At 50.0% G+C, this 139,072-nt stretch overlaps 7 protein-coding genes across 8 annotated transcripts; 3 read left to right on the top strand and 4 right to left on the bottom strand.

Moving 5' to 3' along the window:
* Positions 1-24,613: 24,613 nt before the first annotated feature.
* On the top strand, positions 24,614-41,431 carry LOC308359485 (paired immunoglobulin-like type 2 receptor alpha). Its single transcript, XM_080830552.1, has 7 exons — positions 24,614-24,842; positions 25,171-25,557; positions 35,886-36,095; positions 39,672-39,702; positions 40,322-40,371; positions 40,560-40,603; positions 40,987-41,431. The coding sequence occupies exons 1-7, from the start codon at positions 24,788-24,790 to the stop codon at positions 41,119-41,121; spliced, it is 912 nt and encodes a 303-aa protein (XP_080686678.1). The 5' UTR covers positions 24,614-24,787; the 3' UTR covers positions 41,122-41,431.
* A 431-nt stretch (positions 41,432-41,862) lies between these two features.
* Positions 41,863-65,063, bottom strand: ZCWPW1 (zinc finger CW-type and PWWP domain containing 1). The gene is made up of 11 exons (XM_080829913.1): positions 64,947-65,063; positions 58,188-58,304; positions 57,330-57,450; positions 56,606-56,681; positions 55,887-55,991; positions 54,847-54,930; positions 54,156-54,222; positions 53,620-53,723; positions 43,966-44,026; positions 43,094-43,228; positions 41,863-42,360 (listed from the first exon to the last, which is right to left on the bottom strand). The coding sequence occupies exons 1-11, from the start codon at positions 65,056-65,058 to the stop codon at positions 42,053-42,055; spliced, it is 1,290 nt and encodes a 429-aa protein (XP_080686039.1). The 5' UTR covers positions 65,059-65,063; the 3' UTR covers positions 41,863-42,052.
* An 11,267-nt stretch (positions 65,064-76,330) lies between these two features.
* Positions 76,331-81,597, top strand: MEPCE (methylphosphate capping enzyme). Of its 2 annotated transcripts, XM_080830752.1 has the most exons (5): positions 76,331-76,434; positions 78,415-79,095; positions 80,334-80,552; positions 80,733-80,859; positions 80,991-81,597. In XM_080830752.1, exons 2-5 carry the CDS (start codon positions 78,832-78,834, stop codon positions 81,041-81,043), a joined length of 663 nt encoding a protein of 220 aa, XP_080686878.1. In that variant the 5' UTR covers positions 76,331-76,434; positions 78,415-78,831; the 3' UTR covers positions 81,044-81,597. The 2 variants fall into 2 exon arrangements, with proteins under 2 accessions (XP_080686878.1, XP_080686877.1); XM_080830751.1 differs by lacking the exon at positions 76,331-76,434 and having other exon boundaries at positions 77,137-79,095; positions 80,991-81,596.
* Positions 81,598-82,570: 973 nt separating this feature from the next.
* On the bottom strand, positions 82,571-83,789 carry PPP1R35 (protein phosphatase 1 regulatory subunit 35). Its single transcript, XM_080830193.1, has 4 exons — positions 83,453-83,789; positions 83,120-83,372; positions 82,900-83,036; positions 82,571-82,816 (listed from the first exon to the last, which is right to left on the bottom strand). The coding sequence occupies exons 1-4, from the start codon at positions 83,681-83,683 to the stop codon at positions 82,643-82,645; spliced, it is 795 nt and encodes a 264-aa protein (XP_080686319.1). The 5' UTR covers positions 83,684-83,789; the 3' UTR covers positions 82,571-82,642.
* Positions 83,790-105,536: 21,747 nt separating this feature from the next.
* SPACDR (sperm acrosome developmental regulator) lies at positions 105,537-111,646 on the bottom strand. Its single transcript, XM_080830126.1, has 3 exons — positions 110,207-111,646; positions 109,688-110,020; positions 105,537-106,013 (listed from the first exon to the last, which is right to left on the bottom strand). Exons 1-3 carry the CDS (start codon positions 110,258-110,260, stop codon positions 105,780-105,782), a joined length of 621 nt encoding a protein of 206 aa, XP_080686252.1. The 5' UTR covers positions 110,261-111,646; the 3' UTR covers positions 105,537-105,779.
* LOC308359247 (TSC22 domain family protein 4) lies at positions 111,471-122,107 on the bottom strand. The gene is made up of 5 exons (XM_080830125.1): positions 121,692-122,107; positions 120,236-121,271; positions 117,752-117,918; positions 112,558-112,606; positions 111,471-112,164 (listed from the first exon to the last, which is right to left on the bottom strand). Exons 2-5 carry the CDS (start codon positions 120,995-120,997, stop codon positions 111,955-111,957), a joined length of 1,188 nt encoding a protein of 395 aa, XP_080686251.1. The 5' UTR covers positions 120,998-121,271; positions 121,692-122,107; the 3' UTR covers positions 111,471-111,954.
* A 4,782-nt stretch (positions 122,108-126,889) lies between these two features.
* On the top strand, positions 126,890-132,963 carry NYAP1 (neuronal tyrosine phosphorylated phosphoinositide-3-kinase adaptor 1; the record flags this gene model as incomplete). Its single annotated transcript, XM_080830672.1, has 6 exons — positions 126,890-126,957; positions 128,411-128,766; positions 129,228-130,742; positions 131,603-131,818; positions 132,019-132,128; positions 132,706-132,963. 6 exons carry the CDS (start codon positions 126,890-126,892, stop codon positions 132,961-132,963), a joined length of 2,523 nt encoding a protein of 840 aa, XP_080686798.1.
* Positions 132,964-139,072: the final 6,109 nt, after the last annotated feature.

Here is a 139,072-nt window from a genome sequence, read left to right as displayed (position 1 = left end):
ATGGCCCGGCAAGGGCCCCAAGCAGGTCAGTGCGGCGGAAACAGGGCGAGGGAGGGAGTAGGCAAAGCACCTGGAAGGAGTGTGGATTTTATCAGAAGGGCGCTAGTCAGATCAGATCAGAGACATCCTTACAAAGGGAGCCTCTGGGGAGGGGGAGAGAACACTGGGGAAGAAGTCGGGAGAACTGGTGAGCTACTGCAACGGTCCAGGTGGGAGGTGGGGTGTCCGGGGCACGGACGGCGGGATGGAGATGGAAAGCAGCAGGTGATTCAAAATGTGGTCTGGAGGCAGAGTTGTTCCTGGCTGTGGGGAGAGGGGATGAGGATGGTCTCAGGGGTTCCGGCCAGTTTTCTTGCATGAGCCACTAGGTAGGAGAAATGCCATTTACTTCAGTGGAAGACTGAAAGGAGCATTTCCAGGGAAGGGGTGACAAGGGGCCAAGGAGAGAGAGCTCGGGTTGAGATGCCGGACACACAAGTGAGATACATACAGCCGACTGATGCCTCCTCAGGGCCCAGGCAGCGTCTCAGGAAGGGGCCAGAGCTGTGCGCAAAATCTTGATGAGAGAAAGCAAAGTCCCAAGTAAACGGAGCCATAGACCATGTTTATAAATCAAAAGGCTCGTTGTTAAAAGGTCTATTCTCCCCCAGATGATCTACAGAATCAGAGCTTTCCTAATCGAAATTCCCCAGGCTTCTCTGTAGACACGGATCAGCTGACTTTAAAATTTATGCGGAAAAACTAAATTTTGGAAAAAGAACAAAGTTAGAGGATTCACGCTACTGGATTCAAACTTAAGTAAACCTAAAGAAATCAGGACAGCAAGGTGGGAGGGAAAGGATAAACATAGCAGTGGAGTAGAATTGAGTCCAGAAACAGACGCCCACCTACCTACCATACTTTCTAGTCAACCAGGTCTTAACAAAGGTGCCAAGGAAATTCACCAGGGGAAGAAGAGTCTGTACCAGCTGGTGCTGAAACAACTCGATATCCACTGGCAAAAAAATAAAAATGAACCTCGACCCATACTTCCCATTATATGTTCTAAAAACTTAAACTAGATCGTGGACCTAATGTTAAACCTAAGACTATAAAACTTCCAGAAGAAAAAACAAGGGAAAACCTTTGTGACTGTAAGTTGGGCAAAAATCTGTAAGATTCAACACCGAAGCCATGATCCATAAGAGAAAACACTGATAAACCAGCTTCAACAAAATTAACAACTTCTGCTCTTTGAAAGATACTACGAAGAAAATAAAAAATAAAACCTACAGACTGGAACAAAATGCTTTGCCAAACATACATCTGATGAAGGACATGTAACCACAACATATAAAGAACTCACCAGGGGCGCCTGGGGGGCTCAGTGGGTTAAGCCTCTGCCTTCGGCTCAGGTCATGATCCCAGCGTCCTGGGATCGAGCCCCGCATCAGGCTCTCTGCTTGGCAGGAAGCCTGCTTCCCTCCTCTCTCTCTCTGCCTGCCTCTCTGCCTACTTCTGATCTCTCTCTCTGTCAAATAAATAAATAAAATCTTAAAAAAAAAAAAAAAAGAACTCACCATACTCAATAACCAAAATCTCAACTTTTAAAAAGGACAAAAAATTTGAAGAGATACTTCATCAAAGAAGAGATACACGGGTGCCTGGGTTTCTCAGTCATTAAGTGTCTGCCTTTGGCTCAGGTCGTGATCCCAGCGTCCTGGGATCCAACCCCGGCATCGGGCTGCCTGCTCAGTGGGGAGCCTGCTTCTCCCTCTCCCACTCCCCCTGCTTGTGTTCCTTCTCTCGCGGTGTCTCTCTCTGTCAAATAATAAATAGAAGGTTTTTTAAATATTTTTTTTAGATTTTATTTATTTGACAGACAGAGATCACAAGTAGGCACACAGGCAGGCAGAGAGAGAGGAAGGGAAGCAGGCTTCCCACTGAGCAGAGAGCCTGATGCGGGGCTCGATCCCAGGAGCCTGAGATCACGACCTGAGCCGAAGGCAGAGGCTTAACCAACTAAGCCACATAGGCGCCCCTAATAAATAGAATCCTTAAAAAAAAAAAAAAAAAAAAAAAGAGCGAGAGATACAGGTAGCAAATAATCACGTGAAAGGAGCTTCAAAATCATTAGTCATTAGGGAAATGCAGATTAAAACCACAGCAAGATACAACACCAAGAGCCAGTGGCCATGAAACTCCTGGACTTTGCCCGCAGGGATTCAAAATGGCGGAAACTTAAGTTAGAGCAAGAACATTCCGGAAGCTCTCAGGCCCCAGGTGCTGTAGGTTGTGGACTCTGGATTCCACCCTGAGCCAAACAACAACAACAAAAGGTACAACGGCTTTGGAAAAACATTTTGGCAGATTCTTGGAAATGTTAACACATACGCACATTTGACCCAACAGACCCACGTCTACGTATTTACCCCACAGAAGCAAAACCTTGTTCTCACACAAACCGCACTCATGTCCACAGCAGCTTTATGCCTTATCACCCAAAACTGTGGGGGGAAAAAAACAATCGTCCACCAACCAATCAACTTATGACGGGATAGACACGCTGTGATCCGTCCACACGATACACCCAGACCAGCGGTAAAAAGGAATCAGCCACCGGCACACGTAAGGATGCGAATAAATCTCACAAGTATTTTGCTCAGTGGAAGAAACCAAACCCCAAAGGCTAGGATTCCATTTACAGGACCGTGAAAATTAACCGAGAGTAATTTCACTAAAATAAAGTGGGGAGGCTGGGAAGGGGAGCGCTCCCGTGCCTTACCTTGAGCTGTGCGGTGGTGGTGGCGGTGGCGGCGGCCATGGCAGCATCTCCCATAGCAAACCCAACTGGGAAGAGTTAGGGTTAGGCGACTTTTATACCCCAGCAGCTGGAGGAACGCCTCTCATCACGTCCCCTCAGGACAACCCAGCCAATGAGAGAGAGACTACTGCTGCAGGAACCCCCAGGTGACGCCAATAGACTTGTTTATAACAGCCCTCCCAGCCGCTCCCTTTCCTTTATTTAAAAAAGAAGAAGAAGAAGAAGAAAGTGCCCCTCTCTTTTGTTTGGTGGATTTGCCACTGATTTAGCTATAGCTGATAATGTCACGCCAGGGTGTGGACCACCAGGGTGTGGAGTTGGAGAGAGGGGACTGACTCCAAAGGGGCGTGAAGGGGCTCTGGAGGTAGCGGAAAGTCTGTATCAGGATTGTGTCCCAGCTATACAACCTTCTATCTCCTCCTGTCCTTCCTTCCTTCCTTCCTTCCTTCCTTTTAGGTAGGCGGCGAGCCCAGCATAGAGCCCTATGTGGGGCTTGAACTCACGACAATGAGATCAAGACCCGAGCCAAAATCAAGAATGGGGCGCTTAACCGACTGAGACACCCAGGCACCCCCCTGCATTACCTTTTAAAAACTCACTGCACTACAGTACCCGAAAAGGATACTGTATGTAAACTAGACCTCACTCTTAGACCAGACTGAATTTTTAAAAAGACACAATTATCTAAAACAACAAACAATAAGGTAATAGGAAAAAAATAAATAAATCGGACAAAACATACATAAGATCTTTTTTTTTTTTTAAGATTTTATTTATTTATTTTGACAGACAGATCACAAGTAGGCAGAGAGGCAGGCAGAGAGAGAAGGAAGCAGGCTCCCTGCTGAGCAGAGAGCCCGATGCGGGGCTCTATCCCAAGACGCTGGGATCATGACCTGAGCCGAAGGCAGAGGCTTTAACCCACTGAGCCACCCAGGCGCCCCCATAAGATCTTTTTGGAAAAAGAATATAAAACTATTGAGGGGCGCCCGGGTGGCTCAGTCAGTTAAGCGACGGACTCTTGATTTCAGCTGAGGTCATGATCTCGGGGTCGTGAGGCCAAGCCCTACATTGGGCTCCAGGTGGACCCTGTTTGGGATTCTCTCTCTCACTCTTCTTCTGCCTCTCCCCCCACCACGCACAAGTGCTCTAAAACCCAGTCAATCAATCAATCTATCTATTGAAATTCACTTAGTTATAGATGATGGTCATGGATAAGAGACTCGGTATCATAAATATGTCAACTCTCCTCAAATTAGTACATAAATTCACACCATTCCAGTAAAAATCCCAACAGGTTTCCTCGTGGAAATGTGCAAGCAATACTAAAATGCAAAGGGAAGGGCAAAACGCCTAGAATAAGATTTTGAAGATCCAAAATGAGATGAGGGTCTCACAAACCAGACGTGGGTACTAATTACAAAGTTACTGAAATTCAGACAATGTGGCTTTGGCACAGGGATAGACAAATAGAACAACAGTAACAGAAAGGCTGGAAATCAATGTTTGCACATGTGGAAATTTTATTTTATTTTAAAGATAAGAGATAAGAGAGCACAAGTAGGCAGAGAGGCAGGCAGAGGGAGAGAGAGAAGCAGACTCTCCGCTGAGCCGGGATCCTGATGTGGGGCTCCATCCTAGGACTCTGGGATCGTGACCTGAACTGAAGGCAGCTGCTTAACCGACTGAGCCACCCAGGCGCCCCCATGTGGAACTTTTAAATATTACAGAGGTAGCCTGGGTAGGACAATTGGCTGGAAACCATAAATTCTAACTTCATGCCTTATACAAAAGCCAGTTCCAACGGGATGAAAAACCAAAAATGAAAAGCAAGTTTGTAGTGTTCAGCAGAAAATACAGGAAGCTATCTTTATGACCTTAGGAGTAGAACAGGATTTCTTTTTTTTTTTTTTTTTTTTTTTTTTTTTTTATAATTTAATCCTTGCTCCCGAAAGCAGGAGCCAATGCTCTCTCTTCTGCCTTTTTTTTTTTTTTAAAGATTTTTATTCATCTATTTGACACAGAGAGAGATCACAAGTAGGCAGTGAGGCAGGCAGAGAGAGAGGAAGGGAAGCAGGCCCCCCGCTGAGCAGAGAGCCCGACGCGGGGCTCGATCCCAGGACCCCGGGATCACGACCCGAGCCGAAGGCAGAGGCTTCAACCCACTGAGCCACCCAGGCACCCCAAGAACAGGATTTCTTAAATAAGGCATACAAAGAAAAGATTGATGAATCTGAGAAGATCCGATTTAAATTTCCATAGTTCTGGGGCACCTTGGTGGCTCAGTCAGTTAAGCATCTGACTCTTGATTTTGGCTCAGGTTATGATCTCAGGGTCCTGGGATTGAGCCGGGCGTCTGGCTCCCCGCTCAGCAGGGAGTTGGCCTGTTTCCCTCACCCTCTGTCTCTGTCTGTCTCTCTCTCTCAGATGAATAAATCGTTAAAAAAAATTTCTATAATTCAAAGGTACAAGAAAATGAAATAATAAGCCATAAACAGAAAGACAGCATTTGCAACATATATAATTGAGAAGGAATCAGATACCAAAAGACCTATTCAATGGTAAATCGATTTAAAAATAGATAAATGTTGGGGCGCCTGGTTGGCTCAGTGGGTTAAAGCCTCTGCCTTCGGCTCAGGTCATGGTCCCAGGGTCCTGGGATCGAGCCCCGCATCGGGCTCCCTGCTCAGCGGGGAGCCTGCTTCCCCCTCTCTCTGCCTGCTGCTCTGCCTACTTGTGATCTCTGTCAAATAAATAAATAAACATCTTTAAAAAAAATAGATAAATGTAGAAAAATAATAAATACAAAGAGGCAATTCACAGAAAAGAAAATCAAAATGGCCAAAAGCCTAAGAAATGTTTCCCGTGGCACCTGGCTCGCTCAGTCAGCAGAGTGTGCGACTCTTGATCTTAAGGTGGTAAGTTCAAGTCCCATGTTGGGTGTAGAGCCCACTTAAAAGAAAAAAGAGAAAAAAAAAAAAAAGAAATGCTCTTCTCCCTAGCAGTCAAGGACATGCTGATAAAAATAACCATTTTAGACCCATCACATTGGTAAAAATTAAAACAGCGGACTCACGTAACACTGGAGGTTATATGAACAGTGGTGGGAGTGTGTCTTGGTTTTCCTTGGAGAGCAATTAGGTATAATCTCAAAAAATTCAAATGTGCATACCCCATGATCCGTAAGTGCTACGTTTAGGTATATGCACTGGAGAAACTCTAGTGTAGCCACACGTACCCAAAGAAACATGTAAAAAATATTTATTGTAGCATTATTTACAATAGTCAAAAATTTAGAATAACTTAAATGTCCATCAATAGAGAATAGGTAAATTGTGGCAAATATTTATAATGAAATATTGATCAGTATTTCTTTGTATTTTATTTATTTGACAGAGAATGAGAGAGCGCGCACAAGCAAGGGGAGTGGCAGGCGGAGGGGGAGGGAGAAGCAGGCTCTCTGCTGAGCAGGGAGCCCGATTCCGGTCTTGATCCCAGGACGCTGGGATCATGACCTGAGCCGAACACAGACATTTAACCCACTGAGCCATCCAGACGCCCCTTGATCGGTATTTAAAATAAATGATCTAAAATTCAACTATAAAATGGATAAGCATCTCAAAGTCATATGCGGAGTTCAAAAGAGTTCTGATCCCAATTCTAGTGTGTATGCGGATTTCTCCCAACACCACCAAGCAATGCTCTGACTTGATTCTGACGTTTCTACCTGGAGATAGTATCAGATCCCACAGGCTTAAGAGCTCAGTCCGACAAAACTGCTCACTCCCCCTAATTCAGAAGTCACCAGGCTACAGATTGGAGGTTCCCACAACCCCTCTTTGGGTTCCGTTAATTTGCTCGAGAGGCTCCCAGAACTCAGAGAAACATTTTACTTACTGGATCTCTTATAAAAGGATCTAACTCAGAAACAGCCGGATGGAAGAGATGCCTGAGGCAAGTTATGGGGACGTGAGTAGAGCTGACACGCTCTCTCTGAGCCAACTACTCTCCCTACATCTCTACATGTTTACCAATCCAGAAGCTCTCCAAACCCCATCCTTTTGGGATTTTATGGAGGCTTCACAACCTAGGCATGACTGATTAAGTCATTGGCCATTGGTGATTGATTCAACCTCTAACCCTTCTGCCCCCGCCCCCCGGAAATCAGGGGATGCCTCATGTGTGGTTCCCCTGAAGACAAGCTCCCATTCTCAGGTACTTTCCAAAAGTCACCTCATTAACATAAAGCCAGTTGTGGCGAAGGGGGGCTTGTTACAAATAACAAGATGCCACTTCAAGATACCACTTCCTTTTTCTTCTTTTTAACCTCCACTCCCACTGTGGAGCCCAACGTGGGGCTTGAACTCATGACCCTGAGATCAAGACCTGAGCAGAGATCAAGAGTTGGACACTTGGGGGCCTGGGTGGCTTAGTGGGTTGAGCCGCTGCCTTAGGCTCAGGTCATGGTCTCGGGGTCCTGGGATCGAGTCCCGCATCGGGCTCTCTGCTCAGCGGGGGCCCTGCTTCCCTCTCTCTCTCTCTGCCTGCCTCTTTGCCTACTTGTGATCTCTCTCTGTCAAATAAATAAATAAATAATCTTAAAAAAAAAAAAAAGAGTAGGACACTTAATTGACCAAGCCACCTAAGTGCCCCAAGATCCCACTGCATTTTGACCCCTGATGGGTAACACACCTGCACCTGGTCAATGTCAACACGCCCCCTCTGGAGGAAGGCACTTTCAAAGCTTCCTACCGATGAAGTCCCAAGTAAGATGAAGTAGCCAAAACAAAACAAAAAAATCATTGGACGCCACCTGGGTAGCTCAGTGGGTTAAGCCGCTGCCTTCGGCTCAGGTCATGATCTCAGGGTCCTGGGATCGAGTCCCACATGGGGGGGGTCTCTGCTCAGCAGGGAGCCTGCTTCCCCACCCCTCTGCCTACTTGTGATCTCTGTCTGTCAAATAAATAAATAAAATCTTAAAAAAAAAAACAAGCACAACAAAATAAGTGATCATGAGCAAGAGGTGTGCACAAACAATTAGCTATGGAATCAGATGTCAAAGACTGCTGATACTGGAATTATTTGACACATCATAAGATAATATATCTAAAGAAAGAAAAGAAGATATTGAAAGTATGACAAAACAAGGGAATGTAAAAGGAACCAGGCAATTTGGGGAAGTGGGTGAGGGCCTTGGGAGGGGGAAACCACAGACAGAGACTCTAGAAATACAAAATATAAAAATTAGGAAAAAAAGGAAGTAGATAAGTTAAATAGCAAATTAGATACAGTAAGAGATAAAATTACTGGATGGGCCTAAGACAGATCCAGAGATATGATCAGAATGCAGCATGGAAACACAGAGATAAAAAATTTGAAGAAAAAAATTAAACATAAAAGACACAAAGGGAGCGTCTGGGTGGCTCAGTGGGTTAAAGCCTCTGCCTTTGGCTCAGGTCATGATCTCGGGGTCCTGGGATCGAGCCCCGCATTGGGCTCTCTGCTCAGTGGGGAACCTGCTTCCCCCTCTCTCTCTCTGCCTGCCTCTCTGCCTATTTGTGATCTCTGTCTGTCAAATAAATAAATAAAATCTTAAAAAAACAAAAAGAAAGAAAGAAACCAGGAGACAGAGCAAAAAGCCCTCTGCCTGACAGAAACTGGCAAAGGGAAAATGTGGGGGATCCCCTTGGTTTTTTCTCTTCCTTTTCTCTCACTGCTTTCCCTGAGGGCAGAAGCAGTCACAGGAAGTATATGACAAGACGTTCAAGAGGAAACTAAAACCTTGGCCTTCTGTTTTTAAGAGGAGGAAGTTTGAAAAAAGCTGCTGGGTAGAAGCCCCAAGCCCATCTCCAAGACCATGGCATGGGAGCCACGGCCCACAGAAGTTGCCTTGGACTTGCCTTGTTTGCCCAAACAGAGAAATCAACATTCTCCACAGAATTTTAGTAGGACCCAACGCTGCACAGAATAATAGTACTTATAATACTTAATACTTAAAATTATAATTATAATTATAATATTTTAATATTATAATACTAATAATACTTAAAAGGTTCAGGATATAATCCAAAATTAGTTGACATACCAGAAAACAGGAAAATCTCAATAGCCCGTATATGAAAGACACTAACCCAAGATGGTGGGATTATTAGACAAAGACTTTCATGTAGTTAGCTGTTTTATCAGCATGCCCCATGAAATAAGGCAAACGGTCTTGAAATGAGTGGAAAGACAGACATTCTCAGCAGAAAATAAAAGCCATTAAAAAAGCCGAAGGGAAATCTTAAAGCTGATGAATATAATAACTGAAACAAAAAGTTAATTGGTAGTCTGCCAATAACAGAATGGAGGAGAGAGAGGAAAGAATCAGGAAACTTAAAAACAGATCAAAAGGACGCCTGGGTGGCTCAGTCGGTTAAGCCACTGCCTTCAGCTCAGGTCATGATCCCAGAGTCCTGGGATCAAGTCCCGCATCTGGCTCCTTGCTTGGCCGGGAGCCTGCTTCTCTCTCTGCCTCTGCCTGTTGTGTTCTCTCTCTCTCTCTCTCAATCTCTCTGACAAATAAATAAATAAATAAATAATCTTACCAAAAAAAAAAAAAAAAAACCAGATCAAAAGAAATAATCCAACCTGAACAGCCAGGGAAAATAACATTCAAAGAAAAAAAAATGAAGAGAGTCTTAGAATCCCGTGGGACTCTAAAAAAGATTGAATATATATGTCATTGGAATTCTGGAGGAAAAGGAGACAGAGATCAATGCAGAAAGGAACACTTGAACAAACAATGGCTGACAACTTCTCAAATACAGTGAAAAACATAAATTTAAAGATTTAAGAATGGGGCGTCTGGGTGACTCAGTGGGTTAAGCCTCTGCCTTCCGCTCAGGTCATGAGCTCTCTGCTCAGCGGGGAGCCTGCTTCCCCCTCTCTCTGCTTCCCTCTCTGCCTACTTGTGATCTCCGTCTGTCAAATAAATAAAATCTTTAAAAAAAAAAAAAGATTTAAGAAGACCGTATATGTCTGACAGGATCAACTCAAAGACAACTGTGTCCAGACACATCATAATCAAATTATTGAAAACCAAAAATAAAGAAATAAACCTTGAGAGCAGCCACAGAATAGCAAAACATTGCATTCAGGAGAACGAGCATTCAAACAATTGCAGATTCCTCATCAGAAATCACGGAGGCCAGAAGATACCAGAACTGTGTTTCAAGTGTTCAGAGAAAGAGCCATCAACCCAGATTCCTCTATCCAGCAGAAACATCCGCTAGAAGTGAAGGCAAAAGAAAGATATTCTGGGGTGCCTGGGTGGCTCAGTGGGTTAAGCCTCTGCCTTCGGCTCAGGTCATGATCTCGGGGTCCTGGGATGGAGCCCCGCATCAGGCTCTCTGCTCGGCAGGGAGCCTGCTTCCTCCTCTCTCTCTGCCTGCCTCTCTGCCTGCTTGTGATCACTCTATCAAACAAATAAGTAAAATCTTTAAAAAAAAAAAAAAAAAGAAGATATTCTTTGATGAAGGAACACTTCTGGCCAGCACACCTGCTGTGAAAGAAATCCCCAAGGAAGTTTCCTAGGAAAGAGAAATGGCACCGCAGGGAAGCTTGGAACTTCTGGAAAACCGAATGAGCGACAGAAATGGTGATTTTCCAAGAGAACGGGAGGGATTATGTTTCTCCTCTTACATGCTTTAAAATAAACATGACTATCAAAAGTAAAAATTATAACATTATCTAGTGGCAGGATTTTCCACAATTGTAAAAAGAGACCTCTGTGGTTATAAGCTTTCTTCATTTCATGCGAATGGTTAAAATATTAATTTTAACTAGACTGTGAAAAGTTAAGTATATAGTTGTAATCCCTATAGTAACTACCAAAAAGTACACAAGTTCTCTTCAAGAAATGTTGCCAGGGGCACCTGGGTGGCTCATTCATTAAGCAGCTGCCTTTGGCTCAAGTCATGACCCCAAGGTCCTGGGATTGAGCCCCGCATCAGGCTCCCTGCTCATGCTTGGAGGGAAGCCTGCTTCTCCCTCTCCCACTCCCCCTGCTTGTGCTCGCTCTCTCACTGTCTCTCTCTGTCAAATAAATAAACAAAATCTTAAAAAAGAAAGAAAGAAAGAAAGAAAGAAAGAAGGAAAGAAATGTTGCTGGAACAATTGGATATCTACATGCAACAGAAAGTTTTTATCTGGAGGAATGACTGAGTTTTACACATAGATCGTGGTGATGATTATACAACGTTGTGTGGGTAAGTAACGCCATTGCATTCCACCCTGAAAAGTGTTTAAAATGGAAAATTTTATATCATGTATATTTTGCCATAATTTTTAGAAATAATGTCATACACCGAGAACCGTTGAACTGTACACTTTGTTTTGTTTGCTTTTGTTTGTTTGTTTAAGGAGCCTCTATGCCCAGTGTGGAGCCCAATGTAGGGCTTGAACTCACAACCCTGAGACCAAGACCTGAGCTGAGATCAAAAGTTGGATGCTTGGGGCACCTGGGTGGCTCAGTGGGTTAAAGCCTGTGCCTTCAGCTCGGGTCGTGATCTCGGGGTCCTGGAATCGAGCCCCGCATCGGGCTCTCTGCTCGGCGGGGAGCCTGCTTCCCCTCCTCTCTCTCTCTGCCTGCCTCTCTGCCTACTTGTGATCTCTGTCAAATAAATAAAATCTTTAAAAAAAATTAAAAAAAAAAAAGTTGGATGCTTGACCGACTGAGGACAGAGCCGCCTGCCACCAGGCACCCCAAATTGTATGTTTTAAATGAGTGAATTGTATGGTGTGTGAATCATGGCTTCTAGAACTTTCCTTTTTTTTTTTTAATTTTATTTATTTGTTTGACAGACAGATTACAAGTAGGCAGAGAGGCAGGCAGAGAGGGAGAGAGGAGGCAGGCTCCCCACTGAGCAGGGATTCCGATGCGGGGCTCGATCCCAGGACCCTGGGACCATGACCTGAGCCTCGAAGGCAGAGGCTTTAACCCACTGAGCCACCCAGGTGCCCCAACTTTCCTTTTTTTAATGGAACAAAAAGTCTTAGTTACATGTCCTTGGAAAGGAAGGCACACACTGTTAAGTAACTCTTGGATCCAAAAAAAAAATTAAAAGGGAAGTAACAGGGGCGCCTGGGTGGCTCAGTGGGTTAAAGCCTCTGCCTTTGGCTCAGGTCATGATCCCAGGGTCCTGGGATCAAGCCCCACATGGGGCTCTCTGCTCAGCAGGGAGCCTGCTTCCCTTCCTCTCTCTCTGCCTGCCTCTCTCTTTGCCTGCCTCTCTCCTTACTTGTGACCTCTATCTGTCAAATAAATAAATTAAAAAAAAAAAAAGGGAAGTAACAAATGACTAGGCAACAAGAAGGAAAACACTGTCACCAGTGTTGACACCAACACCTTTGGACACAAGGAAAGTTGTATGCAGAGAAGTGTCCATTCTTAAAGGCATTTGGTATTAAAAAGGAAAAGTGAAAAAAATGGAACAAAGACTGAAAAACAAAATTTGAGGATTGAGATTGTTGTATGTTCCTTAAAACTTAGATCCTTTTCCTATGGGACACACAAAAAGTGGGCCTCTATGTATGTTTCATGTGTTTTTAATGGTTAATTCCTTTTTTAAAAAAATACTTTATTTATTTATTTGAAAGAGAGAGAGATCATGAGCAGGGGGAGGGGCAGAGGGAGAAGCAGACTCCCCACTGAGCGGGGAGCCTGACTCAGGGCTTGATCCCAGGACCCTGAGATCATGATCTGAACCAAAGGCAGACACTTAACCCACTGAGCTACTCAGGTGCCCCTTAAGGTTAATTCTTTTTTTTTTTTTTTTTAAGATTTCATTTATTTATTTGGCAGACAGAGATCACAAGTAGGCACAGAGGCAGGCGGGGGGCGGGGAGGAAGCAGGCTCCCCACCGAGCAGAGAGCCCAATGCAGGGCTCAATCCCAGGACCCCAAGATCATGACCCAAGCCGAAGGCAGTGGCTAAAACCACTGAGCCACCCAGGCGCCCCTTAATGGTTAATTCTTAACAGAACATTAAAGAGTTGAAAAAAAAATTGAAACATTAAAAAGTAGGTCATTAAAACTCTGAAAACTATTTTAAGTTTAAATATTTCATTCATACCCCAAATAGAATTAGCTATAATTTTACCTTCCTCAGTTTATTGGAAGCAAACTCACCAATAATACTTCCAAACTCTACCGAGTTTCTTGGGAGTCCTGCTCAGGCTCTGATCTGAGGCGAAAGCCTCACCTGTCTTACCCCGATCCCGGGCCCACACCTAAACACATTTCCTAGCCTCGCTCCCAGACATGTGGGGATCAGACAACCACACCTGTGCAGCATGGGAAAAAGGATGTATATTACCCCCAGAGGAAGTGATGCAAAACTCAGTCGTGCAATTTTCCACGCTGTTTCCCCATTTGCCAGGTGAGTGGAGAGGACCCCACGGCACTAGAGCAAGTGAAACTGCAAGAGGGAAGGAGCCTGGGTCCCTGAATCACCAAGTACAGGAGAGACGGAGGAGCTGCCCGCTGAGGGCCCTGGGCCAGCAACGTCCCACTGGGATGTTGCACAATCCAGGACTGACGTTCCTTGTCTGAACCCACGAGCGTCTGGGGATTGCTTATGTCTTGGCAGTAGTGGGATATACTTTGTCTGGTGGATCTCAGGTCCAGGAATGAAAAAAAGTTCTTCCAGTCTACATTTTCCAACCTACATTGTTCTCCTCTCCAATAGCAGTCTTCAGCAGTGGCCGCTGAGCACCTCATGCCTTGTGTCTGCCGCATATTTCCCGGTGAATTCACACTCCGTGTGCCTCTGTCCCCTCATGAAGCCAGCAGCCCTGGCAGGAAACAGATGACTCTGTCAGGTGAAGGCAGTTGGAAGAGAGCTTAGGAAAGGAATCCTGACAGAGGACAGAGCAGGCAGAGTGTAGGAACACACTATTGAGACGGAGTGCGGGCCCAAGGCCACGCCGGGAAGTCAGCAGCTGTATCTCCAGGCCCGAGAGAGCAGCTAAGTCACCAGAATTCAGAAAAAGGTGGGGAGATCTGTGCGGAAAGGGGCTGCCTGCTGGGCTGTGACCAACACCATGACCAGAGTTAGGGCTCCCAACCTGGCCTCAGGCTCTAGAACCTCTTGAACCTAAACATACAAGTGAATTTATAAAAGACACACAAACATCTGGGACTCTATCACCCAGGGCTGGCCCAGTGCAACCTGGAGCCTGTAAAGAGGGATCTCTAGATTATCACCCTTCTGGCCCCCGGATTGCCCTGCCCCTCACACACTGGGGACTGAGCCCAGGCCAGAGGGGAGGGGGTGTTGTGGCCTTGTTGACGCAGAAGACTCTCTTTCCATGAGCCTGTATGAAGGAAAGGAGCAGACAAGTAAGTAACAAAAAGGGGAAGGAACTTGTTACAATTTTCATCAGGTAACTTGCAGGCAATAGATTTTTGTGTAACACCAGTCTCCTAGTTGTGTCAAACACCCACTCTCTTCATGTTCCATTTCCTAGTTCTAGAGATACAGGGTAGCCTGCTCTAAGAGTTGCAAAAGTCAACTGCAGAACTTTAAACAATTCTTATTACCTTGCTTTATCTGCATATACGTATATGTGCATGTATACATGTTAAATATATGCATGTATATGTAATATATACGTGAATTTGACATATCAGGCATGAAGCAAGCTACCAAACTTTCTTTAAAATATGGTGAAAATCAGGATGGAAGTGGTCACAATTTAGATCATAAAATGAAAACATTTTGTAATATTTTCTGTAACAAAGATAACTTGTGATATGTGACCCCCACCACAGCAGGTGCCTCTGTTGGGTAAAACGCATGACATTTCCAGATCTAAGTATTGCTTTCAGAAATGTACTGATTGGGACGCCTGGGTGGCTCAGTTGGTTAAGCAGCTGCCTTCGGCTCAGGTCATGATCCCAGCATCCTGGGATCGAGTCCCACATCAGGCTCCTTGCTCCGCAGGGAGCCTGCTTCTCCCTCTGCCACTCTGTCTGCCTGTGCTCTCTCTCTCTCTGACAAATAAATAAATAAAATCTTAAAAAAAAAAATGTACTGATTGCTGCCTCAACGGACAGTCGTTTCTTCAGGTGGAATTAATAAAACAAAAAAACTATCTCAGAATTGCGATGATTCAAGAAAGGTTGTCTAACTTGGCATTATTATCCATACAAAACAAATTATGTGAGAATGATTGTAACATATTTAGTGATTTTATGGGGAGAAGTTAAAAACATGTAACACAATTACATGAGAATGATTATAACATATTTAGTGATTTTATGGGGAGAAGTTAAAAACAAAAAATATGTAATTCTTGAATTACATATTTACGTACATAAATATGTAATTCTTGAAATGCCACATGTCTTTAAATGTCCTGCAAATATCGCCAACCCAAAACAGAGCATCCAGGTTCGTGTAATAATAATCAGTACTGTTGTCTTTGTTTTGCTAACTTTTATTTGTGTAAAAACACATTTCTCAATTTTGTATTAGGAAGGTAGACTCCTCAGGGCAGAGAGATCTTATTTGGCCGATTATGATAACTTAAATATTCGCCATAAGGCATGGGGCTGTGGTTGTGCTCTGATCCGGGTCTCACACAACTGATAGGCGCAAACCCACCATCCAGAAGGAAGGTGACCCGGCGCACAGGGACCCTGACCTCAGCCGTTCATGCATCCGGCAGCGTCCCATCCCGCCAGTGGAGATGCTCCCCATCTCCGCCTTCAGAAATGACGTTCTCCGGTTTGTACCGAGAAACACTGCCTTTTGCTCTGACCGAATAATTCCTTTTCTCCAGAGACCGCAAGTTCATCAAGTCCTGTGACAGACCGTGTGCTGGGGACAGAGTGCGGGCGGGGTGCTTTCAGCTACCGCCGGACTCTGCAGAAGCCCCTTCCCCCTGGGGTCCTGGCCTCGGTCGCCGCCCCCATGCACCCCTCTCAGATGCGAGCTCCCCCTCTCTCGGTCCTCCTGGTCTCAACCTCAGCACACGCTTGTGTTGTGTAAACGTTCGTTAACCACTTCCTCACAGGAGCTCACCGTCTGGTGACCGTCCCGGGCCCTGACACACTCTGCCTCTGACCTGGGAGTGAAGCCGGTCTTCCGGCTGAAAGGCAGACGCGGGAGGCAGGGACTGCGCTGGGCCAAACGCCAAGGACCCCGGACACGCCTGGGAGCTCCAGAAGCCGGCAGAGGCGGGAAGGACCCTCCCCAGAGCCTTCAGGGGGTCACGACCCCGCTGACACCTTGAGTTTGGACCTCTGGCCTCCAGAATGGTGAGGGAATCCCCGTCTGCTGTTGGAAACCCAAACCACATAAACACGGCGGCCGGGACCGCAGCGAAAGGAAGTTCTGGGGCTGACGGGGACTGCAGCCCCCACCTCAGCTCAGATGCATTGGCCAGTTCCCTTGCCGGCCCATGCTCAGCTCAGATTCCTAAAACTCTTTTACAAATAAAGGAAAGGGGGCGCCTGGGTGGCTCAGTGGGTTGAACTCAGGGTCCTGGGATTGAGCCCCGCATTGGGCTCTCTGCTCCGCGGAGAGCCTGCTTCCCTTCCTCCTTCTCTCTGCCTGCCTCTCTGCCTATTTGTGATCTCTGTCTGTCAAATAAATAAATAAAATCTTAAAAAAAAATTTACAAATAAAGGAAGGGAAAAAAGACGAAGGGGACTCACGTGTCCACCATAACTCATCTTCAGTTAGAATTCTGTGAAATGCACAGAAGCAAAATCATGTCATGGCTTTTTCTTCTAAATTCCCTGATGACCACCCAGAAGCCCACAGAGAGAAGTGTCCTGGAGCTGACTGCTACATTCTGGGGAAGGTTGCGAGGCCCTTATCGAACACAGGCATTACTAAAAATTAAGTGTGTGCCCAACACTGTAAGTGAGCTTAATGCCACTGAGCTGTCTACTTAAAAATGGTACAAATGGTAAATTTTTTTGCTAGGTATGTATTATCACCGCAAAAATTATAATCAAGAAAATGTTAAATATAAACTCACAAATAAATTATATTTAAAAAGAAGGAAGCTCATCCCTCCCTGCTAACTTATTTCCTCCCTACTTATTTTACCACATACTACTACGGTCTACACTCTTGACATCATTCAGGCTCTTGTGTCTGTACAGCAGGAGGGAGGGAGAAACACCTGTTGTTGTGCGTTTCTTCTGGCCTCAAATTCAGCGACTTCACCCTGGGAGAGGGAGTCGTCCGCTCGGGCTGCCATAATGAGATGCCACAGACCTGGTGGCTTAAGTAACAGCAATTTCTCTCGGTTCTGGAGTCCAGGAAGCCCAAGATCAAGATGCTGGCAAGGTAGGCTGCATTCTGAGGTCACGGCCTGTGACGTGTAGGCGGTGCCGTCTTGCTATGTGTTCACGAGGCCCTCCCGCAGACTGTGCACTTGGAGAGAGAGAGAGAAAGAGAGAGAGGAGCACTCTGCTGTCACCTTCTGTGAGGACCCTGAGCCCGTGGGATCGGCTCCCCATCCCCATGATTCCTTTAACCTTCATTATGTCCTCAGGGGCGCCCTCTCTGAATGCAGCCACGCAGTTGAAGCTAGGGCTTCAACACATACATTTGGGGGATACAAACCTTCGGTCCATACAGTAGTAGTTAACTCAGTACTGTGGGAGTTTTGACACCATGAAATTAGCAAATGCTATGAATCTGGGCTTCTTCTCTGGACGGCTGTTTGTTCAACATTTACAGCCCTCCACTGCTGTGAGGGGAAGGGCAGACAACGGTCTCCTCTGCGAGCGTCCTCTCTCTGCTCCCAGCCTGGGAGCGCAGCCCCTGCCCCCCAGGTCTTTGCTGTCTGCTCTCACTCTTCTCCTAGAAACTCAGCTGGCGTGTGTCGGGTTGATCAGGAGCTGGAATGCAGCGAGGGGCCGTGAGGAGGAGGCTGACAGGTAAGGAAGTCTCGGTCGCATAACACACAAAACCTGGGACTGCGACAGAGGCAGACTCCAGAGAAGGCAACACAGAAAACAACGTATACCGACAGGAAAGCCACATGGATCCTTATTGCCAGATCCCCGCCCTATAAAGATAAAGTCCTCTCTGCCTTCTCTCCATCCACACCAGTCAGCCCTGACTGCCCCGCGCACGAAGTCGGGTAACAGGGACCCAAATCTCCACAAGCCGATCTGTCCTTAAGCTCCTCCCTGCACAGCAGGCAGACCCAGTAAAGGGAACCCTGGCTGTAATATGGGTCAGAGGACTGTCGACTGCTGTCACTGCCTGGGGAAGTGGCCCTGTGCACAGGCCCAGACCCCACAGCCCAGCAGATATTTACTGGCAGTGGGACCGTAAGTGACGTTCATAACCTCCCACGGGACCTCAGTTTCCTCTTGTAAAATGAGGACCTAACAGACCCTGCCTACCTCTTGGGGTCTGGGGAGACTTTACTACTGTTTCAGAACAGACTTGGATTTGGATTTGTTTGGATCAGGTGTGGTAAGACGCAAACACACGGAAATGAGAATGTATCCTCCGGGTTCCCTAGACACAGGAGGCACAGAACTCTGGGGGGGGGGGCATGTTGGAGGCACCAAGGCTGGTCAGGAGGCCGAGGAAGTGAAGGAAAAACAGGGACAGGAGCCTTGATCACACCGTCCGTGGGAAAGACGAGACAAAGCAGGATAAGCAGGCTGAGGACTGACCGGTAGGAATAATTTCAGCAGGTTCTGGGGATGAAAGGTTGCCTGGGGGGAATGGGGTAGAGGAATAGTGGCCTCCTGGAGCGTCACACAGAAGAGGTGGTTTGCGGGTTCTAGACTGGTTGGTGTGCTCCTGGGGCACCTGGGTGGCTCAGTGGGTTGGACATCTGCCTTCAGCTCAGGTCATGGTCCCCGGGTCCTGGGATCAAGCGCCCCATCGGGATCCCTGCTGAGAGGGGGGCCTGCTTCTCCCTCTCCCCGTCTCCCCACTCATGCTCTTTCTCACTCTCTCTCTCTCTCTTTTTTTTTTTTTGTCTTTCTCTTAAGTAAAATCTTAAAAAATTAAAATAAAAAGAAAGGCGTGCCCCTGGGCAAGTCTTTGGCTAGCACTGCGAGGGGGCAGCCTCTCCCTGGTCAGTGAGGCCCCAGATGTCAAAAGCATGAAGAATATAGGAAATGAGCAAAACACCCAGCACCCAGGAAGTGGGAGGTGTTGTGCCCACCTGTTCCAACATTAACTTTGGGGCCTCCCTCTACTTGCTTTACATGGGTGAGTCTTCCCTTCCCAGCTGGGCTCTCATTTCTGGAGGGTTCACTGCATGCCTGCCCCCAAGCAGGGCAGGACAAACCCTCTCTGAGCCTGGCCTCCTCCCTCCGATGGAAAACAAGAGGAAGTAAACAGAGCGCTGATGTCAGCCGTGGCACAGAAGCACACTGCGCGGAAGGGTAGAGATCAAGATCTGGCTCCCAGTTTCTCTTCCTTCCCTGTTCTCAGAGACCCCACTGTCATCTTCCACCCCTCCATGGCCTGCCTCTCCTCACACTCACATCCCTGCTGCCTTTGTTTCCCCAGAAATTGACCAATGGCTGGATGAAAGCTGCACTGATGAATGGCCTTCATTGGAAGGGCTGTGGGAGGAGAGACGCAGTGGGGGAAGTTAAGCTATTGCGGGAGCTGGGAAGAAGGACCGTCATTTGGGAAAGCACCAAGCTCACAAGGCACACAGACCTGTGGGCAGTGGGCCGGGGTGGGGAGGGTAAAAAAAAAAAAAAAAAAAAAAGACACACAGACCTGAGCATCGTCCAGACTCTAGACCTTCCCAGTGGAGGAAACTGGAGAGAGTGAGGTGACCTGTCTGGGCCTTCGTTTCTTCCTTTGTTGGGTGGGAATTAAATTCCTTTACCTCACAGGATTGCCCTGAAAAGGAAAGGTAACAGACAAGAGAGGTCCTTAAATTCCATGTCCTGGGACTTAAACTTCAGGACAGTGGTTCTCAAACTGGAACAGGTGTGTGTGTGTGTGTACGTGTGTACATGAGGTAGGTATATGTCCAACTTTTTAAGGAATGGCTAAATATTTGCACCTCTGTGCATTCCCACCTGCAGTGTATGGCATCCCCAGTTTCTCCATTTCCTTGCCAACACTTAGTATTGGCTGGTCTTTCAGTTTGAGCCATTTAACAGATATGTGATGTTATCTCACTGTGGTTTTCATTCACATTTCCCTAATAACTAATGCTATTACACATCTTTTCATGTGGTCGTGAGCTGTATGTCTTCTTTGACAAAGTATCTCTTCAAATCTTTAGCTCTTGTTTTCAATTGGGATTCTTTTTTTCACAAATTTTGAGGGTTCTTTGTATATTTAGGATACAGATCCTTTGTGAGTTATGTGATTTGCCAATATTGTCTCCCAGTCTGTAGTGTCTCCTTACATTTTCTTAATGGCATCTTTTGAAGAACAGATTTCATTTTCAGGGGTTCCAATTTGTCAGTATTTTAATACTTTTGGTGTTGAATCTAAGAAATCTGTGCCTAACCTAAAGTCACAAAGATTTTCTCCTGTTTTTTTTTTTTCTTGACTTAAATAATTTTAGGACTTACATTTAGGCTGATGATTCATTTTGAGTTAATTTTTGTAGATAGTGCAAAATATGAATTGATGTTCATTTTTTTTAAAGATGTTGTTTATTTATTTGACAGAGAGAGATCACAAGTAGGCAGAGAGGCAGGCAGAGAGAGAGGGAAGCAGGCTCCCTGCGGAGCAGAGAGCCCGATGCGGGGCTCAATTCCAGGACCCTAAGATCATGACCTGAGCTGAAGGCAGAGGCTTAACCCCCTGAACCACCCAGATGCCCCTGAAGTTCACTTTTAAATATAAATTTCCAGTTGTTCAAAAGACTGTAATTTCTCCACTGGATTGCATTTGCATCGTTGTTAGAAATAAACTGACCACAGAATTGTGGATCTCTTTCTTTACTCTGTTCTGTTCCATTGATCTATTTCTCTGTCTTGACACCAATACATTTTGATTACAGTAGCTTTATAGTAAGTCTTAAAGTCAGGTAGTGTCAACTTTGATCTTCATTTTCAGTTTTTAGCCATTCTAAGTACTTTGAATTTCTATAGGAATTTTAGAATTGGCTTGCCAATTTCCATAAAAGAGCCTGCTGAGATTTGGCTGGGATTCTGTTCTATCTACATATTAACGGGGGGAGAATTGACATCTGAACAGCATTGAATACTGTTCATACTTAGGTATGAAATCTCCATTCATTAATCTCTAATTTCTCTCAGTAATGTTTTATAGTTTTTGTGTTCAGATCTTACACATCTTCTGTTGTACTTATTTCTAAGTATTTCATATTTTGAAGCTATTATAAGTGGTATTATTTTCATTTGACTTCCATTTTTTGTCATTAGTATATAGAAAAACGATTGAGGGATGCCTGGGTGGCTCAGTTATTTAAGTGTCTGCCTTCAGCGCAGGATATGATCTCAGGGCCTTGGCATCAAGCCCTACATCGGGCTCCTTGCTCTGTAGGAAGTCTGCTTCTCCTCTTCCTCCCTCTGCCCCAACCCCGCTTGTGTGCTCTGTCTCTGTCTCTGTCTCTCTGTCTCTCTCTCTCTCAAATAAATAAATAAAATGTTTTTAAAAAAGAAAAACAATTGATTTTTGTGTATTGCTTTTGTATCCTGTGACCTAGTTTAAATCACTTACAGCTCTAGTGGCTTTTTTGGTCAATTCCATTGGATCTTCTACATAAACCATGAAGTCACCTGTTAATAAAGAGTTTTTCCTTCTTTCCTTCCAATCTGGATGTCTTCTGGCTCAATTCTTATACTCACAGGATTTTAATTTGCACAGGTGACTGAGTGATGACACAGAGAGGGTAGTGACACTGAAAGGAGGTTTTTAGAACTCACATTTCCTGCAGAGAATGAAAATGCCATGCCAGAGAGGGCCACCTGGGGAAGCACTAGAGGCGGCAGAGGCAAGACCAAGGGGAAGGCAATGACCACAGCCTTTTGTGTGTTTTCCCTGGCAAGATAAGCAAGGAAGGGGAAACAGCTTAGGATTGGCTAGTTGAATTCCAGTGGGCTTTGGGTTACAGGTTACAACTATCTCTAGTTCTCTGGCACCTGACACAGGAGTGACTCAGGGCAGAGGAAGTACTGGCTTGGTGGGTGAGAGTTAGATAAAGGAGGTGGTAGAGAGGACGGGTCCTGGATTGAGTAGTTTGCACACAAAAGGCATGTTCCTAGGAATGCCCTTTGCTCTATCTACGAATAGGCTAGTTTTGGGAGGGACCATCTTTCCCCAGTCAGCAAAGCCACAAGTACCAGAGCATCAAGGATGCAGAAAATTAAAAAAAAAAAAAAAGTTAATACAATTGCCCTGTGATGAATGAATATCAAAATACATAAACACAGAATCTAGGAAAACACAGAGCATTTTTTTATTTCTTTGTCTTGCCTTATTGCATGGGCTAGAACCTCCATCACAATTAGTGGAGGTAGTGAGAGCTTACATCTTGCTTTACTCCTGGCCTTGGAGGGGAAGCAGGAGCAGGGTGAGGTACTTTGGAGGGGGAAGGGGCAGTGATGGATGTGGCCAATGAGAAAGGGAGAACAAAAACTTAGAGCCTTCACTCCCTCTCTCTCTCTCTCTCCTCATCACATGGCTTCTGACTCCTCCCCTGTGGCCATCATCTGAGCTAAAGAGTTGCATTTAGGCTCTGCCCATCTATGAATCACAAAATTCCAGGCCCTCCTCCCACCAGAAACCCCCTCTGTGAGAGCCACAGCTCAAGACTGATTACTGGACACTCTCATTGCTGTTGGGAGAAGGGAGAATGAACCAACCCAGAAACCACACACTGTCTGTGAGCAGAAGTCGTGCCTCCCAATTCCAGGCATCATGGGGATCCAGCTGGGCCCAGGGGCCTGAACAGGACATGAAATGTGCAGCTTGCGTATAGGGATACCGTATATGGGAACAATGGGACCCGAGGCACCTGGACAGCAGATACTCTGCCAAAGGTTAGCTAGTAAACATGCATATTTAGTAAACATGCCATGTTGCCCAACAGAATGGGCTGGGGCACCCTCTAGTGGGGTCCAGCCCCCTTCTTGGGTGGCCAGGCAAAAAGGAGACTGTCTAGCCAGGTCCCACAGCTAGTGAGACAAGGTGGAAATGGAACTTAGGTGTCACCCCTCAGACAGAGCAGGCCACCCTCTAGAAGAGCTGCCAAAAAGGCAGTCAGTCCCTTGTCCTCTCTTCTGTCCACTTTTCACCTGTTACCGTTCGCCCAAACACCTTCCACAGCCCAGAGGATTCCATAACATTAAGGCTGAGTTTCTTGATGGTGCCTCAATTTCCTATTGGCAAAAATGCATTCACTACACAATATTTTAAAGCTGAAAATGAGGCAATGAATGTTTAGGGCCTGGCTCAGGTAAGGCAATCCCGTGAAAATGCAGAATTTCTCTTCACAAGCATGGCAGGAAATGTAATAATTGCAGACACGGGGAAAGGGCAGGGGCTGCCTGGCTGGCCCTGGGAGAAGAGTGAAACAAAACTATGAGGTTTGGGGAAGAAACAGAAAAGAAGAAAGGAAGTCGGTCTGCTTGCTTCTACCTCCAGTAGACAAGGCCACTTCCTGTGATGAAATCATGCTCTCCCACCATCACCATCTACTCAGTAAGCCAATGCCAACCTCATCTGGGGGAGGGAGGAAGCAGAGGGTCCTACAACCAGCCCAGTGAGTCACCAAAGGTCCCAGCCCCACTCTCTCACCCCCACCCACCACCAGTCACAAGCTGGCAGTGCGCTCCTTTGCAGATGGTCCAGAGACTGTCACCAGGGTGACTCTCTTGCTCTGGGCCTTATATCCCTCCTAGTCAAGGAAGGCTATGGATGAGTCAGGACTCTCACGACTGTGGAGGGAATCACCTGAGGAGCATTAGAAAACTATAGCGTCCGGAGAGTCACCCTCCAGAACTCTGCTCTCAGGAGCTGAGGCCCAGAGGTTGTGTGGGACAACCAGACAGAAGCATCCAGAAGGAGCAGAATGCTCTGTGGACGCAGCAAGACTGGAGTTTGGGTCCTGGGCTTCCCATCTGAGAGTCATGCAACCTAGGGCAGGTCTCCTCTGAGCCTTGGTCTCCTCACCTAGAGTGGAGAATAGAAGGACCTACAGATACGGTCTTGCATCCTGGGGGGTCAGGAATGGCCTCCGGAAGGCCCACCCTCGCCTCTTAACCACAGGGGGGGTGTGAGACTGCACAAAAGGACCTGATCAGGGCAGGGAAGGGGCCTGGTAGACTTGGGTCCTGCACAGGACAGCAGGGGAGGGGATGAAGGGGAACCCCTGCCGGGAAGGAGAGGGACCATGAGCAAGCTGGGTGTCCGTGGTGCTAGGACTGGAGGTCGAGGGCATCTGACCAGCAGTGGTTCCCTCCTCCTTCTCCCTAGGGGGCTGTAGCTGGGCAGGGACTCGTGGCTGCCTGTCCTCTCGCTGGCAGACCTGGAGCTGGTCCTGCTGGCGCCCCTTCCCCTGGGAGGACAGACAGAGGCCAAGAGGCACTCCGCCAATGAAAAGGAGAGCTAGAGAGACAGAGACTGACTCCTAAGGAGAGGCAGAGGTGCTGCCAGTGGCCAGGAGTGGAGGCGGAAGAGGAGAGGCCCCACATGGCCAAGGTCAGAACCATGGCCCTCAGCAGGAAGATAGAGGCTGGGGGCCTCTGCCGTGGCTCTCTGCGCTCTGACCACAAGGAAGCACTTTTGCAATATAGGAAAAGAAGAATCCAGATTGATAAAGGAAGTGCTGGTCACTCTGGGGGCGGGTGAGCTTGGGGAAGGCTCTCACCCTCCCTTGCTCTTCTGAAGGGGCCTGATCCACGCTCTCTGGGCGTCTCCCGACTCCCCAAGGAGGCACCGCCTAGGGCCTCCCCTCTGGCCTTGACGGAGCTGCTGTCGTCTCCTCCCTGGGGAGGAGAGTGAGGCAATGGGTCTGTTCCTGCTGCTGTCTCTGCTGCTGCTGCCTTCACGTCTGCAGGCCGGTGAGTGTCCGGGACACCCTGGCTCTGCCCCGAGGCCCAGCAAGTCTCCAGCAAGGGCTGTGGCTGGGCAGCTAGAGAGGGGGTCTGCTGGGGGAGCTGGCCAGGCCTCCCAGCCCCAGCAAGAGACGGGCTGGTCCCACAGTGCTGGTCAGCCCCAGCCCTTCACCCTCCTCCCTACCCCATGCCGGGCGCGGGGAGCACCCAGGCCAGAGAGCCAGTCCTACCATCTGTCCCACTACTGCCCGTGGGCGAGGGTGTCAGAAGGGCTGGGGTTATCTTCTCCATCTCTCCCCGTGGCTTCAAGTCTCTCCTCTCCCGTCTCCTGCAGGTAGCTCAGCAGTGTGTGATCTAACTCACTATGGAATCGAGCAACAAGACCGCCTCTCAGCCCCCATGGGTGGCTCCGTCCGCATCTCTTTCTCCTCCTTTCACCCCTGGGAGTTAGCCAAGGATCCCAGAGTGAGTGTAGCCTTGAGACGGACACACTTCCACGGGGAGGTCATCTACAACAGTACTCGGCCTTTCATCCATAAGGACTACAGGAACCGGATCTCCCTTGAATTGTCAGAGGGTCAGACGTCTGGCTCCCTGCGGATATCAAACCTGCAGGAGAAGGATGGGAATATATACTTTTGCCGGATCCAAGTGGAAACATTAAGATGCGGCAAGAAGGTGTGGCAGGCCCTCGAAGGAACCGAACTCACCATCGCCCCCGGTGAGTCCAGCTGCCCCGGCGGCCACCACGCTCACCCTGAGGCTCTTAAAGGCCATGGTGCCCGCATCCCCCAGGCCTGGCCCAGACCCCAAGCTTCCTGTGTGCCCTTCTCTCAAACTCGTCTCCCCACACCCACCCCCTCCCCAGCCCTCTGACGACTTTACTCTTTGTCCTCCATCTCCCCAGGCCTGGGCTGCCCTCCTTGCCACCCCCTCCCTGCTCCCTCCAGGCCCCACTCCCCCAGCCTCAGCACCTTCTGGGCTCCCCAGTTATCCTCCCTTGCCCTAAGCTGGGGCTCCAGCCTGCCTCCCTGCCCCCCTGCCCTTGCCCCCAGGCCGTCCTGACTTCTCCAGGATGTGGGCCGCCTTCCCTTCGTCATGTGTCCAGGTGTGCAGCCCCGGCCAGCCCCGAGTCTTGCGTCTCCCCAGCCATGGGCTCAGCCCAGCACACCCAGCAGGTACCCAAAGATGACCCACCCGAGAGCCCGGTCCCCTGGCAACGCCCCATGACCTGTTTTCCCGATCCCCCCACTTCCTTCTGCTCTGCTCCTCGGAACCCAGACCACGGTGCTCCCCGCCCAGCCCCATCCCTCCTCTCCCTTCCCATCTCCCTCTTCCCCTGGCTCCATCCTCTTTCCCCTCCTTGCTCCCCCATCCCCAGTCCCCACCTCTGCCTGCACTGTCCCGTTGTCCCCTCCGATCTCGCCCCTCTGTGCTGGCCGTTGAGAGGCACGGCTGCAGCAGAAGTACAGCCGCTCCCGCTCACTGTGCGCTGTGGGGTTGACCAGCTTGGTATGCGTCGCCGTGGTTAACCTGCCCCACGGCCCTACAGTAACAGCAGGTACTGCCGTCGTCTTCCTGCCACAGATAGGGACACTGAGGCTCGAACAGCCTAAGGACCCTCCCAAAGCCACCGACATGGTGCAGGTGGGACTTGAACCCAGCTTAACCCCGGAGCCACCACTCTTAACCAGTAACTGCTCAGCCTCACTGGCTGACCTGATGCTATCATTGTCTTGACCTATTTTTCATGGAATAATGGGATGTGCTACATTATTAGATCCTCCCATGTAACTCAGCAGCCCGTGGGGACTTGAACCTGGGTTTGTCCCCACAGCAGGGTGGAGAGGGCATCTCTCCCAGGAGCAGGCACTGGGGGTGCGCTGTCTGTAGACTTCCTTAAGAACGAAAAACCGGGGGCGCCTGGGTGGCTCAGTGGGTTAAAGCCTCTGCCTTCAGCTCGGGTCATGATCCCGGGGTCCTGGGATCAAACCCCACATCAGGCTCTCTGCTCCGTGGGGAGCCTGCTTCCTCCTGTCTCTGCCTGCCTCTCTGCCTACTTGTGCTCTCTGTCTGTCGAATAAATAAAATCTTAAAAAAAAAAAAAAACGAAAAACGAAAAACCGTAGGTTTGCTTTTTACAGCTACTCGTGCTGGCAGTTCCAAACTGCACATCACTGCTCCTGGTGGGAAGGACACCGTCTGTGTCCCCAGCCCTGGTAACCACTGCTCCAGAGGACCACCGGGCTGGTTTTAGAGCAAATAGAAAACGGCTCATGACTAAATTAGGCCAGACAGCTTTGGGTTTATATTTCGGGCACCTCCTGCATCTTCCCTTAAGTGGCCATTTCGGGGAGATTTTGGCTCTTCTCAGACCCCTCCTCCTCTTCCTTCCTTAATTCTTCTAACTTTTCTCATTTCTCAGTTTCAGTCACATTCGCTATGAGTTCTTCAACAATAAATTAATTTTTTCAATTAGTGCAATTAATTGGATATTCATGCTCATAATTTTTAAAATACAGAGAAGTAATAAAAAGAAAAGTCTTTACCTAAGTGAAGTATCACCACACAAAAACATCCCCCTAAGGGAAATTTGTAGCAAATAGAACTGAGAAGTCTGTGGTTGGCTTAATCGTGCTTTTTACATACAGATGTTTTCTTTTTATATCCAAATCTCACTGTATTCTCCTCTGTAAATTCCTCTTATTATGTCTTAGCCCAAAATCCTGTATTCCACTAGGGGCTAAAAATATTTTCTTCTGAATTTTGTATGCTTTCTTTTGACAGTAAAACTCACTAATCTAGTGAGGAGGTCTTTTGGTATATGGTGTGAGGTAAAGAACTAAATTGATCTTCATAGCAAGAAACAAATCAATCATCCCAGCTAGATTTATGGAATCTTTTTTCTCTTCTCCATTGACTCATAGGCCTGGCCTTTTTGTAGGATAGCACCCACTTCTGGTCTGTCAACTCCATTTCCCTGTCTTTTCTCCTGTGCTACCGCACTGTTCTAGGGATTGTAACTTGTCACGGTTCAGTGGCTGGTGAGTCTATGTCCATCAGAACCACGTTACTTCCTCAAAAACCTTACTATTGTTTTGGTCTGTTGTTTCACATAAATATTAGAATAAGCTCACCAGGGGCACCTGGGTGGCAAGGTGGTTTAGGCCTCTGCCTTTGGCTCGGGTCGTGGTCTCGGGGTCCTGGGATCGAGCCCCGCCTCTGGCTCTCTGCTCAGCGGGGAGCCTGCTTCCCCCTCTCCCTGCCTGCTTCTCTGCCTACTTGTGATGTCTCTCTCTGTGAAATAAATAAATAAAATCTTAAAAAAAAAAAAAAAAGAATAAGCTCACCAAGTTCTGAAGAAAACACTTATAGGTATTTTTTTTAATATTTTATTTATTTATTTGACAGACAGAGATCACTAGTAGGCAGAGAGGCAGGCAGGGAGAGAGGGGGAGAAGCAGGCTCCCCGCTGAGCAGAGAGCCCGATGCGGGGCTCGATCCCAGGACCCCGAGATCACGACCCGAGCCGAAGGCAGAGGCTTCAACCCACTGAGCCACCCAGGTGCCCCCACTTATAGGTATTTTTAAAACCAGAATTGCATTAAACCTATAAGACAATTGACAGAAATGGAAATCAGCATAAGTCCAATCTTCCCACCAGAATGGCTGCTATTTTATATCCCTCAGTAACCTCGGCAGTGTTCTTCCACAGACCATGTAAATATCTCACAAGACGCTTTCCTCTAAATCCCCTGTTTTTTAAACTAATATGCAACATTATTTTTTGAATGTTCATTTTCTATAATTTTCACTAGAAAATATGGCATAAATTTTGGCTAAATGCTGGGTTATATGCACATTTACCTCTCCTCCCTACCAAACTCTACTAAAATGACAGCAAAGGGAAATATTTAAGACAAAATCCACAAGGACAAAAAGATATGTGAGTCATGTGGTCAAAAACAGTATTTGGGAAGCTGAAAACATGTAGACTAATGTACCTGGCCTAGGAGACCAGGGGAGCTTAGCCCTAAACCAGCAGTGGGGAGACCCGGAAGAAAGGCAGTTTTTTAACTACAAAAACACCTTGATGGTTCAGCAAGGGCGACCCCAGAACCCCTGACAGTGGGAGTGCAAGGGCGTCAGAAAGCTGGAGGATTGGGCGAGAATCTATTTAAGAAGCAGGGAAACCTCTATGCCCCCTCCCCACCCAGCAGAGACTGGAGATTTGCTTTCCAGAAAGGATGGACCAGAGGGACGTTGGGGGCAGTACCCCAGGCATACTGGGGGCAAGGGATCAGTCCTTAAAACTGAAGATTTGGTGAACTGATGAGACCCTAAACGCCCAGCCCCTTTAGATGCCTCCCAGTTCTCAGGCAACCCAGTTGGTATCCCCCATCCCGCTAAGGGCAAGAAATCAGGAGATTCTTCTCTGGGAAATCTATTTGATGGAAACCCCAAAGGATCCAGAAATCTTAACAGATCCTGCAATCCAGTAGCTGACAAGCGTTTTCTCCCAGACCACGTACACCGGCTCCAGTCAGCGTGGCTTCTGCACATTGGCCTCCAAGGGGACAAGGACATGGGGTCTTGGCCTCTCCGGGAATCCTACAGCCCTGAGGGTTGACCTCTCACCTCTACTGTGCCTAGAGACACCATTTAAAACTATGACTACATTAGACACTTAAGGAATCCTTCCCCGTGAAACACACAGCAAAACAAATGGGGTGGTGGGGAGCCAAGGGGAGTGGCTGGAAGGCACCAGAACAATGGAGGGAGAATAAAACTCAGGTAATCACCATTTTCAGAGAGTTGAGAGCACAAACATGGAGCAACAGAGGGAGCTTTCCAAGCAGACTAGGAGCTCTTAGGAACTTAAGCTATGATGGCAAAAATGGAAAACCCAGTAAAAGGATTGCGGGATCAACTTGACAGATACGCCTCAGAAGACCGACAAAGAGTCACGTATCTGGAAACTGTGGCGGGTTGGATAGCAGCCCCCACAAAGACATATCCACATCCCAGCCCCCAGAACCTGGGACTGTTACCTTACATGGTAACAGATGTGACTCAGTTGTCACAGAAGAGAAGGCAGTGTGGCCACAGAGTGGAGACTCAATGATGCAGTCTGGAAGCTGGAGGAAGTAGGGAACAGAGTCTCCCCCAGAGCCTCCCGAGGCTGTGAGGCCCTAGCAACACCTTGCCCTCTGACCTCTGGCCTCTAGGAATTAACTTCTGTTAAAACAACTTCTGTTGTTTTAAGTCCCCCAGTTTGTGGTCATTTCTTACAACAGCCATAGGAAAGTCACATATAGAAAAATTGAGGATTGGTCCAGGAACTCCAGCCTCTGAATTATGGGAGTTCCAGAGACAGAGAAATGAGAAGGTAGTTGGAAGAAAATATGGGCCAAATAACTCTTGAAATTTTCCAGAACAAAGGAGCCCAGAGTAATGAGTAAAAATAAAAAGACCTACCTTGAGACAGTGCAACATGACATTTCAGAATGTCAGGGACCAAAAGATGATGCAAAAAACTTCCAAGGAGGAAAAAAACAGGCCACAGGAAATTTGGGAATCGGCAAGGCTCTGGTGGTCTCCATAGCAACAGAGAAAGCTGGAAGACGATAGTTGAATGCTTTGAAATTCTAAGAGAATATTCTTACATTCATTCACTCATTCAACAAATATTTATTGAATGCCTACTGTGTGTAAGGTGCTAAGACAGACATTAGGGAAACAGCAGGAAAGAAAGAAAAAAAAAAAAGGCTAAGCATGCCCACAACAATGCCTCTTGCACATAAGTATGGAAAGAAGGCTGAAGAGAAAATCAGCAAATTAATTCTGTGTGTTGAATGGTGGTGAAAAGAGAAAAGCAGGGAAATGGAGCAGAATCTGGGGGATAAAGGTTGCTAGGGGTGTTACCCTATCCAGCTGGAACAGGAAAGGCCCCAGGGACGTTAGAGCCAGGAGAAAGCAGCCATTGTTAACAGGGTGACTGAGAAGAGTTTTGAGGAGAGCACAGGGTAAGGAAACCAGTCAGGGATGGGACACACCTGCAACCATCTCCAGGATTGAGGAGAAGGTAGAGAGAAGGTACTGGGACCAGACAGGGGCTCTAGCCTCTGGGGAGAGAGAGTCAACATGTCTGGGATGGTTAGTTTTAGGTGTCAACTTGACTGGGCCAAGGGATGCCCAGAGAGATGGTAAGACATTCTTTCTGGATATGTCTATGATGGCATTTCCAGACGAGTTTAGCAGTGGGTGGGCATCATCCAAACCCTTGAGGGCCTGAAAAGAACAAAAAAGTAGAGGATGGGCAGGGACCACCACTTCTTCTGTCCCCAGGCAGAGCTCCTGGTTCTTGGGAATTTGGAATCACACTGGGAATTATATAAATGGTTTCCTTGATTCTCAAACCTATAGGTCTGGCCTGGAACCACACCCCTAGCTTTTCTGGGACTCCTGTTTGCAGACAGCAAACTATGGCTTCTCAACTGTCATAATCACATGAACCAATTCCTCAAAACTCTACATTTCTTTCTATGACCCCATTGGTTTTATGTCTCTGAGACCCCAGATTAATACAAGATCCAGTGAGGAGGAGGCCAACAGTTTTGCCATGACTTACCCTCCTCTCTCCATCTCTCTTTTTTTAAGATTTTATTTATTTACTTATTTGAGAGAGAGAGCAAGATTGAGAGCATGAGTGGAGGTGGGAGGTGGTGCAGGGAGGGGCAGAGGGAGAGAGGAAAGCAGGCTCCCGTGCTGAGCAGAGAGCCCGATGTGAGGCTCTGTCCCAGGACTCGAGGATCATGACGCTTAACCGACTGAGCCACCCAGGAGCCTCTCTCCCTTTATTCCCTGATGGTGACTTCCACTGGCCACTGAATAGGAACCAGTGTGTGAGAGAGCCCACCAAAACCAGCCTCCAAAGGAACAAAGCAAGTGGAGAAGAGTCAGGGAGTGGATCTAAGAGAAGCCAGCAGAGAAATTCAGCCCAGGCACAGATCTGTAGGAAGTAAGGGAATGTTCCAGTCAAGAGGGATCGGCAGGGCAGAGGCCAGGAGGTGGGACATGTACAGCTGAAACAGATGAAGAAGCTGATGGTAGCAGGAGGTGAGATCAGAACAGGCAGTGGGGACAGATCCCGTGTGGCTCTGAAAGCCAAGAAAAGAACTTTCACTCTCACAATGAATCTAGTGAGGGTTTCCTGCTGTGTTCTGATGTGCACTGATGTGTTCTGAGCGTCCCTCCAGCTGTTGTGTGGAGAATCAGACCGTAAAGACAAGCAAGGTCACGGGCAGGAACACCAATGAGAGGTGATATGCCTTGAATAGGGTGACAACGAGGGCAGGGGAGATGCTGACTATATTTGGAAAACTGAGCAGGCAGAATTTGCAGATGATGGGATGTGGGGGTAAGAAAGAGAAGAAGCAAGAGTGACTCTAAGGCTTTTGGCCTGAGCATCTTGAGGGATAGACCTGCTATTTACCAAGATGGGGGACCTGGGAGAGGAACAGGCTTGGGAGGAGATCGAGAGTTAAGGACTACTGAAATCTGAGACATTACAAGACAAACAAATGGAGGTGTGAGTAGGCGTGAGATTTAGGAGTTGGCAGTGTGGGGAGAGAGGTGGCTGGATATGTAACTTTGGGCAGGATTAGCATGTTGCTGCTAGTTAATGCCATGGGATTGGATAAATTATCTGGGAAGTGAGTGTAGCTAGAAAGGGGGTCCTGTTACTGAACTAAGGAGGTCCCATGACTGTTTCGGGTTGGGAAAAGGAGGAATCAACAAGAAGACAGAAGGAGCTACTAGGGACGCGGGAAAAGAGCAAAGAGAGAACAGTGTCCCCGAAGCCAGGTGAAGAACCCATGTCATGAAAAGAACATTGAATGCTGGAGGGTCGAGGAAGATGGTGAAAGTGAGGGTGTGAGAGATCTAAATCCTCAGTTTCAATGGTAGGAAGTAAATAAATACAACTTAAGTCAAGAAACAGCAGTATGTACATGTGATTTAGAAAAACAAGGCTAATGTCAGAAGAAATAGCTAACGGTGGGCTTATGCAGGGGCCACTGTTTTTATACACTGTATGGAATTTGTGGACTCTTTAAATTATGTGCCTTTTGGGGCGCCTGGGGAGTACAATTGGTTAAGCAACTGACTCTTGGTTTTGGCTCAGGCCCTGATCTCAGGATCCTGAGACGGAGCTCCTGTCCTGCTCTGCACTCAGAGGGGAGTCTGCTTGGGATTCTTTCTCTCCCTCTTCCTCCACCCCACCCACCCCCGTACTCTCCCTCTCAAATAAATAAATCTTTTAAAAAAATAAATTATGTGCCTATAGAAGTTTGGTAAATGTTAAATTTTGAAAATAATAAAGGTACTGGTAATACTTACACATCATTAAAAAAAAAAGGTCAAACAATACCAAACCGAGTCCAATGACAAGTACATTCCTTCCTCTGTACTTTATCTCCCCAACCACTACTTCTTTCTGAGAAATGTTCTCTCTTACAGATACAGATATAGATACATAACCCAGATAGAATCAAACTGTATGCTATTCTGCTCTATGACTTGTTTTCATGTCCCCGTACAACAAAGTATTTTTCCATTTCAGCACATACACAGCTCTGCCTTTTTTTAAATATATATTTTATTTATTTATTTCACAGACAGAGATCACAAGTAGGCAGAGAGGCAGGCAGAGAGAGAGGGGGAAGCAGGCTCCCCGCCAAGCAGAGCGCCCGATGCGGGGCTCGATCGCAGGACCCCGGGATTATGACCCAAGCCGAAGGCAGAGGCTTTAATCCACTGAGCCGCCCAGGTGCCCCACAGCTCTGCCTTTTTAAAAAAAAAAAAAAGGCTGCAGGGTGTCCCACCACAGCAATGTCTCGCAATCTACTTCCTCAGTCTTCTGTTTAAAGACATTTAAGTTGCTGCCACATCACAAAGTTGCAAAGAACATCTCTAATCACAGGCCTTCTAACACTTGCTCAGCATTTCCACAGGATCGATTTCTAGCCCTGAAATCATTGGGTCAAAGGGCATGCCCGGGTAGGTTACATTTTGCAAATGTGTTCCCAAAGGTTGTGCCAACCTAGTCTCCCATTGTGGTAGTCCTGGGTTATTTTCCTCCACTCAGATGGTAAGAAACATAGGCCTTTATTGTTTTAACCTGCATTCAAAAAAAAGAAATTATAAATGGATAGTAGTGTCAGGGTTATTGTTTTATGAAATGAATTAGAATTGCGTCATTTTCTGTATTTGTCTGTGTTCTAGAATCTATTTGGGAATTATTAGTTCCTTAAATTTTCACAAGAATTTACCCATAAAACCTCCTGAGCTTGGAATCCTTATGACGGGTAGTTCTTTAATAGAGTTCTTTTTTTTTTCAAGCTTGTTTTTTTTTTTTTTTAATAAAATCTACCCCAGCTGTGGGGCTCAAACTCATGATCTCCAAACCGAGAGTCTCATGCTCTTTTGATCGAGCCAGCCACGCACCCCTAGAGTTCTCGCTTCTTGGTTTACCTCTCACTGAAATTGTACTACTTACCTCCATTTTCCAAAGCTTCTATTTCAGAAAATCATCCAATTCAGAGTTTTTAAAATTTATCAACCTATAATTGAGCATATGCAATCACAAATGATTTCAACAGACTCCTGTTAGGTTTGCAAGAGTCTTATCTATTTTCTTCTTTGTTTCTTGTTTTTTTTGTTTGTTTTTCCCCTAAATAACCACTTCCTGCATTTATTTCTATTGTCCTGATTCCTAATAAATTTATTTCTGCATAGCTTTCATTACTTTTTTCCCTCTGAATTTTCTTAGGACTGGCTTCTTTCTGGTTTTGGTACTTCTTCTGTTCATTTTTCATATTTCTTCTTGTTTTAAATAATAAAAGCACTTAATACTATGAATTGGGCTTAGAGTATGGCTTTAGTCACATTCTAGGAGGTATTTTTTTTAAAATATGTATTCCTCGGATTTTATTTTTCTAGATAGCATGTTATATACATTTGTTGACGAGTTTAAAATTTTTATCTCAATTAAAGGATGGTTTTATTATTCCCTTCCAATGAGGGTCGACAGAAAATTTGGTCCATACTAACCTGAAGATTTTATTGGCGTTGAATTTTTTCCAGTAGCTTAACATTCTGTCAGTTTTTAAACAGTGCATTAAACATCTACAAGGTACAATCTATTTGTAGGAAGTTCAGTATATATTAATTTAATCTTAAAAACATATTTCTGGGGATCCTGGGTGGCTCAGTAGGTTAAAGTCTCTGCCTTCAGCTTGGGTCATGGTCTCAGGGTCCTGGGATGGAGCCCCGCACCGGGCTCTCTGTTCAGCAGGGAGCCTGCTTCCCTATCTGCCTGCCTCTCTGCCTACTTGTGATCTCTGTCAAATAAATAAATAAAATCTTTAAAATATATATATATATTTCTAACATATATTAGGCGCTTTACAGATGTTTTATCACTTACTAAAACAATCCAGAAAGGATAAATACTGTTTGGTCCTACTTATAACAAGTTCCTAGAGCAGTCAAATTCATAGACACAGAGAACAGAACAGTGGGTTCCTGGGGCTGGGGAAGGGAGTGCAAAGTGAGTGTTCAATGGGGACAGAGTTTCGATCTGAGAAAACGAAAAAGTTCTGGAAAAGCATAGTGGTGATGGTTGCACAACAGTGTGAATGTGCTTAATGCCACCGAACTATATACTTAAATGTGGTTTAAACAGTAAATTTTATGTTACCTATACTTTACCACAATGAAAAAACTTTTTCCTTCCTATAATTTAGGGATCCCTATTTGTTGGTATGAAATAAGGTTCTGAGGTCACACCACTGATGGGAGGTAGAGTCAGCATCTAAGCTGGGTGATGTGGATTCATTACCCCCTCCCTGCGTGAGAGCTTCAGAGAGTGGTCCCCCCCCCGCCCCCGCCCAGTATTCCCCAAAGTAGGGAACAAGATGTGATGGTTTCATCCAGAAACCTCCAGTCCTCCAGGGGAGAATCTGCTAAATTCTCATGTCTTCTCAGCTCTCAAGACGACCACCACTGTTCCCACCACTACTGCCCCCACCACCACTGGCCCCACCACCACTGGCGTTTGTGACTTGGAAGACAGTAAGAGTTCAACATCTTCGGTCCTCAGTGTGGAAGCTGCAGTAGGGGTGGCGCTGGCTGTTGCTGTGCTCATAATTGCAATTTTGGGACTGATACTCTACCTCAGGCGGAAGAGAAGCAAAGGTAAGTGGTTCCGGGCCATGCCCCCCACCAAGCTTCCCTACTGAGTATTTCTCAGAACCACCTGCATCAGAATGACCCCGGGTCATTCTGCATGAAAAAATGCAGCTCCAGGGGCACCTGGAGGGCCCAGTGGGTTAAGCCTCTGCCTTCCTCTCAGGTCATGATCCCAGAGTCCTGAGATCGAGACCCGCACGGGGCTTTCTGCTCAACAGGGGGCCTGCTTCCCCCTCCCCCTCTGCCTACTTCTCTGCCTACTTGTGATCTCTGTCAAATAAATACATAAAATATTTTTTTAAAAAAATGCAGCTCCCTGCTGGGCTTGAGGTCTGGGCTTGGGAATCTACATTTTCAAAGGTCTCATCAAGTGCTTTTGTGTGTGTGATCAAGTTTGAGAACCAGTGCTGCAGACTCTGGAGCAGGGTGATTGGAGATAACAAATGTAAATAAAGCATAGGTCCTACTTTCAAGGAACTCAGTGCTGGAGAGAGAGTGACTGCCTCAATTAGAAAGAGCTGTGGTAGATTGGGAGAAAGGTGGGGAACCAGTGAGGAGTTCCCATAGGAAGTGACCCTGCAAAAAGTCTCAAAGAATATGAGAATTAGTCACGCAAACAGTGAGGGTAGTGAAGAGGTCACTATCCATGCAGGGGCAGGAAGTCAGTGAGGGAACTGTAGGTAGCTCAGTGCTGTGGAGGAGGCCGGCAATGGGAGAAGAGAACCTTGTATATGACTCCCAAGAGCCTCTGATCCCAGAGGCAAAGTGAAACAGGAAAGTGGCCACCTCAGCTCTGCCTTGCGTGCGGATCCATCGGTCTGTGCTGGTGGGGCCAGAGGTGGGCCAGGCGGGGCCAGTCTAAGGTAATGGCAGTGGGTGGAGGGAGAGAGCCAGATCCTGGAACAGTTTAAGAAGGAAAACCAGTAAGACTTGGTGATTGGGCTGGTGTAGAGGCGAAGGAGTGGGAAGAACTAGGGTGAATGAGTCCATGGGGAAACCACCAAGCAAATTAGAGAACACAGGGGGTCAAGACCATGTTTGGGGGAGAACGATGGTTCCTTAGTCTGGGATGTGTTGGAGATGTGCCTGTGTGGCCTCTGCATAGAGATGTCCCTCAGCGGTGTGGGTGTCTGCATCTATAGCTCAAGAGGACAGGGCTAGGGGTGTTCATCATTTACACCCCACCAGCCTCCAGTATTGATCTGAAACTCCTCTGAAGAAAATTTTCAATGAGAGGAGATTAGCTGCATGAGATATTAAAGCACAGAGGTGAAGAGCACAGAGTCTGGACGGCCACAGTCAGGTCCCGGCTGCGTAAACTCCGGTGCAATGGTACTATTACTCCCTGCCCCAGCTCACCCATCGGTAAAATGAGAAGAGTAATAACACTCACCCCGGGGGTTGTCATGACAATCACATGTAACGCATCGAGACTAGATCCCGGCACAGAATAAGGACCATATGAGCATGAGCGCCTGCAATTTTAAGCTGTAATGATTAAAATGATTCGATCCAGTCCTATGAAAACACAGATAAACCAATATCCGAGAAGAGAAAAGCCCCCATATAGGCAGGATGAAACAGATCAAAATATATTCAGGAATTTAGTAGGCTAATAAGCAGCATTTCTAATCAATGGGGAAAGATGAGAGTCATTCAGTACACGGTGCTGGAACAAGTGAGCAGCCATCTGGGGAAAATAATATTATCTCATAATTCGCACCAAAATAACTTCCACAGAGATCAAAGAGTTAAATGAGGGGGAAAATACCCCAAGACTCGAGGAAAGCATGTGAGACCATCTCATGTCCATGCAGTGGAGATGGCCTCCCTAAGTAGGATGGAAAACCTAAAAGCCATGAAGAAAAATATTGACAAACTCAACATATACAAATTGTTCTTCATTCTGCAGAGGAAAAGTCGCAACAGTTGTCTCTAGAGTGAGGCTGAGGGTTGGAGAGGAAGAGCTGTGACAGTCACCGAGGGAACAGAAGAGGGTATTTCAGGATTCCACCCAGATGAGAAGCCAGAGCTCTGTAAAAGCATCACTGAGCATGATTATGTCTCCCCTGTGCAGGTGTAGAAACTTCTAGAACTTGTTGGTTAGAAGTTATGTTCCCCTGCTGGCATCAGAGACGAACAGTAACAGGGCTTACCTAAGACAGAGTTCCTTGTTTCCCCTCAGATAAAAGGATGAGGAGGCAGATGGCAGAGGCCACTGTCCTCAGGCACTCAGGCTTCTAGCTTCCTGCTCACTGTCCTAGCTACTGGCTTCTGTCCTGAAGGTTGCCTCGTGATCCAAGATGGCTTCTTGGAGTCCAGCCATCATTTCTGAATCCAGGCAGGAAACAGGAGGAAAGAAGAAAGGATGAAAAGACCATGCTGCAGCTGTTTGTCCTTTAGTCAGTCTTCCTGAGAATCCTACCCACAACTTCCCCTTGAATCATATTGACGAGGATGTAGTCATATTCCCCACATCTATCAGGAGCACACTGCCACCCCAAATAAAATCAAGGTCCTGTAACTGAGGAAAAAGAAATAAATGGAAATTGGGTAAGCAAAGATCATCTGCTGTCATAGGCCTCATCCAGAATTAGAGATGTGTCAACTAAGTGTGGCCTAAGGACAGGGGAACAGGAGAGGTCAAGGAGCTCGTGAGAGGGGGAACGCAGAGGAGAGGATCAGCAGGGAGCTTGGACAGCCTGAAAGAAAGTGGATTATTAAGGGACAAGAGTTCATGGGGTCAAAGCACAGGCATAGCAAGCAGGATGTTAATAGGAGAAAGGTGGAAGGAAAGAAAGCTGTAGCATAAAAAGGATGCTGGCATTTAATATTGCAGAGTTCTCAGTCCCAGAGATTTAAAAAAAAAAAAAAAAGTCCAGGGTATGGCAGAGGAGAGGGTCCTGGAGTTTGGGAGACATAGGAGTCCCATGTGTCCAGAGGGTTGTCTCCGTGGATAGTGGGACCTCCCAGGGTGGTGTTGGGTGGTGGAGGGCGTGTCTGTGAAGCAGGGGCCAATCCTTGGGAAATGCCCCAGAGAGACCTGGGAGGATGAGAAGGGAAGAGGGGGGTGGGGAGACTGGCAGGTTTCAGTGAAGAGGAACAGGCTGCCGCTCAGACCCAGGTCCCAGCCATGATGCTCACAAGGCAGGAGAGAAAAATCCACCACTCAGGAAAGCACAAAAAGCCAGTGTTTCAGGATAGGAGGAAGCAGAGAGTCTGAGACAAGGTGGAAGGAAAGGAATGGGTGGGCAGGGCCTCAGCGGTAGAAGGAGCAAGGTTGAGGGATGCTTGGGGAATTCAAGCAAGGAGGAAGGAAACAAACGGAACAATTGAGGTTTGGGAGAGAAAGATGACGCGGGCAAGAGCTGCTCTCCTGATTTGGTGTTGACAACCACAGGACAGGGTTGGGCAGCCTCAGGATGCCAGCAGGTGTCACGCTGAGTCCCAGGTGGGTCCAACAGAGCAGCTCCACTGCCCTGGTCTCTCTGGAGGTTGGTCTCAGAGCACACGGAGCAGGAAGGCAGGGAGGAGAGGTGCCCTCTATGGATGGCACCCTAACATGCCGCTGTTCCCCTACAGGTCTGAAGACTAACGCCAGAGCGGTACCCAAGTGAGTGCTTGTCCCTCTTGGGAAACAGGAAAGTTCCTTATGGGAAGGGCACAGGGCCTCTGTCACTCCACTCTCCCGGTCCTTTCCCAGGGGGTGTCTCTTTTCTCAGAGCCACTTCCCTCCTCAGCTTTTAACCTTGCCTCCCTCCCTCCCTCTGGAGCCCTCTTCCTCTTCACCTTCCCACCCCCCCCATCCCTCCAGCCCATCTTCTGGACTTCTGTCCTTCTCTCCAGCCCCTTCCCTCCCCTCTCCCCGCTCTGGCCTGGGCACCCACCAGAAGACCTGAAGTGGGTAGAGCTGGTGTTCATTCTCTAGTTTGTACCAACCACCACAGGGCAGACAAGACTTCACCCCTCCCAAGGCTCTTTCAACAAAGCTGCTTCTCCAGGACCCTCTGCCTTCAATGGGCCTGTGGGACCTCTACTGGTTACACTGCAAACTGCCTCTCGGATCTTCCAGGAGGCCTCCTGACAGCCTCAAACCAGATGGAGTGTCAGGAAGTCGGGGTGCCCCTCCCCGCCCATACACACACGCACACACGGAGAACTAGCCCCACACAGGTTTGAACTCGCTTCTGTCCAGCCTCTAACCCACGTTCTGCCCTCTCCTTCTTATACAGGGGATCCTTCCAAAACACTGAGGAGAAGTATGAGAACATCGGGATTAAAAGTGAGTTCTGACTGCCATCACTCCTATCCTTCCCTACACACTCCCTGCTCACACACGTGCCCCCCCCCATCCCTCCTGCCTGACCCTGGTCCTGACACAGCAGATGACCTCACTGCTTGGAGGCTCCAGCCCATTTCTCTACCCTGGCCGTATGCACCTGACCCCAGCACACCTTGATTTTTTTCTAGGACAACAAACAGAGCCCCGGCTGGAGCCCAAGCTGGAGCCCAAGGTAAGCATCTCAGACTATGGCCTGAAGGAATTAAAGAAAAGTTTGGGGGCGCCTGGGTGTCTCAGTGGTTTAAGTCTCTGCCTTTGGCTCAGGTCATGATCTCAGGGTCCTGGGATCGAGCCCCACATCGGGCTCTCTGCTCAGCGGGGAGCCTGCTTCCCCCTCTCTCTCTGTCTCTCTGCCTACTTGTGATCTTTCTGTCAAATAAATAAAAAATCTTTTTAAAAAAAGAAAGAAAGAAAGAAAAGTTTGGAGAAGGTGGGGTGAAGGGAATAGAGGGCTGCATGCAGTGTTGGTGGAACACTCAGGTGCCAGATTACTGCTCTCAGGTGGGGACAGCTCCCCTTCCACGGTCTCACCGCCTTCTCCTTCCTTCTCGCCAGGATGAAGCCCAGGACAACCCCATCCTCTATGCCTCCCTCACCCTCTCCAGCTCCTCATCACTGGCAGCACCTCCCCGCCTCCCTCCCAAGGAGGCCCCCCAGGAGGAGACCCTATATTCTCTCGTAAAGGCCTGAGAGTGGGACTGGAGGATGACTTCCTTAGACGGAGCTGCCCAGCGGGTCACAGCCTCTGATAATGACCCCGGCCAGACTGGAAGACTCAGAAGCCAGTGGGTGTGGAAGGCCTCCAAGGACCAGAGAGAGACAGAGCCATCTGCGCCAACCCCCTCTCCACCTTCCCAGCCCTTGCCCAGGAGAGTAAAAGGACTGGTAGAATTTGCCCGAAGGCATCTAAAGGGAAAACTGATGGTTCCTTCTACTTCTGTCTTCTCCTTCTCACCACGAATGAATTATAATAAAAGGTCACACCCGAGATCCCTCCCCCAGTACTGGAGTTGGGTGACTGCCTTGGGGCGGGACACAATAAGCCCCGCCCCGACGCTGGTAGCCAGCCCAGAAGCCAGGGTCTGCCCCTCCTCCACCCATTCTCCTTCCCCTTGGATCAGCACGAGCACGCGCGTGCCAAGTGCACCACCTCATTTAGGCGCCTCCAACAAGCTGAGCCGGGACTGGATGCGCTCCCCCGAGCCGTGAACAGGACCACAGTGGTTAGCGCTTTTCTCCAGGCCCCGCGCCTAGTCAGTGGCTGAGCCGGGGTCTGAGCCCAGACCTGCCCTCCCCGACGACGGCCTTCTCCCAGGACTCGGGTGTCCCCGTCTTCCCAGATCCCTCAGACTGTGCCAGCCTCCCACAGACACAGGGACGTGCCCCGGGGAGCAGAGGGGAGGGAGGGAAGCCGAAGGGAAGCCCGGGGTTAGAGACCAGCTGTGGAGAGCTGTAACCTGTTTTATTAACACGGGAACTGCACAGCTGGGACTTCGGCCAGTTGACCTGTGGCCGGTGACCAAGCCCCACACTTAGCAGCTTCTCAGGGACCCTCTGAGGGGCTCCCCCTGCAGCTGGCAGGGCGGGCGGTGAGAGAGCAGCAGGGCCCCGGCGCACACAGCTATTCCTCGAAGAAGGCCAAGGTGAAGTCCCCGGCGGAGTCTCCACACCACGGCTCCTCCAGCCGCTCCGGCTCTTGCCCAGCATCTTCCAGGAACTGCTCCAGGTCCAGGTCACTGGAGGTGTCGTCGTCAGGGGGGACACTTCCAGCCTCCTGAGGACACTTCCAGCCTTCCTTCCCCACCACGGGACAGGCCCCACGATGAGCTGGTGGGGTCAGGTCCTTTGGTACCATTCTAGCTTCTTCATCCTCAGACAAGCTGGTTACTGAGGCTTTGCTTTGAGGAACTTTAAATTTTTTCTTAGGGCCTGGATGAAAAAGTGATGAAACTGAGAGTCCTATTAGGCCATTGTGAGATTTTACAAGTCGAACTCCTAAATTCCCATTTCCATAAAAGTCTCTGGGAACGAGGCCTGTTCTCAATAGAAAGAAAATGGGCTTTGGTATTAGAAAGACCATGGATCCAGACATATGCTAGTCATGAGTCTTGAGCAAATTATAAACCCTTTGGGGCCTTAGTCCCCTTATCTCTAAAATGGCAACTGTCCAGCCATAGAGATATTGAAAGAATTAAAGGGAACCAGCAAGGAGTATCTACCTAGCCAGCTCACAGCAATACTCAACAAATGTCAGGTCCCCCCTCCTCACCATTGTCCTGTCCTTAGATCAAATCCATCAATAACCATTATGTTTCTACAGGGTGTGCTACACTCTCCAATCTGAGATGCCTGATTTTTGTTTAAGATTTTATGCCTTTGAGAGAGAGACAGACAGACAGAGAGAGCACAAGCAGGGAGAGGGAGAAGCAGACACCCTGCGGAGCTGAAGATCACCACGCCCCCCCCACCCCGCCCCGCCCAGGACCTGCAGATCATGACCTGAGCCGAAGGCAGATGCTTAACTTCTGAGTCACCCAGGCGCCCCTAATTTTTGTTCTTTTTAAAAGTAGTGAGAAACTATAAAGTTGAGAAATGATCCGGGGAGGGGAGACACAGACTTGAACCTCCTCTCCCATAGTTCTGCCCAGACCCTGAGCCTTACCCGGCTGGTCAGGCTCCGATTTCCCATGCCCTTCTTTCCTTCCTATTATGGATACAGGAGGAGCTGCAGATTCATTTCCCAGAGATCTCTTCATCCTCTTCTTTTGCAGGGTCCCATCTCGTCCATCTGCTAGGCCTGCATCACCCCACCCCAACCATGAAGGACATTTGTTTATTTCCCTCCAAATGACAGCTCAGCAACGGTCCATGGACTCCCCTCAGTTAGCCTCTGCCTGCACCCTCTGCTCATTCTCAATCAAGGGAGTTATCTTGGTTCCCTCCTTTTCCCCAAATCTATCTATCTCTCTCTCCCTCTCTCTCTCTTACTCTCACTCTCTCCAACTGACCTCCTTCTTTTTTGGTCCTGGACCCTCTTCACCATATGTTTTTCCTCATAGCCTCCTTCCTCCAGGAAGTCATCCTGCCTGGCTAAGAATTTTAAGACATTCATTCCACCTTTAACCTAAGATTTTATAATCAGAACAGAGAAGCAAGGAGGCTACAGCTTCCCTGATGACACTAGTAGGATTCTTTTTTTTTTTAAATTTTATGTATTTATTTGACACAGAGAGAGAGATCACAAGTAGGCAGAGCAGCAGGCAGAGACAGAGGGGAAGCAGGCTCCCCGCTGAGCAGAGAGCCCGATGCGGGGCTCGATCCCAGGACCCTGAGATCATGACCTGAGCCGAAGGCAGAGGCTTAACCCACTGAGCCACCCAGGCGCCCAACACTAGTAGGATTCTTGACCATTTTTGCAGATTTTAGAGCTGAGACAGTCAGTAAGATCCAGTGACCTCCACACCCCTCCCACTGTCTGCTTCTGCTCTGCCTTAATGGTACCACGTGCCTTACCTGTTCAGCTGGCTTGCTTACCTCTTGCCTTGGGTTTTTTGGTCTGAATTTTGGCTCGCTTGGGACTGGGCAAAGTTGGGTCCTAAGAATGGGAGACAAAAATAAGAAAATATAAATGAAGTCATATAATTGTGTTTTTAATAGAGTGGGATGCTATGGAAATGATGAGTGGTTAAGGGAGTCAAACTGAATTCTGTAGCTTGATCCTGTTTAAATCAACGACTACAAAGATAAAACTGTTCTCCCTTCCATTCTATTGGTCAATAAAAAGCTTTATAGAGAAAGAAATAAAGTTAGGCCATGAACATGATAAAAAAAACTATTAAAAATTGAATCAATGACTAGACTCTTAAGGGTTGATCACTTCATAGTACATATAGATTTCAAATTATAATGTTGTACCCCTGAAACCTATACAGCGTTATAGGCCAATTTTGCCTCAACAACAAAATAATTAAAAGAGAAAGTAAAAAAATCCCTCTTTCAGGACTTCCAGTTTCCAGTTCTATGTGTAAGAGGTTTGGAAGTCATCACTCTATCAACAAGTTAAAAAAACTGTACAGACTGAAAAATCAACAACTATTTTATTTTGATCAAAGAGAGAATGGGGTGCCTGGGTGGCTCAGTGGGTTAAGCCTCTGTCTTTGGCTCAGGTCATCATCTCAGAGTCCTGGGATCGAGCCCCACATCAGGCTCTTTGCTCAGCAGGGAGCCTGCTTCCCCCTCTCTCTCTCTGCCTGCCTCTCCGCCTGCTTGTGCGCTCTCTGTCAAATAAAGAAATAAAATCTTTAAAAAAAAAAAGGTAGGGGGAGGACACAGGGCCACCAAACCACTGTCCTCAAGACTGAAGAGACAGGGATGCAAATGCAGGAAGTCATACCCTACCAGGGCAGAGACTCAGAAGCAGAAGAACCAGCACTTCTCACAAGAACCAGTTCCAGGGCAGGAAAATCTCAACAGTACTAAATAAATTGTTCATCACAGACAAGTATGGGAGTTAAAAAAAAAAAACAGTGTTGCCCAGTCTTATAGCGGCTTCCAGACCTTTGTGGGTTTGACCTCCAGGAGTCTGACCATGTTCTCCCAGAAAATATCAGAGAAAAATCCCTTCATGCTTCCGGCAGAAGGAAGAGCAAAGGCAACATTTTGAAATACAGGCGAGCACTCTTCTTCTGAGAAAGGCCTTTTCTCAGGAGAAACTAGTTAACCACAGCCTAATCTACCAAGATATTATCAGAGACTGACTGTCCAGGGGGAAGAGAAATATTTAACCCCTGCCACTCTAGCCATCCTGTCCCACCTAATAGGGGGGAAAACACTGAGAAACACTGCGAAGTTCACAGTCTAGAGCATGGGTTCATTTAAAGACATGAGATCTAGGCTTGCCTGACTGGTTCAGTTAGAAGTGGATACAACTCTTGATCTCAGGGTTGTGAGTTCAAGCCCCACATTGAGTGTAGAGATTATTTAAATAAGTAAAATGTTTTATTCTTTTTTTTAAAAGATTTTATTTATTTACTTGACACAGAGAGAGAGAGATCACAAGTAGGTGGAGAGGCAGGCAGAGAGAGAGGGGGAAGCAGGCTCCCCACCAAGCAGAGAGCCCAATGCGGGGCCCGATCCCAGGACCCCGAGATCACGACCAGGGCCAAAGGCAGAGGCCCAACCCACTGAGCCACCCAGGCACCCCGTAAAATGTTTTAAAGAAGAAAAAAGACATGAGACGTAGTAGTAGGACCACAGAACACATTCCCTCCCCTGACCTTACCATCACACTACTAAAGGCATATTTAGGGATACCTGGGTAGCTCAGTTTGTTGGACATCTGACCCTTGATTTCAGCTTGGGTCATGATCTCAGGGTTGTGGGATCAAGCCCGACTCGGGCTTCACATTCAGCAGAGAGTCTGCTTAAGATTCTCTCTCCCCCTGCCCCTACCCCCACTGGCGCTCTTCTCCTCCTCCCCTGCCAAAATAAATAAATAAATCTAAAAATAAATACATAAAGGCATATTTACAACCATTTCTTTTACCTGGTATATTGTGTCTGGCAATCAATAAAAAACTAGTGCACCAAAAGGCAAAAAGAAAAAGCGGGGGCGGGGGGGGGGCTGCCTGGGTGGCTCAGTAGGTTAAGCCTCTGCCTTCGGCTCAGATTATGATCTCAGAGTCCTGAGATCGAGTCCCACATCGGGCTCTCTGCTCAGTGGAGAGCCTGCTTCTCTCTCTCTCTCTGCCTGCTGCTCTGCCTACTTGCGATCTCTCTCTCTGTCAAATAAATAAATAAAATCTTAAAAAAAAACACACACAATTTGAACAGACAGAACAAATATCAAAACAGGACATGGCATGGAATTATCAGATTGGAATGAAATCAAAGATGATTAAAATGTAAAGGGCTCTAATGGATAAAGCAGCATGCAAGAACAGATGGGCGATGTAAGCAAAAGGATAAAAATCCTAAGAAAGAATAGAAAGGAAGTGCTAGAGATCAAAAACACTGTAATAGAAATGAAGAAAATGTCTTTCGTGGGCTTATTAGTAGACTGAATTCCCGAGCTTGAGGTTATCTCAACAGAAACCTTCAAAGCTGAAAAGCGAAGAAAACAAAGACTGAAAAGAAAAAAAAGAACATCATATCCAAGAATTGTGGGACAACTGTAAAATGTGTAACGTATGCACAATGGGGATACCAGAAGGAGAAGGACAAAAGAAAGAAACCCAAGAAATACTAAAGGCAATAATGACTGAGAAGTTTCTCAAATTAATGTCAGACACCAAACCACAGATTCGGGAAGCTTGGAGAACACCAAGAGGATAAATGCCAAACAGCCCCATGCAGGTGTGTTATTTTCAAACTATAGAAGATCAAAGATAAAGAAAAAGCCCTGCGGATTAAGGAGTATACTTGTTGCGATGAGCACTGATGATGTATGAAGTGCTGAGTCACTAGACTGTACACCTGAAACTAATATTACACTGTATGTTAACTACCTGGAATTTAATAACTTTTAAAAAAAGGGGGGAAAAAAAAAAGAAAAGGCCTTGGAAGAAGCCAAAGGAAAAGAATACCTTACCTGATATGCTAAGGAAGGGAAGAAAATGGAATCGCATAAAATGCTCAGTTAAAGCCACTTTTGGGGTGAGGAGGGGCACCTGGGTGGCTCAGTCGGTTAAGCATCCAACTCTTGGTTTTGGCTCAGGTCATGATCTCAAGGTCATGAGATCAAGCTCAGGGTCCACCCTGAGCATGTACCCTGCTTAAGATTCTCTCTCTCCCTCTCCCTCTGCCCTTCCCTACCACTTGCACACACACCATCTCTCTCTCTCTCTCTCAAAACAAAACAAAACAAAAAACCATTTGGGGTGTGCCTGCCTGGCTCAGCTGGTAGAGCATAAGACTCCTGATCTTGGGGATTGTAAGTTCAAGACCCGCATTGTGTGTAGAGATCAGTTTAAAAATAAAATCTTTTTTAAAAACCCAAACACAGGGTGCCTGGGTGGCTCAGTGGGTTAAAGCCTCTGCCTTCGGCTCAGGTCATGATCCCAGGGTCCTGGGATCGAGCCCCGCATCGGGCTCTTTACTCAGCAGGGAGCCTGCTTCCCCCTCTCTCTCTGCCTGCATCTCTGCCTACTTGTGATCTCTGTCTGTCAAATAAATAAATAAATATTTTTTTAAAAAAATTAAAAAGAAAAAAACAAAAAACAAAACCCGAACACTTGGCTGGAAAAGAATGGAAAAAAAAAATGGACACAGATAGAATATCAGGAAGGATATAGTTGAACCCAACAACAGCACCAATCAACTGGATATAAGTGACATCTACAAATTACTTTGTTATATTCAACAACAGCAAAATACATGTTCTTCTCAAGCTCACATGGAGCATTCACCAAGACTGATCGCATTCTGAGCCATAAAACAAAACTTAAACAAAATTTAACATACTTAAAAGAATAGAAATCATACAGTGTCTGCTCCCAAACCACAACAGAGTTAAACTAGAAATCAGTAACAGAAAGATAACTAAAAAGTCCCCAAATAATAAAGATTAAAAAACACACTTCTTTTTTTTTTAAGATTTTATTTATTTGACACAGAGAGAGGTCACAAGTAAGCAGAGCAGCAGGCAGAGAGAGAGGGAGAAGCAGTCTCCCTGCTGTACAGAGAGCCCGATGTAGGGCTCGATCCCAGGACCCTGAGATCATGACCTGAGCTGAAGGCACAGGCTTAACCCACTGAGCCACCCAGACACCCCTAGAAAACACACTTCTAAGTAACACATGGGTCAAAGAAGAAATCACAAGAGAAATTTTAAAATACTGAACTAGGGATGCCTGGATGGCTCAGTTGGTTAAGCGGCTGCCTTCGGCTCAGGTCATGATCCCAGCATCCTGGGATCGAGTCCCACATCGGACTCCTTGTTCAGCAGGGAGTCTGCTTCTCCCTCAGCCTCTGCCTGTCACTCTGTCTGCCTGTGCTCTCTCTCTCTCTCTGACAAATAAATAAATAAAATATTTTTAAAAAATAAATAAATAAAATACTGAACTAAATGAAATTTAAAATATAAACTAAATGAAAAAGAAAACAATTTATTAAAATTTGTGGGACACAACAAAAGCAGTACTTAGAGGAAAATTTAGCACTGGACACATACATTAAAAAAGAAGAAAGACCTAAAATCAGTAGTCTAAGTTTCAGCCTTGGGAACTAGAAAAAGAAGAGTAAGTTAAATCCAAAGTGAGCTGGAGAAAAGAAATAATAATAATTGGAGCAGAAATTGATGAGGTTATGAGAATAGGAAATTTGTAGAGAAAATCAATGAAACAAAAAGCTGATTCTTTGAAAAGATCAATAAAATTGATAAGCCTCTAGTCAAACTAAGAAAAAGAGAGAAAGGAAAAAATTACTAATATTGGAAAATATACTACAGAGTCCATGAACATTAAAAGGATAATAAAGGAATACTACAAATAATTCTATGCAAACAAATTTGATAACCAAGAGGAAATGGACCAATTCCTTAAAAGATATAATCTGTCTAAATTCACACAAGAAGAAACAGACAATCTGAATAGGTCTATATCTATTAACAAAATTGAATCAGTAACTAGTAGTCAACCTTCCAAGACAAAAAGCACCAGACCTAAGTGTTCACTGGTGCATTACACCAAACATTTAGGGAAGAAATTATGCCTATTCTCTATAACCTCCTTCAGAGAAAAGTAGCAGACAATACTTCCTAATTCTATGAGGCCACCATTACCTGAATACCAAAACCAGACAAAGACATTACAAGAAACCATGGACCAATGTATCTCATGAAAAGAGATACAAAAATCCTCAACAAAACATTACCAAATTAAATCCAACAATGTACAAACAGAAGTATACACCATGAACAAATGGGATTTATTCAATTCATGCAAGACTTGTCTGACATTTGAAAATCAATGAATGTAATCCATCACATTAATGGGCTAAATAAGAAAAATCACATGATCGGGGCACCTGGGTGGCTCAGTGGGTTAAAGCCTCTGCCTTTGGCTCAGGTCATGATCCCAGGGTCCTGGGATCGAGCCCCGCATCGGGCTCTCTGCTCAGCAGGGAGCCTGCTTCCTCCCTCTCTCTCTCTGCCTGCCTCTCTGCCTACTTGTGATCTCTGTCTGTCAAATAAATAAATAAAATCTTAAAAAAAAAAAGAAAAATCACATGATCATAACAATAGATACAGAAAAAGTGCTTGACAAAATCCATGATCATAACAATAGATACAGAAAAAGTGCTTGACAAAATCCAACACCCATTCACGGTCAAAACTCTCAGTAAACAAGGAAGAGAGGGTGACTTCCTCAACTTGACAAAGAACATCTACAAAAAAACTAAAACTGGGGGCTCCTGGGTGGCTCAGTGGGTTGAGCCTCTGCCTTCAGCTCAGGTCATGGTCTCGGGGTCCTGGGATCAAGCCCCCTATAGGGCTCTCTGCTCAGTGGGGAGCCTGCTTCTCCCTTTCTCTCTGCCCACTTCTCTGCCTACGTGTGATCTCTTTCTCTCTCTGTCAAATAAATAAATAAAATCTTAAAAAAAAAACACTAAAACTAGTATCATACTTAATGCTGAGAAACTAGAAGACTTCCCCCTAAGATCAGGAACAAAGGAAGGATATTCCCTCTCATCAATCCTTTTCAACATCATATTGGAAGTTCTAAGTAATGTAGTTAGACAAAAAGAAATAAAAGATATAGATATTGGGAAGAAATACAGTTGACCCTTAAACAATGCAGGGGTTAGGGGTACTGACCCCTCACACAGAGGAAAATTTGTACATAACTTTTGACTCCCCCATAACTTAAACACTAATAGCCTACTCTTGACTGGAAGCCTTACCAATAACACAGATGATTCACATGTATTTTGCACATTATATGTATTATATGCAGTATTCTTACAATAAAGGTGGAGAAAAGAAAATATTCAAATCGTAAGGAAGAGAAAATGTATTTACAATACTGCACTATATTTATGGGGGAAAAATCCACCTATAAGCGGACCCACATAGTTCAAACCTGTTCAAGGATCAACTGTAAAACTGTCTTTGTTTGCAGATAACATAATCACCAAATAGGAAAATCCAAGAGAATCAACAAAAACTCTAGAACTAACAAACGTTAATAGTAGGCTGCAGGTTCATATATAAAAGTCAATCACTTTCTTATATACCAGCAATAAACAAGTGGAATTTGATATTGAAAACATAATACCATTTAGACTAGCACCAAAAAATTTAAATACTTAGGTATAATTTTAATATGTGCAAGATCTATATGAGTAAAATTACAAAAATTCTCATTAATAAAATCAAAGAATTAAATAGATATTCCATGTTTGTGGATAGGAAAACTTCATTATTGTCAACAGTTAATGTTTCCCAGCTTGACAGAGTTAATGCAATTCCAAACAAAATCCTAGCAAGTTATTTTGTAGGTACCAACAAACTGATTCTACAGTTATATGGAAAGGCAAAAGACCCAGAATAGCCAACATAATATTGAAGAAGGACAAAGCTGGAGGACTGACCCGAGCCAACTTTAAAACTTATTATAAAGCGACAGTAATCAAGACAATGTAGAATTGGCCAAAAAAAAAAAAAAAAAATGGGTGGGTGGGACAGAATAGAAGGCCCCAAAATAGACCCACATAAAAACAGTCAGCTGATCTTTGACAAGAGAGCAAAGGCAATGACAGTCTTTTCAACAAATATGCTTGAAAAACCGGACATCCACATGCAAAATAATGAACCTAGACATAGACCTTACACCCTTCACAAAAATTTACTCAAAATGTATTATAAATCTAATGTAAAAATGTAAAACTATAAAACTCTGGAAAATAACATAGGAGAAAATGTAGATAACCTTGGGTATGGCAATGACTTTTTATATACAACACCAAAGGCATGATCCAAGAAAGAAACAATTAATAGACTAACCTCATTAAAATTAAAAATGTCCGTTCTGCAAAAGACAATGTCAAGAGAATGAGAAAACCAGCCACAGACTGGGAGAAAATATTGGTGAAAGACACATTTGATTGAGGACTGTAATCTAAACACAAACAACTCATAAAACTCAACAATAAAGAAAATAACCCAATTAAATAAATGGACCAAACACTTTAGTGGGCACATCACCAAAGAAGATATAGATATGGCCAATGGGAATATGAGAAGATGCTCCAGATCATATGTCATCAGGGAAATGCAAATTAAAACAACAATGAGGGGCACCTGGGTGGCTCAGTGAGTTAAAGCCTCTGCCTCCAGCTCAGGTCATGATCCCAGGGTTCTGGTATCAAGCCCCACATCGGGTTCTCTGCTAGGCGGGGAGCCTGCTTCCCCCTCTCTCTCTGCCTGCCTCTGCCTACTTGTGATCTTTCTCTCTGTCAAATAAATAAATAAAATCTTTAAAAATAAATAAATTAATTAAAACAACAATGAAATACCACTGCATACTTATTAGAATGGCTAACATCTGGAACATTGATAACACCAAATACTAGCAAGGATGTGAAACAACAAAAAAATCTCATTCAGGGGCGCCTGGGTGGCTCAGTAGGTTGAGCCTCTGCCTTCAGCTCAGGTCATGATCTCGGGATCCTTGCATCAAGCCCCACATCGGGCTCTCTGCTCGCGGGGAGCCTGCTTCCCCTCTCTCTCTCTGCCTGCCTCTCTGCCTACTCGTGATCTCTGCCTGTCAAATTAAAAAAAAAAATCTCATTCAATGCTGATAGGAATGCAAAATGGTATAGCCACTTTGGAAGACAGTCTGTTCTCTTACAAAACTAAGCATCCTCTTACCATACAATACAAGCAATCAAGCTCCTTGGTATTTACCCAAAGGAGCTGAAAACTTATGTTCTCACAAAAACCTGTATGCAGCTGTTCATAGCAGCTTTATTCATAATTGTCCAAATTTGGAAGCAACGAAGATGTCTTTCAGTAAGTAAATGGATAAATAAATATGGTACATCCAGAAAATGGAAAAATTCAGAGGAAAAAAAAAAGATACAAGCTATCCAACCATGAAAAGACACAAAGGAAACTTAAATGTATATTTCTCAGAAGTCAGTCTGAATAGAATATACATGCATGATTCCAACTGTATGACATTCTTGAGACAGTAAAAAGATGAGGCATTGTCAGGGGTTGCAGGGAGAGGGGTGAATAGGTCGAGCACACAGGATTTCTAGGGCTGTGAAAATATTCTGTATGATGCTACAGTGATGTACACATATTGTTCTACATTTGTCCAAATCCATAGAATATAACAACTCCAAGATTGAACCCTATTGTAAACAGTGGACTTTGGGTGATTACAATGTGCCAGTATAGGTTCATCCACAAACAGACAGACCACTCTGCTGGGAGTGTTGATAATGAGAAAGGCTATGCATGTGTGCAGACAGGAGGCATATGGGAACTCTCTGTACTTTTCTCCCAATTTTGCTGGGAACCTAAAACCACCCTTTTAAAAAGTCTTTTTAAGTACTTTTTAAAAATCTGTATTTCAGGCTTGGGTGCTGGGGTGGCTCCGTCGGTTAAAGCATCCAACTCTTGGTTTTGGCTCAGGTCACGATCTCAGGGTCATGAGATCAAGCCCTGCATTGGGCTCCCACTCAGCACGGGGTCTGCTTGGGATTCTCTCTCCCTCTCTTTCTGCCCCTCTGTCCCACACATACACAGTCTCTCTTTCTCTCAAATAAAGAAATCTTTTTAAAAAAATTTTTAAATCTATATTTCATATGTTTAAAAAAAAAGCATAAGGAAGCAAGTGAATGAATATTAAGCCACTTAAGATTAAGGGTCCACACAAGGGAGGACAGAGAGTGAAGAGAGGCAAACTGCTATTCTCTGAAATGGCTCCAGGAAGAACCAAACCACTACATTAAGATCTGAGATGATAATCAAGAAATAAGTTCCTGGAAATGTGAGATATTAGAGAGAATAACTGAGGAAGGAGGAGAGTCTCCTTCCCTGAAGACCCCTAAGAGATAAGACCAGCTAGTAAGCTAGTAACCCTAAGGCAGGCACAGGATGGTCCCCTACCAAATAGAAACCCATGCCAACCAGATGTCCTACAGGAATCTCCTAAAAGCCATCCCCAAGATCAGTCTTACTTTTTTCTCTTCCTCCTCCTCCAACTCCTCTGCCTCCAACTCCGAATCTTCCTCTTCTTTCTCCAGGCAGGAATCTGGGCTGTTAGCCCCAGAAAGCCTTAAGTCTGGAACAGGAATAGGAAGGAAAAGCTAAAGAATTGATCCAATAAATTAGATGATGAGTTAAAAGCGCTAATCCCAGAGAAGCAGTCTTCTAACTCTGCCTTTCAAGTCCCAGTGGTCTTTTCTCCATAAAACATGGCCCTAGAGTATCACGGCTCCACCTTTTCCAACGTCCCACCACTCTTCAACATGCACCCACCCTCCCCACCCTCTTTTTTCCTCCATTCCTCTCTTCCCCCATCCCTCTATCCATCCATCCACCCTGGACACTCGGTCAATGGCATTCATGGACAGCCTCCTATTAGAGAATCCAGAACTAGGTGGATGACATTGGATACAAAATAAAGGTTCAGTTGCTGCCCTCATGAAGGACCTCCCTCTCTATGTCCTCTCCTCACCTCCCTCTCTAGTCCTCATCCTCCTACTGATCCTACCTTTTCCTTCCCCACTACTGTCAGATCCATTATATCGGCTCCGGAAACCAAACAAATTAACCCGTTCCTGAGGGAACCGAGAAACAAAAGCATCAACCACTATCTCCCGGGGATAATTTTTGCCCTCTGCCTTTAAAACTTTAGTTATGGACTTTATATTCATATTCTATACCATTTTTACTTGAAATTTTGTGTTCTATTTATCTCAATTTCTTTGGAGATCAACTATTATAATACATTATAATATGATCTTTACATTTTTTATATTATGTTATATAGTTATATGCTATATTATTATAATCTCTTTTTTCCACTTTTTTAAAAAATTCAGTCTGTCATTCTCCACCATACCCCCCAAAGGCAGAATTTGAGGATAAACATTGACCCTGCATAAAAGAGAGGTTAAGACACATTCATCTGAAATCTAAAGTTAAAGAGGGAGGTAGGATGCCTCCTACTACAAAATGTCTCTCTGTGGAATGAGAGAGGATACTATTTGTCCAAGGGTAGGGGAAAGAATAAGTGATTTAAGGAGTCAAGGGAATCTGACCTGGGAAGCAAAGACTAATTCTAAGACTAAGACTGGATAATGGGAAAAGACAAGCCACTTTTCTGTAGTACAGAGTATATGGTTTGCTTTGTGTCCCAAGTCCCAAAGTGGAGCAGGTGTGTGGTCTGAACATTCTCCCACCTGAATACTGATCTGTTCTGCCTCTTGAGCCATCGTCAGGGCTGCTCCCAGCTTCTGGGTGCAGTCCTTGTTCCTGCACTTTTTCTGAAATAGAGGAAGATTAAAGTCAATGATGAATATTAAAGAAGTGACTCCAACATACTACTACTCACCAGACAGGATCTTTAAATACGTTTATTTCAAGTTCCTGGTATTGATACGATACTCCTATTCTTAATATTTTGAGCTTAGAGACATAATCTCCCTTTATTTCCCCATAACAAACCTGTTATCAATTGCTAACGATACAGTCAACCAATATTTTGGTGTCCTCTCCACAGTAAATCCCATGTAAATTTGGAGAGGCAAGATTAAAGGAGCTCAAGTGATTCCACTGTTAAGCTTCTCACAAACTTCTTCAAATCCAGATGCTTGGTTTAATACTGCCTGATATTTGAAGGCCCCCAGAGCTGCCGGACCTCTGCTCATTTCTAAGGCTGGTTGAAACCAAAGAGCTTATAGGCAGGAAACATTATTTAGTTCATTCATTGGTTCTCAACCAGGGGAGGTTTTGCCTCCCAGAAGATATTTGGTGATGTCTAGAGACAATGTTTTTGGTTGTCACAACTGAGGCCATGGGCAGGAGCATCCCTTGGCTAGATGCCAGAAGAGCCCAGGGATGCTGTTAAACATGCTAAAATATAGAAGACAGGCTTTCACAACAAAGAATTATCAGGCCCCAAATGTCAATGGTACCAAGACTGAGAAACCCTGAGTCGATATGTGCTCTCACTTCCGCCACACCTGACTGGACTAAACTGTAGAAAACTGCCCTCTTCAGGAAGACTCCCTGCCTGCAGGCAAGGAAGGAGACTAAGAAAAATCATTATCCTGTTGCAACCCTGGTAGAAAAAAGAGTCCCTCGTGAATAACTTCACCCTTGCACACTTGATCAGACGTGGGACTTTCTCCCAACACAGCTTCTCCTGGGAGAAAATCAGGTTAAATAAAGGACAGACTCAGTTTTCAGGTTCCCTGTATTACCCCCAAGGGTTGCTTACCATTCCGGCTAGCTCCAGGGACAGCTCCTGGAAGTTCTTCAGCATGTTGACTGGAATCCAAGCACGAGAGACTGTTTCTCCAAAAAATGTCACGTGGTATTTAGACTGAAATTTAAAAAAATGGTTTTCTAATGGCCTCTAGTCCTTCTCCTTGCTTTGGGCCTCTAGCCAGAAAAGGCGGTGGAAGAACTGAGGATTCATAAAAGGAAGGAGGTGCTGGTCCTCATCTGATGCCATAAACCTGACCCAACTAGTCCACCTCAGTCTGCGGCTTCCATCCTGACCTCAGAAATCCTAGCCAAAGCACATTTATCAGAACCATAAATGTCCTAGTAATGGTTAAATATTTATTTTTTTATAAAGATTGTTATTTATTTGACAGAAAGAGACACAGTGAGAGAGGGAACACAAGCCGGGGGAGTAGGTGAGGGAGAAGCAGGCTCCCTCTTGAGCAGGGAGCCTGAGGTGGGGCTCGATCCTAGGACCCTGGGATCATGACCTGAGCCAAAGGCAGACACTTAACGACTGAGCCCCCCAGGCACCCTAACGGTTAAATATTTAACTAGATACAAGTTTATTTCTATATGTGGGTAGTTATTTCTGTCTTTGTCACTCTAGGTAAGTGTCTGTTTCTGCTGATGTCTGCTGGCTATGTCTAACTCTGTACACCGGTTAGGACGGATTTGCTCATTACTCTGGCCTGAGCCAGGAAAACTCACCGGCAGGGAATCAAGATGAGAAGCAAAAAGAAAATATTCTCCCAGGTCAGGATCAGATTCTACCATGCCTGGCCACCTGGAGAAGACACTCAGGTTTAGGGACAGAAGAGGAAGGGTTTAGAAGGACACCACACAAACTCAACAATGCATACGTACAGAAAGGGGAAATAGGTTTTGCAAAAAAAAAAAAAAAAAAGAAAGAAAGAAAGAAAGAAAAAAGGATCTCAAAGATGGACATCCCTCCCTTGTGGATCTCCCTGAATAGTCTACCAAATGACTAAAGTGACCTCTATCAGTGTACAAAGAAGCTCAAAATCTTCCTAGTAAGAATAGGCCTTCCACCAACCCTGAGAAAAAAATCTTCTGATTAGGGACATCTCTAAAGAAGAAACTCTCCTACCCTTCCTCATTCTCTCTACTTTATATACCTGTCATATCTCAATGTTTAAACAATGACTTAAAGCCGCCTTCCTTTTTCTACCCATTCAGGGTAGAATTGGTAGACTTTTTTTCCAGGGAGATACCACCTCCACTGTGAAACCTCTAGAAAATGCATTCTTTCAAACCCACCAGGGCTTCGTACTTTCTCTCTTCCTTCATCCCGTGTTCTTTCTAAGGCAGGTATCATCTGCGTTATAAGTGCTCTCTGTTTCCTTCCCTCTCTGCTTGAATCTACCACTTTCAAGTGCATGAAGGGTTCTCTGACTATGCCATTGTGCCCTACCAGGGGTAACCATATTGCTTGGCCCAGATGATGGATCCTGGGATGTAGGAGGCATAGGCCACATCACTCTCACGCCCTGTCCAGGACTCCTCCGGGATGTCACAGCGATTATACCTCGAGTCTGGCAAAAGAGAGAGGGAATGAAGGGAAGGAAAACTCCATCAGGGAAAAATCTGGATGGGCAGAAGAGAGGACAAGAATATGCAGCAGGTGGGAATCAAAAGGGCATCTGGGAGACGGGCATGGTGGGAGAACAAAGACCCCTGGAGGAAAGGCAACTACAGCTAGAGGAGAAGTGATGCCTCCTTGTACTTTACAGAGATTCCACACTTCTGCCTATATCCCATATTATCTGACCCTGCTTCCATCTACATAACATCATGACAGTCATTTCTCTGAGACTCTGTTATCTCATCTGTAAGAATAATTGGGCTGGGCTAGATCATCATAATCTCTTCCAAGTGGTTTCAAACATTCTCTCTCACCTGCTTTCCCCCCATGTGCCCCATACTCCTTCTTACCCACCAACCCAATACAATCTAATCCACCAACCTAATACAATCTAATCAAGACCAACTGGGTCAGACTAGTACTGAAGAATGGGGAATTCACTCAGAATCTATGTTTAGATCCCAGGCCCTTCCCCACAACATAACTCTACAGGGTGTGTGCTTCTAGCCCATTATGCCAGAATCATCTTGATATGACAGGATGATCCCTTCCTCTCTCCCAAACACTACAAGGACCCCTGGAATTATAATTACATCTATGACATCTTTAATCTAAGGGATACATACAGAGAAAGGGGAAGAACCATTAAAAATGAAAAAGAAAAAAAAAATCTCCAGTCCTTTCTACCTGTATTCTGGTCACAGGACCAATTATCTGGAAGCACTGAGGGGTCAACGTTCCCACAAAGCCGCCTCCATTTCTCACAGTTTGGGGAGGAACACTGGACCCAGACAAGACATTGACCTGTGAGGGAAAAAAAAAAAAACTGTAATGAAACAAAAATATGCCCTTCCTTCTTCAGTCCAACTAAAATCAATGTACCTCCTTCAAAATCACGTGGCCTTAGGAATCAACTAGTCTAATCCTAGACTTATAAGTGGGAAAACTAAGCTCAGAGAAGATAATTGACTTGCTAAAGATCAGTCTAAATTGGTGGCAGAGCAAAATTCAGGCCCCCGGTCTCAAACATCTATCTTTCTCCTGTGCCAAACTATTAATCTCTCCTTCCCCCAAGGAGAAAAGGAGCATTTTCTGTATTGATGGTTCTTGGAAAGTCTGGCCAACATCTTTCTGGCTAGTGCCTCATTCTCTGCTGGCCTGTCACTACTGGAAAGTTCTTTTGAAGGGCTAACCAGCATCTCTTTTGTGTACAACATCCAGAGTTCCTATCTGAATCCCAGCTGATTTATCCGTCACCAAATCACCAAGTTGTAGTCTTTGGGACCAACAGCCATGAGTTTAACCCCTTCCAAAACACAGAGATAATAAGCCTACCAACTCAACCAACTATTTACTTCATGCCTTGCTCAAAGGCCAAGCATTCCTTTCATCCATTAACGTCCAAACCCTTATCCCCAGCTTTCTTTATCCCAACATCTACTAAGTTGACTCAATGTCCCTCGAAGGCTCTCCTCTCTCCGTCCTACATTCCTCCACTATGTTCTCTGAAATTCTGATAAGAGCAACAAAAAGCCCACATACCTTCAACTTCTTCTCTAACATCCATCTCCTTTTCGAAAACTTGTGATGCACTAATGACAATGCCCCTACCCAACCCCACCCACACACAGCCCTCAAAGTGGAGTCTGTTCCCTCTCTCACACCCCAGGCCAGGAAGTGGGGTCAGCATCATCCTTACTCATCACCACTTCCAGACCATTACTATCCTCCTTCCTATAAAAACCCTTCCTTCCTTGAGATCCATGCCATGGGATTACACTGCCCTCTCATCCCCCTTGAAAAAATGCTGGCATCTGGTTTAGCCTTCTCCTCCTCTCCACCTCCTGCCCTCATTCCAGATGACCACTGTTCTCACAGGGGTACCTTGAAGAAGCATCCCATTCTCTGAGTTCCTTGACCTTTTCCTCCATGCTATCTCGGTAACGCACTTCACTTCTATGATGCACTCCCCTCCTGCGTGCCCCACTCGGTCATCCGTAGTGACCTCACACACCCCAGAACCACTTATCCAAGCAACCCTACCTGATAAAAATGCCCCACCCTTCTGCCTCACTTGCTCAAAGACTGCTAAGGAACTTTCTTTTTATCTAGATCACCAATCCACTGGCCCCTAATTTCTACCCAATCTAGTAGCGACCTCCTTTCTTCACCATACTTACTCAGGTTTGAGTCCTGAGGTTCTCTTGTAGGCATCTTCAACTCCTGTGGCTTCTGTCCTTCTTCCCACCCAGGTGGCCAAACACAACCCTGAGTGAACACATTCTACCTTTCCTGTGCCTACATTCATTCAACTGAGCATTGCTAGAGAAATTATAACCAGGCACCTGGGTCTGCACCATACCATCACAATTAATAATATCAACAAATAAGTTTCTCCAGTAAGTTCACTTGCCCACTGCCAAGTTTTACCTTCCATGTCTGAGCATAAAGGATGCCCTCCATCAGCCCTCAGAGAAGCGGTTGACTTACAGTTGGGTCCTTTCAAAGCAGCTCATACTATGTATCACATTCTGAATTATTTTATTTTGAAGAAAAAAGTACTGGTTGGGAATGATACATTAGTCTGAAAAGACAGCTGTAGAGTCTGGAACACACACGTGTGTGTGGCACCACAACAGCCACCATGGGCCTCTGAGATCCATGCCTCCGCTGCTGCTAGTAGGCGAGGCCTGCAGTGAGTGACAGGCAGCCAGGTCACTTGGGGCCTCCCTTCTTCCATGATGAACTCCTGGGCAGCCCATGGCTGCCACCACCCCCATCCCATGATGGTGAGAACACCCAGTCCAAACAGATCTTTACCTTCTGCCTCAGCAACCAGAGAGAGTTGAACAAGGACCGAGACAGAAAGACTATGATTCGGAGTTAGAGGCGAATACTGCTGGGCGATTCACAGAGAGCCCCTGTGGACCTGGCTCAGGCACAGACCTCCTGTGAAGGTGCCCATCAAGCCAGCCCTACCTCTGGGCTGATGGACATGGTGTCAGGACTCTGACACTGGCCCAGCTGGCCCAGGTACGCTGGAACCTTCTGTACTGGCTTCTTACCAGGGTTTTCTTCTGGCCACTATGTGCTGGCATCTTGTGTCTTTGATATGATAATATACAATCTGGAAACTTTGTATACGTAAAAACAGAACAATACCATCCAAAAAAGCCAAACCAAACCAAAACAAAACAAAATGAGCTGCCAATAATAGTTTTTTTATGTTTACAGAGGAGACCTAGCAAGACTAGGAAAAAGAAGGGAAGAGGCCAGGGACCATAAAAATAAACACAAATCAATAAAATAAATGGTTGGTGTGAAAATAATGAATACTCATGAGCAAATGAATTGAGGAAACGTCATCCTAATGATGTAGAATTAGGTATTTGTGTGGCTTGGGATAAAATTTACAATGACAGCAACACACAGTTCTTTCAAGTTTCCTTTCAAACAACTTAGGAGAGAGGATGATGTGCCCTAGAAAACTGAGGCTCACGACACAGCTCTATGATAATGCAGACTCACAGACACCCTAAGAGCATTTCAGCGGACACACGTTTCCTTGGGTTCTGTGGTCCCTCCTCCTTCCATTTCGCCCTCACCCCCTCTTTCTGGAAGCTCCCTTCTCCTTCTCCACTCGGTCTCCAAATGTTGGGGTTCCAAAGCCCAGTCATGGGCCTTCACTCCTATGCTACACTTTCTCCTAAGACAAGCTCACCCATTCCTACAGGTTTGAGACCCTTCTCCACACCTGACCATACACAGAGGTATAATACTTCCGACTTTTGTTCTGAGCTCCAGATTCCCAGAGCCACCTTGATTTTTGACATCACTATTTGGACGTCTCACAAAGATCTCAAACCTAACAGGCCCAGACCCAAATGCTTGATCTTATCCCATAAATGTGTTCTTCCTCCACTTTCCCCCACCTTCTCTCACATAACTGCTCAAGCCAGAAACCAATCATCTTTAACATACTCTCGCCTCGCTCTCACACAATATCCAATTCATTACCAAGTTCTGACAAGCTTACCTCTAAAACATATCGTAAAACCATCCACTTTGGTTTCCACTTTCATCATCCTCATCCAAGCCACCGAAGTATCTAATCCTAAGACTCACTCGTCTACTCTTGTCCCTACCTACTTCATTCTCCAATTAATCACCAAAGGGAGTCTTTTAAAACATTAATTTGATGACATCACTCCCCTGGGGAGGACTCGTCCGTGGCTTCCCACCGCACGGAGGATAAAATCCTCACTTTGTACATTCATCCAGATCCACTTTCCTGCCTCGCTTCTCCTTGCTCTCTGAACTCCAAACACGATCCTTTTAATGCCTGGATTATACCAAACTGTACTCTCCCTAAACTCTTTCTCCTACTCCTGCTCCTCCTTCAGATTTTAGCTCAACGGCCATCTACTTACAGCTGCATTCCCTGACTGGCCCAGTCTTGACTGGATCCCCCTTATTTCCTGCGATGACACTCCATTCTTTTCCCTCACTTCACACAAATGGGTTGTATTTATCACATACTGCCCCTTCTCCTTCCTACTCCAGGAGGACTCGCCTGTCCCCTGGCAACTGGAAGAAACAGGAACACCAGTCCGTTTATAGCCAGAGGCTTACACATTCATGACAATCACAATTCAACTCAACGAACACTGCCTAAAAGAAGTGGACTTTCCCTTTCCCGTGGAAAATCCAATCCTTCCCTAATACCAAGAGGTGAGGGGGATGGACCACCACCACCCACACTACCCAATTGCCCAAATGAGACTTACACCTCCAGCTCCTCATGTTACCTCATGTCATTATAACAAGAGCAGTTTATTGCCTTGGACCATCCTGTGTGATGCCTAGAGTTTTCTTTTTCTTTTTTTTTTTTTTTTTTTCGTTTTCAGAGTTTTCTTTCAAGTATGTACAAGTCCATTTTTGATGCAAGCCTGTTTTCCCCCTAGATTGTTAACTGTATTTATTTTCAAAATTTTAAACATACTAACATATCATTTGAACTCTTTTATTTCTCATTCTAAAATTTCCCAAAATTGGGACACCTGGGTGGCTCAGTCATTATCTGCCTTCGGTTCAGGTCATGATCCCAGGGTCCTGAGATGGAGCCCCGCATCGGGCTCCCTGCTCAGCAGGGAGCCTGCTTCTCCCTCTCCCACTCCCCCTGCTTGTGTTCCCTCTCTCACTGTCTTTCTCTGTCTGTCAAATAAATAAAATCTTTAGAAATAAATTAATAGGGGCGCCTGGGTGGCGCAGTCAGTTAAGCAGCTGCCTTCAGCTCAGGTCATGATCCCAGGGTCCTGGGATCGAGCCCCACATCGGGCTCCCTGCTCAGTGGAGAGCCTGCTTCTCCCTCTCCCTCTGCCTGCTGCTCTGCCTACTTGTGATCTCTATCTCTCTGTCAAATAAATAAATAAATAAATATTTTTTTAAAATAATAGGAATAAATAAAATTTCCCCAAATTACCATGGTTATAACTTATAGTTGTTTATTACCTAATACACTAAAACCATGAGTTCTATGAAAGAAAGGATTATCTATTTTGTTCACCACTGTATTTCTAATACTTAGCATGCTGCTTGCAATAGAACATAAGGCATTAATAACTATGGTTAAAAGAATAAATAAATCTATATCCATGCTTATCTTCCTTCCATCTAATCTCAAAGGCTAAAGCGTCCTTTCTAAGAATAAGCCCTGTGGCTCTCTTCTCATTCCCTTCGATCTCTCCTTTTTTTTTTTTTTTTTTTTTTAAAGTAGGCTCCATGCCCAGAGTGGAACCCAACACAGGGCTTCAACTCACAACCCTGAGATCAAGACCTGAGCTAAAATCAAGAGTTGGATGCTTATCCCACTGAGCCACCCAGTCACCCCAACCTCTCCTTCTTCATAAACAGTTTTCCTTCAGCATATACATATGCTAAGGACACACAGGTCAAGTCTCTTTCTTTTAAAAGAAAGTTTAAAAAAAAAGAAAAAGAAAAAGAAAAACCTTCCCTCAACTCTATCCACTCCCTTCTATTTACCATTTTCTTCATCCTGGTTTTCACATCTAAACTAATGAAAAAGTACTTATTCTTCAACCAACTAAACTGGCAATTCACCCTTACCAACCCATATGGGTGGTCCAGTCAAGACCCTAGTAATGTCCTAATTATAACATCACTGGGCATTTTCAAATCTTTATCCTCTTTGATGTCTCTGGAGCACCACTGGACAAGGATAAACACTCCTTCTTTCTTGAAATTCTCTCCTCCCCTGGCATCTGTGATGTCATACTCTCCTAGACTTCCTTCCACCTCCAAAAGTTTTCTCTTAGTTCTTCGTTTTCTCCCCATGCAGCTCATTCTCTGCTCAAGCCCAGACATTATGTTCCACCTAAAAATTATGGGGTTTCTACCCATAGCTTTTCTCTTTGCATGCCATGTCTTCATCTTAGAAAATTTCATCCAGATTCCCAAACCTGTATTCCGGGCCCAGACCTCTTTCTCAGATGCTAAAGCTCATCACAGACCCCCCTAACTTGTCCAAAGCTGAATTCACCATCTGAAATGTGCTCTTTCTTCTATAGCCTCCATTTCAAATGATGGCTCTTTCAGCCACTCAGGTCAGAAAACAGGATCATCCCCAAGACCTCACTCTTCCTCACCTCTCAGATCTAATCGACAACCATATCCTACTGATCTTTCCTCCTAAAAATCCCAACTTTGTCTCTTCCTCTTCACTGCTATTGTCTATCTTCCTCCCTTGGATCACTGTTTCTGTGGGTCTAGTTGTGTGGCAGGGTGAGCTTTCTAAAATACAAATCTTACCAAGTTTTCCCTGCTTAATGCCAGTGGTTCCTCTTTACCTTTAAAATAAAATTCAAATTCCTTAGCCTGATATGTAAGGCCCTTTATGATCTGGCCCTTACACGCCTCTAGCCTTTTCTCCCCCTACAACCTCCTACCCCACACACACACCCAAAAGCTACAACCATTAGCTCTCCTCCATAACTCTGCCAATAAATATCACTCTGACTACCAACCCCCCTCGGTTCACCTGACTAAATTATAATTCTGACATATGGCTCAAACAGTATCTTTTCATGGAAACTTTTCCAGATCTACTCCTGACTTGCAGCTTTCTTGTTTGCCTTCCTCACAAGCCCGTTTCCCTTCCAACAGGCGTAGAACAATTTCTTCTGAGTTCATTCAGCACCGCCTAAAATTCCTGGTATATAGTAAGCACCCAACAACTACGGATTATACGGCTGAATAACTGAATTAATGAAATCTTTCTCTTCCACAGCAGATATCCCTGACAGGTAGCTGTGAGAGATAAATTACAGTCTTTGCAGAATTTTCTCCAGCAACCTAATCCTTGCCTCTCTCCATCTCTACCTTTGATTTTCAAGCCCAGGTACGTTTTCCAAATCATGCTGAGCTCACCAAAACCACTGCCTTCTCCATTTTGTTGGTTTCTGGTCTGAGAATCGTCTTGAACTGGTTTTTTCAGTTGGTCCTTCTGTCTCTGCTTGTGTGCACTTTGGACCTTTTCCATTTTGTCATCTTCTGGGAAGACAAAACAAAACATTGTAGGGGAGGGAAATGAAGAGAATCCCTGTAGATAGTAAGGGCCGGTGAAATAATGAAAAAGAATCATAGCCTAATAGTTTCAAGTCTTGGGCTGAAGATTCTCTGCCTGCCCACCATCCCATTCCCTAATCCCATGCCATAGGTTCTTGAGCCAGATGTTGAAGTACATCTGACTATACTCACGGGCTCTCTTCTTTGCTTCGCTTAGGGAAGGTCTGTTGAATTTCTTCTCAGAGAGGGCAGGATCTGGCTGGCTTGGCTTAGATGTCTTTATCACAGAGGTTACTCCAGCTTCCTTAGTGGCTGAAATCTCTAGAATATGAGGTACCATTACCCTCTCTCTGAAAATAATATTTTTTTTCTTTAATGAAAAGGCAAAAAAGGAGGAATTTGTCATACCCTCCTTTTGAAAAGAACCCAAGGGTAAAAGTCAGGATGATAGAAGAATCCCAGGCTCTCTAAGGCCTCCTGAGGTCATGTTACCCATCTACTTGCCTATTTTTCCCAATTCAAACAGGTATCTTTTCTGAGCTGAGAGAAATCCATAGAGATATGAGAATGACTACATAAACAGATAACCACGTACCAATACTAAGTCCACCCTGTGAGTGACTTGCCTCACTGGGATAAACTTACCCATCAGCATTATCATTATCAGTAGAAGAAGCAATTCCTGGTTCCTTGTCTAACTGGGTGCATCTTATGGGCTGGGCACAGGAAGTCTCTGTAAAATCAAGGCTAGATCCCATCTCTCCCCAAACAAAATACTATAAGCAGAGAAGCAATTAAGAAAATATTGACTCTGTTATTTCCAAACAGCAGCCTTCCACTAAAATGTCTTCCACTGTTGTCTGGAAGAGTCCACCTTTGGAGTTTTGTCATATCACAGAACTTTAAGTCTTTAAATTCTCAGGAAAAAACTACAAATCTGTATCTTTCGGCAAGCCTTTCCAGGGATAGCCAGGTAATGTCAATTTTATTTTGTGTACAGACCAGAAATTTTACATATTGTGTTTTATATCATTTGTTCCTGAAACTTTGTCTAAGAACAGAAGTACATCTGGGCACCTGGGTGGCTCAGTGGCTTAAGCCTCCGCCTTCAGCTCAGGTCATGATCTCAGGGTCCTGGGATCGAGCCCCGCATCAGGCTCTCCGCTCAGCGGGGGCCTGCTTCCCCCTCTCTCTCTCTCTGCCTGCCTCTCTGCCTACTTGTGATCTCTCTCTGTGTGTCAAATAAGTAAATAAAATCTTAAAAAAAAAAAACGAAAACAAAAAGAAGTACATCTAAGAATAGCTAAAAATGTCAGACTCTTCCCCTTCCCCTTCTCCTCAGGTCATATGGTGAAGTGCTCAGGGCCTACACTCCAGAGTTCTTTATTCCAAAAGTCAAATCCCTGAGCATATGTTAAAACAGTACTGGAAACAGAAATATACAAGAGTAGATGGAAACTAAGTTCTTCCAATCTGAGAAATACAAATTATCTTTTCTAAGTAGATTGTAAACATGTAAAAAGGAATTTAAGTTACATTTTTTTTTTTTAATCTGAGACTGCATTTATATTCTGAAGTCAAGGTAACTCACTTTTCTAAAAGCCTACACCTCCTGTCTAAGGTGGTTTAGCTATAGTCCTGTTGATAGAAGATGAACTATTTTAAAATATTTTAACGCCCATCTAGTGTTTCCTTACTTAGGAAACTGGAGGGAAGGAGAAAAGCTGTCAACTTACTCTACCCCTCAGATAACAGCTTGTCTAACTGAAATTCTTCTCTTACTATAAGCCATACCCAAGCACTCCTGGAAGGACTTCTGTAGCACAATCTGGACAATCTCCTCAAATTCTGCACTGGTGAGACTTGATCTTTCCTGCAGAGACAAGGGCAGAGGAGGAAACCCACTCATCTTTCCCCAGGTTTCCTCTCTGACAAGTCAGGGAAGACTCCTTTACATGAGGCAGTTACGTTTGCAAGGCTGCAGGCATGAAGTCAATGTCCCTAAGGATTCTATAAACTCTACCCCAGATTTCCTGGGAATAAAGGAGTTAAAGAAAAGGAAAAGTTTGTAAAGTCTCTGACCACTTCTACTCTTACCTCCATCCCATCTCAACCCCATACCCAGCCATTATTTCAAGCTAAAGGCTTTCATCAAGATTTTTTATTCTACCTCTTTGAGAAGAAAATAGAAGCCCCAAGAAGGGAATACGAAACTGCAAGTTCCCCTACGTAAAAGATTGTCTAGTCTAGATATCTAGGCGAAACTGTCCCACTAGAGCCCATCAATGGGACTGATACCTTTTCTTTCTTCCCTACTTGCTTGTCTTGAGGTTTTCCTTTATTCTCCTGGCCACTGCTTGGACCATTTTCTGTGGGTGCTTTCTCTTCCTTCTTCTGTAACCTGGCCTTTGGGGAACTGATCCCCACAGTGTCCTCTTCGGGTGGCTTAGGGCTGTAGCACAGCAGGCTATGCAATTTTGGTGCAGGTGGGGCAAAGGTTTTCTTTGGCCCCTTCCCACATGCTGAAAGAAATTTGATTATCCAATGGGATTTATGAAATAAGAGAGTCTAACACAGAAAGTGTTTGCACTGCCCATTGACTGGGCATGTCCTAATTATCCAGAAAGCTGTTAACATAATCAGATTACCAGGCCTCTCCTCTCCCACCCCACCCCACCCCCTGAGACTCAGATGAAATAGCTGGGAATGAGGCATAAGAATCTGTCATTTTACAAGGCCGTCTAGATTATTCTGATGCCAAGTTTAGGAACTACTGAGTAGTACAAAGGTGACAAATATCCACATGCAAGAAGATGAGTTATTCAAATGGAAATTTTAAAAATTTGCTCATTTTAACTTAAAGCAAAATTTTATGGGAGATTAGAAAAATTGGGAGAAAAAGAAAACAAACTAGTACAAGGAAAATTACACTGATCCTCCCAGGTATAAGTAATATCTTTCTCCTCTGAGTTTCCACAACACTTTGTGCCTCTCTGGTGGCATTTACCACATTCAAATTTGTGTTCTAACGATTAAAATGTCTTTTGTCTCCCTCTGAGCTCCTACATTTCCTGAGCTGGACTGCTTCTAAGTCACACACATTTCACTCAAAGTTTCTAGAAAAGTAATAACTTTAACAAAATGCACACAAACTGTATATGGACTGAGCTTCCCCTTGGTGGGAAGGGCATCGAGACGACCAAAGACAGAGAAAGAAGGGAAAACTGAGAGAAACGTACAAAACGTGAACTTCCTTTACTCTTGACTCACCTTCTTCACTTTGCAACGATGTCATTATTCAGCTCAGAAGCTACACTTTGTTGGTGCCTCTGTTAGAAAAAAGAAAGTAACTGCTAGAATTCCAATTGAACATGATTTTCAACTTTCTTCTGTCTTCTTGGGCTCAGGCTCTGTGCCTGGGACTCCTGAACTACATTTTCTGCCCTCTTGACTATACTTCTACCTCCTCAGTGCCAATCACATGCCAGAGGATAATGAGAGGTACTGTTTTAAAGATAAACAACAATCCCTAGTGTTTTAAGTGCCTAGAGTCATGTCCAACATAAGGCAGGCACTAGTCAACAGTGGAAATGATAATGGTAGCGATGCATTAAAAAAAAAAAAATGCAGGGGTGCCTGGGTGGCTCAGTGGGTTAAGCCTCTGCCTTCGGCTCAGGTCATGATCTCAGGCTCTTGGGATCAAGCCCTGCATCAGGCTCTCCGCTCAGCAGTGAGCCTGCTTCCCCCTCCCCCTCTGCCTGCCTCTCTGCCTACTTGTGATAGATCTCTCTCTCTCTCTCTCTCTCTGTCAAATAAATAAATAAAATCCTTTAAAAAAATTTACTAAGGAAATTTTGAAGATCTTATTGGCTTTATTCAACTTCGTGAATTGGGCAGCATCTGATCTAAAAGATACAAAGTACCTCAGAGAAGCTGTACGAAATGAAAAACTTGTACTGGCAGGAGAAGCAGGAACAAGGAAGTTACACTAGACAAAAAAAAAAAAAAATTAGCTATCGCAAGTCGACTTTCCTGTAGGAGATGGCAGGGGTCTGTTAGGTAGATTACCTAACTAGTGCTCATCAGGTAATCCCTGACGAGCTGTAAACCAAGATTCTATTTCTGGGAGAGCCAAAAATTTAAGTCTTGTTTTGGTGATGTAGGGCTTAATAGAAGCAACTGCATTTGGGGCCTGTTGTCTTGTTTTTAACAGATAGAAGTATAAGTAGTAGTAGTAGCAGCAGTAGTAGTAGTAGTAATATGAACAGTCCTAGGAGTTAAAAAGTAAGAGTTTTCTTCAGAAGCATAAACTCATCCCACAAAGCTCTCCTAAATACTTAAAACACAAATAATCTGGCAATTCTCTGACCTAATTCAGAGGTCCCTATGCATAGGAAACCCCCCTTTTTAACATCACTATACTCTTTATATGCCCTTTACTTAGATCTCCTAGTCCAATAAATCTTCCAGTGTGCTGAATTCTAGCAATCTCTCTCAATTCATGGCTCAAAAATATTTGGCAACCAGCAGAGGTCCCCAGGGAAGCTAGTAATAGGAATCTAACACCTTCACTGTATATCCTACAGCTATCTACTCAGATGTTCTATACTACATCAGTATGCTTCGTTATCACTACCAAAACTGTGACTAATAATGATAGATGACACTTACTGAGCACCAGCTATATTCTTTATCCTTAACATGTGTCATCTTATTTAAATAAGATTTAATCTTGTTTAATTTATTTGTTTAATTTAATTAAATAAGATTTAATCTCATTTATTTATTTATTTATAAGATTTAATTTCATTTAAATAAGATGACATATGTAAATTTTATAAATTTAAATTTATGAGATCTGTACTTTTTTTTTTTTTAGATTTTACTTATTTATTTGACAGACCAAAATCACAAGTAGGCAGAGAGGCAGGCAGAGAGAGAGGAGGAAGCAGGCTCCCTACTGAGCAGAGAGCCCGATGCGGGGCTTGATCCCAGGACCCTGGGATCATGACCTGAGCCGAAAGCAGAGGCTTTAACCCACTGAGCCACCCAGGTGCCCAATCCGTACTTTTTTATACTTGGAGAAATTGAGGCTTAGAGGGATTTAGACATAATAGGTAATCTATAGGTGATAATTGATTTGAACCCACCTGATGTTAAAGTTTGCACTATTATCTACAGCATGCTGTATCCGAACAGTCTAATTCAGTGCTTCAAACCCATTTTAATATCACAGTACACATAGAAAGCATCTATTAAAAATACACACTGAAATACACCGAAAATTGTATTTCAGGTATTCTGGAGTAAAAGGATCAGGCTTTTCACAGCCATAGACAACTGAGGGTTGGGAGTAGGGGGACCTCCAGCCATATCAAAGGCTAAAGAGATCAGTATCTGCACACAGCCATAAGCCATTTGCTGTCTAGCAGAGTGCCAAGACTCATCTTGTGACATTGCAGTAATTTGTACATTATTTTCCAATTTGCTTTTCACTATTGAGACTATTTCTACTCATCAATTAGAAGAAAAATGCCCTTGGTTTTATCAGCTTAAACTTCTTATAACCCTTCTACCCAGTTTTTTTAGGCTTAACACATGTAAGCCATTCTTATTTTTATAACAATTATAACAAGCATTGTAGCTCTGGGAGGGACTACAGAGGTCACAAAGTGCCAGCTCCCCTTTTTTACAGATGGAAAAAATATGCAAAACGCAATTAAGTGATTTGCCCAAAGCCTCAGTGTTAATACATGGTAGAGCCAAGGTGAACCCAGGCCTTTTCCTCTAAATTCTACTAATAACACATCTATTCTGCTCAATGATCTCATTTCTCACTGTTGGTTTTAAGTAACTTGAAGGCCCTGGACCTAAAACTCAATCTTCCAACTATGTCATCTCCTACCATAAAGAGACCCAAAAGCAGCATAAAATGGATCTTTTATAAAAAATATATACACACCCCTTTATAGGATTTGACAATTTTAAGACCCTCAAATGACCAAATTATAGTGAACAATCAGTTGATCAGGGTATGGAGTTCCTCCCCCTAGATCCCAAGATAAATTCAAAAGATATTGGGTAGGGGCACCTAGGTGGCTCAGTGAGTTAAGCCTCTGCCTTCGGCTCGGGTCATGGTCCCAGGGTCCCAGGTTCGAGCCCCACATCAGGCTCTCTGCTCAGCAGGGAGACTGCTTCCCCCTCTTTCTCTGTCTGCCTCTCTGCCTACCTGTGATCTCTCTATCAAATAAATAAATAAAAACTTAAAAAAAAGATATTGGGGACCTGACTTAGTATGTGTACAACATGGCTAATTGTATTTTCAAATTATCTTTGGTTATTTTTTTGTTCCTTGTCTTACTTCTGTAAATGTGAATAATTCAGGTGTGCAGTTCTGTAGCAACTACTTTTCCTTTGTATCGAGGAGCACATTTCCTCACTATTTCCATCTTAACTCATCACAACCAGCCCCTAATTCTATTTACTCTAGGAAGAAAAGGCAAGCGGGAAATTGGGGGAGAAGTACTACAGCAAATTGGTCTTCTTTATTGATAATTCTATATAGAAGCTAGAAACTGATAGGCTGTAAAATGAATAGTAATTTGACCACAAATGACAAACACTTCTCCCAGATTCCAGAATTCCAAAAAAGATCACGAGAAGTCCCTATGAAGGTAATATAAATTACAAGGTGAGCTATACTAAATGGGGAAAGCAAAATGAAAATTAGTGTATTTGAGGTGACAACATTTGATTTTTTAAAATGTGCACTTACATAATATGCTTGTATATCCATAAACTATCTCTGGAAGAATACACAAGCAATTGACAAAAATGTCTCTATGAAATAGAACTCGGTGGCTGGGGGTAGAAGAGAGCTTTTTACTGTACCCCCTTGCATATTTCTAGCATTTTATTAGATGCCAATGTTACCACATCAAAAGTGATATTTTAAATTCCAAATTCTTTAAATAAAATAGAGTGTTTTGATCCACCTAAAAATGCAAAATTTTCTAGCACTTAGGTTCAAATCATTACCTAAACCTATACTGACCTCTCTAGGCCAAAGTGTGTTACTGGCGCCCCAACCAACTGTCTAAAATCATGGATCGCTGTTAATAAGATACAGTAAATTTATAAGCAGTATTATATAATAATTCCCCCTAATATTTTTTTTCTTTGGTGCAAAATGGTAGTTTATTAAATCACAGGGACAGGACCCATGGGCAAAAAGAGCTGCTGCCCCGGGGTTATTAATTCCCCTTAATCTAGAGTGTGCTTGATGAAAAACATTACTTTTAAAGAAAATATCTAACCTGATCAACAGAAAGGGGAAAGCCAAGAAGTCCCTTTCAGACAACTCAAGTCTCTGCTCCTCTGTTTCAGATGAATTTTCTTCTTCCACAATAAGAAATATTAAAATATAGTGCAGAGAGAGAAAAAAATTTTTTTAAACCAGATAGTTAATAAATACACAAAATACCACCAACTTTCATCTGACCAGCTACTAAATGACCAGGGGCTCTGGAGCCAGGAATAACATTTGAAGGGTTTTTTGGTTTTTGTTTCGTTTCTGTTTTTACCTCAGATTGTGGGGGGGAAGGGGGATCCAATAGAGCTTTAAGTACGAAAGTAAAAGAAAATTCCATTAATCAGATCCTACCCACTCAACATAAGAAGGGTGAAAATGGGGAAAAGAACTTGGAAATAACAAATGAAGGAAAACAAGGGATGGTGAATGAAGTGTTCCAAAAAAGAGTAAGTTTTCTTTCACTTAAAACACTAAACATCATGGGGTGCCTGGGTGGATCAGTGGGTTCAGCCTCTGCCTTCGGCTCGGGTCGTGATCTCAGGCTTCTGGGATCGAGCCCCACATCAGGCTCTGCTTGGCGGGGAGCTGGCTCCCCCCTCCTCTGCCTGCCTCTCTGCCTACTTGTGATCTCTCTCTCTGTGTGTCAAATAAATAAATAAAATCTTTTTTTAAAAAACACTAAAAATAAATAAATAAATAAAAAACACTAAACATCACGACAGTGATTTTAAGATGAAATCATCTCCTTCAGCAGTTCTCAAAGTGTGATCCAAAGACCCCTGGGGGTCCCTTCCCCTTTCCAACTACTAATCCATGTTAGGCTAGATTTTCTCATACATTTCAACCAAAACAAGATATCATAACAGATTGAATTCAGAAACAGATAAAAACCTAGCTGTCTTCTACTAAGCCAGACATGAAAGAGACTTGCAAAAATGTAAACCACCACCATTCTTCACACTGAATTTCATTTGGGAAAATATGTTCTTCATAAAAATGTCATATATGGGGCGCCTGGGTGGCTCAGTGGGTTAAAGCCTCTGCCTTCGGCTCAGGTCCTGATTCCTGGGATCGAGCCCCGCATCGGGCTCCCTACTCGGCGGGGAGCCTGCTTCCCCCTCTCTCTCTGCCTGCCTCTCTGCCTACTTGTGATCTCTGTGTCAAACAAATAAATAAAATCTTTTTATTAAATGTCATTTATGTAAACACATTATTATTAATTCTAACATACTGTTATTTTAAAGTTAAATAATTTAAATGTTCTCGGTTCAAGTTCTAATATATTAATACCAATAGATGTAAAAGACATATATGTAGCTATAAACCAATCTTTGGAATCCTTCATAACTTTTAAGAGTATAGGGGGGTTCTGAGACCATTAAGCTTGAGAACTGATCTAGCTAAATAACAATTCAGTCATGTCAGTATTTTTCAGAAACCGTTAACCCTCTTTCACCCATTTAGAAAGTGCACACAAATTTCTCTCTCCTAACTATCAATTATTACCTCTTTCTATCATTCCTGGAATCTTTGGTCTAAGAGAATACACGTAAACCCTGCAGAATTGTCCTTAGACACACAGTCTGCACAGGCTCCACTGAGCCTGGAAAACTTTAAAATCTCCTTTAAGCTAGAGTCTGATTGTCATTTGGCATCAATGTTTAATGGCATTTGGACTCCTGCTTATTTTCATGTTCCCATTAATAACCATAGTGGAGTTTTTAACTCTTTCCTCCCCCCACCCCTCTGCAAGCATAATTTCACAAGAAAGAAGATTAAAAACAAGATTCCGGCTACCTTTACTGTCCATACCTAACAAGATACCTACTGTGGTAACTACCTGAACTAAACCCTGTACAGAATCTTATCAATAAATTAATGATGAGGAGCGCCTGAGTGGCTCAGTGGGTTAAAGCCTCTGCCTTCAGCTCAGGTCATGATCCCAGGGTCCTGGGATCGAGCCCCGCATCAGGCTCTCTGCTCAGCAGGGAGCCTGCTTCCCTTCCTTTCTCTCTGCCTGCCTCTCTACCTACTTGTGATCTCTGTCTGTCAAATAAATAAATAAAATCTTTTAAAAATAAATAAATTAATTAATGATGAGGGGCGCCTGGGTGGCTCAGTGGGTTAAAGCCTCTGCCTTCGGCTCAGGTCATGATTCCAGGGTCCTGGGATCGAGCCCCGCATCAGGCTCTCTGCTCAGCAGGGAGCCTGCTTAGTTCTCTCTCTCTCTCTCTCTCTCTCTCTCTCTCTGCCTGCCTCTCTGCCTACTCCTGATCTCTGTCAAATAAATAAATAAATAAATAATCTTTTTTAAAAAATTCTCTCTCCCTAAAAATAAATAAATAAGATAAATTAATGATGAACTGAAGCTTATTCGTTCAGAGGGCAAAGATACGGCCACTTAGCACGAAAATACTGGTTTTCCTTCGTGAGCGCTGAGTTCGTTCGGACTCTTGCTACCTGCCGGCTGCAACACTTCCACAAGGTGCCCGTTACCGACCTCTAAGTCGTTTTCTGAGTTGTTTTCACTTAAAAGAGCACATTCCCACGAACCCCCAGATCCCTGCCCCATCCCCCCTCACAAGGTGCCGAGGTCTGGAACAGTAAAAGCCCTAATTCCGCCTTTGAAACCAGAGGGAAAAATTTCTGGGGATCCGCATTTTTCCCGCTCTTTTCTCTCACCAACTCGCTCTTAGGACGGCAATTACGAGCGAAGGTACCACAGAGCCAAAACTCCTTCACTCCCCTCAGTGGATAGAACAGTGGCTTGCTAGCCCCTCTTCCACCTCAAGAACCCCCGCCACGAGATCATTTCCCCTCAGCTGCCCGCCCGCACCCCCACACCCTGTGAGGAGCCACCAGCATCCTCCTTCCCGCTCAGCCCGTCGTCGCCCGCCACAATATTGGGTCACTTTTGTCTGTTTGCTGAGGGTAGGTTTGCCGTAGGGATTCTAAGGAGGGGTAAGAGCTCGTTGTCGTCCTGAAGAGAAAACTCCTCAGGCGACGGGCACGAGGACTGGCAGCGCCTAACCCTTTCATCTGCAACCGGAGAAGAGCCAGCTACCTTCTGGAACAAGGAGGACCTAAAGGCAAGGAGCAGAATGAGCCACTGCAGCAATTCTGCAAAACCCTCCAACCTCGACCCAGTTTTCCCGCCACCAAGAAAAGGCGTGAAGACACGCACTAGCGGCGTTGCCACCCCCGCGGCGGGCTTCCAGGACTGGGGCTCATGCGCAGTTAAAGCTACTTCTGCGTTTGCGCAGCTGTTACTTCCGCCATCTTGCAACCGAATGCCCCGTGAAACTACAAATCCCATAATCCTCAGTGGCCTCACTTTTTTTAGGCGGCAGAAGCAGCGCCTGATCGCTCATGAAACACATCTTTCTTTTACTAACTTTTTTCTCTACCCCAGACGGCCTTTTCCTTCCTCTTTTCGTTTCCTGATTCCTGTTCTTCCTTTTAGTTTCCTTCGCGCCCTATCTTGATATTTTAGTTGAGACGACCCGCAACCCCACTCTCGCCTCTCCCGCCTTCTTCTCTGCCACAGGACCCACTCCCCAGGCACTGTTGGCAGGGAGAACGCGCCACCTTAGCACCCTGTGCAAAGGGCGCCGAATAGCTTCTTCCCCATTGGCCGAGGCAGGGGGCCCAAAGCAGGCCGAACCCTCTTCCCCGCCCACACTCCTTTTTATATAAGGCTGCGTGAAGGCAGCGTGTGTTTGGGAGGGCCTGCGTGCGAGGTGGCGGCGGTGGTAGTGAATGTAGCGCTACTGGTGGCCGTGGTGGGCGTCGGGTCGCAGTCCGCGGGTTGGGGGCTCGCGCGCAGGCGTCGGGCGGTGGGAGGAGGTGCTGGTGCCAGGGCTGTGGGTGTGGACGCGGAGAGGAGGGCGTGGTGTCCCCAGGTGATCGCGATTGGGGTAACGCGGAGGAGCAAGAGAACGACTCGCCATTTCGGGGGAAGAGGAAGTTGGACAACATCGGCTGTTTTAGTGCCTTTTTTTTTTTTTTTCAGTTCAGCAGAGAATATTTCCCAGGGGGGTGAGTTACAATGACTTATTGTATTTTACTGAGAACAGTTCGTAGGAAAACTATCTGTGCGCTCCTCTCTTTCCCTTCCTCTACTTTTAGGTTCACCCCTCCGTTCCCTCGGAAGCCTTTCTAAAGGGGGGGGGTCGAATTAGGAATAATTCATGAGGCCCACCCCCATCCTTTGGCCACGCCCCCTCCAGATCGTGCTGACGCACGTTGCGTGTACCAAATCTGAGGAAGCGACGTAACAGTCCCCGCCCCTAGGGTGGAGGGCGGGGCATCATCTCCAGCACGTGCTGCATCTACCCGCGCAAGCCCAAAAGGGTGTGCGCAGGCGCTGCCCGCTAGGGGGAGGAAGGAGGCGGGGTAGGGAGGTTGCTGGGTTTAGAGCCGGGCGGAGACCGCTGAGACTCATTCCTCAGGAACAAGGGTCGGGTGTCAAGGAGACCTTTTCACACCAGCTCCCCGTTCCCTGCCTACGGTGGGTGGGATCGCGCGGCAGAGACAAAGGATATCAGTAGGGACGGACATAGCTGCGAAGGGAAGTAGGGTGTCAGTTTGGGGTGGTGGGCTTTTGGGGGGGCTGAGGTGGGCTATATTTAAACTCCCGGAGCCGTTAAGTTGGTTCGTACTCATGCGCGCGCAACCAGGGTGGTGGCGGAGTGCGCATGCGTGATTCAGGGGCGAGAGGAACGCGCTCTACCAGTGCGCGCTCGCGGCGAAGCGGTAGTGGTAGAGGAGAAAGGGGTCGGCGCACGCGCGGTTGATTCCTCGAGTTGTTCGGTTCTCGCGGGCATCTTGTTTTGGTCTCGCGGGCGAGTGGGGCGCGCTTCGGGGGAGGCGCTTGGGCGCGAGACTAGGCGAGAAGAGCAGGGCTGCGCGCGCACCCAGGGAAGGGGGGAAGGGAGCGGGCTCTAGGGAGGGGGGGTTAAGCCCCCAGTCCCCCCCCCGTTGCCCTCTTCTGGGACGGAATAAGGGGAGGAAATGATCGAGATGGCGGCGGAGAAGGAGCCGTTTCTGGTGCCGGCCCCGCCGCCGCCGCTCAAAGATGAGTCGGGCGGAGGGGGCGGCCCCACGGTGCAACCGCACCGAGAGGCCGCCTCCGGGGAGCTCTGCGGCGGGACGCAGCGTGGGCCGGGCCCGCGCGCACACTCGGCGGGAGCCCCGGCTTCTGGGGCCGGCAAGGAGAACCCTGGGGCTACATCCACTCGGGGAGGCCAGTCGCAGCAGCAACGAGGGGGCGGCCCCCAGGCACAGTCGCATGGGGAGGCCCGCTTGTCGGATCCCCACGGGCGAGCAGCTCTCCCTGACGTGGGGGAGGAGCGACGGGGAGGGGGCGGAACAGAGCTGGGCCCCCCTGCCCCTCCTCGACCCCGTAATGGCTATCAGCCCCACCGGCCCCCTGGGGGAGGCGGGGGCAAGAGGAGAAATAGTTGTAACGTAGGTGGGGGTGGTGGAGGCTTCAAACATCCGGCCTTCAAGAGGCGCAGGCGGGTTAATTCGGACTGTGATTCTGTGTTACCCTCCAACTTTCTCCTGGGGGGCAATATCTTTGATCCACTGAACCTGAATAGTCTCTTGGATGAGGAAGTGAGCCGCGCACTCAACGCAGAGACCCCTAAGTCATCTCCACTTCCGGCCAAGGGGCGAGATCCAGTGGAAATCCTCATCCCCAAAGATATTACTGACCCGCTCAGTCTCAATACTTGCACTGATGAGGCCCAGGTAGTTCTTGCATCGCCACTCAAGACTGGTCGGAAGCGGCATAGACACCGGGGACAGCACCACCAGCAGCAGCAGGCGACTGGAGGGAATGATAGCCACTCTGTGCTCCCCACAGCCCCCCTCACTCCCTCACTCCATGGGGAGGGCACCACACAGCAGCCGCGGCATAGGGGCCAGAACCGGGATGCCCCCCAGCCCTATGAACTCAACACCGCCATCAACTGCAGGGATGAGGTCGTGTCTCCCCTTCCATCTGCCCTACAGGGTCCCTCAGGCTCCCTTTCAGCCCCTCCAGCTGCCTCAGTTACCTCTGCACCCCCGTCTTCCTCCTCACGACATCGCAAACGTCGCAGGACTTCCAGCAAGTCAGAGGCAGGGGCTAGGGGTGGAGGCCAGGGTCCCAAGGAAAAGGGCCGAGGGAGTGGGGGAGGCCGCCACCACCACCACCATCACCACCACCACCACCTCCACCCACTACCTGCAGCAGGCTTCAAAAAGCAACAGCTCAAGTTCCAGTATGGGAATTATTGCAAGTACTATGGTTACCGCAATCCTTCCTGTGAGGATGGGCGCCTTCGAGTGTTGAAGCCTGAGTGGTTTCGAGGTCGGGACGTCCTAGATCTGGGCTGCAATGTGGGCCATCTGACCCTGAGCATTGCCTGTAAGTGGGGTCCATCCCGCATGGTGGGCCTGGATATCGATTCCCGCCTCATCCACTCGGCCCGCCAAAACATCCGACACTACCTGTCTGAGGAGCTGCGTCTGCCATCCCAGACTTCTGAGGGGGACCCCAGGGCAGAGAGTGAGGAAGGGACCGTAACCGTCCGAAAGAGAAGCTGCTTCCCAGCCTCACTGACAGCCAGCCGGGGTCCCATTGCTGCACCCCAAGTGCCCTTGGATGGAGCGGACACATCAGTTTTCCCCAACAATGTTGTCTTCGTCACGGTAAGAGGGTCCAAAGGCTCTTGGGATAGGGGCCAGGTGTGAAGATGAGATTAAATGGGAACAAGACAGGGGAACGTTAAGAGGCAGAGGGATTTATGCATGCACTCTGCTAGGAGAACCGGATCCTTAAGGGTCTGAGTCTGTGAATGATTGCCGAGTGTCTCCTTTTCTATAACCTGGAAAGGTGGGGATTCTCACCTGGGCCCTCTTGTCATGACTCCTGGCCCCAAGATGGGGTTTGACTCCTTTTGCTCTGCTCCCGGCCTGGACTGTAATCCAGACCAGTCCACCTTCCCTTGCTGGCTGCTGCTGCTCGCTACATTTGGTCCAGATGGAAAACTGCCCTCCAACGCACTGAATGAAGGTGCATGAAGGGACAGGTGTCAGACATGGCATGTCTTGGGGTGGGTGGAGGGATAGGGTAGTGGCTGACTAATTTTGATAGGGACTTAGATCCGGAGTTGGTTGAAGAGTGTTGGTGATCAGGACCTCAAGTGACTTGGCCAGAGACCATCTCATGTTGACCCTAGATAGTGGGATAGGGAAAAGTCAGAGTGCTCTGCAGGAGGGGAGGGTACTGTCTTCTCAGAGTGTCTGTTCCCTGACTACACAGAGCTCTCCATAGAACACTCCAGTTCGGCCATCTGCCGGAACGGTTGGTGCTGGCGGGTTGGGTTAAGCCTGCAAGAATGAACTTTGTGAGCATATCACCTAGAAAAGGTTTCCTAAGGGCTGGGGTTCTTTACTTCTCCCTGAGAAAGGAAATAGGCCTGGAACTCTGCCAGCCACAACTCCAGGAAAGGAACCACAGGCTGGTTCCCTTTCAAAACCTGGGTTAGGTCCCTTTGCATAACATTGAGTCACCCAGCTTAATGTTTGTGGGGTGGGACAGTGTCTTGGGAGAACCCTTGTTCCTTCTCTCAAGTTTCACCCCAGTTTTGGAGACCTCGTGGGTAGTTTGCTCAATTTAAAATTCTCCATGCTCCCTTTTTGTTTGGCTTACCACCAACAGAAAGCAGGGGTAGGAGGGTGTAAACAAGAAAATGAGACCCAAGAGGGCACCGTTTGTGAGTTAGTCTGACAAGTGTCAGAGAACGTTGTGGCCAAGGGCTAAGGTAAGGCTGTAGGACTTTCTGTCTTAGAGGCTGCAGAGCAGGTTGATGGGGGGGGGGTCGGCGGGGGTGGGCAGTGGTTCTTTCATTGCCTCTCTTGACCTTGCCCCCCATTCTTGCCTTCAGGGTAACTACGTGCTGGATTGCGATGAGCTGGTGGAGGCCCAAGCCCCCGAGTATGATGTGGTGCTCTGCCTCAGCCTCACCAAGTGGGTGCATCTGAACTGGGGAGATGAGGGGCTGAAGCGCATGTTCCGCCGCATCTACCGGCATCTACATCCTGGGGGCATCCTGGTCCTAGAGCCCCAACCTTGGTCATCCTATGGCAAGAGAAAGACGCTCACGGTGAGTTGGGATTCGCGTGGATATTGGGATACCCTTCCTTTAGCTGGGGCAAGAAAGGCCTCAAGGAAGCAGAAAGAGAAGTACTTTCTGAACAAGGTGAACAGGTCCCCTGGGTGGGTATCTTTCTACACCAGAGGAGAAGCCAGCAAGCTGAAGTGGTCCCCTGCCTTTCTCCCCCAGGAAACAATCTATAAGAACTACTACCGAATCCAGCTGAGGCCGGAGCAGTTCAGTTCGTACCTGACATCCCCAGAGGTGGGCTTCTCCAGCTATGAGCTTGTGGCTACACCCCACAACACCTCCAGAGGTAAGGCTGGCTGACTTGGGGGAGGGTGGGAGGCCAGGGTCGGTGAGGTGGTGGGTCCTGGCAGAGAAGGTGCAGATTCTGTGGAGTGCTGAAGTCCCGCCAGCCCTACTGATTGCACACTCTCCCCTCAGGCTTCCAGCGCTCTGTGTACCTGTTCCACAAGGCCCGTTCCCCCAGCCACTAAGTGGCCCCCTGAACAGAAAGTGTGAAGAAGCTGCCCACTGCTCTTAAGGACCTGGGGGAAAAGGAAAGTATCCCAGGGTCTTTCCTTTTTGGCTCCCAAAAAGAGTTTCCTTTCCTGGATCTGCAAAGAAAGCTTTTCCTGTGTTGCTGCCCCAGCCTCCTCCCTACACATCTGGCACCCTAAGCAGCAAGCCCAGCTGTGCTGGAGTTAACCAACATCCTCCTCTCTCCCCCAGCTCACCGGGCTGGATGGCATGGACTGTTTGCTGACCTCTGTTTTCCTAAGGGTATGGGAGGTGGGGGGGTATCAAGTTCTCCGGCCTCTTCCTCCTGTTCTCCAAAGGAGATTTCCGTTTCTCCTCAGCCCCTGTCCCTAGCTGCATTTCAGCGGACCACAGATAGATGGACTGAGGGTTAAGAGGGGGAAGTCTGGCAGGGAGGCATGCAGGTACTGTGAAAATCCTTCCCTCTGCTGACCCCCACTGGGAGGGGGGGTTGGGTTTGGAATGTAAGAACAGCACAATAAATTTGATGTTTAGGGCAGCGGCCCCCACACTTGTGTCTGGCGCTTTCTATCTAGTGGGGAAGGGATGGTGCCTCCTGTTAGAACCTGTGCTTCCTCTGCCCAAACTAGAGTCTCAAGAAGAGGACAGATTTTTCAGTGGTTGGGAAGACTGAGTGTTGAATGCTAGTCACATCTACACGCAACTAAAGAGAGCTCTAATCAGGAAGGAGGGGTGTAATGTGAATTTTTATGTGAAACTTGAAGCAAAGAGTCCATTTCCCTCCCAAAAAACCACTGACAATTTTTTGGACAGAAGGCTAACTTTGGAAGAATTAACAGTGGAGCTGAAGTGGACCTAGAGACAGTCACTACTGATCAGACCACCCACCCACCTTTTTTGTGTTGTGCAACTGGATGAATGGGCAATTAACATGAAACTCTTCAGCAGCTCCTCAAGTGTTCTGGAACCTTGAATATTCAACAAATACTGAGCCCTCTTGGATCTGGTGTAAACGAGATAGGCAAGGCCCCTAGAGGTCAAAGGAAGGAATTTCAATAACTGGGTGCAAATAGCTAGCTGCCTTGCAGGCTCCTTGAGCCAGGTAATTAGGGAAGGACTCCCCAAAGTATACAAGAGATGGAGACCCACCCACATGTCCCAGTGATCAGAACTAAGCAGTGTGGGGCACCTGAGTGGCTCGGTGGGTTGAGATTCAGACCCTTGATGGGAGTCCTGCTTCCAGCTGAGCACGGAGTGTGGAACCCACTTGCAATGCTCTCCTGACCCCTACCTTCCTCCCCCCACCCCCCTCACGCATGCTTTCACTCCCTTAAAAAAAAGTACTGCAAAGGAACAAACGTGGTTCTATGACGGAAGTCAGGGGAAGAGGTTGGACAGTGTTCTCAACCTGCCATCACTACCAAGTTCCAAAAAGGCCAAAAACTTGATTCCCGGACCCGGACAGCTTCCCACCCTTAGGCCTGACCCCATTTTAAGGCTCCCAAGAAGAGTCCCATTTGTTAGCAAAACCATTTTATTCTGAAAAATAGTTTTAACACAAAAATATTAACTAGCACTCCGGGGAGCCTCCACGTCTACGCTTCCCAGCGCCTCAGTGTCCGGTGCATGAGGAAAGTGTCCTCTGAAGGGCGGGGCCGGAGTTGAAGACGGAGAGGAGGCAGACCATCCAGGGTCAGGTGCGGAGACTCATAAAACAATGTTTCTGGGTCACAAAGGATGGTCATGTCTGGCCCTGACCCAGGTGGCTCCTGTTGGGAAGTGGAGCCCAAAGCAAGGTTACACTCGGGAAGGGGAAAGGGGCACGACACGGAAACAAGCCCAGGTCCCTCACCTTTGGGGGCGGGGCTCGGGCCTGCGGTGGCAGCAGCGCCAGTTTCTCCCTCAGCGCAGCGTTTAGAACCTGTTCCTCGGGCACCTGCAGGCTCACCAGGTCTCGGAAGAGCCGCTTGGAGCGCGGCACGTTCAGCCCTGAGACCGCAGGGGGAGCGGAGGTGAGCGGCGCCTCTCAGCCCCACTTCCCGCGCCCCGCCGGGCGTCTCTCTCTCTCTCACCCTCGGCCACGCTCTCCTCCAGGCCGCAGCGGGTCTGGAACGACTTTCTCAGCTGTTCCTCCACGGCCTTCGCCGCATCGAACTGGCCCTCGGCTGCAGCCCGCGCGGCCTGCAACTCGAGGCTCAACGCCAGGCTGCTCTGCTGCGCGGGCGCCCCCAGGTCCTGCGGTGCCGCGGGCTTCTCGCTAGGTGCTGCGGCGGCCGGCGTGGGGTCGGACCGCACGGGGGAGAGCGGCGCCAAGCGAAAGCGGACCTGGGAGCAGAGAGCGGGACGGTGAAGAGACGGGCGCGGGCTTGTCTGCGGGCGGGCGGCCAGACCTTCCCCCAGCTCACCTGCCGCCCCTTGCGGGCCCCGCCCCGCCGGTCCGCCCGCCCCTTCCGCCGGCCGGGGCAGCCGGTCGGCTGCTCGGGGGTCTCGGACCGCGAGCTCAGGCTCAAGTCCAGGCCAGGTTCGGGCACTGGGGCTCTGGGCTCCGGGGCGCGGGGTTCTGGGGGTAGCCCAGGAGCCGCCACGGCCTCCTCCCCTTCGACCAACTCCAGCTGTGCCTCCCCACAGCCCATCATCTTGGTGTGGCTGCCGGGATGCAAGGTCTCGGGAGGCCGGGGGTCACGGGACACGAATTCGCCACCACCAGCCCCCCTCCGCCACCCCTCCCGAACGCCGCTACCGGAAACCGCTAGCCCCTACCCAATGGGGCGGGAAGACCAGCCCCCGCGCCATCCCATTGGCGCTACTAAGCGTCATTTCCGTTGTTCGCTCCCTTTCTCCCGCGGGCTTCCGCCCGCAAAACCTCGGCCCCGCCCCTAAGCCAAAGTTTTGGAACCGCCACCGGTGGAGGCCCTACGGGTCCTCACGAGGACCATTTCGCCTTTGGAAACCTGGACGTGGCGTGTTTATCCTGCAGGGTATTTACCTGACTTCTGCTCGAGTCCACAGTGTGTCTGTCAGTCCCTTCTGTCGAGGCGCCAAACAGGACAGCTTTAGGTCAAGGGGCCCCGCGCAGGCCCTCCCTCGTCAGTGCCTCCGCAGCGTCTCCCGGCGTTCCGGGACTGGGACCGAACTGGGACCAGTAGAGCTTCCCAGGACGAGTGAGCGCGGGGCTCGCAGAGCCCAACCCCGGGCTCCTTCCAGGGACTCTGGGCGTTCTTGGTTGCCCGGGCGAGGACTGCCTCATTGCGCCTTAGGGCCTTTTGTGACTTTGTCCCCGTGGAGGGCTCCCTAAAATATTCATCTCTATAAAAATAGGTATCAGGGGCGCCTGGGTGGCTCAGTGGGTTAAAGCCGCTGCCTTCGGCTCAGGTCATGATCCCAGCGTCCTGGGATCGAGCCCCGCATAGGGCTCTCTGCTCAGCAGGGAGCCTGCTTCCTCCCTTCTCTCTCTGCTTGCCTCTCTGCCTACTTGTGATCTGTCTGTCAAATTAAAAAAAAAAAAAAAAAAGGTATCTGGGGCGCTCGGGTGGCTCAGCGGGTTAAAGCCTCTGCCTTCAGCTCAGGTCGTGATCCCAGGGTCCTGGGATCGAGCCCCGCATCGGGCTCCCTGCTCAGCGGGGAGCCTGCTTCCTCCCCTCTATCTCTGCCTGCCTCTCTGCCTACTTGTGATCTCTGTCAAATAAATAAATAAAATCTTTTTTAAAAAATAGGCATCTGTAGATTGAATACAGTTTTTAAAAGAAAGTTTCGGTGGATTTATTCTGGACTCCTAGACAGGGCAGGAGACTGAACTGCTTGTCTGCTTCCCGTGTTCCTTGGGGCAGGTCCTCTCAGTTCTGTGCGCCTGTTTCCTCTTGTGCAAAATGTGCTAAGTCGGGCGCATGACTCTTGAGGCTCTCCCCAAAAGGGGTTAATAGTCAACAGGCACTTCTGTGTACCACTTTGCAGTTTTTCACAAGTTTTATCTTACCAGAAACTGCTGTGGAAAATCAAGTGGAAAGCACAGCTGCCCTCATTTTACACACACACAATGTTTCCGAGGATCTCTGGGGTGACACACTGCAGGCTTTCCTGCTAAAGAGAGGAATAAGAAAATATGCAAATTCCCTCTACTGTTCATTTGTGAGAGTAGGGAGACACAAACGTAAATACTTTTGGGGGGGGCGGTTTAGAAGTGGAAGTATGACAACAACTTTTAATGGTTGCTGACATTGAGGAGAGAACGAGGGGGGGGGGGCCTGGGTGGCTCAGTGGGTTAAGCCTCTGCCCTCAGCTCAGGTCATGATCCCAGGCTTCTGGGATCGAACCCGCATTGGGCTCTCTGCTCAGCAGGGAGCCTGCTTCCCCCTCTCTCTCTGCCTGCCTCTCTGCCTACTTGTGATCTCCGTCTGTCAAATAAATAAAATCTTAAAAAAAAAAAAAGGAGAAAGAGAGAGCAGAATAAAAGGGAAAGAGGCTAGACTTTGAATATACTTTGTTTTGTGTATTTGACTTTGGAAACCTATGTGTTCCATGATTATATGACAAAAATTAATTAAAAAAAAAAATCAGTCCCTAAATTGAAAGTAAAATGAAACAAATGAACCTGAATGTGTATCTAGTTGGTGGCAGAACTACACAGAAGGGAACTCTTCTGAATGGCTTGAAAACACAGTAATTTAACTGTACTCAAAGATCTACCCTAAGAACAAAATTAACTCCCTTTAAAAAAAAAAGGACGCCAGGGTGGCTCAGTCAGTTGGGCATCTGCCTTCAGCTCAGGTCATGATCCCAGGGTCATGGGATCGAGTCCCACTTCAGGGTTTGTGCTCAGCGGGGAGCCTGCTTCTCCCTCTGCCTGCTGCTCTCCCTGCTTGTACACCTGCTCTCTCTCTCTCTCTCTCTCTGATAAATAAGTAAATAAAATCTTATCAACAACAACAACAACAAAACCTGCCTCGAATTCTTAAATTGTATTCAGTAGTCATATTAGGAACCGGTGAAAATTTGTAGGATAAAGCATAATTATGTTGATATATCAAAATGGAATTATGGCATAGTTGAAAAGAGATACACAGACAAAATCAATGGTGTTATGCAAATTCCCCCTTTGTCTTGAATTTAGGAAGTAGCTTAGGAACTCCTGCTGTATTTTTTAATTGAAAAGTATATTCTAGGGGCGCCTGGGTGGCTCAGTAGGTTGAGCGTCTGTCTTCGGCTTTGGGGTTGTGATCCCGGGGTCCTAGGATCAAGTCCCCCATCAGGCTCCTTGCTCAGTGGGGAGCCTGCTTCTCCCATTGTCTGATGCTCCCCCTGTCTGCGCTCTGACAAGTAAATGAATGGGATCTTTAAAAAAGGAAGGAAGGGAGGGAGAAAAGTATATCCCAATTCTTTTTTTTTTTTTAAGATTTTTATTATTTATTTGACAGACAGAGATCACAAGAAGGCAGAGAGGCAGGCAGAGAGAGAGGCAGAGAGAGAGGCGGAGGCAGGCTCCCTGCTGAGCAGAGAGCCCGATGTGGGGCTCGATCTCAGGACCATGGGATCATGACCTGAGCCGAAGGCAGAGGCTTTAACCACTGAGCCACCCAGGCGCCCCCTATCCCAATTCTTTTTTTAAAGGATTTTATTTATTTGACAGAGCACGAGCAGGGAGAGCAGCAGGCAGAGGGAAAGGGAGAAGCAGGCTCCCTGCTCAGGAGCCCCATGTGGGACTCAATCCCAGGACCCTGTGATCATGACCCCAGCCGAAGGCAGACACTTAACCAACTGAGCCACCCAGGTGTCCCGAAAAGTATATTCTAATTCTGCCCACTGGAAAGTCATTAGAAACAATGATGGACCCAGTAAGCACCTGTGGTCCCCAGAATGTGGTAGCTAATTTCATATCCCTTGGCACTTCAAACTCTTTACACATCTTTATAGCAGCTTTATTCATAAAAGCCAAGAATTGGAAACAACCCAAATGTCCTTCACCAGGTAAAGAGTTAAATTATGGTATATCCATTCCACAGAATACCACACAGCAATCAAAAGGAACAAACTATTGATTTATGACAACTTGGATGAATTGGGTAGGTTATGATGAGCAAAATAATAATAATCATTATATTATTATTATATATTATATATAATAATATCTTATTATAATATTATATTATAATAATAATTATCAATGCCAATCCCAAAATATCACATGCCACATGGTTCCATTTATCTGACCAAAATATAGAAACGGAAGACAAATTTAGTGATTGCCAAGTGTTGGGGATAAAGTGGAGGAGGTGGAGGGAGGGAGGTGGGCATGGTCATAAAAGGGTAATACCAGAGGTCCTTTGGTGTTGGAACTGTTTGTTTTCTTTACTGTGCTTTACTGTGCTGGTAGCTGCAGGAACCTACATGGGTGATAAAATTGTATAGAATTAATATATACACAGAGTACAAAAGTAGGAAATCCTAATTAGATTGGTAGATTATACAAATATCAGTATCCTTGAGATGGTACAGTATAGTTTTGCAAAATGTTACTGTCTTTGTCTGCTCGGGCTTCCCTAACACAATACTATACACTGGGTGGCTTTAAACAACAGAAATTTATTTTTCTTTTCTTTTTTTTTTTAAGATGTATTTATTTATTTATTTGACAGAGCGAGAGAGAGAATCACAAGCAGGCAGAGAGGCAGGCAGAGAGAGAGGAAGGGAAGCAGGCTCCCTGCTAAGCAGAGAGCCCGACAGGGGGCTTGATCCCAGGACACTGGGATCAGGACCTGAGCCGAAAGCAGATGCTTAACCAATTGAGCCACCCAGGCGCCCCCAGAAATTTATTTTTCATAGTCCTATAGGCTGGGAAATCCAAGATCAAGGTGCTGGCAGATTCAATGTCTAGGAAGGAACCACTTCCTGGTCTATGGATGGTTATCTGCTCACTGTGTCCTCACATGGTGGAAGGGGAAGGGAGTTCCCTGGGGTCTCTTTCATAAGAGCAATAATCGCCTGATCACCTCCCAGAGACCCCACTTCCAAAGACCAACACACTGGGGATTAGGTTTCAACAAATGGATTTGGGGTGGGGGGAGGAGACACAAATCCTCAGTCTCCAGCAGTTACCGTGGGGGAAAACTGGGGAAAGGGTACTAGGGATCTTTCTGTGTTATTTCTCACAACTGCCTGTGAATCTACAAGGATCTTAATAAAAATGTTAATTAAGGGCGATGTTGGTTTGGGGAAGAGGAGCAGTGTGTGAGGGCGGTTGTGTAGCGAAACAGGACTGGCCAAATGTGGATGATTGTTGAAGATGGGTGATGGGTACGTGGGGGGTTATTATAATATTTCCCTTACTTTTGTATATATTTGAGCATTTCGATGATAAAAAGTTTTGTTTGCTTGTTTAAAGGAGGCTGAGGTCACTTTGGCACACGGGAAGTGTCGGAGCTGAAACTTGAAGGTAATCCACACACCTGGGCCGAGCTGAGGGATGTGGAGGCCCTACAGGAGCCCTAGCCATGAACTTGGTATGTCCAGTTGCTCCATTTCAGCCTTAAAATGTAGCCACTACCTCTTCCTAGGCCCAGACACAGAAATAAGAACAAGCCATTCGATTTGCCGGCTTATGGGAGGCCTCCAGGAAGTAGAAAGTTCCTCGGCAACTGATATTAAAGAAACAATACGAATGTGAGGATGGGTGGGTAGAGGGGAACGAACGAGGGGTCCCAGTCCTGCCCCCACTTTTCCTAAGACTTTGTTGGCTGGACCAGCTGAGAGGCTTAGAATTGCTTTTCCTCTTAAAAAAAAAAAAACAACAACAGGGACACCTGGGTGGTTCAGTGGGTTAAAGCCTCTGCCTTCGGCTCAGGTCATGATCCTAGGGTCCTGGGATCGAGCCCCGCATCGGGCTGTCTGCTCAGCGGGGAGCCTGCTTCCCCCTCTCTCTCTCTGCCTGCCTCTCTGCCTACTTGTGATCTCTGTCAAATAAATAAAATCTTAAAAAAAAAAAAAAGAAAAAGAAAAAAAACAGGGGCGCCTGTGTGGCTCAGCGGGTTAAGCCTCTGCCTTCAGCTCGGGTCGTGGTCTCAGGGTCCTGGGATCAGGCCCCGAGTCGGGCTCTCTGCTCAGTGGGGAGCCTGCTTCCCCCTCTCTCTCTCTGTCTGCCTCTCTGCCTACTTGTGATCTCTGTCAAATAAATAAATAAAATCTTGAAAACAACAACAACAACAAAACTCCTCTTTGAGAAGGTTCCGACGAGAGACTCCTTGCCTACCCTTAACTTTAGAGTCTCCTCAAGGTGGTATGTTCTAGAGCTGGACCCTCTTCTGCAAAGAGGGATTTCAATTCCGTGTCACACCAAACCAAGCCCTGTCTGGGGATGGCAAAAAGTGGGAAGGGGGAACCAGGGAGGAAGGAGTTAGGAGAGAAATTTAAAATATGGTCCAGTAACTGCCCACCCCCCACACTCCAAGCAAAAGAGGGGAGAAGGAGAGAAGCTTCCCTGACCCCACCACCTGAGATTGCCCAACCCCTCCCTCTACCCCTCCCCAACCCAGGTTGGGGAGGTCCCACCTCTGCATCATCTCCCATCCAGGGAAGGGTGGGGAGATGAGGGAAGAGGGAAGAGCCCCAGGAAGAGGTCATGCTTGAGGCCCTTAGGTTCTGTCTTAATGGGTTAGACCCCGCCAGGTAGTGGGGTTCCCTTTGGTCATCTGGGAGGAGTGATCCCAGACCTGGATCCTTGTTTGGGGAAAGTGAGTCTGAGTGCTGGCAGGGGTCATTCAAGGTCACCCTGAGCTTCTGCTGGGCCAGGCACTATGGGGGTGGGGGGTTAGGTAGGACTGGAGACAGGATGGAGTCAGAGGTCCTTCAAGGGACCAGGCTGCTGAGGGGCAGTGGGATGTCTCCAATGCAGGGACCCACAGAGTGGCTGGGACAGTGGCTCCAGTACAGCCAAGCCAAGTCAAAGAAATGAGGCAAGAGCCCTCCACCCCCACCCTCTGCAAACCCCACCTGCAAGGACCCTCACTTCCCATCTCCCAAACTGGGAGCTGCCTACAGGTGGGGGTCAGCCCAGAGACATGTCCACACTGTGCCCCTGTCACACAGGGAGGGGTGAAGAGTGAGTCACGGACCTTGCACTTCCAATGGCTGTGACCCACGTTCACACACACACACACACGTTCCGAGCCCCCTTTCCCATCCCGCCTGATCTCAAGGGCTGACAGCGTAGACCCCTCACCCCCAGCAGAAGGTCGAGCCCGAGATATCATGGCCTGAACCCACCGCTCCGTTCTCCTGATCCAGAGAGGAGATCAAGGTCAAGCTGCAGGCCAGCAAACTGACCCTGAGCTTCTGACCTGTCCCCTCCCCTCCCCCAGCAACAGGGAAAGAAACAAGGGGGCCGAGATGAGACCCCTTACATGTGAGTCTCCAGGGATAGGGGGTGAGGCCAGCTTCTGGGGTGGACAGTTGAGGGTGGGGAACAGGGTCTCATGCAACAGAAGTTGTCTACAGGCTGGGCAGCATCAAGGAGAATGAAGAAGGGGAAACTAGATGAAGCTGGGAAAGCAGAAATAGATATTCAAGGTTGGGGTATGCAGAACTGAGTGGAGCTGGGCTCAGCATGGGGGAGCCTATTGGGAGTGAGGGCCTGGGCTGGCTGGGAAGGGAAATATCCTTAATGTCAACATAGGGAATAAAAAGTGGATGCCAGGGGCGCCTGGGTGGCTCAGGGGGCTAAGCCTCTGCCTTTGGCTCAGGGTCATGATCTCAGGGTCCTGGGATCGAGCCCCGCATCGGGCTCTCTGCTCAGCGGGGAGCCTGCTTCCCCCTCTCTCTCTGCCTGCCTCTCTGCCTACTTGTGATCTGTGTCTGTCAAGTAAATAAATAAAATCTTAAAAAAAAAAAAAGTGGATGCTGGCTACTTAGGGCCTAAGAGAGCCTGGGGAGAGGCTGGAGTTACAAGAAAGGGGATGGAGACCATGAGCAGGGCGGGTGGGGTTAGAGCAACGAAAGATGCAGCCACAGTCCTGGACGATGGGGCCACGTGTCAGGGAATTTTTGCAAAAGGACATGCAGGAAGCTGTTGGCCTTACCTTGGGACACAGATCTCTGCTTAGCAGGGAGTCAGGACCACAAAACAATGAGCTGGAGGCAGTGTGTTACTCAACGTGACTGGACACTCGGGCGATGTTGGGGGTTCTCAAGGGCGAAGGGTGATTTCAGGGAAACCTCTAGATCAGACAAGGTGGGGTGCTGCTGTGAGACCCTTCCATAGTCCAAGGGCAGCTGTTGTGAGAGAAGGATCAGATTCTCTCCACACCACTCTGTAGTAGCTCCAGGACCATCTACCCCGTGCCAACCAAACAGGAAACGACAGGGGGGCGGCAGAGGTGCTGTAGGCAGAGAGGAGAGATGGAGGTCACAGGGGTAGAGGTGAAGTACTGGGGGCTTGGGACAGTGTGAAGGGACCAAGTGGTCCCCAGTACTAACCTCAGCTTGGACAGCTATGCAGAAACTTAAGGAGGGATGGGGTGGAGGAGAAAGGAGGAGGCTGAGGGGACCCGAAGTCTGGGGGCAGAGGTTCCAGTAGGGGTCCAGGATGGCAGAGAAGGAAACTGGGTCCAGAGCCCGCTGGTGTCCGTCACTGCTGAGCCTGTGGGAGTCTCGTGGAGCAAAGGGACTTTTCTCCCCAGACTGGGATGACGGGCCCAGCCCCCACAGACCTCCATTCTCTCTCATCCAAAGCTGAAGCCAGCCTCCAAAGCCTTCCCTTTCTGGGCCTGTGTCTCTGCCCCCACACTGTCCCCCCACCTCCCCCACGCTGCCCCCACGGGTTGCCCAGGCACAGAGTGGCTCTCTCTCAGAACCCAGGGGCTCAAAGCAAAGGAGATATCAGAGCTGAGGAGACCCTTGGTCTCCATCTGGTAGGGCCAGAGGGCCAGGGCCCAAGGGCACCTGTCTGCCACTTACACTCAGACAAGGGAGTAGGGACCCGTGTTCCCCAGAGCCCAGGACAGGGTCTGCCACACAGAGAGAAAATAAATGTATGTCAAATAAGAGAAAAGTACTCTTTTCAGGTTGTAAACACTAACCCTGATTCTGACAACTTGGGATTTATTTAATTTTTAAATGGCCAAAATTTCTTTGCCGTTCCCTCTCTTGAGAGGGGGGTCTGGGTCCCTTCCCCTTGAATCAAAGCAGGCTTGTGACTCAGTTGCAGATTCCCTGAAGAAACTGTGCTGCCGCCGAGCCTCTAGCTGGGAGCTGGAGCGGGAAAAGGCCAGCCTGGGGAGAGCTGTGCTAAGGGTTCCCGGTAGGAACTCGGTGGCCTCCTTTTGTTATGTAAATTAAGGAACTCTCAAGATAGTAACCATCCCTTTCATCCTCTGCCCCCCTGCTGCCAGGGAGCTCAATGCCTCAATTTGGGCTGGATTGCAATAACTAACCTTGGCCTTGGTCTCTAACATATTTCTCTCCCTTCTGGACTTCAAATGAATGTTAATACCTACATCACAGGATTGCTGGGGAAACTACAAGGAGAGATTGAACGGCTTTCAGAACCTCCTCTAAGCTAGGCGTGCTGCTTAAAGCAAGACCCCAGGGGGTGTCCTGATTCCCATTTTGCAGGTGAGGAAATAGATCTTCGAGCACAGAGGCCAAGCCGTGGGCTCCCGGGCCTGCGGCAAGTGGGCATAGGAAAGACACCATATGCTGGTGCTCTTTTCAGGGTTGCAAAAGATAACACACATCTGAAAGCACGAAAATCCACAACTGTTTCCTCCTTTCCATCTGCGGGCTCCTGGACAGCCCATCCAAACACCCCCTAGCTGGGGCCCTTCCCACCCCGCACTGCGAACATCCGTCTACCCCCTCTCCGCTGCCACCTGGCAAGGTCGGGGACTCTGGAGAATTACCTTTTGCAGCAGGCAGACCCCAAACGGACTCAGTAAATGTTTGTAAAGTAAGTGAAAAACACACCATTTGTATTCCATTATTACTCATTGGATGGCTCCTTCATTGATGCTACAAATATCTTTTGAGCAGCTACCCTGAAGATCCAGGCACACGGTAAGGCCTGCGCGGACCTGACTTCTTTTCATTCTACCAATCACCGTGTGTTTGTTGGAGGTCTTATTCACATTTTTTTTAATTTTTAAAAATGATTTTATTGATTTGAGAGAGAGAGAGCAAGCCCGTGCCCAAGAGGAAGCAGGGGGAGGGAGAGGGACAAGAGGACTTTGCACCGAGCACGGAGCCGGACACAGGGCTCAATCTCACAACCCTGAGATCATGACCTGAGCTGAAACCAAAAGTTGGGGGCTTAACAGACTGCACCACCCAGGTGCCCCTAAGAAATTACATTTCTTTTTTTTTTAAGATTTTATTTATTTATTTGACAGACAGAGATCACAAGTAGGCAGAGAGGCAGGTGCCCCAAGAAATTGGGGCCACACAGGTGCCCCAAGAAATTGCATTTCTAATAAATTCCCAGGTGATGCTCATCCTGCTGGCCGTGGCCCTTACTTTGAGAATGACAGCTGGTAAGTGGTGATGCCCCAGCCCATCCCCTGGGGTCTGTTTGACTACACAGGTTCTTACCCACAACCCCTAGTGCTTCCCAACCTGCAGGTGGGCAGGGGGGCATGAAAGAGGCCTTTCGGCAAATACCATTTGGGATGCACAACTTGGGGAGAAATGTGGTCGTTCTCCAGACTTTGCTGGTGTAGGAGGCTGAATAATGACCTCCCAGAGATATGAGACCCCATCCCTTAAAAGAGGGAGGCAACAGGAGACGTGACACAGAAGAGAAGGAGACAATGGGACAGAGATCTGAGTGATGTGGCCACCCGAGGCTGGAGGAAACCAAAAATGCGTTCTCTTCCGGAGCCTCGGGAGGGAACCCAGCTTTCTTCACAACTTGATTTCGGCTCGGGGAAACTGATCGCAGACTTCTGGCCTCCAGCACTGTGGGAGGATGAATTTCTGGTGTTTGACGGCACCAAGTTTGTGGCAACTTCTCCAGCAGCACCAGAAAATTAATACAGCTAGGGGAAAGGTCTGGGTTGCACCCCAGGCTCTAGCCACCGTGTTCCCCAGGATCTCACCCACACTCCTACCTTGGCAGCGTCCCCATAGTGGGAAGGATTTGGTCTTGAAGGACCATTTTTGTCCTGAGAGGGCTCCCCCAGGCTCCAGAGAGTTGCCAAAGCAAACAGGTGAAGGCAGGAGGACAAAGAGTGGGAGGTAGGAGACGGGCAGAGTGCTGGAGGCACTGGGCAGGGGAGCCTGCTGTTGGCATGATAGAGGAATGACTGACCGGGGTGGGGGGGTCCTTCCATGTGGCAAAAGAGATGGGGGAGCCATATCAGCTCCATGGGAAGAAGTTAATGGGGAGGGTCTATGTCTAGCCATGCCCATCCAGTGGCCTCCAACATCTTAAGATCCAGGGTTGGGGTGGGGGGGTGGTCACGCAGCTGGTCTCTGATCACATCCACAGTATCAGGTAGCCGTGGCGACCAGGTAGCATGCTCAAGAAACTGAGGCCTTGGGGCGCCTGGGTGGCTCAGTGGGTTAAGCCTTTGTCTTTGGCTCAGGTCATGGTTCCAGGGTCCTGGGATTGAGCCCTGCATCAGGCTCTCTGCTTGGTAGGCAGCCTGCTTCCTCCTCTCTCTCTCTCTCCACCTGACTCTCTGCCTACTTGTGATCTCTCTCTGTCAAATAAGTAAATAAATCTTAAAAAAAGAAAGAAAGAAAGAAAGAAATCGAGGCCTTAGACACTGAGTTTTAGGAGAGCGAAACCCTGGGCTGTGCGAGCAGAGCCCTAGGAATCAGCACCAGACCCCCACAAGTTCATCTCTGCCACGCACAGTGTCAGTCCCTCAACCTAAGAAAACCCTCAGATGCCCAGTACCTTCCCTATCCACATACTAGGCTGAAGAAAGGCTTGTTGCTCTGGGGCCAACGGGCTGAGCGGAGAGCCAGAGTTGAGTTGGTGCTGGGCTGGGGGGATAGAGGGGCTGCGAGGAAGAACTGGGTAGCCCAGCAAGAAGTGAACTTGGCAGAGAAAGAGGCCTTCCACACCCATGTGGGGCGGCTGAAGAAGTGCGTGTGTGCACAGATACCACATTTGCAGCCCCAGGTCCAAAGTCTGCTCTTGGGGACAGACAGAGGAGTAGGAGGGACTCACATCCCACACAGGACTGGGCCTGGGGCCAGAAGCCAAAGGACCGGCCTCCCAACCCCAGCCCCCTCCAGCAACACCATCTGTCTCCTTTAGGGCCTCAGTCTTCTCGTTTTTAAAGCGGGGGGAGCTATATAAATTGATCTCTGAGCAGTTTATGTTCCAGACAGGACATCCCCTCCCCCAAACCGCATACACACACACACACACACACACAATAAGTTCAATCTTTTGCCTCTACCTAAGGCCTGGTCTCCTCCTCTTGGCATCTCCTGCAATCAGCCCCTTCCTCTCTCCTGCCCAGGACCCTCCCTTCTCCCCAGGATTCCAGCATCTCCCTGCCCCACTGACCAAGGCAGCCTCCCCATCCAGCCCCCCAAGCCTCACTCCCAGCCTTGAGCAGCAGCTCAGAATGTCTGTACAGATGTGCCCACAACAGCCAGGCCCACCAGGCACCGCAGGAAGCAGCATGTACTCTGATGCAACTTTAAAGAGTTGAGCCTAAGGTCCTGCCTGTTCCTTGGCAATAGAGAAAATCCTAGAAGCACCAAGTGGGTGCAGGGATTGCTGGAGGCACGGAGCAGGTTCTGTGCTTTGGGAGTCATCCTGTGAGCAAGGAACTGAGGTAAGACAGGGTACAGGCTCAAAGGGAGGAAGAGGGGAAGTCAGCATTCCAAGAGAGCCCCACCACAGCCCGAAGCTAAGCCGGGACACTGGGCACCAAGACCAGGGTCCCCCAGTCCCATCAAATGCTCCTCTTCCTTCCCCACCCTCAGGCCGAGGGTCCCAGTCCAGGGTGTCCCCCCCGGCACCCAATGCAGCCTCGGTATCCCTCCCCTCCTCCACTTCCAGGAGACTGGCCCTCCATATCCTTTGCTCCTCTTCTCCAGACCCCAGGCCAGCTTCTATCACTCCACTCCCAGCATCACCTCTGTCCCACTTGGTGCTGGAACCATCCATGCAAGGAGATCGGTGGTCCTGAGACATGTCCCTCCTCTCCAGATCTCCTCCATGTCCACCCTTAAAACTGCGAGGTGCCCAGTGTGGCTCTGGGAAGGGAGGATTCCTCCCTGTAGCCCTTATAGTATCAGCTTAGAGGCTCAACAGGCCTGGCTCATGGGTCTCATCCACCTGGCCTGGGCCCCACCCCCCAGGAATCCCACCAGGAAAATCTCATCTTGCTCACAAGACGCTCTCACCTCTGAGGGGTACTTACGGCCTGGCAGACGAGGTGACCCCCAACACACACAGATCCCACTGAGGAATAGTGCCATGCCCTGTCACCTGACATTAGATCCCTTGGGCCGGGCTCTATGAAGACCTCCTTGCTCCTGCAGAAAGCCCAGTGCGATGTGGAATCTGGATGCCAGGTGCACCTGCTGGGAAGAGGAGGAACAAACTTGGAGAGGCGGCTACAGGAACACGAGGGCAGCCCAGAAGGAGACTTTGGGCAAATCAGAAAAATGTGCCCCTTCGTTAAATCCCTTCACTGCCATGCAATGGAAAATTGCCCTAATGTTTCCATAGATCTACATTGATTACAGAGTTGTGCAGTGCACCACCTACACAACAGTAACGGGTGGCCCTGAAGGATAGAGGTGGGCTGAGAGAGAGAGGGGGAGAGAGAGAGAGAAGGTAACATGGGCTCCAGCCCGGCGGACCCATGTCCCATCCCATATCACTAACTGTGAGCTCTCAGAAGAGTTACTAAACCACCCCCCCACCCCGCCAAAGCGCAATTTATTGATTTGGGAAAGGGCGGTGATGGCTTTAGGACCTAAGGGATGGTCTGCCTTCAGGACTAAACCAGATGATGGAAACGCACACAGCCCTGCTAGGCCTGAAGTAAGGGGCGCGTAATGGGGGACACGGCAACTAGGACAGGAGCCGCTGACACTCGGGAGGAAAAGAGGGGGAGAGGGGCCGGCTGTCCCCGGACAGGGGACGGGTCTCACTAGCTTGGGGGAGCGGGGTAGTCGTTTTAACTAGAAGTGAACTGTCCCGTGGAACCCGTGTGCCACAGCCCACGTCGCCACGGCGGGCGGTCCCTGCGGACACTAGGCAGGGGCTCCTCCGTGGGCTAACGCCGTCGGGGCCGCGAGGGGGAGGGGCAGGCCCGCGCTCCGGGGCTCACGCAGGTCCCCTCCCTGTGCGCGGACACCGCCACCTCCGCCGCCGCCGCCCCCGCCAAGGTCGCTGCCAGCTCCAGTTCCCGGGGCCCAAGGAGGCGCGGCGAGAGGGCGGCGGCGGGCCCGGGGCGGAACCCGCGTCCGCGCTCCGCAGCGCCACCTGGAGCCCAGGAGCGCGAGGTGACGGGTCGCGCAGGTCCCCCAGCTCGGCGGCCGCCCTGCTGTGGTCCCCCCCTCCCCCTCCCAATCGTGGTGCCTTCGGGCCGGGCCTCTCCCCACCTGCAGCCGCCGGACCGAGGGAGGAGGCCGGAGAGACCCCGGGGCGGCCAGGGCCCCCGGGCTTGGGGAGTGACGTCACGGGGTTGGGCGGGTGGCCAGGTCTGGCACGCACTGCCCTCATTGTGTGCCCGTCCTCCCTCTTACTCAGTGACATCAGGGTAAAGTGCAAATTCCTTCAGTTTCCAGCTTTATATCCCCTCTCACCCCAAGGGGGTCCTCAGCCACCCCCACCTTCGACTACCCGAAGTCCTTCCATGACGCTCTCCCAAGGCAGCCTCTGGGGCACACGCCTCCTCCCTCTTCAAATTCATCTCAGGTGAAAATATAGTTCCCAGGTCTCACCTCGATCCCTGGCTTTGAGCCCAGGAATCTGTATTTTTAACAAGCTCCCAGGTGATTTCGATGTGTCCTAGACTTCAGAATCTGACCGTCTGCGCGTGATTCTCCAACTTCATCTGTCTGGTTGAAACAGATTGCTGGGCCCTGCCCTCCGAGCTTCTGATTCAGTGGGTCTGGGGTAGGGTCTGAGAGTCCACATTTCTGCCACCTTCCAGGGTGCCTGACAACCACTTCTCTAATATATTTAGAAGCCCTGTTCACCTGTTGCCATCCACTAGGTACCACACCCAGTGCCGGGCAATTCACATTCCTACAGCCACGTGAAATAAATATTTACCGTATTTTCTGGATAAGGAAAGTAAGGTTCAGACAGGTTCACTCACTTGTTCAAGGTCACACAGCCAGGAAGGGGAGGATTGGAACCCAGATCTTTTTTATTTGTAAAGGTTTTATTTATTTGACAGACAGAGATTACAAGCAGGCAGAGAGCCTGAAGCGGGGCTCGATCCCAGGACCCCAGGACCCCGGGACCATGACCTGAGCGGAAGGCAGAGGCTCTAACCCACTGAGCCACCCAGGTGCCCCTGGAACCCAGGTCTTTCTGAGTTGGCTCTACCTCCTGCACACTGCTAATTATCTGCCCCCCCCCCCCTGGGGGGGCTTGGTCTGTCTCTAGAAGTCAACCCAGCACACTCCTTACAGCCTGAGAAGGTACAGGACAGGGCTTTGAAGTCCCCCTCCCACACTGCCCTGGATTCAGGGGACTGACTTTGCTGGGCGCCAGGTTCTCTGCCCAGACAGCTCATGAAGCGGGCACAGAGAAGCCAACTTGCGGTGTGTGCTGACCCCTCCTTCCCTTGCTCGCATTCACACTGGGAGTGGAAGACGCTCTGACTTCCCCCTGGTTGGCCCCAGTTTCCCGGACATTCACCAGGGAACAGGAGAAGGGGACACAGAGGATGGAGGCAGGGCTGCTGGGTCCCGAGAGGAGAAAGGAGGGGAAAGAGCCAAACAGGTGCCCGGGGAACCTGTCGGTGCTGCCTGGAGCTGTTGCCCCAACAGGTCCTGAGTAGCAAGCACCCCGTTCTCAGGGGCTGTGGATGGGCTGGAGAGGCGAGCAGGTAGAGGACAGTGTGTGTGGCGAGGGAAAGAACGAGTCTGGGAGGGCTGTTAGGGATGAGGAGGGCTCTCCCCCGGGACTTCCTACTCCTGTCTATTTCACACCAAGCCCTTCTGCACAGCCCTTATTCTCCCCTGCCTCTCCCTTGCAGCCCCCCACTTTGTGCTTCGCCCTGCTCACCTGTGGGTCTTAAAGATCTTCTTAGGAAGGGGAGCCCAGTCAGGGACACCAAAGGGAGTGAGTCTGAACCCCAAAGCCCATGCTGAACGCATCGAGCGGACAGGCCAGGACCAAGCAGTGCAATCCCAATGAGTCAGCCTTCCCTACCCCAAACATCCACTGAGCCCCTCTGCATTCTAGGCTCTGTGCTGAGGTAAGCCCTGGGACACAGCCCAGGGGACCGGGGGAGGGGACAGGGACTCCGGAAAGGCCTGTCGGAGGTAGCTGGAGAAGCAGCAGCTGAGAGAAAGCCAGGCGGAAGAATGTGGGGGAACAACTTTCAAAACTGAAGAATCAGCATTTGCAAAGGCCCAGGGTGGGAAGAGGAAAGAGATGGCAACCAGCCAAGCCCTGTGGAAGTGACAGCACAGGCAAACCTGGAGCGATGAGGTCAGGCAGGTGGGCAGGGACCACAGCCAGGAGCTGAGGTAAGAAGCTTGGATTTCATCCTAACTGCTACAAGACACCCTGGAAAGGTCTTACGTGGAGAGACGCCGTGCTCCGAGTCACACCACAAAGATCTCTCTGATCCCATAAAAAATTTCAAAACTCGGGACACCTGGGTGGATCCGTCAGCGAAGCGGCTCAGGTCGTGATCTCCGGGTCCTGGGATCGAGTTCCACATCTGGCTCCCTGCTCAGCAGGTAGCTTGCTTCCCGCTCTGCCTACCACTCCCCCTGCTTGTGGGCTCTCTCTCTTTCTGACAAGCAAATATATATATATATATATATTTTTTTAAGTCAAAACTCTATCTGTATGGTAAAAAAACAAACAAACAAAAAAACAAAGTAAATAATCTCACACCTGTTAGAATGTCTGGCATCAAAAAGACAAGAAATAGGGGGGCGCCTGGGTGGCTCAGTGGGTTAAAGCCTCTGCCTTCGGCTCAGGTCATGATCCCAGGGTCCTGGGATCGAGCCCCACGTCGGGCTCTCTGCTTGGCGAGGAGCCTGCTTCCTCCTCTCTCTCTCTGCCTGCCTCTCTGCCTACTTGTAATCTGTCTGTCAAATAAATAAATAAAATCTTTAAAAAAAAAAAAAGAAGAAATAACAAGTGTTGGCGAGGATGTGGAGAAAAGAGGACCCTTGTGCGCTATTGGTGGGAATGCAAATTGGTGCGGCCGCTGTGGAAAATGGGTGTGGAGGCTTCTCAAAGAATTAAAAATAGAACTACCATACTGATCCAGCAAGCCCACTACTGGGGATGTATCCGACAGGGAAACAAAAACACTAACTCACTAACTCAAAAAGATATCTGCCCCCGCCATGTTCATTGTAGCGTTATTTACAAGCTCATTGGTGAATGAATGAAGAAACTGTGTGTGTAGAATATTATTCAGCCACAGAAAAAAGGAAATTCTGCTATTTGTGACCACATGGATGGACCTTGAGGGCATCATGGTAAGTGAAATAAGTCAGAGAGGGATGCCTGGGTGGCTCAGTGGGTTAAGCCTCTGCCTTTGGCTCAGGTCCTGATCTCAGGGTCCTGGGATCGAGCCCCGCATTGGGCTCTCTGCTCAGCAGGGAGCCTGCTCCCCCCTCTTCTATGATTCCCTCTCTGCCTGCTTGTGATTACTATCAAATAAATAAAGAAAGAACATCTTAAAAAAAAAAAAAAGTCAGAGAAAGACAATTACCAGAAGAGCTCACCTCGATAATGAATGAATTTTCAAAAATGAAGTATATATGCCAAATATTTTTGGTAAAGATTTCACTTCTACATGGGAAAACCAGATATCATTTCTGATGATTGCATGCGAATCCACATTGTTCCAGAATAAAACGTTAGAAGAAAAAAAAAAAAAAACAGAAGACTGTTGAAACATCTGCAACTCATATCCCAGAAAGGGTTAAACACTCTTGCTCTATAAAGAGCTTCTAGATATCGCTAAGAAATAATAATAAAAATAAGCATGTCTACAGCACCCAATCCACGGCAAGTCCTGTTCTAAGTTTCTTCTGTGCATTTTTCTGTGCATTAATGCATTCAATCCTCCCAACATCCCCGCAATACCTCCGTTTTGCAACTAAGGTATCTGAGGCCCCGAGGGGGTTAAGCAACTTGCCCAAGGCCATAGAGCTAGTAAGTGGTAGAGCCAGGACTCAAAACCTGGTAGTCTGGCTCCAGAGGGCAGGCTCTTACGCTCTGTGTGGAACTCTGCGGGCCTCTAGAAAAGACCCATAACCTAGTTGAAAACCTGGCAGAGCATATAAACAATAAAGGAAAAACAGCTGGATCTTAAACTCGGAGGTGGAGAGAGAGAGCCAGCGAGCCAAGGTTGCTACGGACCCCTGGGACCAGGATTCTCAGGGCCTCCTCCGCCCCAGCCTGAGCCAGCCGCTGCCACACCTCAGCTGTGCACTCCTCCTTCAGCACAAAACACCAAGCCTGTCTTGCAAAACCTGCCTGTCTACGGCCACTCACCCCCAGGAGGCACTGAGGGAAAGGGAAACGGGCAGGAGGCCATGCTTCAGCGATCGCAGGGACACAGACCCGAGCAGCCCCCGGTGGGGTGGGCAGACAGATGCGGGGCAGGTGGGCTCAGCTTTGGAAACAAAGAGGACGGAGAAGAGAAGAGGCAATCTCTACCTTTGTTCCATTTCCCCCTTGAGATTTTTTTTTTAAGATTTTATTAATTTATTTGACAGAGAGAGATCACAAGTAGGCAGAAAGGCAGGCAGAGAGAGAGGGGCAAGCAGGCTCCCCACCCAGCAGAGAGCCCGATGCGGGGCTCGATCCCAGGACCCCGAGATCATGCACTGAGCTGAAGGCAGAAGCTTAACCCACTGAGCCACCCAGGTGCCCCCCACCTTGGAGATCTTATTAGGCTGTCTGCCCAGTACCCCAGAATGACCCCAGACAGGCAGCTCCCGCAAAGGGGCAGACAGCATTACCAGCCCTGCAATGTACACAGTCTTTCCCTCCCGTTGATCTTGGTGTTGCCACTCCTGAGGGGGAAAATGGGAACAAGTCAAAATATAGCCACATCCAGCCACAACGACATACAGACGCGTGTCTGTGCACACACGGCCGCGTGCACACCCTGTCTGGGCGGCCGAGAATAACCGAGGCCAAAGCGTCCATGCCCGGGGCCAGCTCCCACTGGGGCTCAGGAGGGGCTGGCTCTGCCCCCACCCCCAGCGCTCAGATACCAGAGCAGATGGTGGAAGTGGAAGGAGCAACGTGGGTCAAGAGAAGACCCGGTGTCCAGGGCTGAGACTTTGTTTCTGGGTTCAAAGGCTTAAACCAAGAATGTTTACCTGGGTCGACTCTCTTTGTGGCAGCTCTGGGCTGTTAGGAAGCAGGGTTGAGGGGAGCTGAAGGCACATTTGCTTTCTTTTATTCAGTACTGTTTTAGGCCACGGGGATAGCAGCCGTACACTGCAAATCATAACCATTACCATCATCACGGCAGCTAACATTTCTGACTCCTTGTGTTGTGCTAAGCATCATTTCCTTCATCCTCATGACAGCCCTGCGATACAGGCACTACTGCCCACTTTCCCCATTTTACAGATGAGGAAACCAAGGCCCAGAGAGGTTAGCTGATTTACCCAAGGTTACACATCCAGAAACTGTCAGTCCAAGTCACTCCCCGTGTTCACGGGATAACACGTAGATAACATTTCAGATCCTGTTAAGTACTAACCGAAGATGAAGCACGACAAGAGACAGAGGATGGTCGAGACAGCGGGTCTCTCCTGATCTCTAAGTCAGGTCATCAGGGAAAGGGTTTGGGAGGACGTGGTAACATTTGTACACAATCCAGACTGGCAAGGAGCCCAGGTGCCAAGATCTGAGAGAGGGCATTTTAGACAAAGGGGACAGTATGGATTTTTTTCCAAGAAGAAAGGAAAACTATTGGAAGGTTTCAGCAGGGATATGACGGGGTAAGCATCCTTCCCTGCACATCACTACCCCAGGAGATCCCTTAGGCTTCCCTCCCCGTTGGAAAGTTCCTCCCCAGGGCCCACCACAGGCCTTCCCCAGGGTTCTGGGCTGGATTGCTAGGATGGGGAGGCAGGAGGCCACCTGCGCACACTGAGACATCTAGGAAAAGCAAGTTCTGCAGACTTCTCTTCCATCCTGGCCCCTTCTCTCCCGCAAGTCTCCATTCCCCCGCTTGGCCAAGCCCAGACAGAACTCCATCATGTCTGGGGAGGGAGAGAGTGGTGGGAGGTGCCAACAGCTCCCTTGGCTGCTGGCTGAACTCACCTTCTTCCTTTCCTCCCCTCCCACTCCCAAGACGCTGAAGAAGCCAAAGAAAAATGAAGGCAGTATTCCTTCCCACAAGCCCACAGCCTCAAGCCTGGATTGGCTCCGGGGCCTGTAGCTACTTGCAAGGCTCCTTACCAGTGACCCTCCAGGCCACCCTTCACCCTACCCCACCATCCTCTCACTGAAACCTTCAGGTAGAGGAGCCTGTCTCTAAGGACTTGGAGGGGCTGATCTTGAATTTCACACAGTGAAGCACCTTCCAGCCTCTGGGTACCCGGGGACACAGACCCTGCACCAATGCCGTTGGGCCCCAGAATGGTTCCCGGCACACAGGGAGAGGTGAGGAATAACTGGTTGACTGAAAGCCCCAGAAATGAGCCACTGTGTATCAGCCCGTTTGGAGGCCCCGCCTGAACACAGGCTTTGACTTCATGCTAAACCAAGACACATTCCCAGAGAAGCCATTTCATGTACTGAAGACCGGCACTGTGAGGTGTATGTGTGTGTACATGTAACATGTATGTTGCACGTCCGGCATAAGGTAGACTCATCAGTTCCATCAGTGAAAGCCGCATGACTTATTAATAAACACGACCTTTCTGTCCCTTGGTTTTCTCCTCCCCAAAAATGAAAGCTGTTGTGAGAATTACTTAGAACGAGACCTAAAAGTAGTCACAGTAGGAGCTTAGTAAGTGGTGGCTGGTACTCCTGTGGCTGGCAAGGTTGAGGTGCGGTGGGCAGCTCATAGGCTCAGGGTAGCAGAGCTACAGGGTTGGGCAGCCTGGGGCAGTTTCCAGACTTTTGGAAAGGCAACCCGGATGCCCAGCAAGGGGGCCCAACTCTTCCAGAGCAGAGGGTGGGGAGGGGGTCCTGGGGGGAGGAGAGCATCTGCTGACTTTTCTTGGGAATTGGGTGCTCCCACCAATCCGTCCCCTTTGCTCCTCACTACCCCAGCTTTGCTCACGCCCCCCACCTGCCTGCTACTCACACTAACTCCGCGAGCAAGACCCAGGAGCACAGCCAGCCGCACCCTCCCTCCTCCTCCCCCGCTCCCCCCTCTCCGGGGCCTCTGCGGGCATCCCTTCCACCTTCCCCGCCGCACCCCCCAAGCTCTGAGAACACCCTAATTTGGCAGTCTTTGTGAAATATCCCTGCTTTTCCTTGGGGAGCCACCTCTGCGCCTTCGTGTGGCCGGGCAAGAGGGCAGACTAAGTCCGAGTGGGGACCTGCGGCTCCACCACCTCTCCTGTGTTGCCTCCCGCCCCCCAGCCGCCTCCAAAACGCCACGGCCTCCCGCCGAGCACCTCCCCTCCCCGTCCCCACCCCGTCCCGCCCCGCTCCCCAATCCCCGGGAGCCAGGCTGACACCCTCACCGGCAGCACGACTCTCGGCCCTCGGGCGCAAACGCGCTGCCGCTGCCCCGCCCCCGACCTCCCCGGTCCCCCGTCCCCGCCGCGGGCGCCTCCCGGAATCCTGGGAGTTGTAGTTTTCGGCCGCTCTCGGCCGCTCTCGGCGGGGGTGCGGCCAGTAGGGCCTGCGAGCCTTCCGCACCGATGAGTGTCCGGCTGCTGCCGCGTCTTCAGACCCACTGACCTCGCTATGGGGGAGCCCCAGAGCGCCAGAGGGGCCGGGGCAGGGGGCTGGCTGCCGGAGCGGGCAGTTTCCAGCAGGTCTTGCCGCTCCAGGGCCCTGGGCAGGTCCCTCAACCTGTGCAAAACACCTGTCTTGGTAGGATTGCCAGGGAGAGCCTTAGGCTCAGGACCTGGTGGACGCCACATACCTTCAGTAAAGGGATGCTGCTGCGACAGGTGCCAGGAGTTGCTGGCCTGGCAGAGCTGCCAAAGGCAATCAGCCCCCTGGAAGTGGGTTTGGGCCCAGGGCCTGGACACGGGGATCCAACCCCACCCCCCCACCCCTGGCCCAAACTCCCAAGTTACTCCCACACATATTTGGGCCAGCCCCTAAGGAGCCCCGCCCACCCCTTCTGAGTTCCCCTCATTGCCTCTGGCCATCCACAAACACACTCTACATTTACTCAGAAATATTTGATATTTATTTCCCAACATTTTGATAACTTTTTTTTTTCTTTTTACAAATTGAATAAACGGAATGAAGGGGAGTAAGTGGGACCTCAGGCCTGGACTCGGGCTCCCGATGAGAGGTGACAGTATGAAAACTTCTCCTCACCCACAACTCCCGGCCTGCTGCCCTAACCTCTCCTATCAACCTTACCTAACAGTGAGGTGGGGGCTTTTTGGAGAATGTGGGGTCCCCCCCTAGAGGGGACTCCGGGCATCCTGTTTCAGGCCCTGAACTGCCTCAGGTTGGGGGCCACCGTGGGCCCGGATGTGGCGCCGCCTCCGTCTCTCCTGCCTGCGGGCCAGCTGTCGCAGCTGTTTCCGGATGGCCCACAGCACCAGGTAGACTTCCCGCAGCATCTCAGCCTCCGGCGTCTCCAGAGCGGACCCAGACCTCATCTGGGAGGAAATGGAGGTAGAGCTCACAGAGGACTACGAGAGAAAGAGAGATGTGCACATGTCAATAGCTTGGTCTAGGGAGAAATCGCTGGTGATGAACAGCAAAGGCTTGTCTAGTGCTACCTCCTCCCATCAGGCCTAGCTCAGGCACCGCCTCCTCCAGGAAGCCTTCCCAGGCTGCATTAGGTGTTCTTTGTCTCTACCCTTGGGTTTCCCTCAAAATCTGGCATGTCATACGCTCTTTGTTCTGCAGACCTGTTTGTTTTCAACACTAGAATTCGAGCTCCTGAAAGACAGACACCATGTCTCACCCATCTTTGAGTCCTCACTAGGGCTGCGTGGAGACTGTGTTAAAATGAAAGGCGGGTTGGGGCACTTGGGTGGCTCAGTCTGTTAAGCCTTCAGCTCAGGTCATGATCCCACGGTTCTGAGATCAAGCTCCGTGTGGGGCTCCCTGCTTAGCAGGGAGTCGGTTTGTCTCTCTCCCTCCGCCCTGCACCCCGGCTTATCTCTCTCTCAAATAAATCAATCTTAAAAAAAAAAAAAAAAGGACAGAACGGCCCCCAACGTCCAACTCCAGTCCAGAGCCCCCTCCTCACCTCCAGGCCTGTATATCCCACTGCCTTCTAGATATCTCCATGCAAATGTCCCTCAACTCATCACTTGTTCCCCCAAGTCTGCTCTTGCTCCTTCATTCTCTGTGCCAGTGACTGCCTCCAGCCTGCTGACTTCTGTCTCTCCCTCCCCCTTCGCTGTCATCCAATCAACCAGATGGTACAACAATTCTACCTCTTAAATACCCTGCCTCTCCTCTTGTCTTTTTTTTTCTTTTTTTACCTTTTAAAGATTTTATTTATCTGACAGAGATCACAAGTAGGCAGAGAGGCAGGCAGAGAGAGTGGGGGAAGCAGGCTCCCCGCCGAGCAGAGCCCGATGCGGGGCCCAATCCCAGGACCCTGAGATCACGACCCGAGCCTAAGGCAGAGGCTTAACCCACTGAGCCACCCAGGCGCCCCTCCTCTTGTCCTCTTCTGACCCACCCATCACAGGGTGCCAAGTGAACTTTATTATTAGTGCTGTAATACCTCATTCAAGGCCCAAATAAGTTGGCTTGGTAGTCATCCAGACACTTCCCTTTTTAAAATTACATTTCTGACTTTGAGAGACTTGTAGTCCTATGAAATTGTGAAATACTAGAGTTCTCCTATGTTCTTCACCCCATCTCCCCCAATAGTAAAATCTTGCGAAACTCTAGTACGGTATCACAGTCAGGATACTGACATTGATACAATCCGCTGATCTTATCCACATTTCCCCCTTTGCTTGTACCCAGTTGTGGGTGTATTAAATTCTACCCAATTCTATCTCACATACGCAGGTTCATGTCGTCAACTGCCACAGAACATTTCCATCAACTCAAGAATTCATCATGTTGGGGCGCCTGGGTGGCTCAGTAGGTGAAGCCTCTGCCTTAGGCTCAGGTCATGATCCCAGCCTGGGATCGAGCCCCACATTGGGCTCTCTGTTTAGCAGGGAGCTTGCTTCCTCCTCTCTCTCTGCCTGCCTCTCTGCCTACTTATGATCTCTGTCTGTCAAATAAATAAACAAATCTTTATTATTTTTTTTAAAGATTTTATTTTAGAGAGGCAGGTGGGCGGGGGGGAAGCAGGCTCCCCGCTGAGCAGAGAGCCCAATGCGGGGCTCGATCCCAGGACCCTGGGATCATGACCAGAGCCGAAGGCAGAGGCTTTAACCCACTGAGCCACCCAGGCGCCCCAATAAACAAATCTTTAAAAAAAAAAAAAAAAAAAAAGGAATTCATCATGTTGCCCTTTTACAACCAACCTACCTGCCAACCCCCCAATCCTTAGTCCCTGACAACCACTTAACCATTCATCAAGTCTCCATTTCTATAATTCTGTTATTTCAAGAGTGGTATAGAATGTAAATACAATCATATGGTACATATAGAGGCGGGGAGAGTAGGCTCCCTGCCAAGCAGAGAGCCCAATGCGGGGCTCGCGATCCCAGAACCCTGAGATCATGACCCGAGCCAATGGCAGAGGCTTAACCCACTGAGCCACCCAGGCGTCCCTATATATAACCTTTGGGGATTGGTGTTTTCACTCCGCATAACTCCTGAGACTCATCTAAGTTGTTGGGTGCATCAATAATCTGTTTCTTTTTATGGCTCAGAAGTATTCCGTGGTATGGAGACATCAGTTTAACTATTCACCCACTGAAGAACATTTGGGTTGGTTTCAGCTTTTAGAAATAAAGCTGCTCTGAACATTCACGTGGAGATTTTGTGTGAACATAAAGTTTCTTTTATCTAGGATAAACGCAAAGAGTATGACTGCTTGGCATATGATGACTGCAGGTTTAGTTTTAGAAGAAACTACCAAACTGGGGTGCCTGCGTGGCTCAGTTGCTTAAGCGTCTGCCTTCCGCTCAGGTCATGGTGTCAGGGTCCTGAGATCGAGCCCTGTGTCGGGCTCTCTGCTCAGCAGGGAGTCTGCTTCTCCCTCTCTTTCTGTGCTCTCTCTCTCTCTTGCTTGCTTTCAAGTAAACAAATTTTTACAATCTTCAAAAAAGAAACAGGGATGCTTGGGTGGCTCAGTTGGTTAAGCCGCTGCCTTCGGCTCAGGTCATAAACCCTGGATCCTGGGATCCAGTCCCGCATCGGGCTCCTTGCTCAGTGGGGAGCCCGATGCTTCTCTCTCTGCCTCTGCCTGCCATTCTGCCTGCTTGTGCGTGCTCTCTCTCTCTCTGACAAATAAACAAACAAATAAAATCCGGGGTGCCTGGGTGGTTCAGTGGGTTAAGCCTCTGCCTTCGGCTCAGGTCATGATCTCAGGGTCCTGGGATCGAGCCCCGCATCGGGCTCTCTGCTCAGCAAGGAGTCTGCTTCCCTTCCTCTCTGCCTGCCTTTCTGCCTACTTGTGATCTCTATCCAATAAATAAATAAAATCTTTAAAAAAAACCAAACCAAAAAACCCAAATAAAATCTTCAAAAAAATAAATAAAAATAAAATCTTCAAAATAAAACAAAGAAAAGAAACTACCAAAATGTTTCCAGGGCGGCCACACCCCAACCTATAAGAGCAGGCGAGCTTTGTTAATTCAAATCTGAGAAGCTGAGATACACTCTTCTGCTCAAATGTCTACAAGGGCTCCCATCGCTCTCAGGGTCAAATCCAAACTCCACAGATGGCCAACCACTCTGCCTTGTACAAGCTGGTCCTTGGCCCCGGGACTGCCCAAACCCATCATGCTGGGCCAGCACCCTCACCCCAGCCCACCTGCTGTTCTGTCTTCGCAGAATGCACCCCGTCACTACCTCCCCCACTCCACCCCAAGATGGGGCCAAACCTTCAGATCTCAGCTTCACCCCCTTCTGCGGCTAAGGAAGGCCTTCCTTGACTCCCCGAGTCTGAATGAGAGGCTCCTCCTCTGGGCTCCCACAGATCCCTGACCTCCCGTGTCACACCCCCTAACACACTGAACTAACAACGCCCATGACCTTGTCTGTAGCTCCCTTAGTCGGGGTAAACCTTGTTCACCCTGTATCCTCGGTTGCCCACCTCAGTGCCTGGCAGGCACACAAAACCAATGTCCGCCAAGCGGCTGGAGTGGGGAAGGAGTCATGGGGGATCAGGCAGGGTGGGAGGCCCGCTGAGAACCAGGGGAATATGGTGCCGACCGACCTTCCAGCTGCACATCTGCCAGCCGCTCTGCAGGGCCGAGACCATGAGCGTGGAGACGGACTTGACAGCTGTCCGGGGCAGCTGCAGCAGGGATCGGCTCCCACGTTTCTGCTCCGCCTCGGCCTGAATCACTGATTTCACTGATTTGACCAACGTGAAGGCATCAGCTGCCTTGGGGGTCTCCTCCGTCTTGGAGACCTTTGCCTCCTCGCAAGGCTCAACCAACTTGAGAGTCTCAGTCACTTTGGGCGTCTTCTCCACCTTCACTACACTTTTCTGGGAGTCAGAGTGTTCCCAGACGGTGGGCTTAGCTTTGTGTTTCCAGAAGAAAACCTAAGAACCAGGACAGGGAGAGGAGAGAGAAAAGGGCACAACAGTTGGCAGAGAGGCGATCACAGACGGGAAGGGGCCACGACTGTCCCCACCTCCTCCCCAAATGAGTTTCTGTGACCTAGAGGTCACGGCCCAGCGCCTCCCACCCCAGCATGGCACGAGGAAGGGGGACTCTCTGAAACTCACCCAGCGAGTAATCTTTCGCCAAATCCATCGGAAGAACCTCATTACCGCAGCCATTTCTCCCAATACACGAGCACCAAGTAGGGGGCAGGACAAGCATTTGATACCAAGGGTGGAGGGGAACAGGCTGCAGGCCAGTGGCCACCACCTGAGGGGTCTCTTGGGAGCTTCAGGCACAGCCGAGAAGAAAGAAATAGAGAATCCAGGGGGAAAGCTTTCACTGACGACTCATCCTAAGTCCTACCTCCCCTCCCTGAGACAGGGAGAGGAGTCAAAGTGGATGAGAACTCAGAGGAAGGCAGAGTTCTAGCCCATTGTGAGAGCCTACCTGGCCCTGACCCCAACCCCCGAGGCCCTTCCAGGACCCACCCAGCCAATCCCTGCGCCCTCAGCCCTCCTTCCTGCAGGTGCAGGGAAAGGGAAATTAACATTTGCCGAGCGCCTGGTACTCACGGGACAGTCCCCACATATGATGTCACGTCATCACCCCCGCAGCCCTCCGGTAGGTATTTTACCCAAGAGGAAGCGGAGATGCAGAAAACACAAAAAACCTGCCCAAGGTCATCAATCTAGGGAGCTATAGGGTGGAAAGTCCACCCTGGGGCGGCCTCCGGTATCCCGCTGTCCACGCGGGTCCCCTTTAGTCTGGGGCCAAGCTGCTCCGAGACAGAGGCTGCTGCTCCCCCCTTCCCCACTAGATGGGGTCCTTCTCCCTACCTGCCTCTGCTGCCTGTGGCAGGAGCCCAGCCTAGGCTGTCAGGGAGGGGCCCCCCTCACCCACAGGGCCGGTCCTCAGCCAGAGGAGGGTGGAAGCCACGGAGGCCGGCCAGGCCTGGCGAGTGCACTGTGTGCCCGGGGGAGCCTGGCCCACACCCAGCGCGGAGACAAGGGGCCCATTCAGGGCCCCCAGCCCCGCCCCCAAGCCGCCACCGGGATCCAACCCGCAGAGGGGACACACTGGGAAGCTGGAGGTGGATCCTTCACAATCACCAAAGGACTCATTGTTTCCCTGCCCCCCCACCAGCACGTGGGCCGACGCCCCCCCCCCCCCAGCCTGGCCTGCCTGCCCCTTCCCAGGACCCAGGCCACTGACTCCCTTTGGGCCCTTGGCACACCACCCCCAACTCTTCTGACCACTCTAAGCCACATTCAATGCCCCCCTAGTCTGGACAAGATCTCCAAGGGTGCCCACAGCCTCATTCTTTCCCCCACAAGTGGAAATGCCACTGCAGGGCCCATCTGGACACAAGCAACAAGATGCCAACCTCCAGATTCAAGTTTCTTCGGATTTTTTAATTATAATTATTATTTTAATAACAACCTGAATCCCAGAACTTGCAGACTGTCCACACTCCCTCCCCTGGGCAGAGGAGAGGGGGTACTTTGAGGGAACAAGGTGGGGATGGGGTGTTTGCCAGGGAGACTCCAACTCCCCCAGTCCCCTACTGCCGGGGGCCCCAGAACACGGACACCTCGGGAGGGAGGAGGAGGGCTCCATCTAACACCCCATCCTGAAGCCCTCCCTTCTCCTCCAAGGCCTGGGGATGCCACAGCCCAGTCCCTGGGCACCAGGGGGGAGATTGAGGAGGAGTGGGGGGGAGGGGCAGGCCAATTCTGAGCCTTCAACTCCCATCCCCAGGGATCAGGAGGCATTAATTAAAGCTGCATAGGAAGAGGGGGCAGGCAGGCAGCTGGCACGAGGCCTGGCAGCTGTGGGAGCCCCCAAAGGCACATTGTGAGGGAAGGGAGGCTCAGACGGAGGGCCCGTTGGGCGCAGGGGGCCCAAGCCGCGGGACTCCCGAGGAGGGCAGCTGGGCCAGCTGCTCGGGGCTGGCCAGGGCACGCAGCAGCCCGTTCTCCTGCTCCAACGCGGCATTCCGCTCGGCCAGGTCGCGGATCTGCTCCTTCAGGACCTCCACCTCCTCCCGGACCGCAAACATGAGGTGGGACTTCACCAAGTCCTGGGGGCCCGGGGACAGACAAACAGTCAGGGGTCCCAGGCTACCCCAACCCTATCCCTGCCCCATGCCTCAAGGGCCTCGGCGTGACAGATGCCCCTGCTCCCAAGTGATGAAGGACCACTGGAGAAGGAGCAAAGCAGGGAAAGGGTGGGGGGGGGTCGCGGAGGTTTGTGGGGTACAAGGATGCTGGACAGAGACAAGGTCAGGGCCTGAAGGCAGAGATGGGAGCAGGGCCAGGGGCCAAGGGAGAGCAGGAGTTGAGGTGGACACAGGAGGGAACCCAACTGGGAGCACGCTGAGGGGCTAGGAGTTAGTCCTCCCTAATGAGGACAGCAGGGGTGGGGTATCAGGACAGGAGCCAGAACCTCCTGGAACCAAGATGGCTTCTCTTACCATGGCTTGTTCGATCTTGTTGTCAATGCCAACCAGGCTTCCGGAGCCACTGGAGAGACACAGGGAGTTGAGAGGTGAGGAGGGAGAGTGGGGGCCAAGATAGGTGTCTGGACACCCCAGCCGGCTGCCTTCCAGGTGCTTCTCCGAGCAGGCTCCGGCCTCCTGCACAAACCCCACTCGCTGCAGCCTCCCACCCACACTCCTGCCTGTACCTGTGACAGTAGAGAATCAGGGAGAGGAGGGTTTTGTCCATCCCCCGGCGGGGTGAGGGTCGCTGCCCAGGCCCCCCCAAGCCCCGGTGGGGTGGGGGTGCAGATGCCCCCCGGATGGGGGATGCTCCCCGAGGGGAGCAAGGAGAGGAGACACAGCCTCTTTTCCGGGGAGGCCCTGGAGCCATCCCCACCACTCGGGTCTCATAAGATGACACCAGGGACTTGACAGAGATGCCTGGCTGGGCCATCCCCAAGGAAAAGGGCTTTAGGCCCCCTCCAAAGGGAGAGGGCTGTATCAGAAGGACTGCCTGGGGGGCTCAAAGCCCCCCGGGGCAGAGCGGGGTCTGGCCGGTGCCAGGCAGGCAGAGAGGAGAGAGTGCTTAGGGGGTGCTTGTCTGAAAGATATACACCGCCCCCCAGGGCAAAGCCTGGCTGCTATTGGCTCCTCGGGGACACGGGGACCCCCTCCCACTGTCTCCACGGTGGGCGGGAATTCCCAGGCGCAGTCAGTGCCAGTGTCCCCTTCTCACCCTGGCACCAATCCCAGAGCAGAGGGAAAGGGGCAGGCTGAGGGAAGTCAGCTGGTGGGCTGGGTCAGGGGAGGGGCTCTGGGGCCAGAGGCCTGGGTCAGGGAGGGGTGTGAAGGGTGAGGCACAGCCTGGCCTGGGGACACCTACTGGAACCTCACCACGTCCGCCCCTCTGGGCGAATACTGGCCTCCCTCAAGCTCTCAGCTCCACTCAGCTGGGATGGCGGGCATTTCCGACACACTTGTCATCTCCCTTGGACTGTAAGCAACCCACCCCCCGATCCCAGACGCAAAGCCCACATCATGGGTGACCCCTGGGGCCTGGCCAGAGAGGGTCTTCCTCCCCCCCCCTCCCACGGTCAGGGAGGAGAGAAATGGAAACGTCACCAGGACAACGAAAACAGCATTGAAAGACAAGCGCAGGCTCTGGGTGCGGAACCTGGGTCTCGGGTCTGCAGTCTGGGGACTTGGAGGGAACAGAGGCTTGAGGAAAGGTGGGAAGAGGAGGCTGGAGGTGGGACATCGGGAACAGGAGCAGGGGCTGCTGATCCTTGGGAGCAAGGACAGGGGAGAGCAGGTCTGGCTGCAGTTTGTGAAATGGCCAGCAGAGGTCGTCTCAGGCCCGGCGGAACGGTTCCCAGGGCCAGCCTGGGGATCCCTCAAGCATGTCTAATGCTCCGAAGCCAAGGGCCTCCGCGAGGCTTTCTGGCTTGCCCTACCCCCCAAGTCTCCCACTTGTCACCATGCAGGTCTCAGGCTCCTGCCTCATCCTAAGCCTCACGACCCACCCCTCTCCAGCTTCTCCCTCGGCCCTGGGGCCAGCTCTACACGCAGGCCTCCCCATGCTGCAGCATCCCTCCTGCCCTGAAGCCCCCAGCTTTGTCCCTCTCAGAGTGGGTGGTCTCAACACGCAGCACCCCCCACTCTTGTGCTCCCTTGTCAAGCCCTTTCTCCTGATTGTCGGCTCCAGCTCGCTTCTCTGTGGGGGGAATGAGCACTCCATTCAAGGTGACCCTTGGAGGCGGCCCTGGAGCCAGGAAGGGAGCAGGAGGGAGCCGGGAATTTTCCATTTCCTGTCCAAGCTCTGGGTGCAGAAGGCGCTGACAGGTGGAGGACCAAGGGGGTGACCAGGCCTGAGAGAGTGGGACAGGGTAGGGTGAGGAAAGGACACGGGGGCTCCTCGGGCTGGGGGTGGGGAGGTGGAACGGGACAAATTTAAGAGTGGAGGCTGAGCCAGCCAGCTGGAGAGCCAGGGCAGTTTTTTAAGCTATTTCGATCTGAGACACCTGGGTGGAGACTGGGCGACCACAGGACCCACCCCGCAACACACACACACACACAGAAGGGGAAGATTCACAGGAACAGGAACACTGGCCTTGCTTGGCGGACACTCAGGTAGAGATGCCAAGTGAGTTGTTTGTACTTGCCAGAAATAAAGGAATAATACAACAATAAACATTTGTTGGCTGATAGATGACTATCTCCCGTTTGTCTAGTGCTGGAGAGTTTTTGACAGGACTTTCCACTGTCACATTCTAACGTGAACACTTCAAGGGACCAGGACTCTGGCTGGCAAGCCAAACCCTCCCTTTGAGAGCCTTCCCCGCCTCATAGTAAGTAAGCAGGAGGCACTGGGTGGGGATTCCCGGGCAAAGTCAGGACCCTGAAGCTTGGAGCTGGCCGGGTGGGATCAGCCCTAAAGACGACAAGCCCAAAAGAAAACTGTGTGCATTAGCACAAAACGCCCCCTCCTTCAAGACACTTGTTGCCACCTTCTGGGAAAACATCATGACTTTTAAGTGTCCAAAACAATGACTTCCAATGTGAGTGGGATTGGGCCTGCTTGATATGCACAGCATAGGATTCTGGCCGGCAGGAGGACTCTTGGGTCCTGGGACAAGGACAGCTCTAGAGGCTGATCTTCCCTTTGAAGGTCAAATGAAACAGCCTTAAAATGCGATCAGACAAAGGACAGGACACCTGGGAGAGGTGGAAAGGTTCTGATCATGGGGACAAGAGCCAGCCCCACTCCCTAGCTATGCTCGAAGGAGCCTGCAGGGGATGGGCCGGAGGCCAACCTAGTGGCATCCGGCTGCCCTCACGGTACTACTCTCTCCCGGATCTCTGGTGTCTTGGGGTGGGGCCAGGCCAGAGTGTGTGTGTTGGGGGGGGTGGCTTTTTGCCCAGCTTAGGAGAGCTGTCCCTGCCCCTGTCCAGGAGAGAAAAGGCTTCCTGGAGATGACTGCCCCCTCTTCTCTTGGGACACAGGCATCCCAGGAGAAGAATGGAGAATCCGGCTTCAGGGTCAGACCCAGGCTCTGAAGGCAGTCCTGGTACTTACTAGCTTGGTGACCTTGGGTAAGTTTCTAAAACCTTCCTCCTGAGTTTTAGCTGCTTCATCTGGGAAGTGGGGATCATGGGGCTGCTTCAGTGACATAAAATGTAGCAGCCGACCCCAAGGAGGCAGTGGATAAATGTACTTTTCCTTTCCCAGGTCCTTGGGATTCATTCCCTATATAATGCCTAGATCCCCCATCCTGGCCATCTACCCCCACCCCCCAATCCACTCGTCTATCCATCCACTTATTCAAGTACGTTCCAACTGCCAGGCCCTGCTGGGGACACAAAGGTTCCTGCCACCCAGGAGCACGTGAGCATTTACCATTCACCAGGCACCCTCTGTCCTCCCATCCCCAGACTCTGAGATTGGCAGGCATCCCCAATTTCCCATCTGGGATCCAGGCACTCAACTGTCCAGCCCACTTTCCCTCTTGAAAGGCCCCATGCCACTCAGACCCTGTTCTCCTGCCAGCTCTGGGCACACCAGACAGATGAGGTGGGGGCTTCGTGCCTCACTCATTCCAGGGGACCAAGGGGGTGGCCCAACCCAGTCCTACCCTCCTGGCCCAGCAGGGTGGGGCAAGAGAGGGGCCGGGCTAGACCAGAGCCCCAGAGGCTCGGAGTGGAGCAGGATAAAGTAGAGGCTGGGTGCCTGACCGGTCAGACTGGGGTGTGGGGAGGGGGTGGGACAGAGGGAGGGAGGGAGGGGACGAGCCAAAAGAATAGAGCTGAGAAGGCTCCTGGAGGCTGAGCCCTCTAAGGAGAAGCAGGGAGGCTGGGCTCTGAAATCAACAGGGGTGGGGAGGGATAAGAAGCCCTCGTGCCAGGGAACCTCCCAAGTGGGAGGGAGTGAGGGTGGGAAGCACTGAGAATAGCAACGGGGTGGGGGGGGGGCAGGTGACTCGCCTGGCCCTGGCCAACCTCACACCTCATACATTCCTGAGAGCTGGGAGCCCAGAAACGGCACTGCCCTGCCCCGCTGTGTCCCTCATTCTCCACCAGCCACCACCAGGCCCTCGCCCTCCAACCCACTGGCACCCCCCACCCCTCCCCTTTCCTCTCTGCCGCCGCCTCCCCGCAAGGCCACAAGCCCCTTCCTAGGGCGAGACTTAGTCCCTCATTCCAGGGCGGAGGGGATGGCTGGGGGGGGGGGGTGGGGACGCCTCCCGTGCGGGCAAGCAGGCAGGAGAGACTCCCTTCTGCAAGAGGTGCCCCCATCACCCACAAAACTCAGGGCTAAGCCCCACCCCCTAGTTCCTTCCAAACAGGAAGTCCCTCCCCCAAGTCTCAAACAGGAAGTCCCACTCCTCCCTCCAAAATAAAAGTGGTGACTCCCCAGCCCTTCTATCAGTCCACGGCCAGAAGGGAGCAGCCCGCCTATCTGACTCGCAATTTCGTTCCTCCCTTTTCAGCTTGCTGACATTCCTATGTTGAAACCTGGCCCTCGACACAGGAAGTTCTGCCCACCGTGCCTCGGAACTGGACGGTCATTCTCCCCTGAAGGGCAAACCCCAGCAGATCCTGCTGTGCCGGGGCTCCCCGGCATCCCACAACCATCCTCTCCCGGCTCCCGCTTGGCCGCGGGGGGGGGGGGGGGGGGCTCGGCCCTCCTGGTCTCCCTAGCACAAGGAACAGAACCTCAGGGACGCACTTTCTTGGTACTAGAGGTCCTAGGATCCTGAAGTAATGCACGTGGTCCCTAAGGATGTCACTCCGAAGGCAGGAGTTCTGGTCCCCTCAACAGTAGGGAGAGGGAGGCACGAACGGGAAGGAGACCCACTCCCTACTCTCCTCTTCCGTGCATCTGCCAGTAAATTCTTAGGGTTGACCAAATGATTGCTAAATCTGCAAGAGTTCTGGAATTTGACAACAATGACTCCCTTCAAACTCTAAAAAAAGCCAATGATCTGACAATCCTAAGCCAGGGAGTCCCACCCAGCTCTCTCCACAGAGAGGGAGTGGGTCCCAGATCAACTCTGCCCAGGGGTTGTGCCCAGGCCAGTTTTCTCTGTTGAAGACGTCCTCCCCAAATTTTAACTTGCGGGAAGGACAGCCACCAGGCAGTTTCATGCGGCTATCCCAGAGGCTGGGTAGGGACCCAGAGCCCACCTACCTATCATCATCGCTGTCCAGGTGGCCACTGATGGCCAGCATGGAACGGGCCAGGCTGAGACTCTGGGCTGCCGCTGCTCCAAAAGGGTCTGGAGACTTGCGAACCAGACTGGCATCAGAGAACAAGTAGAGCGCTGGGGAGCCGGGGCGGGAGTCGAGCGGGGGCACCTGAAGACAGAGAGGTAGGAACGATCACGTCAAGGGCAAGAAAGAAACCAGCCACCTTACCATCTCCACATACCTCCGCTCTCTTCTGAGAGCCCAGGAGTCCTGCCCCAAAGGCCTTCTCTCCCCCAGGTCTGGTGGAGGCACCAAGCAGGTATCAGAGACAAGGGCAACAGTGCCCATCCTGAGGACTGGGTGAGCAGCTTCCAGAAAACGGCCCATGCGGAATCAGAGTACCAGAGAGGGGCTCTGGTCTGCACCCAGCACCCTTCCACCAGCTGACCCAGGACCCCCCCAGTCAGAGGCTAGTCAGAGGGTGTCTGCCTTCTGTCACCTGACTTAATAAAGCGACTCAAATGTCACTTCCTCAGAGAGCCATTTCCCCATCATTCGACTAGTGAATTCCATTGAACTGTTCTATTTTTTTTTTTCTTAAGAGCACAGAATAGTATCTGAAATTAAAGTATTTTTGCCTCCCTGCTGCTGGAAGGTAAGCTCCAGAGAACAGAGTTTATGGTTTGTGCAACAGCTATTTGTAGAATGAATGAATCCTCAGAAACTTTTCCTCCCCCACCCCCACCCCCACCCCACTCTATCCATTCTAGCCTCTTCTCTCAAACTTCTCGGACTCAGGTGAAGTTCTGCTCCTGCGCTGGGCCCTGGGGCAGGGAGAGAGCAGTTGGGTGGCGGATATGGGCGGGGGGGGGGGATTGGGGGGGAGGCGGAGGCTGGGCATGGACCCACACAGCCCAACAGGCGCTGGGGGTGGCTGCAATGGGCGGGGGCCACAGGAACAAGCCGCCTCTGTGAGGCCCCAGGAGGTCCGGGCTTCTCGGAAAAGCCAAGAACAGAGAGTCCAGAGTGGTTAGAAGGACAGAGCAGAGGAAGGGGGCCCAGGTGGTGTCCCCCCCTCCCCCCCACCTCCTCCCAGCCTCTCCCTTGAGAGAGAAGAGACATAGGGGAGTGTGGAAGGTAGCCAGACTCAGGGCCAGGAAACAGCCGCACAGATGCGTGCACACAGGGAGGGATCAGGATGTGGGGAAAGGCAAGGGGTCTGGGGTGCTGAGGAGAGAGGGAGGTCTGCAGGCCCAAGGGAAGCTCAAGCAGGGCTTAAGGACACAGAGAGACTGGGGCAAAGGGGGCTTGCGTTGGAACAGGCTGGGGACAGAGACCAGTAAAGGAAAGAGCATCTTCTCCCCTGGGGTAGGAACGGAATGAAAGCTCCCGAAAAGTAGGGGGCGCAGCATGAGAGATGTGAGCTTGAGGCCAGGAGGGGGTGGGGGGAGCCGGTCCTGACCGGTCCTGACAGGGCCCAGACATCCAGTCCCAGGTTATTTTTATACTGTGGTTTGTGCCCAAGGCCAGGAAGGGGGGAAAGTTCTCATCCTCACACTCCCTGCCTCTCCTCCTGAAGTCCAAGGTGTTATTTTCTCCTTCAGGACAGACACATCTATCCCCCACATCCCTGGCTGCCCACGCCCACCCCAGGGACCCAGGCATCCTGCCCCCCAGCCCAGACTTGTTCCTCTTTTGGAGACAGGAAGCAGAAAGAGCAGAGGATTTAACTCTTTCTGCATTGCTTCCTGCCTCTCTCCCACTCCCTGGTGGCCACCCCCAGTTATCAATGGTGGAGAGGCCTAGATCGGGGACCAGAGACAGACAACGGGGGGGTGGAAAGGCCAAACCACCAAGCCCCCAAGCCACCCAATTCCTCAGGTCCTTGGAGACATCTGACTTGGGGCAAAGCTGCAGATGAGGCTGGCATGGGCGGCTAATGAGAAGGCAGAGCCCCATCTTTGGAAGGGCGCTGCCAGGGAGTCTCAGTGGAATGCCCCCCGCTGACCCCTCCCCGCCAACCTGGGCAGCTCCTTTCCCAGAGACCTAAGCACCCAGCCCCACCTGGGACCTCCACCCTCAATGCCAGAAGCCAGAAGGGTTTGTGAAACCAAGACAGAAGGTGAGGGCCAAAGGGAGGGGGCCACGTCTCTGTGATGGGGGGACAGCACTGGGCTACGTGTGAACGGAGATGGGGGTGGGGGGGACAAAGGTGACAAAGGCCAAAGAGAAAGAAAGAAGTGGCAGAATGTAGGGGCAGGGGGAGCCTCAGAAAGAATAGAAGGCTGTGTGAGGGGTAGGGTGGGTTTCCCAGGGAGAGGGCAGGAAAGAGGGGCTACCAGACCTGACAGACAGGTGTCAATCAAGTGGGGAGAGGGTGGTATGGAGGTGGGGGCGGGAAGGCCCAGGCTGGAGGTCAGGCCCAGCACCTCCCCCCCCGCCCCGCCCTCAGGTATCTCCCCCAACCCCAGAACCCAGCTCTTACCTGCCCCATCTCCTCTGGAGCAGCCAACTCCATCCTCAGCCGCAGGGCGCCATCCTTCGATCGGGACAGTGGAGGGGTCCCCGACGCCGAGCCCCCAGCCTCCGCCTCCACCCTCAGGGAGGGCAGGGGCGTGGCAGCCCTGGACGTGCCAGCGCCCTCCCCAGTCCTGGGCTCTGGGGGGCGCTGCTGGGGTGGGGAGGCTGACAGCGGGGGTGTCTCCACCTTGGCCTTGCCAGGCCCTGCCAGCTGGCCCAGCCCCCCGGTGAAGGAACGGGCTTGAGGTCCAGGGGAGGAGGGGGGCGGACGGAGCCAGGAGGTGGGGCCCTGGGACAGGCCCGGCTGCGGGGTCGGGGCACCAAGGCCCAGGCTGGCCAGCTCCAACCTGGAATCCAAAGACCTGCCCCCAGTGCCTCCCGAGGCCCCTCGAACTCCCTCCAAGAGCCGGCTGAAGCCGGGGGTCTCCAGGTCTCGCTCGTAAACATCCACACACGTCCAACGGCCTCGGCGATAAGGCTCTCCCAGGCCGTGGGGCAGCTTTACCACCCGGAAACGGGAGGCGGGGGCCCCAGGCGGTGGGGAGCCGTTCCGGGGGGTACTCTTGCCCCCTGGCTCGGGGTTGGGCTCCCCGTTAGGCAGACGGGGTGGGGGCCCGGTGGGGGCCGGCAGGGCAGGGGGCTCGGAAGCCCCTGGGCTCCCTGGGCCCTCATAGTCCGTGGTGACGCTGGTGATTTGGAAACTACTCTTCTTCTTGCCCCCACTCATGGTCCCTGGGGCTCAGGATTCGGCCAAGGTGGGCGGGGGGTGCAGCTGGGGCTCCTCGAAAGGGCTCAGGCACCCCTGGAACAGGGGGGCCACATGGCGGGGGCATCAGGGCCCCTGGGGACATCTGAGTCCGACATGGCAGAAGGGCCTTGCAGGAACTGGGGGTGCCTGGTTGGGGAAGGGAGCACAAGGCAGGGGAGGCGGGGGGAGGTGGGGGCAGGGGCAGGTTTTTCCTGCCGCTGGTGCTGCCCAACTCCAGAGCTGAGTTTGCAAACTGGAAAAAGAGAGAGAGAGAGAGTGTGTGTGTGTGTGTGTGAGAAAGCAGTGGGCAGGCCACCTCCGGGGCTTCCTCTCTGGGGAGCAGGATGGGGGAGGAAGGGGAAACCACCAGAGACCCAGAGACAAAGAGACAAGCAGAGACGGAAGAGACTCGGAGACCCCAGCGGTCCCAGAGAGTAGGAAGGAGCCGCCCAGACCCAAAGTTGGGCATTTCTTGTCTGGTATTCAACTCACAGGACCGAGTCGCCCAAAGGCGGGGGGGGGGGGGGAGCCTCCAGGGCCTCGGCTGAGCAGGGGTGAAGCTGCTGCCCAGAGGCCTCTGCTGGGTGTCCAGGCCCCCCGCACCCCAACTCCCCCATCCCTGGAGCAGGCCCTGCCCCGCTGCCCCGGCGCCCCGCCCAGCCCAGAGCCCTACCTCTCGGCCTCGGCCACCGAGCTGGGCCGGGGGTCCCGGCCGCCTAAGACGTCGGGCTGTCCTTCCCCTGGGGCCTCTTGGCCCCAGCAGCGTGGGGGGCGCAGTGGGCGATCAGAGGCTGTCCGGTCCTCTTCGGGGGCCGCACTTCGCCCCGGAAGGCATCTCCGTAAAAAGTTTGCTCTCCGGAAAAGACGGCACCCCTGCTCCTTGGTGGAGCCCTGCGCGGCCTCTGAAGCCCCGAGGGTCTCCGGACCGGTGCGGAAGGGGCGGCTCTGCCCCCCGGATCCTCCAGGTGGAGCCGCCTGGGTGGCTGGGGCGAGTGGGTCTCCCAGATCTCCCCCGCGTGGCACGGCTGCGTCTCTCTCCGCTCCTCAGCGCCTCTCGCTTCGGTCTCTCCGCCTTTCTCTCTCCGGGCTGTTGACAACCCCCACACCAGGAAGTCCTGCCTCCTCGGGCCTGCTGACTGCTCCTCTCCTCCTCCTCCTTCCCCTCTTCCTCCCCTTCCTCCGCCCCCCCTGCCTCCTGGGGCTCCCGGCCAGCTGGCCCGGGGCCAGAGCTGCCGCCGCCGCTGCTGGTGCAGTTGCGGCTGCCGCTGCTGCCGCTGCCGCTCCCGGGGCCCCCGAACGGGCTTAACCCCACACCTGCTGGGCCCCAGCCCGGCGCTTCCTCGGAGGGAGGGGCCGTGGAGGGCGGAGTCAAAGGGGAGGAGTTTGCGGAGGCCCGGGATTCCCTGACTTGTAGGCACTTGCTGCCATTGGCCTACCCAGACGGAGGAGAGCGGGAAGGAACTTACCAACCGGGGGGCTCCACCGGGCTCCCCGCCACCCCATAAGCACCCCGCACACGTTGCGGTGCTGCTCCGCCGTTATTGTCGTATCTTCAGCGGTTTCCCCAGTAACTCTGTGGGGAAGGTACCGTTACTCTCTCCTGACCTTATTTTTAAAAGGTGCATCATGGTGACAGTTTGCAACCAGGCCCCCAAGCAGAGAGAGAAAGTACAGTACGATGCCCTCCCGGGTCCCCATCGTGCAGTTTCAGCCATGATCAACTCACAACCAGCCTGGGTTCATCTCTCCTCCCAGTACCTTTGGGTGTGTTGTGCTGGAGATTTTGAACCACGTCCCAGGAACCGTTGTGTCCCCCCTTCTGAGGTGTGGATATCGAGACCAGGAAGGTTCAGAAGGGCTGTCCATGGTACAGCTGGAATATTCTACACACTCAGGTGTGCCCTTGTCTAGCCCCCATGTAGAGAGACAAAGAGCTCTGCTCAGAAACATGCTGACTTGCACTTTCTTTCCAACCCTGGTCACATACACAGAGAGACGTCGGGTGCACACAGTCCCCCACACAGATGCACACCAGGACAAACCTGGCTGGCCCCAAGCACCCCACCTCTCCCATCCCACCCCTCCTTTGCTCTTGGAGGATCCACACATATACATGAAGGGCCCACTGTGTGATTGGCATGAAAAAATAAACCTCCAGCGTCCATTTTTGTCCTTTTTGGCACCCTCAACCTGCCATCCGGGCAAAAGCGGGGTCTAATGGCCACATCTGCCCTCACTCCTAGCTTCAGAAGGAAATGGATTCTAATTAATTTTGGTCAAATGGAGCTATTCCTGAGGACACTGAAAATTCCTCACATTCGTCTGCTTTATATAGTGATCTCACAGATTCTCCAAACAGTCCAGGGCAGGGATGGGGTCAGTTTTGAACTCCAGTGTTTCTGCGGAGGAAACAGAGGCTCCACGGCATTCAGTTATTTATAGGCCTGAGGCCTCAGAGCTAGTGTTTGACGGCACTGAGGCTAGGACTGGGCTGACACATCCCTCCTTCTTCAGCTTGAGCTCATGGAAAAAAAATTTTAAAGATTTTTATTTGACAGAGAGAGAGAGAGAGAGAGAGATCACAAGTAGGCAGAGAAGCAGGGGGTAAGTAGGATCCCCGCTGTGCAGACAGCCAGAGGCTGGTCCAGATCCCAGGAGCCTGAGATCCTGACAGGAGATAAAGGCAGAGACCCAACCCACTGAGCCACCCAGGCACCCCTAGCTCCCGGAAATTTTTAACCACTCTTTAGGCTTGGGGGAAAACAAAATGATGCCTCCTGCCTCCACGTTTACATATCCTGAATTTCTTGGATAAAATGCATCTGCACTCTGCCTCTCTCCCTTCCTGGTAACAGAGGCTACCTCAGCCAGGTCCTAAAGGCCTCCCAAGTTCTGAGGTCCAGGAAGCAGCCTCCCATACCCCCCCCACACCCCCCACCTCTCTCCCCTCTGGCAATACTCAGAACACAGCCCCGCTGCTCCGCCCCCAGATCCTCCTTCCTTCAGCGCTGACTTGCTACAAACTACTCAAAATTTATCTCTGGACTCTCCCCTTCCCACCAACTCAGACGCTCAGCCTCAGCTTGGGACTCCTCCGTGTCTGCAGGCCCTGGACGTTGCTGGTCTCTGCAGAAATGTTTATTGAATGAATAAATAAAAATTCGTTCACACTAAGGTGTGAATGTGAAAGAACTGTTATGTATTTTAATGTGTTCCCTCTCCTGGGGGTAATCATAGCTCTTTAATGTATTTTCCAGCTTACAAATCTCCTTGTATTCCTTTGCTGCCCCCAACAACTTCATGGAGCAAGGTATGAGATGAGGCCATCTCTCAGAGAGCTGGTGTGATTTCCCCAAAGTCACACAGCGCCATCTGCAAAGATTTGCCATATAAAGTAACGTGCACAGGTTTGGGGGATTAGGGGTGGGGATCCATTTTTCAGCCACTTAAAGGTAAAACCCAGCTCCTTTTGCAGCTGATGTTCGGCAAAGGGATTTCCGAGGGAGGATTTCTCGGAACTAAAGACAAAGGTGAAAGGGCATTGAGGAGGGGGGGCGCGAGGTCGCGACCCTTAGCGGCCGCCTCGACCACACCCGGGGCCGTGGCCGCGGTGGTCCCAGTCAGAGGCGGATCCCCGGGACACCCAGGACCTGGCGGGCGCCGCCGCGGAGTCAAAGGTTACTGGGAGGATGACTTGAGCCGCTGGGGCGGGCTGGCGTAAGCCTTGGAGCCCAGGCCATGAAACAAGGTCCGGGCGCCAGGGAGGCCCCAGGGATACGCGACCAGCTGCAGAAGAGCCAGCTCTGGCGCCCTCCCCGCACCTGGGGGGCTGCAGGAAGATGGGGCGCAGCCAGGGGAACACGCCCCCTGCTGGGCAGAGACTCGGATGGTAGGGCTCACGACTCTCGGAGCCCCTCCGCCCGGAAAGCGGCACCCCCTGCCGGCCTCGCCGCCTCACTGCACTCGGGGCCCCGCAGCCGCAGCCTCGCCCCGGCCCGACGCGGGGTGCGCACCCGGAGAGCGCCAGGCGCACACGGGGTACGCGCGGGGGTGCAGGTCCCGGGCTGCCACTGGGGGGCGCCGCTACGCGCTGCGCCCCGCTTCGCTCCGCGGGGGCCTCGGACACCGAACCGAACACCGCCCGGCCGGGCAGAGGCCGAGGGGCGACGAGGAGCGGCCGCCTCAAAGCGGGGGCGGGCCGGCGGCAGGTCCCCCGCGCCCCGCGACCTTTCTCCGAGTCCCCCCGCAGGCTCGCCTGGCTCTGCGGCCCCCGCGGCTCCCAACCCAACCCGGCGGCGCAGCGCGGCGCGGCCGCTCCCACTCCGTCCTTGGAGGGTGTGGAAGGGTGGGTTTGGGGCCGGGGGCGGGTCTGGGGGCGGACCCGGAGGCGGGGCTGTCTCTGCGGCAGGGCCCAGCTCGGCTCCCCCCGGTCTCTCTCTGTCTCTCCTCCTCCCTCCTCCTGCTCCGGGCGGAGCCCGGCATGGGGGGGCCGGCGCCCGGCAGGCCAGGTACGGTGATGTGAAAATTGGGGAGCCTTGGTGCGGGGAGGTGGGGTGGGGGGGACAGGGAGTAGTGAGGATTGGCGGGGCGAGAGACGGAGAAACCCAGGGTAGCAGGACAAGGAGAAGGGGAGGGGTGCCCGGGAACCTGGGGCCCTTGGATGGAGAGGGGGATGAAGCCGCCAGGTTTGGAACAAACAGGGAAGGGAGAGGACGGCAGTAAGGAGGGGCGCCTAGGAGAAGAGGTGAGGCCGACGGCGAAAAGGAGAGTGTGTTCGGGGGGAGGGAAACCAGAGCAGATCTGGAGGCCGCCGCTCAGAAGGTAGCTATGGGGCCAGACGGGAGACCCCCGGGTGGGATTGAGGGCAGGGACTGGAAGAGGGAAGCCGGGAGCCTCCCAGATCCTGGAGGAGGAAGAAGGGGATCTGGGCCATCATCGAGGGAGGTGGAGACTGTCACTGAGGGGCCGGGGCGCAGGCATAGGGGTGGACGGAGGCCCGGGGCCCAGGCAAAGGACTGGAAGGGAAGACTGCCCGCAGGGAATGGAAATGGATGGATGGGTAGTGTTGTAGATGCCCAACTCCGAGTGCCCCCCACCCCTTCGCCAGCATCCCCACCCTGCCCTCATGACATCCCCAGCCTCAGGGCCCGAGAGGGGGTGGGGATTCTGACCATCTCCCCCTTCCCCAGTGGGGTACAATGTACGCAAGTAGGCCGTAGCAGAACTCCTTGTCTGTAGGTATGTCCAGCTCCCCATAGCCGGTGTGTGTGTGTGTCTGGAGGTCTGTGTGTGCTGTGGGTGTGTCGGGGGTGTTTATGTCTGTGTGTGTCTGCCTGTTCCTAGGTTGTGTTTACCCATCTGATCTGTGTCTGGTCCTCTCTGTGTAGATACGGGTCTGTGGCCTGGTGGTTTGTGTGTCTGAATGTGTATTTGTGTGGCTGTGGGGCTGCTGTGTATTTGTGGGACCTGTCTGTGTGGTAGATCAGGATGTATTTACAGGATGGGAATCTGTGTCGAGCTGATCTCTCCGGGATGTGTATCTGTGGCTCTGAACACCTTTGTCAGGGTGTGTGACTCTGTACACATATCCTGTCTGTCTGTCTGTCTGTGGGTCCTAGAGGCGGTGCTGGGTTTTCTCTGCTTTCATCTGTTTTCCACTCTCGGAGGACCCAAGTCACATCTCCACTCCTTTCTCTCTTTCTCTCTCTCTCTCTCTCTCTCTCATTCATTCCTGGCCCCCGCCCACCCCACATCTTTCTTTTTTTCCTTCCCATCTCCCCCACCAAGTGGATCCGGGACCCAGGGAGGGCCGCCCCCCGGGCCTGGTGGCGCTGAGCAGGGCCCCCCAGCCCCCACCTCCTGCCCCACGACATGAACCTCCTCTACCGAAAAACCAAGCTGGAGTGGAGGCAGCACAAGGAGGAGGAGGCCAAGAGGAGGTAAGGCCGCGGTCCCAGATTGCGCTGTGGGCTGTCCCACCTCTGCTTCCCCGGTGGCTGGGCCACATCCCTCTGCCCTTCCTGGGTCCAACAGCCTGGTCAGGAGTCTGATCTGAGAGTCTGTGCTCAGTGCAGAATTGCTGGGATTGCATACACCCTATCCCCACCCTGCTCCTGGCCCCTGGCTCCAGCCCTTGTCCTGGCCTCTTGGGGGGAGGCCTTCCGGCTCAGGAGCACCCTGTTGGCTGTTCCCACCCCTGGAAGCCCGAGTCACTCCTTCCTGACTCACCTCTGGCCTGTAGTCTTCTCCTTTCTGTCAGTATGGGGTTGGCTCCAGGCTCCCCTGTCACCTGACCTTGGAAGGGGCAGGGCCCACTGCCCTCCTGGTCCAGGGACAGGGTCACTTGCGGGGTACCAGAGAAGATCCGTTTGGCCCTCTCCCCAGCTCCACGGCTGGGGGAGGCGAGTGGCCAAGGGACAGGGTTGTGTGTGTGCGTGTGAGTGTCGTGGTGGGAGTCGTGAAGGCTGGGCCCTGCAGAGAAGCCAGGCCCGGGGGACCTCTCCCTGCTTGCCCTCTCCTTGCCCTCCCAGGGACCTGGATCCTGGCCTCTCTCCGCTCGCTCCCCTCTCTCTCCACTCCCATTGACAGCACAGCCTCTTGGAGCCTGAGTCAGAGCCACCTCCCTGCTCCCTTCTCCCTCCTCGAAACTGTGGAGTTTAATTCTTGTTGTTAATTAGATTAATCAGAGCTATGACTGCAGTGATCTCTCCCTAATGAAGGGTTAGTAGACAGGGCCTTAATGAGAGCCCACCCCGCAGTGGCTCTCCCCTCTCTCCTGCCAGCCGCCCCTCCCTTCACTCGCACAGAAGCTCGGGGACAGTGAGAGGGAATGAGGGTGAGCCTGGGAGGGTGACAGAGAAAGGACGGCACCAGCACCAAGGGAGAGGCAGAGCCAGAGGAAGGGAGGAAAAGGATCAGCAGGAGGAGGCCGCTCTGGCGATGCGGCTGTACAGCCCTCGGCGGGGAAGGGAGGCGCGGGTCGGTGTGGGAGCGGAGGCCGCGGGAGCCGGACATGCTGGGAGGCCGGAGGCCAGGTGTGGGCTGGCGTGAGCGTGAGGAGCAGAGCCCTGGCGGCAGGTGTCTGGGCCCGGCGGGGCCGTGCTGCCTGTTTGCGTCTCTCTACCTATGCATGAAGCCATCCACACAAGGGCCCTGTGCCAGATATGCCCAGGCTGGGATCAGACAGCTCCAGGGACGCTCCCCTGCACACATACTCACCCCTTCGCTCATCCCTACTCGCCGTGCCTCCCCGATTTCCTTGTCTGTTCTAAAGGCTAGGGATTCTGCCAGAAGTTTCTACTTCGCTGGGTTGCACACCCTTCTGAGGGTAGAGGAGGGGGAGGCCCAGGCCTGAGTCCCAGCCTCTGTTCCGTCTTGGCTTTCTCTCCCCAGCTCCAGTAAGGAGGCGGCTCCTGCAGGCCCCACAGGGTCCGGGGCCGGCCCGGGGCCTGGGGTCCGGGTGCGGGACATCGCCTCGCTGCGCCGCTCCCTCAGGATGGGCTTCATGACGATGCCAGCCTCCCAGGAGCACACCCCCCACCCCTGCCGCAGCGCCATGGCCCCACGCTCACTCTCCTGCCATTCAGTGGGTAGCATGGACAGTGTTGGGGGTGGACCTGGGGGGGGAGGCAGGGATCTCACAGAGGATAGCAGTGCCCGAAGACCCCCTGCCAAGCCCCGGAGACATCCCAGCACCAAGCTCAGCATGGCAGGGTCGGGGGTAGAGATGCCCCCCAGCAAGAAAGCAGGTGAGACACCCCCAACCCTCCCCAGGAGCTGGGAGGATCCATTCCAGGCCAAGAGAGGCCTGCTGGGGAGGGTTCATTCAGGGAAGAACTAAGGAAATGGAAGGTTCCATTCTCAGTGGGAGTGGTGGGGGGGGTGGTTTCTTTTTGGAAGGGCCTGAGATGAACCATTCAAGGGCAGGGGAAGCTCCCCGAAAAGTCCATTCCAGGGGAAGGGGTGGCCTTGAAGGGACATGAGGGCGGGACAGAATTCACGGTGGGAGCTGCGGATTCTGGGGAGTTCATCAGAGGGACTGAGAGGAGGCTGGTAGAAAGGGAACCCACCGTGCCTTAAGTTGAGGGGTGTGGGGAAAAGAAAGACGCAGATATGCCCTTGCAGCTGAGTTAAGAGATCGGAAGGGGTCTGCCCGTCTCCTTCCCTGACTCAGAGCCCGGTTTGTTTTTCTCCTTCCCATTCTGCCCAGGCTCACAGAAGCCAACCCCAGAGAGCCGAGAGTCCGGCCGGAAGGTTCCTCCACAGAAGCCCCGGAGAAGCCCCAACACCCAGCTCTCTGTCTCCTTCGATGAGTCCTGTCCCCCAGCCCCCTCTACTCGTGGGGGGAATCTGCCCCTTCAGCGCCTTAGTAGGGGGTCCTGCGTAGCTGGGGACCCTGAGGTGGGTGCCCAGGAAGAGGAGCCCGTGTACATTGAGATGGTGGGGGATGTCTTCAGGGGAGGACGAAGCGGAGGGGGCCTGACTGGGCCCCCTCTTGGGGGTAGGGGCCCAACCCCTCCAGCGGGTGCTGACTCGGACTCAGAGGAGAGCGAGGCCATATATGAGGAGATGAAGTACCCGCTGCCCGAGGAGGCAGGGGAAGGCCGGCCCAACGGGGCCCCCCCATTGACCGCAAGCTCCTCGCCACACCAGCCTCCCGCCCTGCAGCCCCACGCCCACCGCCGGCCAGCTTCAGCCCTCCCAAGCCGGAGGGATGGGACACCTACCAAGACCACTCCTTGTGAAATCCCCCCGCCCTTCCCCAACCTCCTCCAGCACCGTCCTCCGCTCCTGGCCTTCCCCCAAGCCAAGGCTGCTTCCCGAACCCCTGGCGATGGGGTCTCGAGGCTACCGGTCCTCTGCCACTCGAAGGAGCCAACGGGCTCCACCCCAGCTCCCCAAGTGCCTGCCCGGGAGCGGGAGACGCCTCCCCCACCGCCTCCGCCTCCTGCTGCCAACCTGCTGCTGCTGGGACCCTCGGGCCGGGCCCGGAGCCACTCAACACCGTTGCCACCCCAGGGCTCTGGCCAGCCCCGGGGGGAGCGGGAGCTCCCCAACTCCCACAGCATGATCTGCCCCAAGGCGGCAGGGGTGCCGGCAGCCCCTCCTGCCCCGGCCGCCTTGCTCTCTGGCCCCCCCAAGGACAAGGCTGTGTCTTACACCATGGTGTACTCGGCAGTCAAGGTGACCACGCACTCCGTCCTACCAGCTGGTCCACCCCTAGGTGTTGGGGAACCAAAGACGGAGAAGGAGATCTCGGTCCTCCACGGAATGCTGTGTACCAGCTCGAGGCCCCCAGTGCCTGGGAAGTCCAGCCCCCACAGCGGGGCCATGGGCGCGGCAGCTGGGGTCCTCCACCATCGGGGCTGCCTGGCCTCCCCACACAGCCTTCCGGACCCGACTGCGGGCCCCCTGACTCCCCTATGGACCTACCCGGCTGCAGCAGCTGGGCTCAAGAGACCCCCTGCCTATGAGAGCCTCAAGGCCGGGGGGGTGCTGAATAAGGGCTGTGGAATGGGGGCCCCATCCCCCATGGTCAAGATCCAGCTGCAGGAGCAAGGGACCGACGGGGGTGCCTTTGCCAGCATCTCCTGCGCCCATGTCATCGCCAGTGCAGGGACACCAGAGGAGGAGGAAGAGGAGATGGGCGCCACGACATTTGGGGCAGGCTGGGCTCTGCAGAGGAAGGTCCTGTATGGAGGGAGAAAAGCGAAAGAGCTGGACAGTGAGTGAGGGGTGGGAATTGGGGGTGGGGGAACTGGGGATGCTTGTGATGATCTCGAGGAAGTGTGGGAGGGCTTGTCTGGAAGCCACAACCCATTGTCCTGAAGTGGGAAGTTTTCAAGGAGACTGGAGAAGGGCACGCAGCAGGCTGAGGGGCCAGGGTCCCCGTGTGCGTGCTGGACGGGCAGGAAGATCTATGATGGGGACAGGCTAGAATCTGGCCCCAAGGGTAACCACCTCCTGCCCCGTCCCGCTCTACTCCCTGCCCTTCCCTTTGCTAGGCTGCAGGGGTGTGTGTGTGTGTGAGTGTGCGTGCGCGCACACTAGGAGCTAAACACAGCTGCCTCCCAGCTGTTGCCATGGCAACCCATCCAGACAGGAGGGAGAGGAGAGGGAGGCCCCTACCGTTGCCTGGCAACGCAATGCTCTGCCAGGCCTCCTCTCGGAGCTGAGCTTAGTTCCCTAGCAGCCCTTCCCCCAACACCCCCCCTTCCCGGCTCAGGATTTGGGATCTCCCCCTCTGTGTTTTCAGAGGGTGGTCACTGCGGCCCTGTCGGGCCGGAGAGGCTGTGGAGCTGAAGCTGGGGTAGGGGAGACCCCCGTGACCACAGAAAAGGGTTTGGCGGTAGCAAATACTTGTCTCAGGCCAGGGATGGCACCAATGGGTGGAAAGGAAAGTGGCAGTATTGGGGTCCCTCCTGTGTGTGGGGGGGGAGTGTGAAACAGGGTACCTCCCTTCTCTGCTGTGACTTGCAAAAGCGCAGTCACTTCTGGTCCACGCGTGTCGCAGTGGGTGTATCTGGGGGGACAGCAAGACCCTTCCCATGGACACGCACTAAGCTCTCCTTGTTATCCCAGCAGAGGTCGAGGATGGTGGCCGGACCTGGAATGGCAGTGCCGAGGGTCCAGGCAAGGTGGAGCGTGAGGACCGGGGCCCCATGGCATCAGGGATCCCAGTGAGGAGTCAGGGGGCAGAGGGCCTGCTGGCCAGGATCCACCATGGAGGGGACCGAGGAGGGAGTCGCACAGCGCTGCCTGTACCCTGCCAGACGTTTCCTGCTTGCCACCGCAATGGAGGTGACACCCCACCCGGGGCCCTTACAAAGATGGGGCTGGAAGGGGAGACATCTCCCAGGGTCCATGTCCCGGGCCCTCCATTCTGACCCGACGTCACCATCCCCTTGCTTCCCCTGCTGAGTCAGGGGTAGCCTGGAGGGGGCTGTGGGAGGGGAATGTGGAGGCCCCTACCCTGGTCACTTATCATCTGTCCACCTCAGACTTCACAGGAGGCTACCGCCTGGGGCGCTCGGCCTCCACATCTGGAGTCCGGCAGGCCGCGCTCCACACCCCCCGACCCTGCAGCCAGCCTAGGGATGCCCCAAGCCAGGTGAGGGGAAGACCACGTTGGGTTTTCTTTTATTTGTGAAGGAGCAGGTGGGGAAGAAGGCCTGGGTGTGGAAAGAAAACTCGGAGGTCAAGCTCCGGGCGGGGTTTGGGGGGGTCTGGCACAGCCGGGTAGGCACCCCGGGGTGGGGGCTGGGGTTGATCCTGGGAGGGGGCCGTGTTCCATGGGGACAGCCAGACAGCTGCCACCACTAGCTTGCGGTGGGCCTTCGTGCATTTAGAAAATGGGGGTACCAATTCTAAAAGTGTGTTCTACTGAGAAGACAGTTCTTTAAAGGGGTGCCAATCCTTAGGGTGAGACGGGCCCAGCCTGGCACTAGGGCACCCACGAGGTGCAAGAGGTGGGTTTCTGTCCCTGTCCCCCCCCCCACCGGAACACACACTCCCAGCCAGGGGGAGAGGACACAGGCCTTGGGGGCAAGAGAGGACTTGCTTCTGGGGGAAGACTTTGGTCTTTGCGGTGGGGGACAGGGCCTGGTCACTCTGAGGTCCTTGACCTCCCCCCCCCTTTCGCCTTCCTCCCCTCGTCGCGGGCCGGCGGGCGGGAGGAAGGGGCGCAGACCCAGCCCGCGCTGCCGCTGCCGCTGCCCCTGCCGCCTCAGCCCGCCCGCGAGCGCGACGGCAAGCTGCTGGAGGTGATCGAACGCAAGCGCTGCGTGTGCAAGGAGATCAAGGCCCGCCACCGCCCCGACCGAGGCCTCTGCAAGCAGGAGAGCATGCCCATCCTCCCCAGCTGGCGGCGGGGGCCCGAGCCCCGCAAGTCCGGCACCCCGCCCTGCCGCCGGCAGCACACCGTCCTCTGGGACACTGCCATCTGAGGAGGCCGGGAGGCCGGGGCACCGGACTGGGGAGCGGGGCGGGGGTGCCCGGCTCTCCGGGAGACATGCCTTGAAAGAGGGACACTTGAAGGACCAGGTGAGAGAAAGCCAGGGAGAACCCCCTGCCTTCCACCCTAACAACCCCCGCCCCCGGAGACGGGGGAGTCTGCCAGGCCCATCGGGCACGGCACCCCCTGTCCCAGCCGCATCCCCTGAAATTTGGGGAGGAGGGTTTGAGGTTGGGAGGGAGGCCCTCCGCTGCTCTCCGTGCTGGGCGAGGCAGACGACTCCTCCTGAGAGGGCAAAGGCCAATCCCGGAGGTCAGCATGGGGGAGGAGGAAAGGGAAGGGAGGAAGGGGGGCGGGTCAGGTGAAGGACGGGGCTAGCGAGTGTGAGGTAGAGGGGCTCTTTTATAGAGCCGGGAGTGGGGAGGGGGTATTTATTTCGTTATTTATTTTAGTTGGGAGTGCAGTTCTGGCCTCTTCTGATCTACTCCTGGGCAGGGAGTTGGCAGTGGTGGCCAATTAAAGGGAACCAAGCTGGCGCTCTCCCCAAGCCTGAAGCTGGCACAGCCACACCCACCCTGACCGTGGGGATTGGTGTGGATTGGGGAGCCAAGCAAGAGGAGGGAGGGGCCCCAGCGAGCTGAGGGCCGCAGACTCATTTACAGTATTTTACCACGGCCAGAATTTGGTAGTGAGTGTGGCCTGCTGTGTAACAGGCATCTTACTTAGCTCTGGGGTGAGGGGGTAGCACCAGGGATGGGCGGGATGATGGGGAAGGAGGGAAATTTTAGCGGGTGGGGGGTGGGCGGGGTATTTATTTAAATTTTAAAAAAAAATCAGAAGAGATGTCAGGAACTTTTTTTTAATTCCTTTCTTTTCAGAATAATATATTAAAAGACTAATGATCCTAGAACTGGCTTCTTAGAGTTCAGTGTGCTCTGCTTTTCTTACACCTGTTTCTTTTCCCTGTTGGCCAGTGGTTGGTGGGAGTTGGAGGTGGTGGTGCAGGGAGGGGTGAGTGACTGTGGCAGGTACTGGGGAGAGGTGGACTTGGAGGTAAGTCCTGGAATGCCTACTGAGTGAGCTTCTCTGTGCTTGGGAATGCACCCATGCAGGAGCATTCAGACTGAAGCCTGCCCTTAGGCAGCCTGTAGTCCGCTCAGGGGGATGAGACACCTGGAACAACACCAGATGTTGCTATAGCAGTAAGGGGGTTGTAGGAATCATCTAAGAAGGCTTAGAAAGCGAGCCTAAAAGGACAGGTGAAGTTTGGATGAGCAGGGATAGGAGGGAAAGTCCCAAGGTCACACACAGTATGATTGTCTGCAGGACAGAAGATGGGGGTAGGGCAGGAAATGTGTTTAAATAATGCAAAGGGCAATGAGTCAACCACGAATGACGCCGGTTCAGAGAGATGGGCATCAAAGTAAGATTCTGATCCTCAGGAGGCAATCACCAAGGAGGATAAAAAAGTGTCTGGGAGAATGGAGAGCAAGGGACAGTTTGCAAGACGGAGCTGGAAAGACATCCTTAGGCGGGGAATGAAGGAGCCGATTGGGGCATCCTAGAAGCCCAATTTTAGAACTCCTGTGACTGGGGAAATGATCACCTTGACAGAGCAAAGCTAGTTGGGTAAGAGGGATTTTGAGGGAAGAACGCTGAATTGGAAGCGGTGGTTAATACCCAGGTTGAAAGGTTTGTTACCAGCTAGAACAGACTTTCAGAAAGTGTGGTGGGTGATACAAGAGATGTTGCTGGCAATCTGAAGAACATTTTATGGGTTTTTTTTTTTTTAAGATTTTATTTTTAATCTACATCCAACATGGGGCTCGAACTCACAACCCAGAGATCAAGACTCGCACACTCTACAGACTGAGCCAGCCAGGTGCCCCAAGAATAATTTTTTTTTCAAACTTCAGTAGTTTTCTAATTATTTTCATTTCTATTAGATAAATTAAAACCAGCACATCAAAGTATTCATTACTCCTTGGCTATTATTGTGCAAGATAAAGCTACATTTATTTTTAATTAGTTATTTTATTTTTTTTTAAAGATTTTATTTATTTATTTATTTGACAGAGATCACAAGTAGGCAGAGAGACAGGCAGAGAGAGGAGGAAGCAGGCTCCCTGCCGAGCAGAGAGCCTGACGCGGGGCTCGATCCTAGGACCCCAGGATCACGACCGGAGCCGAAGGCAGAGGCTTTAACCCACTGAGCCACCCAGGCACCCCTTTAATTAGTTATTTTAAAGAAAAATGTTAAATAAATAATGGTGCAGGTATGATATACGGAATATGGAAAATTACGACAGCAATATGACAGTTTTTAGAATTTGGGAAACACCAAGTTAGAGATGAAATAAGAGTTTGGGAGAGATGAGAAGTTGGGAAAAGGTTAAAAGACTGTGGACATTAGGAATCATCAACCTAGAACTAATACTCCAGGCCTAGACTGAATTGTATAAAGGAGAATTAGATAAAGAAATGTGTTAAGAACAAAATATGAACAAGAAATAGCTTTCTACATTTTAATTTTTTAAATTGAGATATATCAACATATAACATTGTATTAGTTTCAGGTGTCCAACATAATGATTTGATGTATGTATATATTGTGAAATGACTGTCACAATAAGTGTAGTTAACATCCATCCCCACACATAGCTACAGTTTCTTTCCTTTCTCTTCATGAGAACTTTTTTTTTTAAGATTTTATTTTACTTATTTAACAGAGAGATAGAATCACAAGTAGGCAGAGCAGCAGGTAGAGAGAGAGGGAGAAGCAGGCTCCCTGCCGAGCAGAGAGCTCGATCCGGGCCTCGGTCCCAGGACGCTGAGATCATGACCTGAGCCGAAGGCAGAGGCTTAACCCACTGAGCCACCCAGGTGCCCCTTCATGAGAACTTTTAAGATCAACCCTCTTAGCAACTTTCAAATGTTATTGTTAACTATAGTCACTATGGTATACATTACTACTCTAGGACTTATTTATCTGATAACTGGAAGTTTGTACCTTGAACCACCTTCACAAATTTTGCCCATGCCCCAACCCCATCTCTGACAACCACCAACCTGTTCTCCATGTCTGTGAGTTCTTTGTTGTTTTAGATTCCGCATATAAGTGAGATCATAAAATATTTGCCTTTCTGTCTGACTTATTTCACTTAGCACAATGCCTCAGTGTTGTCACAAATGTCACAATTTCTGAAACCTTTTTAATAATTAGAAAATTAGTGGAAGTAAATATCCTGCTTATAAGAGCAACAGAATCCTAAAATACCTCAAAGTAACTTTAATAATGTACAGGACTTATATTCAGTCAATCGATGAAACTAAAGTCCTTTGAGTTAAACCAGGAGGAATATTTGCATAAGCAGAGTAATAACTTGTTTGTAGATAAGAAGGCCATAATATAAAAGATAATCAGTTTTCCCTGAATCATAACTTTGATGCGGTCTCTTAAATTCCAAAAGGATGAGTTAGGAAACTTGACAAAATAATGCAAAAGTTCATCCAGAATGATAATGAGAAAAACCAGAACATTCTGAAACAGATGAGTAATGGGGGGACCTAGTCTACCAATATTAAAAGTTGAAACAAAAGCACAGTGTGCTGGGATTGGCACAGGACTGGCACATCCATCAGAATAGAGTCCAGAAATAGCTCCAAATGCACATGGGAATTTGGCATGGATGTGATAAAGGTGGTTATTTTAAGGGGAAAACAATTATTCAATGGTGGTTTCTTGATTAGCTACTTAAGGGAGAGTGTGGGAAGCTGGATTTCTATTTCATTCGTTATGCCAAAAGATTTAAATGTAGAAACAAAACATTAAAAGCGAAAAATGGGTGAACATTCTTTTAACCTTGGGTTGGAGAAGGTCTTTCTAAAATGACATGCAAACCAGAAACAGACTGAAACACTTCTAAGTTTAATCACGTTCTCAACTAAAATGTCTCTATGGCAAACTCAAACTATGAACATTACACTAGGAAAATATTTTTTTATAGATTCTATTTTTAAGTGATCTCTACACCCAAAGTGGGGCTCAAACTCATGACCCCGAGATTAACAGTCACACACTCCACTGACTGAGGGAGCTAGGCGCCCTATGGAAAAAGATTTCAAGCACGTGAAAAAGATTGACACAGTATATCAGAAAGATTTGTGAGTTGATAAGGAAAAAAACCCAAACGAAGGACATGAGCAGATAATTCACCAAAGAAACAGAAATTACCAACAAACATGTTCCACCACAACCACAAGTGATATGAAATACAGCAGTAATAAAATACTTTTTATCTGTCTGACAAAACTGAAAAAAACTCATAGCCTCAATCTGGCAAGTATATATGGAAAACAGGCACTCATTGTGTAAATGTAAATACACTTTTTCTGGAAGTCAGTTTAATAATATTCCTTAAAAATTTGGGCACCCGGGTGGCTCAGTTGGTTAAGCGACTGTCTTCGGCTCAGGTCATGGTCCTGGAGTCCTGGGATGGAGTCCCGCATCAGGCTCCCAGCAACATGGGGAGCCTGCTTCTCCCTCTGACCTCCCTTCTCATGCTCTTACTCTGTCTCTTTCTTTCAAAATGAATAAATAAAACCTTGAAAAAATTTGTTAAAAATGTAAATGTACATAGTTTTGACTCAAATTCCATTTCCAGGAATTTGTCCTGCGGAGGTGGTTACACAAGTGCACAAAGCTAGATGCACAAACGTGCTAATTGTGGGCTGTTTGAAATGATGAAAAATTGGAAACAACCCCAATTTCATTAGTATGGCACTAATTTATGGTAACAATGGAACACCGAAGCTGTTAAATTGAACATAGAAGATATCGATGTTCTAAACACAAGTTCACAATAAATAAGTGAATAAAGCAATGTGTGGAAAAGCACATTTTTAGAAAAGAATTTGTAAAAAAACACATTTTTAGAAAATCATTTATGTATAAGTTTTTATGTAGGGTAGGTCTGGAAGAAAATACACCAAATATTTGATGGTGATTACTTGAGGTCTGAGAAGAGAGGGGGCTTAATTTGATTTTTTTTAATTTAAAAAAAATTTTTTGTTGCTTAATTAGATTTTTTTAAAAATGTATATTGCGGGCACCTGGGTGGTTCAGTGGGTTGAGCCTCTGCCTTCCGCTCAGGTCATGATATCAGGGTCCTGGGATCGGGCTCTCTGCTCAGCAGGGAGCCTACTTCCTCTCACCCTTCTCTCTGCCTGCCTCTCTGCCTACTTGTGATCTCTCTCTGTCAAATAAATAAATAAAATCTTTTTAAAAATGTATATTGCTTGAATTTTTGTATAGATCTTTACTTGGACATCAGAAATTATATTTTTTAATTTCTTTAAAAAATTTATTTAAGAGAGAAAGCGTGTGCAAAGAAGCATGAGTGGCTAGAGGGGTAAAGGGAGTGGGGGGTGAGCAGACATACAGGGCTTGATCCCAGGATCCTGAGATGATGACCTGAGCCAAAGTCAAGTGCCTAACCAGCTGAGCCACCCAAGTGCCCCAGAAAAGAAAAATTTTTAAGAAAAATCAGTAGTTCGGTATTCAGGACGGATGAAGACAGGGGTTGTGCTCCATGAACAAAAAGCAGAGGCAGAGGGGCACCTGGGTGGCTCAGTGGGTTAAGCCTCTGCCTTTGGCTCCGGTCATGATCCTAGGGTCCTGGGATCGAGGCCCGCATCTGGTTCTCTGCTCAGCAGGGAGCCTGCTTCCCTTCCTCTCTCTCTCTGCCTGCCTCTCTGCCTACTTGTGATCTCTATCTGTCAAATAAATAAATAAAATCTTTTAAGGAATAAAAAAGGCAGAGGCAGGCATGAAGTAAGTGTCAGCACCAAGGAGCTGGCATGTGAGGGTTCAGAAATCCCAGATCGACACATAAAGCCAAGTTTCTCACTTTCAGATAACACAATGATTCCTTTGGGAGGTAGGGATGGAGACTAGGACCTCCGCAGAGATGGAGTTAGAGTCAGGAACGAACAGAGTTCAGATAGGAAGGTCTCAGGTTAGGCGGGTGCTTGGAGTAGATGTGAGCCCTCAGGCTACAAGATTGGAGACCTGTGAAGAGTGTGCAGTTTCTAGAACTTAA

Source organism: Martes martes (genome assembly GCF_963455335.1).
Source record: "Martes martes genome assembly, chromosome: 18".
In the NCBI taxonomy this organism is placed as follows: Eukaryota; Metazoa; Chordata; class Mammalia; order Carnivora; family Mustelidae; genus Martes; species Martes martes.
This window is presented reverse-complemented; position numbering and strand designations above follow the sequence as displayed.

Excerpts from the sequence above, each read along its gene's own strand:
- LOC308359485 (XM_080830552.1), top strand. The coding sequence starts at position 24,788 with ATGGGTCTGTTCCTGCTGCTGTCTCTGCTGCTGCTGCCTTCACGTCTG. Across the intron at positions 25,558-35,885 it reads CGAACTCACCATCGCCCCCG|CTCTCAAGACGACCACCACT; the intron begins GTGAGTCCAGCT and ends ATGTCTTCTCAG. Across the intron at positions 39,703-40,321 it reads AACGCCAGAGCGGTACCCAA|GGGATCCTTCCAAAACACTG; the intron begins GTGAGTGCTTGT and ends CTTCTTATACAG.
- ZCWPW1 (XM_080829913.1), bottom strand. The coding sequence starts at position 65,058 with ATGGAAAAGGTCCAAAGTGCACACAAGCAGAGACAGAAGGACCAACTG. Across the intron at positions 56,682-57,329 it reads AAGCAATATGGTTACCCCTG|GTGGCCAGGCATGGTAGAAT; the intron begins GTAGGGCACAAT and ends TGTCTTCTCCAG. Across the intron at positions 54,931-55,886 it reads CCCTGGAGCTAGCCGGAATG|AAAAAGTGCAGGAACAAGGA; the intron begins GTAAGCAACCCT and ends CCTCTATTTCAG.
- MEPCE (XM_080830751.1), top strand. The coding sequence starts at position 77,410 with ATGATCGAGATGGCGGCGGAGAAGGAGCCGTTTCTGGTGCCGGCCCCG. Across the intron at positions 79,096-80,333 it reads ACAATGTTGTCTTCGTCACG|GGTAACTACGTGCTGGATTG; the intron begins GTAAGAGGGTCC and ends TCTTGCCTTCAG. Across the intron at positions 80,860-80,990 it reads ACCCCACAACACCTCCAGAG|GCTTCCAGCGCTCTGTGTAC; the intron begins GTAAGGCTGGCT and ends CTCTCCCCTCAG.
- PPP1R35 (XM_080830193.1), bottom strand. The coding sequence starts at position 83,683 with ATGATGGGCTGTGGGGAGGCACAGCTGGAGTTGGTCGAAGGGGAGGAG. Across the intron at positions 83,037-83,119 it reads GGAGGAGAGCGTGGCCGAGG|GGCTGAACGTGCCGCGCTCC; the intron begins GTGAGAGAGAGA and ends CTGCGGTCTCAG. Across the intron at positions 82,817-82,899 it reads CCCGAGCCCCGCCCCCAAAG|GAGCCACCTGGGTCAGGGCC; the intron begins GTGAGGGACCTG and ends ACTTCCCAACAG.
- SPACDR (XM_080830126.1), bottom strand. The coding sequence starts at position 110,260 with ATGGCTGCGGTAATGAGGTTCTTCCGATGGATTTGGCGAAAGATTACT. Across the intron at positions 110,021-110,206 it reads GGCGAAAGATTACTCGCTGG|GTTTTCTTCTGGAAACACAA; the intron begins GTGAGTTTCAGA and ends CCTGGTTCTTAG. Across the intron at positions 106,014-109,687 it reads GGCAGATGTGCAGCTGGAAG|TCCTCTGTGAGCTCTACCTC; the intron begins GTCGGTCGGCAC and ends TTTCTCTCGTAG.
- LOC308359247 (XM_080830125.1), bottom strand. The coding sequence starts at position 120,997 with ATGAGTGGGGGCAAGAAGAAGAGTAGTTTCCAAATCACCAGCGTCACC. Across the intron at positions 112,607-117,751 it reads CTGGACAGCGATGATGATAG|TGGCTCCGGAAGCCTGGTTG; the intron begins GTAGGTGGGCTC and ends GTGTCTCTCCAG. Across the intron at positions 112,165-112,557 it reads ACAAGATCGAACAAGCCATG|GACTTGGTGAAGTCCCACCT; the intron begins GTAAGAGAAGCC and ends CCGGGCCCCCAG.